A 144,179-nucleotide genomic window follows, 5' to 3' on the forward strand; every position below is an offset into this window, starting at 1 on the left:
CTATTTGCACTCGATGGAGCTGAGCGGATGGTATGCTCCTGGGTTGATATGCCTTCGCGCGTATACACGTGCAACGAAAGACTTGAGAGTACACACTGTTTTCACTGTCACTATTATGTTTAAAATGTACTGTATACTATTAAGTTTAAATAATACTGCTTTCAAGCAGTATTGTGTTTCTGTTGGTGAGTAAGGTGACCAGAGCTCCTGGGGGGGATTGGGGATTTGGTCGGTAATGCGCTTGCGATGCTTCTGGTGTTGCAGGCGTCTATAAGCTACGGTATTCGCTTACCATCAGGTGAGCCGTACGCTTGTTTGCCGAACTAGTGATATAAAAAAATTGTTTATAACAACTATTAATGCAAATTACTCTTTGATAGAGAAAAATATATTTTTCACCAGTAATCTCCAATGAAGTACAGATACATATGAGATTTAAAATTTAGATCAGCCCAACTGGGGAAGTTACAAAAGAAGATAACAGCTAAAATATTCTCGTCTCAAGTAGTTTTGTATTCCTGTAGTGAGTGAGTGAATTTAAATATTTAAAATGAAAAATATTTACATGTTTGTTATCACGACGTTGATGTAATTTTTATACAAGATTTTAAATTAACATGGTCATTTTCACAATTCAAATTATTTTAAACGGGATGTTACCATGTTTTTTTTTATTTTAATTTTGCGGAGCTCGATATTTTAACATTGGCTATGATTGTCTTGTTTACGTGACTAAAGTTTGCGGGTAGATGTTGACGGCATTAGAAATGTCCATACCGGACTACCCCCTTTCTCGTAAGTTCGTTTTTACGCAAAATATCAAGCTCCAACGCGCTCCAAGCGCTTTAACTGAGGTAGGGCACCGCAGGAATTTCCTGCTCAAAATATGGAGCAGCCCGACACTGGGGTACTACCTCGACCTTGCAGAAGATCACAGCAAAATAATACTGTTTTCAAGCAGTATTGTGTTCCTATTGGTGAGTAAGGTGACCAGAGCTCCATTGGGGATTGGGTCGGCAACGCGCTTGCGATGCCTCTGGTGTTGCTGGCGTCTATAAGCTACGGTAATCTCTTACCATCAGGTGAGCCGTACGCTTGTTTGCCGACCTAGTGATATAAAAAAAAGCTACGTAAAATGAAAATAAAAAAATAATAATTAAAAATAAACAAAAAACCCGCCTGCGTGAAGAATAACTATATACCTAATCTATCTATATAATATATATAAAAGCGAAAGGTCACTCACTCATCACGAAATCTCCGAAACTATTGCACCTACAAACTTGAAATTTGGCAGGTAGGTTCCTTATAAGACGTAGGCATCCGCTAAGAACGGATTTTACGAAACTCGACCCCTAAGGGGGTAAAACGGGGGTTGGAAGTTTGTATGAAAGTCCTATGTTTTTGAAGTAAGAGACTTGAAATTTAAAATGCAAGCTCTATAGATGGTGAAAAGGTGTTCAAATAATGTATCTTTAGAAATTAACTCCCTTTTGGGGTTAAAACGGGGGATTTTAGGCTGACTCACTTATCGCGAAATCTCCAAAACTATAATAGCTACAAACTTGAAATTTGGCAGGAAGGCTCCTTATAGAGCGTAGTTATCCGCTAAGAACGGATTTTACAAAATTCGACCCTTAAAGGGGTTAAACGGGGGTTGAAAGTTTGTGTGAAAGTCTCATGTTTTTGAAGTAAGAGACTTGAAATTTAAAATATATGCCTTATAGATGATGAGAAGGTGACCAAATAATGTGTCTTTAGAAATCAACTCCCTTTTGGGGTTAAAACGGGGGATGGTAGGTTTACTCACTCATTACGAAATCTCCGAAACTATAAGATTATAGTTAGCAGACGTCTGCTAAGAACGGATTTTACGATATTCCATCGCTAAGGGGGTTTAATTGGGGTTGATAGTTTGTATGAAACATATACAGCCTGAAAATAAAACAAAAAATGTGGTGTATAGAGAAGTTTTATAAAAATAACTATTAAATTATACTAAATTGTGCCTTTTAAAAAGTTACTCAGTTTGATAAGCATTTCAAGTGACTGAAATAAAAAAATAATTTGCGTTAAACATCTTAATAGTAATACATATCTTCATAACCACGAGGACGTAATCGCGGGTAACAGTTAGGTTATTATAAACAAAGTCCCCAAAAGTGTATGTGATCGATTTACTCAAAATTTACTGAACGGATTTTCGTGCGGTTTCACCATTGTAGAGGGCTCCACCATTGGCTAGAGGAAGGTTTACGGAACGGCTAAGCCGATTTTGATGAGAGTTTCACTGGAAGTTTGCCGGCAAAACTTTGTGACACACTAATTTCAACGCGGGCGAAGCCGCGGGCACAGCTAGTAGAATATATAACTAATAGAAAATCAACCGAAAAAGCTGGAACAAGATAAAAATTCAATATGCACACAAAGTCAGCGAAATAAATAGAAACAATATCAAACATTTTGTGCTGTACATTTGAAATATATTAATACGGTAGTCCTTCGAAACTTTATGCAACGTCGTACATAACATGCTGTCGGAGACATGTACAAAGTGAGAATGATTTGACTTATCCTTCAATTTCATGCCTCCGACTGCATGTTATCTACGACGTTGCATAAAGTTTCGAAGGACTACCGTATTAATATATTTTAAATGTACAGCACAAAATGTTTGATATTTTTTCTATTTATTTCGCTGACTTTGTGCGCATATTGAATTTTTATCTTGTTCCAGCTTTTTCAGTTGATTTTCTATTAGTTATTCTTCACGCAGGCGGGTTTTTTGTTTATTTTTAATTATTATTTTATTTATGTCTTTTTAGTCAGACAAATTACGTAATCGGTTCAATTCATTAAAACAGTTTACATCATGTGGTTGATTAAGTAATTTTTTAGGGTCAAGAGAACTGATAGCAAGCCCGGAGAAAGATCTCACTCTGCTCAAAGCAACGTAAGCCTGACCTTTAGCAAATAGGTGACTGCTTAAGTCAACAACTATTAGTTTTAATATAATGAAATTATTATTAAAATTATTTGTTTGTATTTGGTATTATGTATTTGTTATTGATTTTATTAATGTAACTGTAAATTGGTGTGACATTTATTAATTTTTATTTGTAATTTTAATTGTATGTTTTTTTTAACCATTGTATTTTATTAGAAAGGCTACACCCCGAAGTTGATCGTAGCCTAGGAGGCGAGTTTGGCATGGCATAGGCGTGGGAAAGAGCAAAGTCCACATTTTTTAAACTTTAATATTGTATTTCTTTATTATTATTACGGTAATAATAATCATGATATATCTTTTTAAAATCCTTGTATTGTGCCCTTCAATTTGATACCCATATTGTAGTATTCGAGAAGAAAATTTTTTTTCATTAACTACAATGGCTTCGCGCAGCCGCCATGTTTGATTTTTTTTAATGTCACCTATCTAAGAACACTTGGGCAGCTAAGACGAACCTAACGATACCTCAATTATGTAAATCCGTTCAGTGGTTCTGGAAATATGAGGTAGTAAAGAATATTACATACAAACATACATACATACATACAAGATACGCGCGAAAAACATAACCCTTCCTTGGCAGTCGGGTAAAAAATGGTAAATATCGCATTTTTGGAAATTTTAGTAATAAAAATATATTATAACTGATGTTCGTGACGTCATTAGGCTACCTTCTAAAAAAGAAAATAAACATTCTAATGTCATGATAGAATTTTCCAACACTTTGATTAAGACGCATTTCTTAAAATATGCTAAGGAGTTTAATAAACAAAATCAGCTCGATAAATTGAACACTACTCATATTGGTCTCCTTGATCTGAAATCTCCAATTTATGTTGCGGAACATCTGACTCACCAGGCAAGAAGACTTTTTTTTGTTGCACGTAATTTTGCCAAAATGAACAACTTCACTTACTGTTGGACCTCAAATAGCCGGGTCATGATAAGAAAGGATAGTAATTCGCCTTACATCATAGTAAAAAACGAAAGTCAACTGCAAGAACTTGTCAAGCCTAATAAGACGTGACTAGGAATGTATTTAGTTTTTTTCACTACTTTTTATAATTTCTCTTGTCATATTTTATACATACTATATTACTATAAAGTTAAATTGCTTTTTTTAGATTACAATTCTAATCCTTATACATATACATCATCACTCTTACATTTCACTCATACACAACAGTTACCTACAATATTTTTTAAAATTAACGTATCATACTATCATACAATTTTTTTACTAAGACCTATAGCTTATTTGCATCTATATTTACTTATTTTATACTGTATTAAAATTCTATTTAAATTGTATACACACGTAATTTTTCAATACTTTATTTTGTGTACATTGCTAAATATTCGATATTATATTGTGCTCAACATTCTAAATTCCCTTGAGATTACCTTGGCCGTGCACTTAATAAACCCAATTTTTGTAATATTTATCAATGACTCATCAAGTTGACTCCATTATTAATAATGAGGTAGATGAGTTTTCTGTTTCTGAAACCTATGAATGTACTCCTGAAACAATTACTTCATACATCCGGAATTATAAAGACTATTCAAAAATTTTGACCCAAAATATTAGATCTTTAAATTGTAACTTCCTTAACTTTAATGCTCTTTTGCAGCGCATTCCTTTTGACAATGATATCTTGGTCTTAACCGAGTGTTGGTTACCGTGTAATAATAATCAAAACATTCCTCATTTACAGGGTTACTCCTCATGCAAGACTACAAAGCACCTTAACCAAAGTGATGGCGTTGTAGTTTTTGTTAAGACTGATGTTTGCTATACTTATAGTGAGCCTGATTTCCAGTACTCAGCATCTGGATTAATCATATATACAAACGCCGATCTTGCAGTATTATGTATTTATCGATCACCGTCGATTGATTGTATAGATAGTTTTGTGTCTTGTCTGAACAATATTCTAACATCACTCGCTAAATATAAGACCGTTGTAATCACTGGTGATTTAAACTTGGATATAAAGCCAACTTCATTGGATCCGCGTTCACATGATTACCTTAATCTTTTAGCTTTTCATGGCTTCCTTCCAGCCCACCGTTCATCAACTAGAGGTCAGAACTGTCTGGATCATGTAATGATTCGATCTAAGGCTTTGGCACTAACACTTATTCTAAATACTACAGTAACTGACCATAATGCCGTATTTACAGGCTTAATAAAATCAATACCCCATGTTCAAACTGTAAAGAGTTTCTCGATAGTTAATTTTATAACGTTAGATGCAGCTATGGATAACCTAGATCTATCTTACATTTTGACCATATCTGATCCAAATAAGGCTACTGATAGTCTTATTTATTCTCTGAGAAGTGCGGTGACTAAAAATTCAAACATCAGGAAGATACCGAATAGAAAAAGAATCATAAAACCTTGGATTACACCAGGCTTATTGAGATGCATGCGTAACAGAGACTTATTGTATGCTAAAACTAAAAAAAATCCTGATAATGAAATAATTAAAATTACTTATAAGCGTTACAGAAATTTCTGTTCCAAAATTTTGAAAAAGGCTAAAAGAGTATACGATTCTCATGAAATTAGTAAAGCTGGTAACAATGCTAAACATTTATGGAATACCCTGAATAAAATTTGTTTTACCTCTAAAACTAGAACTCAGTCTTCAAAATTATTGTTTGGTGATTCTTCTCCTCAACATGTTTGTAATGATGTCAATCAATTCTTTGTTAATATAGGAGCTAATCTTGCAAACAAAATTAAACACAACTTGTTATTATCTTCTTCTAAAAATTTTAATAACCGTGAACACTGGCAGTCTTCTTTTGTTATGGAGCTAACAGATGTAAATGAAATAATTGTAGTGATTAACTCCCTAAAATCTACTGCAGCTCCTGGTTGGGATGATATCTCTACAACCATACTAAAAAGATATTCCTGTCTGTTGGCCCCTGTACTTTGCCATATTTTTAATCTTTGTTTCGTTGATGGCATTTTTCCGGTTGCATTTAAGAGAGCAATTGTGCTTCCCGTTTTCAAGAGTGGTGATGAGAAAGTCATTAATAACTATAGACCTATTGCGATCCTTCCGGCTTTGTCAAAAGTACTTGAAAAATTGGCGTGCAATAGACTTACAGCTTATCTTGAACATTTTAATTTAATTTCTCCTGGACAGTACGGTTTCAGAAGGGGAAAGTCCACTTCGGATGCTGTATTAGATTTGACGAACAATATTGTGGAACATCTAAATAATGGAGATAAGGTACTCACGATATTTTTAGACCTTGCAAAGGCTTTTGATACTGTTCCTATCGATCTCCTTTTGGGAAAGCTTGAGAGGATGGGTGTCAGAGGAAATCAATTGAAATTTTTCAGTAGTTACCTTTCGGGGCGATCTCAACAGACTAAAATTGAAAATTATTATAGTGAAGAATTACCAATCACATACGGCGTACCCCAGGGTAGCATATTAGGTCCTACGCTATTTCTGGTTTTTATAAATGATCTTTGTAACCTCTACCTACCTCGATGTAGAATTGTTTCCTTCGCTGATGACACTGCTCTTACCTTCTTTGGTAATAATTGGTCTCAACTTCAATCTACAGCTCAAGCTGGCATAAATCTAGTTTCTGAATGGTTATTCTCTCATTATCTGACCCTAAATATCTCTAAAACTTATTTTCTAACTTTCTCAATTCGATCCGCAACTCAGCCTACTACTCCATTGATTATTAAAGTCCATTCTTGCGCAAACAGTTCAAATCTAAGTTGTGACTGCCCAACCATTAATTCCACTAGCAAAATTAAATATCTAGGTGTTTTTTTGGACCAACACTTAAACTTCAAGGAACACGTTGAGTTATTGTGTGGTAGGATTCGTAAAATTTTATTTATCTTTAAACATTTACGATATATAGCCGGTTCTGCTGTTATTCGTCAGGTATATTATGCCTTATGTCAGTCAATCATTTCCTATTGCATTACTTCTTGGGGTGGTGCTGCAAAGACATCTATCAAGGCTCTTGAAGTTGCCCAACGTGCCATTCTGAAGGTGGCTACATGTCGACCTATCACATTTCCCACGGAGACATTATATAGGGATTGCAACGTCCTCAGTGTCAGAAAATTGTTTATTTTGAATGTTATTCTATACCAGCATAAAAGGATTTCCTATGTTCCTATTTCAAGTAGGCGTAAAAATAGAATATGTAGTGTAATAAAACCTAAACATAATTTCATCAAAAGATTCTGTTGCTACCTAGGACCTTTTCTTTATAACAAGATCAATTCCGCGATTTCTATTCATGGGTTGACGAGAGTTAAGTGCAAGCAGGCTGTGATTACTTATTTACAAGATAAAAATTACGATGAGACAGAAGAATTATTAAAAATACAATCATAGTTACTTATTGTATTTACGTATTATAAAATATATTTATTTACAAATTATACGAGTTACATATACTTATATTATTTTATTTTAGTACCTACATTATTTAAATTGACAAAGCTGTAGACTTTTGTCTACTTAAACTGTTACATGTACTAGCTTAGGCACTTTCGCACACTCACTCATACACACATTTACATACATACACTTACACTCACACATACACTTACACTCACACATACACTAACTAACTCAAATATACTTGATTTCTTATTCAGCATCTTATGCTTTATTACTTTTTAAGATTGTATCAGTTGTAAATATGTCTACCCCTTCTTATAGAACTTGTGCCAAAATTATATTGTAGCATAGGGGAGGTTGGCTGATCATCCTTAACACAGATTATATCTATAATCCATATAGGATGATCAGTCTGAACTCAAAAATTTTGTGTATTTAACCTTATGCATAAGTGAACTTTTGTAATTGTTACCATTTGTTTAAAATGTTTATTTTTAAAAATAAAGCTATTATATTGTTAATTTAATATATTATTAGTATAGAATAGCTAAATGTTTTAAAGAAAACGTTTAAATAGCAAAATTAAATATTTTTGTGATGTAATTTTTGTTAAATTTAAATGTGAATATATGTAGTCTTTATAAACGAGAGCATACGAAACTTTAGAAAAATAATACAATTACTCCGACAACTTGGCCATCATTTTAAAACTGTGCCGTGGAAACTTGTTCTTAACATGGATTTATTTCGCAACGACCTCTAGCGGTTAATTAAATGCAATAACTTATAATAGGAAACTAAGATGTAGGGTATAATAAAGCTTCATTTTTAGTTTTAAGTGAAGACGTAAATTATAAAGGAAAACAAAATTTCTCTAACCTCTACATTTTAAATGTAATTAATGATTTTATAAATCTTGCGATATTACGTAAAGTAAGTACAGTGGTGTGAAAATTCCGTTTAAGTTGACTATCATATTTTCGATTCCCGTTTTGTTGTGGATACACGTGACATACACTTGTACAGAATCACAAATATTATTCATAAACGGGATATTTACTATGTTTTTTGTTTTCATTTAGCGAAGCTCGATATTTCGACATTAACTGCGAATGTCTTGGTCACGATTTTAAAATTTGCAGATACATCTTGACGACTTAGCAGTGTACGTACTATCTCGTTTCTCGTACATAACGCGAATTATTGAGCTCTGCAAAATGAAAACAAAAAAGATGGTAAATATACCGTTTTCGAATAATTTTAGTGATAAAAATAGCCGTGTTAATTTAAAATCTTACTAGTATAGAATAGCTACACGTTTTTAAGAACAAATAGAAAATTTTTTGCTAAAAAAAGCTTTAAATGGGCTACTGAATACGGACCAAAGCAGACATTATCACGGGTATTAGTTAGTAATGAATTGATAAACTCACACTCAACGGAAGGTTACATATACTTTAATTTTATAATCATTGGCATTGATCGAGAACTGGCTACAGAATTTCATATTCATAATTGTAAACACAATTATCGCTCGCAAAGGAAAAAAATCTACTTCAATCACATCAACAATTATTTCAACGTAGGTAGACAAAAAAATATTGACAATTAAATACGCGTTATCAAAGACTACTCAAAAAGCAGTTGTCAGATCTCGATAAAATTTGAATGAGACCACAAACTAAATATTGGCTTTCGATTAAAACAAAAATCATTAAAATCGGCCATCATGTCCAGTTAAAAGTTGTGCGGTATAATACAACGTAGGTTGACGAAAAAATTGTCAAGTAAATACGCGTTATTATATATTACTCAAAAAGTACTAGTCAAATCTCAGTCAAATTTAAATTGGACCACGCGACACGCACCACCTTTCGATAAAAAAAATCATCGAAATCGATCTACCCAGTCAAAAGTTCTGAAGTAACATAATAAAAAAAAAAAAACAATCAAATTGAGAGAGCGAGAGAATCTCCTTTTTTTGGAAGTTGGTTAAAAATCCATTTACTCAAATAGTCTCAAAATCCGAAAGCAAATCACGATTTCTTTAACGACACCCTACTGTGAATTACTTAGCACTTCTGCAGTTTGACATAACCACTGTTGCCTTGCTTTCAGAGGATTTATTAGCACTTAGCGGAGTTGACCCAGGTCAAGCAGTGTTTTATTCAGTAGCCTTTGGTGTGGCGTTGGTTTTAAATCTTAAGTTCTTTTAGTCAATAAAAAATATTTTCTACGACATTTTTCACCAGAAATTCGAAGGAATGGGAAGTTTTAATGAATTGGTTACCAAATAACTGCTAGATCATGACAGGCCTTTGCAAAGCAATAGTGATATAATTTTGTTGATGTTGTTGTTTCATGAAACCTCAATTAAGGATATTTATCCTACCGAGGGGTTTTTGAACTAGAGGCAGCTAGTTTTGAAGTTATACTTCTTTTGGCGCGATAGGGAAAAATTATGAAAGTAAATTTTTACACACACCGACACAAAAAACCGACACCCTGAAGTTGGCTAGTCAACGAAGAAGAAGTTAGCAACGTGAAGTTAGCTAGTCAATGACGTATAACTTGTTGCGTGCGTGCATAAGTTGTGTACTTCCCAGACTTCTTGGCTTCTAAAAGTCGTCCGGATACAAATTCGACCAATCAGCGGCTTTCGTAAAATCTGTTGTCATATCTTTTCCAATATTTGTCATTAAGAATCTGCTCCTCCGATATAACACATAGTTGATGTAATTAAAATTATTTTAAACGTTAATATAGTTTTATAAGCGCAACGATTTTATTATTTCAAAACCCCAGTATCTAACAGTATATCTTATTTTATTGAAAAAGTACTTCTTCTTGTCTTCTTGAATCCTTTAGTAAATCCAAATTTACTTCAACTTATTTATTTTTGAATATTCAAAAGACCTTTAAGCATTGAAGCTTTCATAAATACAATAATTGTTATTTGTTGATCAGAAATTATAGTAGCATACCAAGCTGTAAAAAATACAGAACCAACTTAGATCTTCAAGTCTTCAACTAGAAACAAATATAACAAGGAACAAAAAACAGAAAATTACAACGAACAAAGGCGTAAATATAACAACGGTCGAAGAAAAACTATATTTCCTGACTCGAGAAAACTTTATCCTGAATCAGCATTCGATGTTACTTTCTTGTTCTGGGAAAATGAAAAAGATGCTTTATCAACATTTCTAGTTATTACTAACCGACTTCAAAAAGGTGGAGGTTCTCGATTCGACCGAATTTTTTTACGCGTATTACCTTCTGATATTTTACTGGGTGGATTGATTTTAATATATTTTTTGAATCGAAAGATGATTCTTGTCGTGTGAGCCTATTTATATTTGATCGATATCTGGCAAGAACTTTTTTAGGATACCCATAGTTATGCGCATTTAATTGTCAAATTTTTTAACTACCTACATACGTTTTTTATTACTTGTGTATGGAACCTGTAGTCAGTTTTTTTTTTGTTTGCGAGCAAATACAACTATACATAATAATTCTTGTATATGGCTTCGTTCGTATGATGTGATTCGTTTAATGGGTGTAATCTGGGTATGAGGAATTACATATTATTATTTTTCTAAATCTGCATAATTACGTAAAATATTATAATTATAATTAAATATTATGCTATTACGGCCATCTCAAGATCATTCAGAGTAAAGTCAAATAATCTACTTAAAAGTAGAAATAGTAATAAGATTTGCTGGGAGTTGGCTAAATAAACTACCAAGTATTTGATGAAAGTATATTAAGAGAATATGGATAATACTTAGACGGGTCATGGAGTGGAGACCGCGTCTTGGCAAACGCAGTGTGAGACGTCCTCCGGCCCGTTGGATCGACGATCTACGTAAGATTGCCGGTGTAGGCTGGATGAGGATTGCGGAAAACAGGGATGTTTGGCGCGAACTTGGGGAGGCCTATGTCCAGAAGCTGACTGCAATATGCTGAGCTGAGCTGACTGGATAATACTTGTCCAAAATTTTAATCTGAAACATAAATAGCATAGCGAATCTTCCAAATCCCTACTATTTTTAATAGTCACTAAAACTCCTCACATATTATTTAAAAAGTAGCGTCAAAATTCATTCGTGATTTATAACTACTCCGTTCACCAGATAAAAGGTTATTTGACATCACGTGACCAATGTTTGTTATTTATTTCCATAAAAAATTGAAAATACTTCGTCCATGAATATCACAACACAAATGTTCCTCGTAAAATTTCCGACGAAAATCTAAAACAAAATTCCAAAGTCTGATTTACGAGTCCATAAATTCAGACGCATTTTATTAAAACCCATTAATAAATTATCACATTTGGCATTTAACGTAGCTGGTGAAAAACTAATGGCTTGCTGTGAATTATAACTGTGAAGTGTTATTGCGTTTTGTTTGGTTGTAGAGTATGAGAGTACTGTTACATACTAACATTTTCGTTTCTTTTCAGACACGTTATATTCGATCGCTGACACAATGATCGTAGTATGACCATAATATTTATTACTATTTATAATATATATGACATTGACTTTATATTTTTCCTTGAGTAGCTAATTTTAGTGAGTTATATATTTCAACACAGACAAGTTCACGCCATTTTTAGCGCGAACTTGTGGAGGCCTACGTCCAGCAGTGGACTGCGATAGGCTGAAGTGATGATGATGATGATAAGTGATATTTCAATGTATAAAAATTTATCATAATATATAGTAATCAAAAACCTGTAAAAAGGTTTCATCAAACGAATTTCTTAAAAGCGAGGAAAAATGAAGCTGTAAGTCATAACTTCGTCAATATCCTCAGTTATACTGTCATAAACGTTGACTAAACTAACATTAGCTCGGGAACCTTAGCACATTGTTTTGTTTTAGAAACGGAAAAGGTCACTGAGATAATGACAAAATTATGTCAACTGTGCGCTACAAATACTTATTTGCCATAAGCGGAAACCGCCACTTTTTTTTTACTTGTGGAAAAACGTTCATAGATCCAGCGCGGGGGTGCCAGAGGGTTATGTCAGACTCCTACTGACTAAAAAACCACCACGTGTGAGCAGTCGTCCACTTGGGTAGGGCGAGATGGGGTCGCGCTAGCATTCACCACCTCGCCCCGGCGGTAGGCCCGGACAAAGCCTCCGGGCCCCGGCACAATGGTGGGGTGGCCTCGCTCACAACAAGGCTACCCCTCAGACGTGTGAGGTCGTGTCATCCGGCCGGCCGAAGTCCCCCGACTATCGGCCAGTACCGCAACTGGGCCAACCTATATTACCAAAATAAGATGATTCATATAAATGCCCATTTCAAATATTTTGTAAGATCGTAGTTAACAACTAGTTGCTTGTTCGTATCGCATTTTTCAATGGACTTACAAATATAAGTGTATAGCTTTGCGTTTCGACAAAACTAAGTAACAAGCTCCGAACGCACGTAACGCACGTAAGCACAAAAGTTCTCAAACATTTGTTTTTAGTGCGTTTGAGAATACGGATTATTTTTAAAATATTATTTATTAGCCTTAACAAGAAATCTGTAGCAGAATTATTCTTTTGAAAATCAATATACTACTATAGTGGCAAACATGTGGTCAATTTAAAAGTAAGCGGCTTTCTTAATAGACGCCTTCATGTGAATCATAAGCCTCCAACCTTGGCTGTGCTATTCACCGAATTCCCAGGAGCTCTGGCTACTTTACTTATCACAAAAAAACAGCAATTGAGTGCAGCATTGTTATTAAGCTGTAATCTTCTATAAAATTGAGGTTGCATCTTTTTAATGTAGTAATGAGTTTTTTTTTATGTCACTAGGTCGGCAAACAAGCGTACGGCTCACCTGATGGTAAGCGATTACCGTAGCTTATGTCTATAAGCTACGGTACCTGCAAACACCACCTGCCTGCAACCTACAACACCAGAAGCATCGCAAGCGCGTTGCCGACCCAATCCCCAATCCCCCCAGGAGCTCTGGTCACCTTACTGACCAACAGGATCACAATACTGCTTGAAAACAGTATTATTTTGCTATGATCTTCTATAAGGTCGAGGTACTACGCCAGTCGGGCTGCCCCATATTTTGAGCAGGAAATTCCTGCTGTGCCCTACCTCAGTGAAAACTACCAGTTAAACTAAAAACTAAGCAAAGTATAATAAATATAAGAGAGTAACCATGTGCAATAATTGTATTTAATCTTTAACATTTATTAATGGTATTTATTTCCATTTTCTGCCACGCACGACCCCTCTATGGAACCAGCTGCCACCAACGGTATTTCCGAACCGATACGACCTAGGGACCATCAAAAGAAGAGCAAATTCCTTTTTGAAAGGCCGGGAACGCGCCTGCTAATCCTTTGATTTAGCGGGTGTCTGTGGATGTTGTTTTTCACTTATCATCAGGTAAGCCAACTGTACGTTTGCCCCCTCTTCTATAAAAAAAAAGAAAATAAAAAAATTGTAACATTATGAAATATTCTTTTTTTCATTTTTATTTTTCATTTATTTAATTAACTTTATGCTTTAAAAACAAATTTCTCTTTAATTTTATTGTAGATAAAATGCCGTAGGCGTATTTTGATGAGAGTTATAAATATTTTAAATCGAAAAAGTTCGCGTAATGGGCAATTAAAAGAACAATGGTGGTAAAATCCTTTTATTTTTTATAGATCGTAAATTTAGAGTATCGAAGTTTAAAGACATAATTATTGGAAAGAACTAATTTATTTTTAAACCTCAGCATAATATATATTTACGTCTTTTTTACTTTTAATTATTCATCTATATAATCTATATATAAATAAAAATGAATGTCGCTAAGACGATATAACTCGAGAATGGCTCGACCAATTCAGCTTTTTTTGTATGTTCCTTAAGACCCACGGAAGGTTTTAATACAAAAAAAATTACAGAACGAAGTTGGACTAACTTGCGGGCGGCTATTTAATGAAAGTAAAAATACGCAAATATTTATTTATTTCACAAAATACATAATGCCCATAAGATACGTTTTCATTTCTTGAATTCGATTCATTTCGTTTACAGAATTAAATATTTCAAGTATATAGCATCTTAGTAGTCGTCTGCGAGATAACATTGATTTTGACGTTTGCTAGGTCTGTCTAATCACCTTATAAATAAATATTTTCATTAAATTTCAAGTTGATCTTATAAATTGCTGATAATAATAATAATTTTTATGTAAATTGATTATATTATAAAGGTTGATAACAGTTAATAAATATTTTAAAATAGGGGCTCACCAAATATATTTTTTTTTTATATAAAGTCTATTTGTTGAGGAATTTGTAGACTATAAAATAGCCCACTATGACACACATGCGTCGAATTGAGGCTTTAAGTAGTCTATTTTTTGTTACATATAACTAGGTCGGCTATCAAGCGTACGGCTCACCTGATGGTAAGCAATTACCGTAGCTTTTAGATGCTTGCTACAAGCATCGAAAGAGGATTGCTGTCGGTTTACTCACCACAGGAACACAACACTGCTTGAAAACAGTTTCATTTAGCTGTGATCGTCTGTAAGGACGAGGTGCTATCCCAGTCGGGCTGCTCCAGATTTTGAGCAGGAAATTTCCTGCCAGTATGGTTTCAGTTGTTTTTGATTTTGGTTGTTGATTTTTTTTGATAAATAGAAAAATAGTCAAGTAAATACACATTATGAGGGGGTAAATTAAGTAACATACATTTAAAAAATATATTCGAATTGGGTACCTCATATTTTTTTTATGTGGGTTATAACGCAAAAAAATGTACGCCTTAATATTTAACGTAATTATAGCTTTATATGTATAATGTACGTACATAATTTCCGACCGGCTACAGCAAATTAGATCGTTCTTTTTTACTTGTATTTCATCTTTTTTTGTACGACTAAGCCGGAAAATAGACAAACGGCCCACTGTTACTACTCTCCGAGGTAAATTGGGAAGATTCACAAGGACGTCGTTCACAAAGATGTAGGTCTAAAATACATGTCTATATTACGTATTTGCTCTGAGTGGTGTTGGAATCCGAGAATTTCGTTTTTAATGTATTTTTTTTGTATGTTTTTATTACATTCGTTAGATAATTTTTTTCAAAAATTTTATTGTAGGTTCCTTATAATTTCAAAAATTATTTTGATAAATTCTTTAAGCATACATATATTTTTTTATTATTTGAATAATTCATTATGGAAATGTTTTTTATTACTCCCAACCCAAATACATAATTAGATTTGCTTCTGAGACTGAATTACTTAACGAGAATGTCTACAGAATGCTAATTAATACGATGAAAATTTTCCATTAAGTGAATAATATTAAAAATAGAAAGGGCACGATACCTTCGTCAATCCTTGCTCTTATTTGACTTCAAGGAACATTTGACCTTTACACGTGAATCCACGAGATTAAGATAAACATACGTCTCACATTAAAACATTATCAATAGTATAGACGTATTCTCTAGTTTGACAACGCGTCGGTCGCGGGTTCGATCCACGCTGACGACCGACTAACTATCTCGGTTCATGACATGCATGCAGGTGACAGACGGATGGACAGCGAAGTCTTAATAATAGGGTCCCGTCTTATCCTTTAGGTACGAAAAGAAATATTTAGTGATTAGCTAACTGTATATAGCCAACTGTATGTAGTGAATCATCATTATCATCACCATTACAGCCTATACAGCCCACTGCTGGACATAGGCCTCCACAAGTTTACGCCAAAAATAACGTGAACTCATGTGTTTTGCCCATACTCACCACGCTGGGCAGGCGGGTTGGTAAGCGCAGGGCTGGCTTTGTCGCACCGAAGACGCTGCTGCCCGTCTTCGGCCTGTGTATTTCAAAGCCAGCAGTTGAATGGTTATCCCGCCACCGGTCGGCTTTTTAAATTCCAAGGTGGTAGCGGAACTGTGTTATCCCTTAGTCGCCTCATACGACACCCACAGGAAGAGCTATATTCTTTAGTACCGTAGCCACACAGTACAAGTGCAAGTACAAGATAGTGTAGTGAATAGCTACTATATATATATTTGATATATTGATATTGTTATTGTTATTATTTATACATCCGATATATAAAAAGTTAGTACTTGTCGCAACCCGTTATGAAGGAAGAGGGTATCTCTGAAAATGAGTGTTGGGTTATCAAACCCAATTTTAAGCTGAGCGATACACCTTTTTGGGGCACAACACATAATTGCGGACATTATTAACATTTTTTTATTATTATTTAAAATTAAATTGGATTCTTTTTCTTCTTTTTTACTTTTTTTTCTCTTTATAATTTATTTTTGTATACATTTTTTTATTGAATTCTATTTTTCTTATTTTATTTTTATTAATTTCTTTGTATTAATATTTTAGTCATTAAGTCTGCAATGTTTGTGATGTCCTAAATAAATATATTTTTCTTTCTTTCTTTATTTCTAATAATGAAGAATTAGAACCGTATATAAAATTATCATATCAGAAATTTCGACCTAACGAGTACATCATTTCATAGCTTAATATTGTCTAGAGCACCGACACGGTGAGTCGGAGATACAGGTTCGATCCTCGCTGGAACGGTCGATTTTTGATATAATATTAAAATGTTTATAATTCTTTAATCTTGCTGAAGATATAAAAACAAAAGTCGCATGTCATAATGTTAAGATATCAAAGCTGAATATGAAATGTTAAACTCGAGTATGTAATAACGTAAAGGAAAACGAAAATGCGAAGGTTGTAAAAAAAGCTGTTATGTTTACAAGAATACACCCTTAGTCGTATACTGTCTTTTTAAGGTTCAATAAAACGGTGTTACGTTATTTTAAAGCCATTGAAATTTATATTTGGAAACGTATTTAATAATAATAATACTATTTATTGTACATCATTAAAAGAAACAAGAAAATAATAACATAAAACGAAATATTTACAAATCCGGTTTTATCGTTGAAATAGTGATCTCTTCGAGGCATCCTTTGGGTATAGGACACGAAACAGAAACTGCGGCTAGGAAGTGAACAAATAAATAATTTGTGTGTGAATTAGAATAATTCCAATAAAAAACATATATACTATCACATATATTAATACGCTAAGGTTTAAAATGTTTGCCTCCCTTTTTAGAAAAAACCTCAATATTACTCCACATAAATTATATATCATTTTATAGATAATTACTTGCTCTACCGGCACTCACAACTAAAAAGTTATTGCTTTTGTTTTTGTAAATTAATCAATTATTAAAATTATATGTATATAAATTGAGACAATAGAGCAATGCTGCCATCTGACGGCCTAACTCATATACTATAAATACTTTTTTGTAATTTTGTAAAGTGATAATTATTATACTTATTTAGTGCGAATTATTCGCACGGGAATAGCGATATATATATATATATATATATATATATATACTAGCTGTGCCCGCGGCTACGCCCGCGTTGAAGTCAGTGTGTCACAAAGTTTTCAAAGTTACCCCAAAAAGGGAGTTGATTTCTGAAGATACATTTTTTGGACACCTTCTTACCATATATAGAGCATACATTTTAAATTTCAAGTCTCTTACTTCAAAAACATAGGACTTTCATAAACACTTCCAGCCCCCGTTTTACCCCCTTAGGGGTTGAGTTTCGTCAAATCCGTTCTTAGCAGATGTCTACGCCCTATAAGGAACCTACTTGCCAAATTTCAAGTTTGTAGGTGTTATAGTTTCGGAGATTTCGTGATCAGTGAGTCAACCTACGATCCCCCGTTTTAACCCCAAAAAGGAGTTGATTTCTAAAGATACATTATTTGGACGCCTTTTCACCATCTATAGAGCTTACATTTTCAATTTCAAGTCTCTTACTTCAAAAACATAGGACTTTCATACAAACTTCCAACCCCCGTTTTACCCCCTTAGGGGTCGAGTTTCGTAAAATCCGTTCTTAGCGGATGCTTACGTCTTATAAGGAGCCTACCTGCCAAATTTCAAGTTTGTAAGTGTTACAGTTTCGGAGATTTCGTGATGAGTGACTGACCTTTCGCTTTTATATATATTATATATATATATATATATATATATATATATATATATATATATATATATATATATATATATACATACATATACGAAATAGAAACTAAAGTTAGGAAGTAAACAAATAATTGAATTGAAGTAAATAAATTAAGAAAAATATAAAATAAATTTTTGCAATGTCCATATAATATTATGACTGAACTTACTTACATCTGAAAAGCCTTGATAACAACCAACGACTTTGCTGAATGTCAGCATATCCTTACAAATTCTGCTAAATTATGGACAGTTGAGAACACAATCCTAGTTTCATTTGAGTCAGCGTAAGTCCCTTGTAAAGCGCTTGCGGTCTTAGTGTCAACGGGTATTTAGTTTGATTAGAACTGCACAGGAAATGCATAAGCCGAGAGTGAAATCACTAACCATGTAAGAACTTTGTGAAGGACTCAGTGAATTTGCATACGGTTTTTTACAGCTTAACCTACTAAATAATAATAATAAATCTTAATAAACCAATTGGTCAATATTACTTTTAAATTACCATTTCATATCTATAGTTTTGTTGTAAGTAATTTTAACATCAAATTGTAAGTCTTTTTGAAAAAAAAAAAATCCCCGAACAAAGTAGGTAGTTACACACTTTTTAAGCGAATTCAAAAAAGGAGGGTATATCATAGTAAATTTGAAAGTTAACTTTTATATAAAACTAGCTGTACCCTGCGCGCGCACTTTTTTTGTTGAAGTAAAACTTCTATAAGCGCATGAGGGTACATTTTTACAGATGAAACGCAATAATAATAATAGTATTAGCGTCACGAAGATGTGCAACGTTTTTGTTGAACAACAGAGCCACCTAGTGTGTACTAAACTACAAAAGTTGTTACATTAATATCGATAGTAATACATTGCAAACTAGATGGCGCTGGAATGGAAAACTAAAGCTTCAGATTTAGAAAGCTTAGAAAGAAGTTTCACTTCTGACGTGTGCAAATAACTCAGAAACCTACATATTACAATCAAACAAAGATATAATAGACAGAGATATAAAGTCTAAAGTAAGTTAACATATACAAAGTGATCCATATGTGTACTGTCATTTTCTTCATTTAGTTTAAAAAAATATAAACTAATTTCAGAACACCATCTTTAGGGTCTGTCGATAAGATTGTAGCGGTTGACACAGCGGCATCTATGTTTCATTTTCGCTTTCCAGTCATGTAAGTCTCTGTAATACACCGATTGTACCTCCGATAAAATTTAATACCCTTTCAAATATCAGCATCCATACACAGGTTTGATACAAATCATACGCTGTAAGCAATTAATTATTATAAGTTTTTAGAATACTTGCTTGAACTCTGGAGCAGCCCGACTAAGGAAATACCTCAACATTACAGATGATCAGAGCAAAACCAGTAAAGTTAGTTATGTGCTTTGGTTGTGAAAACGGTAGCCAGAGCTTCTTGGTAAGGTCAGCACTGGGTTCAGTTGATAAATTATGTCCTGTTGGACACTGGAAAGGCCATATACTATTCAAATATGGCTATATAATATTAAAATTATCACGGGTAAAAAACTAAACTTAATTTAATGCGTCTAGTTTGTCCCCACCCTATAATTTGGGTCCAGCAAAATGAACCTGTATCAAGTCGAAACTCATTAGAGACAAAACACTAAGTTCTCACTTCATTTGAAAACTTTCTCTTGTTAACCTTGCGGTGTATCTTAGACACTTTGACTACTGTTGGGTACAATTTAATTTATACTGTTAATATCACGTTACTCTACTCAACTATTTACAGTGATTTTTTTAATTTTACATCAAATTCTTTCATATATTTCAATTAAATAAATAAATCATTAATTTCTCTCGCTCTAACATCTATCACACACTAGCTTCTGCCAGCGACTCGATCCGCGTGGAACTTTTAAAGTGGAACAATTCTGTCATACATGATGATGAGGAAACTGTTTAGGCAGCGCACGCAGCGGAAGCTTTCAAAAGAAAAAAACTCCCGATTTTGAAACATTCTTCATTGGTGCTCCACTCCTATTGTTCTTAGCGTCATGATATATAGCCTATAGCCTTCCTTATAAATTGGCTAACACTGAAATAATTTTTTAAATCCGATCAGTAATTCCTGAGATTAGTGCGTTCAAAGAAACAAACAAACAAATTCTTAAGCTTTATAATATTAGCATAGATACAATATAATAACACAAAAAAAAAATTGTGCGCGTATAATAATTCGTCCCATTCTTTTTTTACACAATTAGGTTGGCACACAAACGTACAGCTCACCTGATGGTAAGTGACTACCGTAGTCCGTAGCCTACAGATACCTGCAACACTCGGAGTATTTCAAGCGCATTGCCGACCCTACCCCAAATCCCCCCAGGAGCTCTAGTCATGTAACTCACTACAGGAACACAACACTGCGTGAAAGCAGTGCCATTTAGCTGTGATCATCTGTAAGGTCGAGGTACTTTCCCTGGTCAGCTGCTTCAGACTTTGAGCAGGATATTTCCAGCTGTGTCCTACCTAATTTATATCATTTACATATATATTAATGGAATGGAGTATCGAGTATGAGAGTCTACCTGATAATTAAAGAGAATAAAGATTAGAATGGAGATACACGAAGGAGATCGTTCGGTTTGGTATTTCATCACTGCCAACATGTCAATTATTTCACTGACGGTTACTCCGCTTTCTATTCTGTGATTGCAGGTCGTTTTTTTTTTTTTTAATATTACAAAAACAATTTTCAGCCAGATACATTAAACTGCCTGATTTAGGAAAAAAAATATTTACAAATTTAAAACGTATTTATTTACATTACATACAGTATGTCAAAATAACTAAGCATGATGGTTCCTCAGTATGTCAAAATAACTAAGCATGATGGTTCCTCGCTCATCTCAGATAGAATGGCAATATCCAAAGGTGTGCCGCAGGGCTCTATTTTGGGACCCATATTATTTTTATTGTACTTAGCAGACATGAAAGATCATATAATGCACTGTAGATATCATTTTTATGCTGATGACACCCAAATATATATCTCTTGCAAACCATCTGATATTGACATTGCAATTGATAGACTAAATGAAGATCTGAATCGGATTGTGCTATGGTCCAAGAGGAATAGCTTAGTTTTAAATCCAAATAAATCCAAATATATGATTTGTGGCACAAAATCACAAATATTAAGGCTAAAACATACAAATAAAATACTATTAATGGATCAACCTATTGAAAGGGTGTGGGAAGCACGTAACCTTGGCTTACAGATGGACTGTAATCTTAGATTTGAGAATCACATCATTGGACTAGTGAGAGATTGTTTTTACCGCTTAAAAATTCTTTACAATGTGAGAGATCACCTGGGAGTAGATTTACGTATTCGCCTTACTGAGTCACTGATATTGTCCAAGTTGAATTACACAGATATTGTATATGGACCTCGTTTGACCGCCAAAACACAGAGACTTGTACAGAGAATCCAGAATGCCTGTGCTCGCTTCTGCTTCGATATTCCCTTTAGAGAACACGTTACTCCTTACTTAAATGTACACTCAATTTTAAAAATGAAACACCGTCGCAAATTTCACTTAGCTTGTCTTCTTTTCGATCTTTTAAGGCGTAAGGAGCCGTCATATTTGTATGAAAAGCTCATTTGGATGTCAAGCCATAGGACTTGTGAATCGCGACAATGTTCCATACAACTTGTAGTACAAAAGCACAAGACAGCCTCTTTCAGGGGCAGCTTCCGCTATGCTGCCTCCAGGTGCTGGAACAACATACCCCCACCAATTAGGAATACACAAAGTTTTCTCAAATATAAATTAAAATTGAAAGAATATATTTTACATTGCCAGCAAAGCCAGGAAAATTTTGTGCACGATGTAAGTGTAATTTGATTTTTGTTGTACAGTACATTATTAAGGCTTATTGAATTGTGATTGATCCGATCGGTACTGCATGGCGGACTCGTATGTAAATTGCTTTGTACTGATTGAGATATCTCGAGTCAGTGAGTTGACGCGATTTACAAGATGGCCGTTACGATTGTTTATTTTGGCCGATTACTACGTGTCAATCCCTGTCATTGAACGTTTCATGCCTGTAATTATAGGTTATTATTTTATTTATTTATTTTTTATTTTATTTTTTTCTGTACCTTTTTCATTTTGTTTAAAACGTAAAAACGCATATTTAAATACAATTTCAATCTAATCAAGTATTATTGTTTGCTTTGTAAACTAATTGGTGATTTTTAAAACCATATATTTATCCGATTTGTTGAAATTAGTGAGTGTATTGGAACATATCAAATGTCACCGTACCCATCCTATGTGAAATGGATTATGGATAACGTATTATTTATTTTACCTAGCAAGCGTTATTTATGTGTATATTCCGATTCTGTATGGTATGTGGTGTTGGTGCGACCGTGTTGTCACCCGACGGCTCAAGCGGAAGATCGGCGCTGACAGCTCTGCCAGCATATGCCGAGCTTGAGACCGGGTTTGCGATATCCTCATTGTATAATTTAATTGTTTAGCTTAATGGATATGTAATATTGATTTATGTGGATGTTGCAAATAAAAGAGTATTATTATTTTTATTATTATTACATACTATTTACAATCACTTATTGGTTATCTTAATATTACAGTTTAAATATTACATTTTTATTCACTGAATCAATTGTAACATTCTCTAAAAAAAAAAATAAATAAAAAAAAAATGAAGAAAGGTACAAAATTATTATATAATTCAATAAGAATATAGTTACATTTTGCTTAACTCCAACAGCTAGGCAATAAATTAAATTAGTAATTCTTGGATAATGTTTACAGATGTAAAAATTTTGTTCTAATTTTTTCTTAATTTTACGTTTAATATTTTTTTGAATGTCAATTATTTATCAGTTCACTCAATTGTATCAACTTAATTGTCAGAAAAACACATTATCACTAGTCAAAACAAAAAACCTTCTTGTTTTTTAAGGCTTAGTATCTGTTGTATGATTTTCTTCATTTGTTTTTACTTGTACATCGTTCCATGTTTGCCTTTCAGATGTACCGAAAATGACAAAAAACGTGTTAGTAAATATGTAAACTGCTGAAGAGAGGTAGAATACCTTACGCCATTCGTATGGATCCGCCTGAAAAATAAAATGATCGAATCATTAATTAATACAGGTATTATTTAGCGTTCGTTACTGATAATTTTTAACCAACTTCAAAAAAGGAGGAGGTTACTCAATTCGACCGTATATATGTCGTTATGTATATTCGGGGATAACTTCGTCGTTTATAAACCGATTTTGATAATTATTTTTTTGTTGGAAGGGAGATATCTCAAGAATGGTGCCGTGGTAAGGAAACTAGGATCTGATGATGGAATTCGAGAGAAATCGAGGGGAACCCTCAAAAATCCTAGCGACGACTAGCGCGTTTGTTAATTTTTTTCGTCTACATACATTGTATTACTTGTCGATGTAATTGAAGTCGGTTTTCCGGTCGGTGAACCGACTTTAAAAAAAGGAGGAGGTTACTCAATTCGACCGTATTCATATATATTTTATAATTTTTTTTTTTTGTATGTTCAGGGATAACTTCGTCGTTTATGAACCAATTTTGATAATTCTTTTTTTTTTTGTTGGAAAGGGATACCACACCAGGGATACCCCCCTGGTGTGGTACCATGATGAGGAAACCAGGATCTAATGATGGGATCCCAAAGAAATCGAGGGAAACTCTCGAAAATCCGCATAACTTTTTACTGGGTGTACCGATTTTGATGATTTTTAAGTTAATCGAAAGCTGATGTTTATCATGTGGTCGCATTTAAATTTTATCAAGACCTGATTACAACTTTTGAAGTAATCTTCGATAATGCGTATTTACTTGACTATTTTTCGTCTACCTACGGTGTATTATTTGTCAATATAAATGAAGTCAGTTTTTTTTCGTTTGCTTGCAAACACAATTATTATAATAGTCACTTATCATTAACGAAATTTTATTATATTCTAAAAATACCTCGTCTTTGATCAAAGCGCCAGCAATAAGGGGTGCGAGTATAGAAATTACATTGGACACAAAATTGCAGATGCCCATTAAAGTTCCGGCGAAGTTCGGAGCCATGTCGATGTGCACCAACTGGAAGAAGACGATTACAGTTACTTGAAAGGCTATGATTTATTGAGAAACCAAATGATTGATATGATTGAGAAAACCAAAACACAAATTAGGCATGCTCAAGCTTCACTTCCTCTACCCGTTCCGCTGGCGGTTGCGGGTTCGATCCCCGCACATGACAAACATTTGTATTGGCCATACAGGTGTTTGCCATGGTCTTTGTGCAGTCCTAGTGGGTCTCCCCACCGTGCCCCGGAGAGCACGTTAAGCCATCGGTCCCGATTGTTATCATGTACACCTGATAGCGATTGTTACTCATAGTAGGGAATATATCCGCCAACCCACATTGGAGCAGATTGGTGGATTAAGCTCTGATCCTTCTCCTACATGGGGAAAGAGGCTAATGCCCAGTAGTGGGATATTACAGTTGAAGCAAAAAGCTTCACTTCGTAATCGAGGAAAAGTTGAGATAAAAAATTTTCCATGTTTCACTCAGGATCTCTACGTAGCAAGAGTCAATAAGTTACGTAGTTTTTACGTAGGTTTCGTAAGAGGCGACTAAGGGATAACACAGTTCCACTACCACCGTGGAACTTAAAATGCCGGCCGATGGCGGGATAACCATCCAACTGCTGGCTTCGAAATACTCAGGCCGAAGACGGACAGCAGCGACTTCGGTGCGACAAAGCCAGCCCTGCGGTCACCAACCCGCCTGCCCAGCGTGGTGACTATGGGCACACATGAGTTCACACCATTTTTGGCGCGATTTTGTGGAGGATATTGTCCAGCTGTGGACTGCGATAGGCTTAAGTGATGTAGTTTTTGGGTCAAAAAGTAGTAACCATCCTTCCATCCAAACAAGGTTTCGTATTTATAGTATTTGTAGGGTGGGATACTTGAATATTTTATTTGTTTGCAGTTATGATTATATTATAGTTAGTAATGATTCAAGTTTACAAATATTTTTTCATTTGTTCATTTCGATTCTTTTTTATTTATAAAATATAACAATATAATCTTTATATTACCAAGAAACCGGTGTAATGTCCAGCATTGAGTCCAACGACAATAATCATAAGTATCACAGCCAACATTAAATCACCAGACGGGACGTAAGATAGGCCGAGCAAAGCTATCGCTGGGCCATATAATCCTGAGAAAGAGTATAAAAAAATAACACAAATAACACAAACACAACACAAATAAAAGGGTTGCATTATTAATAGTTTACAAAGAAAATTCGATTTTTTTTAATCCGACTAGGGTGGCAAATAAGGTCCGCGTGATAAGCGGTTACTGTAGACTATGAGTTATGACCCTACACTCGAATATCCTCAGGTGTTCTGGCCACCCTACTCACCATAGGAACACAACACTATTTCAGAGCAGCACTATTCAGCTGTGTTATCTTTTATAAGGTTGACTTTTATCCCCAGTCGCTCTGTTCCAAATATGACGGTACGTAGTTTGTTGATTGATTTGATTACGATTCGCTGTAATATTAATTAAAAATTACCCAAAGAATTGAATAATTTTCTGCACACTGTGACGGATACCCATTTTTTCTTCAAGATAAAATCTGACGCATAGCCAACTGGAAAACTTAGCAAGAACATGGTGATATAAGGTAGGGCCGATAGTACACCACTCTGAAATCATAATATAAAGGCATACATAGACTAAGTCTAAAAGATTTTTACTATATATAGTAAAAAAACGTCACAAAAAAAGTAAAGTATGAAGTATAAGCGCCGACACATTTAACGGTCATTCTCCAATTCGGCGTTCTTTGCCTAATTACCGTGACGTTTTTTATTTTTCACTGATTTGACTTAAACACATTAAAATATGAAACAAATCAAAAATACGAATTCAATAATCATTTTGGCATGTAACAGTTAATTGTGGTTTTCTAGATAATGAGACTTAAAAAATTTATGGGTATGGTAATTAGAAAATTTATATATTTAATGTAACGGTAATTATAAATAATATTAGAATATGCTGTGTGGTTACGGCAGTAAGAATATAGCCACTCCCTCTCTTCCCGTGAGTATCGTAAGAGGCGACTAAGGGATTACACAGTTCCACTACCACCCTGGAACTTGAAAGTACCGACCGATGGTGGGATAATCATCCAACTACTGGTTTTGAAATATACAGGCCGAAGACGGGCAGCAGCGTCTTAGGTGCAACAAAGCCAGCCCTGCGGTCTCCAACCCGCCTGCCCAGCGTGGTGACTATGGGCAAGACAAGACAAGACACATGAGTTCACGCCACGTTTTTCTTGAAATATATTCTCTCTTGCCAGGACAAATGCGACTGATCTCATCTTGCTCAACAAAAATTTGGACGTCTTGTTTGGTTTTCTCTACAGTAGTCCCTATATTATTACTATGTAAATACTTTGGTTCTATTTCTTTATCATGACTTTGTTTTGGTTTTGGATGTGGCGTGTTTTATATTTCAGTCTCAATGCTTGCTTCCTGTACTTTTCTTTTGCTCTTCTTAGCTCTACTGTTTGGTCTCAAATATGACATTTCTTTATGTGTTTTCTATACATGCCTTCTAAATAACAATAAGAGTGAGATTTTTTTACGTATCGGTTTCTTGACAGTTATCTTTGAAGATGGTGAAGTTGGTGAAGTTGGTGTTGAACACAAGGAAGACGCTCGTTCCGTAATATTCACACTTGTATCTTTATTTTCGGTCAAATGCTCATTATTGATTAATAATAAAATAACATACTTTCAGTAGAAGATGATGACAGAGCACTAGATGGACGCGGCGTTGATGTGGTTAAAGAAGGTTTAAAATTTGGTGCCTTTTTCAAGGGAACTAATTCTTTTTCAAAAGAAGTCGACTGCAGAAAAATTTCGTCTTGCTGATTATCTTCTTTTTTTGATTTGGGATTTTCGGGACAATTTTGTACTCTTTTAGTGTACTTTTTAGTGCAGCGAGTATGATATATCATTGAGATGTGGTGTGACAAAGTTTCAAGAGGATCTGTTATATTGTTATCAAGCACCTCTATATCTAAGGTCACTTCTTCCTCGATTGTTTTCAATTTTCCCTTTTCCTTTTGTCTTTTATAGTAAGCTCTGAAATTTTCTCTACTTCTTTTTTGAGTTTTCTTCCGGCTTTTGGTGACATTTCGCAGATAGGCAGTATTTTTTTTTATTGTACCCTTCTTTCTCCTTTATTTTTTTTGATTGCTAATACAAAAAGGGGCATTTTTATTTCGTTCTCGGCATTGTCGCGCGGCAAGTCTTCTATTTTCTTTAACTTCCTCTTTGGTCTTTTTAGGTTTATCTTATAAATTAAATAATTTGATGAATGGTCAGCATATAATATAGACATATTTACGGACAATAATAATAATAATCTACGAAAACCGCGGTAAACAAGTATTACTTTTTCATACAACGGTAATTATAAACATATGGTAATTAGTATACGGTAATTAGAAAACGATAAATTTTCATAAAAATGTTTAAAACCGACACAGTATACAAATTCTAGCTTATTATAACGTACGGAGGCCAAAGTACTGTCTTCATTTACATGATCAACTTGGGTCTATCTTAAAAATCTAGTATTAAAATAAGAACAACGGTAATTAGAAAAGTTTTTAACCAAGGCTACGGTAATTATATACTTACGTGCTTCATTGGCGGTACACTAACATGAGAGTCATACAACTGCTGATGGACCTCGGTACATACTGAGGAGACGCGATGCGTACGGTAGTGATGTGCCAAATACTTTTATTTAGGGATGTGCACTCGAGAACAGCAGATGTTACGGTAATTAGAAGTTTCCATTGGACATACGATTACTTCATAATAATTATTTGTAGACTGGTTCTATTGAGTTGATATTTTGTTATGCGATAGACGCTGCTTAATATCGTTTAAAACGTTTAATGGATCAAAGTAAATCTATACGCTATAAAAATTACAAGCAAGTTTTAAGATTAAGTTGGTGTGCGGACACGCCACGGTAATTAGAGAACAGAGGTTTTTTGAACATAAGTTAAATTAATTTAGTCTTAATTACTTAAAACAGAAGCCAATATTTTTTTTACAGCTAGGTACGGATGCTATCTTTAATATATAAAAAAGTGCATGATTGAATAGGATGATATTACGGTTTAAACAAGCCCGGACACGAAAAATTTGCTAATCGGAGAATGGCCGTTAAATATTTTAGTAATAACTAATAAAACTAAATTGTAATATCCCACAAGTAAAATACCACTTTCTCCATATGTATAAAAAATCACTATAGGGAAATGGATAATTTTCTTAGTTTAAGTAATGATTGCTATCAGACATCAATGATAACAACCACTCAACGTGCTCTCCGGGCCACAGTGGTGAAAGAATGAAGGACAGGCTTCTAGACTGGAAACGAATATTTTTACAAATACAAATATCTACCCTAATTTCGAGTTCAACCTGTAACTGCCAGTATTTAGGCGACTACGTATTATCCACGTGTTGTCCACTATACTAAAATTTAAGGGGTAGGCAGAGACCACTTCTTTCCACTTGCTACGATCCTTACTTATTTCTTTCGCTTCGTCCACTTTCATTATTCCCTTCATACATGCTCTTCGGTTTAGGGTACTCTTGACCTGGCCTTTTTTCAAGACGTCCCTTATTTGATCTCGGGACGTAAGCCACTTTTTTCGTCAATCATTCTTCACTGATTCTCTCGACATGACCAAACCATCTGATCATCTATTTTAATTTTAAACCATCAGCTCAGATGGTTTGAAATTAAAACTAAGTAAAAAAAAACACAAATAATTACCGATTGTATATCCATTCCTAAGACTCTTTTCATGTAGGAAGGTATTTCGGTCATCAAAGTCCACAAACCCCAAATGTGACCACACTGAGCCATCATCAAGGCATAGAAAGGTAAAGAAGTCAACACAGACTTCCATGGTGTCGATAATTTCTGGAAACAATATGAACACATTTGTAACAAAGTTTGAAATAACTCTTATGGATCTACTAAAATGAAATCATCTGTTAGGAATACAAAATTATACGCAGTCAGGCACATAGGTCCAGACTTGGACAAACATTTTTATGACCTGTACAAAAGTTAGTCGTAAACATTAATTTTGCAACCAGTAACGCAACAGTAATTTGATACTTTACAGTCAAAGATGCTATTGCAATATTCAAAAAAATTATGTTGTCACCAATCACAATGCTAGCAGCAAGGTATCACATAAGATATCACATTATTTGACGCATTCGTTCAATTGTAACTTGTGTACTGTTTATTATATAAAAACTGTCAATTTTAAATGAATACAAATATTTTTAAGAAAAACTACGAACCTTTTGATCTTTACCAAGATGTCCTAATGAGCTTTCGATGAAAGTTCGTTCATCATCACTAATAATTTTGGAGCTTCTTGGAGAGGCAGATCCTAGAAATAAGTAGGCAATCGTCCAGATCGTACCGAGAATACCAGTGACATAGAAGATCGCTGGCCAACCCCAAGAATCAGCTATAAACCCAGCAGCGATGAGTTGAAGTGCTGTACCTAATTGAGCACCTAAAATATAAAACACTTCAATTATTTTAACTTCTATCCAACATAGACTGTTTAACTACCTTACCTACCACAGAATCACAACAACATTAGAGAGCGGTATTAGTCAGCTGTGATCATCTCTAAGGTACTTTCCCAGCTTGACAGATTCAGATGTTGAGCAAGTTACACCTACTTTACCCTACTTCACAAGAATATATGGGTCAATGGGTCATTTCATTTTTTTATAGAAGTTGAAGTACTTACCTGTATATATAAATGAACCCAATCTACCTTTCTCTTCCAAGGGAACCCATTTTCCGATCAAATGGTGTACTGTAGGGAATAAAAATCCTTGAGACAAGCCTTGGAGAGTACGACACAAACATAAAATTGGCCATCCACCCTGAAACAAGTTAGTACATTATTGGACAACAGTTTATCTGATGACGTTTAATATGGATGCGAAGGATATATATCGGCTGTGTGGTTATGGTAGTAAATAATATAGCCACTCATATTACCATACACCATATACTACATACTACATATACCATACCCTATATATACATAGAGGGGGTGGCTATATTATTTACTACCGTAGCCACACAGGGAAATTATTTCTAAATTATAACTCTATAAAATAAATTATCTTATTTATATTTATAAAATAAAATGAAAAACTGTTATTAATACACTTACATAATACGCTCCTGTTGGTATCAGCAAAGTTACAATAGAATTAACCCCAATACAAGTGGTAATTAGGATCATTCCTCCAAATCTAGTTGCCAGTTCGCCAGCAGGGATTTGTAGTACTACATAACCCCAGGAGAAAGAGGAGAGGATCACGCTTTGGATCTGCAAACTCCAGGCGAATGACTGCAAAAAATAAAAACTAGAACTTATGTCCTATATGGTAGAGAAATAAATGAGGAATATTCCACAGTTCAATCAATTTAAAATGAGCGACAGTTTTGCATTAAGATTCAGCGGTAGCACGACGTTAACCATAATAATTATTTTTAATCTAATACCTATTTTATGTATGTACGGTCGGCCAAGAAAGTGCTGTAACAGTTTTGATTTAGTTTCCTGGTCATCGAAAATTACAACAAGGTTCGTTATTAAAATATATTAATGAAAGAGACATATAATAATGACTTAAACCTAATTGATAAGTATTCATACGTCATTATAATACATGACATTTTAAACTCTATTGAGTATGGATAATATCGTTATCAATAATCAGATAAAGATGGACAGAAGTTGTCAGATCGATCTGCAAGCGAAACTAATCTTTATCACCTATGAATCTGCAAGCGGCATTCAACCTTAGGATGGTACACCACTTTCTTGGCCGACGGTACATGTTTCATGTAAGGGTGTATGTTGTCAAGTATACGTGTATTTTATATTATTAATTCTGAATAAGATTATAGATTTATAATCATTATTATTAATCACTCTTGCCCTTCTGTGCCTCGCGATAACAGCAATTCTCACCACCATGGGTAGACGGGTAGGGATCTCTTCTAGCGATAAGTTCGCCCTTGCCAACTTTCTTTGTAAATATGATGTTTACTTGTTTCTTTTTTTAAGTGCAATAAAAAATATATTTAAATATAATTTGCAAAATGAATATTCAAAGTGACTTTGAAGGCTACTTGATAAATATATTATTGATTTCGTTTTTAATTGCCAATATGAGGATTTTTTTCCTATTTTTGAATATAATGATGTGTTATAATTTTGTAAATTCTCTTTTTATATAAAAAAAAACCTAATATGTGCTATCTAGCTTGCGTAATCATTATTCAATCTCTGTTATCACTTATTACTGTCAATATTTCGTCTTTTTTACATTTTATCAAAATTTACAAACAAGTTCCTGTATAAATAAATCCTTGATTGATGAATTGGATGTCAGTATTAGTATTATCAGAGTCATCAAAACAATCGTCACACGGCGAGATAAATTTTTGTAACAGAAATTTATACTGAATATTGTGCACGAGTTGTGATTGTATAATTAACATTTTCTTGATAACTTACTTTTGTTAGAAATTTGTTTACAATACAATGTTTAATTGGGGTAGGGAACAGTAGGGAATATCGTTAAAAATTTGAAGTAACTCGACTGTGGAAGTTCAAGCAGTTTTGTCTTATTGTGGCTAGAAATGTAGACCATAGCCCCCGAGGGGGGGGGGGGGGTTAATGGGATAAGTATTCCTAATATTGCATAAGTGCATAAGCTATGGTATCCGCTTACCATCAGGTGTACGTTACGCTTGCTTGCCACGTTTATACAATAGGAAACAATACAAGGTACAAAAATTTAGTGATTAATATACTCACATTTTCTTGAGTGGTGTCAGTCATAGAAACTATCGCCATGCTTATGTTGACTCTCATTGAGAACGCAATAACCATCGCGAGGAACAGCAAAAAGCATTGGAGATGACGAACTCCCAAAAACGAACCTATAAAAAATAATTAGCAATATACGAACACGTCAAAATAGTCCAGTTCCATTGGAGGTAACGGATTCTCTATCTTATACTAATATTATAAAGAGGAAAGATTTGATTGTTGAACCGATTTGAATGATTCTTTCACTGTTGGGAAGCTACACTGTCCGCGTGTGACATAGGCTATATTATATATAAATAGGCTATATTTAAAAAAAATAGAGATTTATTTTTATTTTTTGTTAAACACCTGAGCGAGGCCGGGGCGGGCTGCTAGTTATGAAATAATAATGTTGTAATATGTATAATATTTCAACATTCTTTAATGTGTGTTTTTGTGCTTTTGTACATACGTATGTTCATATATGTATGTATATACTACATATATTATATTTTTAGTAGAGATTACTGGACATAGTTATTTTGTTTTTGTTTCGTCTAAAGGATAAAGTACCTGGGTGACCGAGCTTAGCTCGGTATTTTTAGTAAATCGTATTTTTTGGAAATCATATTTAAATACGAATTACATATTTATAAAATATAAATAATATTTTTTTTTACCGACAATAATAAAAAGTATAAATAAATATAAAAAATCAAAAATAAAAAAATAGTTAAAAAATAATAATGAGAAAATATGAATAATATTTTTTGATTTTACCGACATAATAATAAAAAATAAGAACTGGCTATTTAAATAAAAAATAACGATTACAATTAGGAAAAAAAAAGAAAAACATAATAATCGATCAGGAAAGTTGAGAATTTGAACCGTGGTCGTTTCCGTCGATCGCGACCGGCCGATTTTCCACCTGAGCTATTACAACTATATTGACAAGTGCAAAATTTACCTTCGTATTCTACGATATACGACCATTGTCTAAACTGGGATAAAGTGACATTTTCTATAAATGAATCCTAGCTAGATCCTGCATACTAAATTTCATGAAAATCGTTAGAGTCGTTTGCGAGAATCAGATTCCATATATATATATATATATATATACAAGAATAATTGCTCATTTAATAGTATTAGACAGAAGTAAACAACATTTGGCATTTGGTTAGCTTTTCGTTCCAACTTCTTTAAAATTATTTTTCAGTAAGGTAAAATAAATGCAAAATAAGTTGTTTATACGGGTAACCTTTGATAAACAAAACGGCCATTTAGGGACTATAGGTTATTTTCTCTGACAATTTAATGAATTAATGTCGATTTATCAAATAAATCTGAAGCACAAGTACTCTTAAAAATGTATTGGTTTTATTTTAAATTTGACTAGTCTCCCTCAGCTAATTTAGATGATTATAAAATTAAAGATAGATTGAAAAAGGAATCCATTGAATTCTTGGTGGTTATGATTTTATAAACATTCCTCAAATGCACTTAAATTACTAACCAATAAAATTCAAATTCGCTTAAATTATTCAATTAGCAAATGAGATGCATCAGAAATTCGAACAAGGGTCCTTCTGAATATAGGCTTCCTGCTATTCAGCTCAGGTTATTTTGTTTTTATTTCATCAAAAGGATAATAGAAAAAACTGAAATTTGGCGTCAGTAAGCCTTTCGTTAAACTGTTTTAAATTGTCTATTCGGAAACTACAATGTCACAAAACAAAAAAAAATTCAACTTCCAAATTGTAATTTTTCTCGTTATTTTGGATGTTAAAAATAAAAACACGAAATAAATATGACTTTTAATACTTACTCTTCTTAAACACTTGAAACTTCATTGTGATTCAACTATAATATATTTAATTGATTTGTAATAACTTTCACTGCGCTCTTCGCGTGTGCGTTCTGCGCGTCTATCCGTAATATTTGTAACAAAATTTGACTCTACGATACTCTTTCCGTTAGATACTGTTGCTATTTATTTAATAAATATTTATATTTGTTAATAATAAAATAATATCTAAGTAAAGGATAAAATTAATTCTCTAAGAACGCTTTATAAATAAGTTATTCTCATATATACTGATTGTTTTAGTTTGTAACGTTAACTTCTAACTATAGGCCTCTCCATTTAGTAGAACGTTCGTAGCTTTACCCACCACACTGTTACTTTGCAAGTAGCAGATATACTACCTACTACGAATGATGCTACGGAAATCTAAGATCGCTATCAGGAGTCTCTGATAACTCCGAGATACGATGGGGAAATACACAAGGACAGAAATCAAAATCGGAAAGAAAAATGTCTGCAAATACGAGAAATATCGTCATTTTCACCTATATTTATTATGTATTAGTTTTGAGAAACGCGTGGCCTTGAAAAATTTTTGAAACGAAGTCTCTTATGGGGAATTGCGGAGGGTTACCCTAGCCAACCAAAAACATTTGTAACGTTAAAAAAAGTGTGAGATTTTTATGTACGTATAGTCCTGTATGCTGGCTATGCAGTGTCTAATGTATAGTCTATTGGATTATTGTTATTATTTTGTATGAATATATGAATAATTATGTTGAACTGTTATTATTATTGTAGTTTGCTATTATTATTATATCATTCGATAGTTATTATATATTTTTATAAATCATCTATACTAATATTATAAAGAGGTAAAGTTTCTAACTTTATTTGTTTGTAGGGGGTTATCTTCGCAAATATTGATCCGATCACGAAAATTCCTTCACTAACAGAAAGCCACACTATTCGGAAGTGACTTAAGCTATATTTTATTGTGATTGAACATAAAATTCAGTGAATAATCTTATATATAAAATTCACTTGTCGCAATGTTAGTTACAATATATACTACTTCTAAACGGCTTTACTGATTTTTAGGAAATTTTGTGTGTATATCGGGTAGGTCTGAGAATCAGCGAACATCTATTTTTTATACGCTAAGTTATAAGGGGAGGGATTAATGGGGGATAATAACATATATGGGAAAACAACGTTTGAAATAAAATAAAGGCGTTAAGATAATTTTGTAGTTTTTTTCTTTCTTTTATTTTTATCGATAAAAAAATCATAATAAAAAATTTATTTCCGAATAATTATTTTCTTTCTAATTCAAATAGAACTTGAAATTAATATTTTATGATAAAGAAATTCGTTCCTATCTGGCGTCCGACGACACTACACGGTTTTTCTTTTTTTGGCGTTCAATAACTAAACAAATTAAACATAGAGTGCAGGGCGCTATACAGGGGAATAAAAAACACCGTAAAACTAAAAAAAAACTTATAGGGTATAAAGCGAACCACCACCAAGTAGAAAGTACCGTCTGATGTTTTGTAGTTACTGTCACATAGAAATCTAAAACTATATAATTAAAACCGACATTAAATAGCTAGTCTTTAGAAAAAAATATACCTCTAAATTCAGCGCTCGAAAACCCCTAAATGATAACGACCAGGAAAAATTCGTGTTCATTCAACAATGTGCACATACGTAAAAAAAATTGTCATATAATATTTATCTGAGGTAAGTAAAGCAGGAAATATCCTCCTCAAAATCTGGAGCAGCCCGACTGGGGTAGTACCTCGGTGTTGCAGGCGTCTATAGTCACCGGTAATCGCTTACCACCAGGTGAGCCGTACGCTTGTTTGCCGATGTGTGCTCGCAAACGAAAAAGACTTTAATTACATCGAGAAGTAATACAGCGTAAGTAGACGAAACAATACGCGTTATCAAAGATAACTCAAAAAGTAGTTATTAGATATCAATCAATTTTTTTTATAATATTTACGCAAGAGAGTCATCCAATGTTACGCGATCGCTGCAACTCGTAAACATTTGTTACAACCGAGTGTGTATTTCTATATGACATTGTTTTGTCATGATTATTTGTTGGTATTTTTAACCGACTTTCTGAAAAGAAGGAGGTGCTCCATTCGTCTGTTTCTTTAATATATGTTTCATTAGAACTTTTTACTGGACGGACCGATTTGGTCCATCTGGTCCAATTTTGATTTAAATAAGATCTAACAAGTGCTTTTTACCCGACTGCCAAGGAAGGGTTATGTTTTTCGCGCGTATCTTGTATGTATGTATATTTGTATGTAATATTCTTTACTACCTCATACTTCCAGAACCACTGAACGGATTTACATAATTGAGGTATCGTTAGGTTCGTCTTAGCTGCCCAAGTGTTCTTAGACGGGTGACATTAAAAAAAATCAAACATGGTGGTTGCGCGAAGCCATTGTAGTTAATGAAAAAAAAAATTTTTTCTCGAATACTACAATATGGGTATCAAATTGAAGGGCACAATACAAGGATTTTAAAAAGGTATATCATGATTATTTAGTTATATCTAATAACTCGTATTTGGTTGAATATTTTTTCGTCGACCTACGTTGTATTATACCGCATAACTTTTCACTGGATGTATCAATTTTGATGATCCTTAATTAAATCGAAAGCTAATACTCGTTTTGTACTTTCAATAAAACTTAATTGAGATCTAATGACTACTTTTTGAGTGATTACTTGACTATTTTTTCGTCTACTTTCGTTGTATTACTCGTTGATATAGTTGAAGCGTGTTTGTTTTTCGTTTGTATGCAAACACAATTATTATCTTATAATTCCTACAGGGTCAAAATCACACTTTTAAAAACATATTGTGAAACGAAATGGTTCGAAGTATCGTATAACATAGTGAGCTATGTTATCCACTAGAGAGCGTCAGTTTAATCTAATATATAAAATTCTCGTGTCGCGGTGTTTGTAGTTAAACTCTTCCGAAACGGCTCGACCGATTCTCGTGAAATTTTGTGTGCATATTGGGTAGGTCGGAGAATCGAACAACATCTATTTTTCATCTTCCTAAATGTTAAGAGTAGTCCACGCCTATTTTTTTTTTTAATTTTTATAAAAAATATTTATTTTTCATTTTATTATGATTTGGTTTTAAAAAATACATACGACCCTAAATTTTCACCTTTCTACCATCAACCCCTATTTTTAAATAGCTTTTAGCGGCAAGACAACGTTTGCCGAGTCAGCTAGTATTTATAAATAATTTTGATGACTCTTGTTTTAATCGATAGCTGATGCTTGTCTTGTTAAGTTTGATCCATTTAAGTTTGATCGTAATCTGGTAATCACTTTAGTAATTGAAGTCGGTTTTTTTTCATTTGTGAGCAAACACAATTAAGGTTTGTTTTTTGAGTAGATGTTGAAGTAAAACTTCTTGACCCACGCTTGAATTAGGGAGTAAGATGGTGAATGCGTGACGAGAGCCTTACGAAAAGTACAATTGGGCGAGGCGAACGGAGCAAGAGAGAGGCGTGAGCACACATTTTCTTTCTCTCTCGCCAGTTACGTTTCGTATATCTAAGTCAGAGTACAAGCCGATTGTGCAGAAGTTTTACTTCAGTCGTGTGGTCTAAAACACACTCGTTTTTTTTTGTCTTGTGAATGTTGGTCTTTGTATTATAATAAATAAAGAACTTTATTTTTAATTATTAAATTTTTTTATTTCATTATATATGATACAAACCCACTTTAGGTCATTGTCACTTAATACTAATAAATTATTATAGTGTTTGAGGAAAATTTATTTATTTCTTAAAATATTATTAGTTTAACACTATAAATTAAAAGTACAGTTTTCAGTTTCATTGCTCTGTAGTTTATTCAGAATCAGGTACTCAGCTTAATGTTGTAAGAATTTAATATTTTTTACCTGAAAGTGAGAAATTGCTATTAAAATATTGATAGTCAAAAATACAAATAGTATTAGCACTTTCAATGACAGTCAATTATACAGGCACAAAATTGAGTCAGTTCTTTTTTTAATATATTTTTTAAATATTTATAAGTTGTTAAATCAGTAAAATGCACACGCTTTAAATAGTTGGACATAGAATACTATTTAACGAAAACTAAACTAAAATCTCTAGTTCAATATTGAAGTCTAACATTCACTTCAGCCTATCGCAGTCCACTGCTGGACATTGCCCTCCCTAAGTGCGTCAAACATCCCGGTTTTCCGCAACCCTCATCTACATCGGCAACCTTACATAGATCATCGGTCCAGTGGGCCGGAGGACGTCCCACACTGGGTGTGCAATGATATTACTATAAATAATTAGAAATTATCTTAAGGGCACTAAAAAATTTTTGAAACTTTTGTCTCGTTTAATGTACGTCGAAAATTATTAATTTTGTTGTTAAAATACACTAAAGTTTCAAAAGCAAAGTCGATGGAAACAAGGCAATCTTTTAAAAATAAACGATTTTATTTTCTGAGCCACGAATTTTTATGATAAACTATGTTTAAAAAGTAAGTAATCAACCTTCAAATGTAACTTTAATAATTTCGAATTTTGAGGTCATTCCTTTTGAACCTATAGTACAGTTTGATAATCGTATCGTTTTTTTTTTTTTTTTTTATATCAATAGTCACGAAATAGTCCAAACTAATTCAAAAAGTTACTTGAAATCGTATACCCACAGTCATATATTTATTACATCTACCAGAACATGCAAACTATAATTAAGTTCTAAGCTACTCCGAGCGTGATGGAACCGCCCCTTCTCCTGCATGGAGAAAGAGGTCTATGCCTATATATGTCTATAGGCTTTTTGACATTTGCCCAGCAGTGACGTGTGGAGGCTGATGTGTGGAGACAGGCTGAATTAACCAATATGGCCAAATCATGTGTTTATTAGCAAATAAAAAATACCATCAACTACAGGCATGAAAAAACATTTCTACCGGGTAATTTTTACCTCAGAACTTTGATTTCGTGTCATTTTTTTCTTCATCCGTGGTGACACTGACTTCGTTCCATGGCTGTTTCTCAGATGTACCAAATATGAGAAAAAATATATTACAGGCGATGTAAATGCCTGAAGACAGGTAGAAAACCTTACGCCACTCGTAAGGGTCAGTCTGAAAAATGGCATTGTGCTCACGTATCCATCTACCGTGTTTTTGTAAGGTCTCATTGTGTTAAGGTGGGAACATACTTTACATTTTTATGTGAACTGTATACTAACATAATTGCATGCAAAGATAAATTGTCAATTTCCTTTAAGCTTTTTGCTTTGCACTAAAACTGAAATTTGAATTGAAATCAAATTTTAATTTTAATTATTGTTACAATACTTTTCAATATAAAAAGTAAATTTATGGTTACAATATCATCTGAGCGAGATATTTCTAAAGTCTCACTTGGAAGTAACTATGATGATACATATGTGATATATTACTATTCCTTATTTAGCTTTAGCTTCCGAGGAATAGTAAAATGGTCTGCAATGTTTGTGTAGTGCTCCTGGTGCTGAAGGTTCGTGGTACCTGCTTACCATCAGGCGGAGACATGTTTGGCATATTTATAAAAATAAAGAGACGGCCATTGTAAAATGGCGTAATAAAATGACATACATTTGAGTTATTACATCACAAGTTCCGTATTTTCCAGAAGACATATATTAAGCAAATTGCAGATTAAAAATTCAGTAATTCAGAGCTGGCTTTGAAATCATCATTTATTTAAATGGTTAAGATTCTCATTTTTTAACCACTGGACCTTTGTTATTATTTTTAATTTATCAGTCGACCAAATGAACATAATATATTGAGTTACTGAAGATGAATTTAGTTACAAATGAATTCAAAAGTTTAAATTTATGTAAAATATACCTCATCTTGGATAATAGCACCAGCAGCTATCGGCGCAAGGATAGAAACTCCATTGGATATTAGTGATTCCCATCAAAGTACCGGCGAAGTTTGGAGCCATGTCGATGTGCACCAACTGTAAGATTATCAGTCATATGAATAACTTTAATCAGGCTACTTACAAATCACTGTTCAGAAATCATGAAGTTAACTTTTTATACAAAATATAGCAAATGTAAACGTTATCTATAGAAAGCGTTATGTTTAAATATTTATATCGACCATCGATTATAAGACTTATTGGTTTTGATTATATATAATAAGTTTTTACACAAACTTTGCCAAAATTAATTTACAGTATTACCAAATAGCCGGCGTAGTGACCGGAATTAAGCCCGACAACGATAGTTAATAACGTTACAGCTAATACAACTTGACCTGATGGCACATAAGAAAGCCCAATAAGAGCTAATCCTGGTCCAAAATGGCCTGAAACAATTAAAAAAATAATTTTAAGATCCAGAAAGTTACTCAATATCTTCACTGTTGTATCAGAAGAATTACGATTAGTTGAAAAGGATGTTCTTCGTCACAGCCAAGAATAAGCTTAAAAGATAAGTGTAACACATGAAAATTCGAAATACCAGCCCATAAAAATAAATGGATGGAAGCACTACAAAAACATATACAAAGATGCAAAAGAAGAAGATCAAATCGAAATTCGATTCTTTCTCTATGTAGGAGAAGGATAAGAAGGAAAGAAATTTCACGTTGAAAAAAATCTGTACATATTTATAAATACATTTCTATAACCTCACAAATTAAAAGAAGACTTAATAGGTTACACTTACCAAGAGAATTGAACAATTTTCTGCATGTGGTGATCGTTAACCATTTTTTATTCAGTATATAATCTGATGCGTAGCCAACAGGAAAACTTAAAACATACATAGCGATGTACGGTAAAGCTGACAATACGCCATTCTGGAATAATTTAATTTATATTTGAATATCGTAAAATCTTTACGAAATATTTTCATTTTTTGATAAACTTAAAAAGAGATGATTCTCAATTCGATTGTATTTGTTTTCGCTCGCAAGACTTCATGACGGTTAATAGGTTATTCCTTTAATTAATTAAAGGAATAACTCAAAATGTATTCGTCAGATCCCAATCAAATTTAAATGTAATCGTACGAATATGTTGTAACAGCATTTGATTAAAAAATAGAATTACTAAAATCGATATATCCTTAAAAAGTTGTGAAGTAACACAAAAACAATCGAATAACGAACCTCATTTTTTAAGTCAAGAATCTATATCATCTAATGTTCAAATAGCCACAAACGCACCGATTTTATGTCAACCTGTAAAACTTGTTTCATGTATGAGGGTATTTCAGTCATCAGTGTCCAGAAACCCCAGTTCTGACCACAGTGGACAATCACCAAAGCTATACAAGGTATTGACGTCGATATGATCCTCCAGGGTGTCGGCAGTTTCTGAAATTGATAGAAAAATATATGAAGTAAAAAGGCTTTAAGCAAAATTAAGCGATCTAGAATTAAATAGTCTCATTTAAGAACAGATGTAATAGGCTACCCAATACAGTATATCTGGAGCGTCTGAAAAAGTGCCTCAACCTTACAGATCACCGCTAAATAGTACTGCTCTTAAAGAGTATTGTGTTTCTGTTGTGAGTAAGGTGATCATAGAGTCTGGGAAGAGTGGGGGGGGGGGGGGTAGAGTCAGCAACGCACTTACATGCTTCTGGTTTTGCAAGCACCCATACGCTAATTTAACCGCTTACTATCAGATCCTTGTATGCTTGTTTTCCGACCTGTTCAAATAAATGAGAGAGTATATCCCCATTTACCCAAAAAAAAGATTATTTTATTCAAATATGATACTCAAATCTGCGATAGGCAGAAATAATAGTAATCAAATATTATATATATTAACGAAAAAAATAAATAAAAAATAAACAATGAGTTTTTACTGTTATTAAAAGAGTTTTATTGTGTACAGATCACATTATTACCTTTAATTAATCTTGTATATAAAATTCTTGCGTCATAATGTTAGTTACAATATTCCGAAACGACTGGAGCGATTTTATGAAATTTTGTGTGCATATCGGATAGGTCTGAAAATCAGCCAACATCTATTTTTCATACTCCTAAGTTATGGGGGGGGGGGGGGTTAAGGAGGGTAATAACATATATGGCAAAACAATATTTGCGGTGTCAACTAGTTTTCTATATATTTTATATTAATAATTGATAAATAACGAAGTGTCACATACCTTCTGATCTTTGCCAATGTGTCCCAATGAGTTCTCTATATAATTTCGTTCAACTTCCTTGATTAGTTTGGAACTTCTTGGAGAGTCAGCTCCAAGGAACACATAGACAGCTGTCCATAGTATACCAATCACACCTGTGCTGTAAAAGATCACTGGCCAGCCCCAAGAATCAGCTATGAATCCAGCAGCTATCAATTGAATAGCTGTTCCTAGTTGTGCACCTGCAAAATAGTTTATATACTCGTAGCTTAATACCAACTTAAACATAAGTAGTGGTAATAAATAAATAAAAAAAAGTGTGCGTGTCAGCTCCGACGCACGACTGGAGCTTACTCCTTCAGATCGACTGTCTAAATAGGCACAAAAAAGGCTAACTAGTCTAAGAAAAAGATTAATACCATATCGAATTGTAAATAAACGAATCAAATAACGCCATCTGTTGGCGTTATTTGAGGGAAAATATATCTGATGAAAGATCATCATCATCATACAACCCTGCTCCAATGTAGGTTGGCAGATATATTCCCTACTAACCGGGACCGACGGCTTAACATTCTCTTTGAGGCACGGTGGGGAGACCCACAAGGACTGCACAAACACTCAGACCACAGCAAACATCTGTGTGGCCAATACAAATGCCACAAACCAGTGCTGTGACCGTTGTACCAAGGCAAAAAGGTCTATAAATACATATTATAGGGAGGGTGAAAAATAATAATAAAAATTGAAAACAGTTATAACCATTCTACTAATGTAATGAATTCATCATCCTTGACAATGTTACATGGAAAGTTTTATTCACTTAAGTTGTACCTAAAAATGATACAATCATTGTAATTGTAAAAGTAAATAAAATAAATAAATATTTTAAAAATTTTGATAAGACGATATCAAGAAAAATATAGGCCTCTGATTTTTTCAGTACATTGGGTTTTTTGCGTAACTTTGTTTACAATCCTTATCTTTTAGAGTGTCAGAGATAATAAGACCGTCGGCCGTGATGAAAGTTGTAAAAATCTAGTAATGTTTTATTCATTTTCTTTATTTAGCTTAGCGCTTCGTAAACTATCAAGTTTTATAGGGGGTGTATAAGTTTTAGTAATCAGGGGATCTATAAGATTGAAATCAGTGTTTTACGACGCGTTGGCGTACTAGTCATAAGTTACAGAAAATAATAATAAGACCAATCTTCATTCAGTTCTTCACTGAACTCTGCGAAGAATTGTGCCAAAATCAACAGTTTGATCTCAATATTTTTCTGTCGTAGTTTCTAAATCATGTAATAATTAAAATAAGAAAAGAAAATGTATTATTTTTTTTTATGTCATTAGGTCGGCAAACAAGCGTACGGCTCACCTGATGGTAAGCGATTACCGTAGCTTATAGACGCTTGCAACACCAGAAGCATCGCAAGCGCGTTGCCAACCCAATCCCCAATCCTCCCAGGAGCTCTGGTCACCTTACTCACCAACAGGAACACAATACTGCTTGAAAACAGTATTATTTTGCTGTGACCTTCTGTAAGGTCGAGGTACTACCCCAGTCGGGCTGCTCCATATTTTGAGCAGGAAATTCCTGCTGTGCCCTACCTCAGTTAAAATTTGCTAAAAATTTAAATATCTGTAAACATACAAATTAATTATTAGTTTTATTTATACGCCTTTATTTTATATTGTAAATTATCTAAGACTGTTAATATCTATTTTGATATTATGGCTTAATTTAAAAATATAAAAAATATGCACATTTTATTTTACGTCTGACAGACTACGCCTCAGTCAAATATTAACATCAAACTCACCTCAGCGGCAGGTTAAATGGGTACTTATTGCTGTTAAATTAAAACAAAGGCAAAAGAAAGTTTGAAACCATATGCAATAATTATTAACACTACATTTTTCATATCAATTTAATACGAACATAAATTAATTTATCACCTTTTCAAAAATTTCAATGCATTCATCTTACTGTGTGGCTACGGTACTAAAGAATATAGCCACCCCTTCTCTTCCCGTGGGTGTCGTAAGAGGCGACTAAGGGATAGCACAGTTCCGCTACCACCTTGGAACTTATAAATCCGACCGGTGACGGGATAACCACCTAACTACTGGCTTTGAAATACACAGGCCGAAGACGGGCAGCAGCGTCTTCGAAGCCAGCCCTGCGGTCACCAACCCGCCTGCCCAGCGTGGTGACTATGGGCAAAGCACATGAGTTCACGTTATTTTTGGCGCGAACTTGTGGAGGCCTATGTCCAGAAGTGGACTGTATAGGCTGTAATGATTCATCTTACCAGCATATATCAAAGTGCCCAGTCTGCTCTTCTCCTCCAAAGGCACCCACTTTCCAATCAGATGATGTATTGTAGGATATAAAAATCCTTGAGATAATCCTTGCAGCATACGAAAGGCACATACTACTTGCCATCCACCCTTGTTAAAAATAAATTAGTTAATAATGATTAATCAACTTTAAAAAATAATTGGATATTAGTTAAATCTTCAAAATTCTAAATTTAAATTTATTTATGTGTGATGATGGCTTGTCATGTAGTTTCATTACAATTTAAGTTGCAAAAAATAATGCGTAATTGTCATTTACTTGTCGAAGTATATAGATTTTTTTGAGAATAAATCCAAGTATACATTTTTTGGAGAAATTTTGGTAAATGTAAAGCGTTTTCTCATTAACTATAATTTTGGATCAAACTGTTAATCGTTTTTTGTAAATATGATAATTTTCATCTATATCTATACAAATAAATAAAATTGGAGTGTCTGTTTGTCATATTAAAATACCCGCTTTTTACTTAATGCATATGTTAATGCATAAATAAATAAATAAATAAATAAATAAATAAATAATAAAATGTATTTATACACTGTACATATACCAAAACAATATTTTTTACAATATTTCTCTGTCTGTCTGTCTGTCAGTCAGTATTTTGTTCCGGCTAATCTCTGAAACGGCTAGACCGAATTTGACGGGACTTTCACTGGCAGATAACTGATGTAACAAGGAGTAACTTAGGCTATTTTTTTTGGAGAAATTTATTTATTTTATCACTCTGCGAACTGAACAATAACTTTTTTGTTAAATCCTACGCGGACGAAGTAAAGTGATCTAAGCATCATAACCTGAAAAACTAGATTTCTTATATACGATTTTATTTTTGTGTTACCCCCCACATTAGGAATTTTAAACATTTTTAAAGAGCTCACTATAGACGGCGCCATGGTTCGCTTAAACCGAATATAAAAATCATCATATCAAAAATTTCGATCTAGCGGTTACATCGTTCCATAGCTTAATTGGCTAGAGCGCCGACACGGTCAGTCGGAGACGCGGGTTCGAGCCCCGCTGGAGCGGTCAATTTTTGATATGATATTCAAAAATGATTAGATTTCTTTTCTCTAAAATAAGTAAAGCTTACATGATACGATCCAAGTGGCATCAGCAGCGTTACCACAGAATTGACCCCAACACAAATGGTGATCAAGACCATTCCTCCGAACCTCGCGGACAGCTCGCCCCCAGGTATCTGTAGTATGACGTAGCCCCAGAAGAACGATGAGAGAATCAAGCTCTGCGTCTGCAAGCTCCAGTCAAATGACTGTAAAAAATGGATATTATTAATTTTACTTTAAGAAGGCTTTTATTAACAGATATCACTGGTCGTCACTGGAAATTTTTTCGTCTTCCTTAGAAGGAGGTCCTTCTTATAAAAAGATTTATTTATATTTAGTTAAGTCAATGGTACGGAACCCTTCGTGCGTGAGTCCGACCCGCACTTGGCCGATTTTTATGAAATTTTGCGTGCATATCGAGTAGGTCTGAGAATCGGCCAACATACCCCTAACATCATACCCTTAAGTTATAGGGCGGGATTAAGGGGGTTAATAACATATATCGTCCCTTGGCTAATAACACCGCTTAAGTCATTTTTAACAACTTTACTTTTATTACTTATTTATAATAATTACCTAAGATTATTTTATATTAAATTATTACTTATTTAAAAATTCCACCAATTTTATAAAATAGGCAGTTTTTTCCGTGTCCTGTAAAGTTGTTAAAAATGACTTAAACGGTGTTGTTAACTAAGGGACGATATGGCAAAACAACATAAACGGGGTCAGCAAATAACCTATAAAAAGTTACTTAACTTAAAAGGTGTAGGGTTATTTATTGTATCGGCTTATGGTTTTTCCGATACTCTTTCTGAGTGAAAAGTGATTCTTGAGATAAAAAGGGGTAATCTAGTTGAACGAATAACATCTCATAAACATAAAAACAGATCAAGATATGAATGAAGTCATGAAGATAAAATATTTAGATCGATTAGTAGGTTAGTAAAAAATGTCGCTTCGCTCACGTGAGTCTTTTTAATCTGATTTGTTTTATCAATGCGAACTCTGGATAATATAGTTTTTTACGACATATTCAAGTGTATATTAATATGATAAAAGATAATATTCATTTGTTCGAACAGTACTCTATATTTTGAAGTAGGTACATTGTTAATAAAAAAAAATTGTATTAGATTTGTTTGTTTACTGTTTATTGATAGAACACGAACAAAGTATACACCATATTTCAAGTACATAAACAATAACGGTCACCCACCGCCTGCCCAGCGTGGTGACTATGGGCAAAACACATGAGTTCACGTTATTTTTGGCGTAAACTTGTGGAGGCCTATGTCCAGCAGTGGACTGCAATAGGCTGAAATGATGATGATGATGATGAAACAATAACAGTAGAGTCTGATTGTAACTTTAATTATAGGTGATAACTACATTAAATTTGACTAACATACACTAATAACATACACATGGCTAGAACTTAAGATAGTGTTATACAATTAAATTAGCTACAATAAAAGATGACGCCGCGTTGGCGCAACGGTTACAGCCATGGATTGTACCTGTTGCGCTGGCGGTTGCGGGTTCGATCCCCACACATGACAAACATTTGTATTGGCCATACGGGTGTTTGCAGTGGTCTAGGTGTTTGTGCAGTCCTTGTGGGTCTTCCCGACGTGCCTCGGAGAGCACGTTAAGCCGTTGGTCCCGATTGTTATCATGTACGCCTGTTAGCGATCGTTACTCATAGTAGGAAACATATCCGCCAACCCGCAGTGGAGCAGCGTGGTGGATTAAGCTCTGATCCTTCTCCTACATGGGGAAAGAGGCCTATGCCCAGTAGTGGGATATAGTAGGGACCTCAGTTAAACTAACTATCTTAACATTAGGTACTATAAACGGTATTACAAACTTGGTTCATGTAATCAGCAACCTTATCCAGCACCCTAACCGAGTCGCAATATTGAATGAAATCTAAAATTTATGATATAACTAGCGGCCCGCTCCAGCTTCGCACGGGTATAAAATATATAGCCTATGTCATTCAGTGAAAAAATTAGTAAAATCGATCCAGTAATATTGATTCATTCATTACTGCCATTACGCATGAAATAAACGCGTCCGATCACTGCTAAATTCAAAGTGCTACAAGGAGAACCGCCGCAAATGCGACGTCCTGCAATTTTTAAATCTGTAATATCTTCGAAAATATTCATTTAAATCATATGCTATAAAGGGCCATATAGTTCTATATTAAATCAACAATGTATTTAGGTTTTTAATTAGATAAGGATTAATGCTGTATTGGTTAAAATCGCTACGAAAATTAGCCATTATTTGTCGTAAAAAGTAAATGACAAAAAAATGTTATTGTGGGATACCTATCCGTAAGAGGTAGACATATACCACAGCAGAGTTTTCTGTAGACCTTCTCAATGTGTACAATACTTGGTACATTATTTTGGTAAATCTCGTAGGGTTCAGCCTGCGTTTGCAATGTAAGCGGAAAAAATGTAATTATTTACGACATCACATTAGAAACCTCAAAAATAACGGTATTTATCCACTATTTAATGGATGTGATTATACATATAAACTTTCCTCTTCAATCACTCTATCTATTGAAAAAAACCGCATCAAAATCCGTTGCGTAGTTTTAAAGATTTAAGCATACATAGGGACATAGGGACATAGGCACAGAGAAAGCGACTTTGTTTTATACTATGTAGTGATTAGTGTAAAGTCTCAGACTGTTAAGAATGGAACTATAAATTATTCAAGTAATCCACAGCAGAATATATTCTGCTCAAAATCAAAATTGAAAACATCCTACTTTTTTGGAAGTTGGTCAAAAAGTAACGAATGCCGCACAAAGCTTGCTCTAGCTGAGACTCCAGTGAGCTGAGATTCCACAACGAGAGTGTTCTTATTGAATATGTTAATACACAATTTCAACGAACTGCGTAGGTTTGACTTACAAGAAATATATTTACAAAGTTATTAAGTATTAAATTAAGAAGACGTTTACACATTGCTTACGCATCTCAAGCCTGATAAAGGACCCGGCACTAACAGTGCTCCACCACTTGACATTAATAAGCGCGGTAAATATTTGGCCAAGCAATTTCGTTTCATACTAAATATTTGTTTTAAGTACTTCCTCTAACAACCGCTCTGGTGTAATGGAGCGAGTAGTCGCCTAAAACACCGACGGTTTTCGGGTTTGATTCCCGCTCGGGATGGATATTTGTACATATATTTCTTTCCCGTTTGGATGTCTGTCTTTGTGCGTCTAGACACCGTGCCTCGAAGAGCACGCTAAGCCGTCGACTCCGGTTGTAATCATAAATACCTGATAGCGATCGTTACTCATAGGAACTTATCCGCCAACCCGTAGTGGATGAGAGTGGTGGATTAAACTCCAATCCTTCTCCTACACGGAGTAAGAGACCTATGCCCAGCAATGGGATATTACAGGATGAATGCGTGCAGTACTTATCTAACAAAAAAACATAAAATAAATACTATATAATTGTGTAAGTTATCAAACGAAAAAGAAAACCTACTTAAGTTTACATCCACAATTAATAATTATACAATGCGTATATCACCAACGCCTCGTCTATCTTTAGTTAAAAAAAAATAGTCATTTAAACATACGTATTATTAAACTACTCGTCACAACTTTAACTTGTCTCAAATTTAAGTAATACAATACCAGATAAAAGAAATATTATAAAAGGGCTTGTAAAAAACCGAGTGTGCTCTGACCACACGACTGAAGTAAAACAATCTTGGCTCCTACAGTAATATGATGATGATGTATTTTCTCTCTATCTTCACTAACTTAAGCGCTATATTTATCTATCACTTCAAAAAAACTAATATATTTTATAGCCAAGGACATTTAATTCAGGAGCTAGTATTAAAACGCGATAGCAGATGGCGCTGTACGGAATTAGATCGCGCTAACGCTTCGTGTCTCGTGCGGTATATAGACAGTTGAAAGTGCCGTATAATTTACAGTCATAATACTATGATATACGATAAATCCCAAAAGTGTTAATTTTTGAAGTCCGCGTCCTGACTGACGCGGAGCTATCAATTTAATAGTGTCAGTAATAATAATAATCGTTTATTCAAACTCACATACATATTACACACACATCGATATACAGACAACTAAAAGACTAGACAAAAAAAAAATTACAACATAACAACTCCATCTATACAAATAAATAAACTTAATTTTTTTTAATATAATTGGAAGCAATGTACATAACAAGCAACTAAAATAAAACACAATAAATTAAAAAGTAATAATATAATAATAATAGGTAATTACCAACATAAAATTAGTAATAATAATAAAAAAATAAGGAAAAAGAAAAAAAGAATAGAGCAATCAATCTGCATAGCGATGCAGTTGTTGGATAATCAAGATCCTTCAACACCGATTTTCAGCGTCACCCGTAAGGAGATAGGCGGAAAGCAGTCCTTAAATAAAAGAAATTAATAAAACTAAGTGTTTTCTAATCCCAACTCTTAGCAATCAGTATGACGGAATGTGACGGATGACACTAACGGTCTGACGTTACAGCGCGATATTAAAAATTCATATCGTCTCAGTTCATGAGAGAATACTTTGTACTTCACCGAATATTTGTAAAAACAATTGGAGAAATATCTTAAATTTAATAAAACTTACCCCCTTAGACTCGACGGTCTAAAAGCTCAGAATTACATGAGTTTTTAACTTTTTTTTATATCTAAATAACAACCAAAACTTTTAAGACTATTTATTAATATTTAAGTTTACAAAAAACATTATTACAAAGATAAAAATTACATTAACTATTTTAAAGATGGCGTTGAAGTCAGACTCCTTAATAAATTAAATCGCGGCGCGCAATGTTTTAGCTCTTCTATGGGTCTGAAAAAAAACAAAACCAATTTTTAATCATTATAAATAAACATCGCAGGAAGTAACATGAAAAAAAAAAATTTTTTTTGAAGAAATAGCGCGTTGGTAGTTCGAAAATATCTATTTTTTTTCATCGTGTTTTGCATGTAAAAAAATAAAAATATTTAACGCAAAAATTTTATTTTTCGCCCTGCGGTAGCTGTGATTATATTAAATAACATATTAAAATTTGAAACGAATCGACTTAGTAGTTTTTCTTTTACGCCGCGCGCCAGGCGGAAAAAAGTAATTTTGTGATAAACGCGTTTAAATTTTAGTCAAGGAAATTCTCAAGAAAATTAGATTCGAGCGTATACTTACGATTAACCAGCTATTACAGCGCATACAGTATATCATCAGTCCTATCAAACTCTTTAATTTCTTCAGTTTTTCACCTCTCAAAACTAAAATATTTTCCCTTACTACAACTCAGGTAAAGAAACCGAAGTACTGACCGATTGCTTTGACGCTGACCTTTTAAATGGGTTTTATAGCATGAAACACTGAAAATATCGACACTAAATTTTAACTGTATCCTTTCGAAATACTATACTTTCGAAATATGAAAAAAAAAGATTCTTCTAGACCACCGGGTCCCCTTAAGCCGCACGAAACGCGACGACGACGTTAGCGCAGCGGTCAAGACACTGCGCTGGTTTGATACTGTTATGCTGGCGGTCGCGGGTTCGATCCACGTACATGGCAAACGATTGTATTGACCATACAAATGTTTGCTGTGGTCTGGACTTTTGTGCTTGTTTATTGGGTGTGTTTCCGGGCTTCAGATCAGGTGTAAATCCCAGTGAGGGCCGTTGAATGTGAGGTGTAAGACGTTTTAAACATCTAAGGTAAAAATCTAATATATAAAATTCTCGTGTCGCGGTGTGTTTGTAGTTAAACTCCTCCGAAACGACTTTACTGATTCTCATGAAATTTTGTGTGCATATTGGGTAGGTCTGAGAATCGAACAACATCTATTTTTCATACCCTGAAGTTATAAGGAGGGGAAGATTAAGGGGGCTAATAACATATATGGCAAAACAACGTTTGCAGGGTTAGCTAGTAGTTTTATATAATTTCTAGTAACATTTATTTTATGACCAATATAATTATAATGCAATATACAAACGAATCTTAGCGCACTTAAAATTATTTGCACTTGTGTCCTCCTGCATATAGTATTGTACTGTGGGGCTTGAATTAGTCAAGCATCTCGTTCATATGGAAATCACAAATAACTTTTCATATTGTTTTCTAATGTTTACGCGAATTTTACTCATTTAATAAAACACTTTTTTCGGATTTTATCGCGGTTTATTATTAACTTTTGATTCCCGACGTTTCGGATACTTTACAGCAACCATGGTCACGGGAGGACTGAGGTGTCAGACGTCCTAACGTTACAAAGTTATTCGAAACTACCCGACATACATCAATATTTATTTAGTCCTATCTACGCAGAATGTGCTAATTGAGTCTTTAATCTGTGGTAAATTATGCTTGGTTTTTGATTTAATTATATTAATAATGGGTAATATGTAAACATATAGCTGACTTGAAACATCGTCGCTATACTAAGTCTGCAATCTGTGAACACAGTCTAGACACAGCTAGCCATTATATTAGATTCGATAAACCACAGATCCTCGCAAAAGAACACCGATTCCAACCAAGGATGATCCGTGAGGCTATTGAAATTAAAAAACATCCAAATTTCAATAGAGAAGATGGCTGGCAATTACCACCTGCTTGGGACCCCATTATTAATATAATTAAATCAAAAACCAAGCATAATTTACCACAGATTAAAGACTCAATTAGCACATTCTGCGTAGATAGGACTAAATAAATATTGATGTATGTCGGGTAGTTTCGAATAACTTTGTAACGTTAGGACGTCTGACACCTCAGTCCTCCCGTGACCACGGTTGCTGTAAAGTATCCGAAACGTCGGGAATCAAAAGTTAATAATAAACCGCGATAAAATCCGAAAAAAGTGTTTTATTAAACAAATAACTTTTTTTAATAATAATAATAAGCCTGATATCGTGGTGATGGATAGGGCACGGTTGAGGGTATTTTTAGTGGACATCACCATCCCGTATGACGAGAACCTCGTGAAAGCCGAGACTGAGAAAAAACGTAAATATCTGGATCTGGCGCACGAGATTGTCGACATGTGGGATGTGGGGTCCGCTGAAATAATCCCAAGGCAAGTGGGGATCCGGGACGGTTCGCTCGCAGCCAGGATGCAAATGGCGGTGTTACTTGACTCGGCTAGGATTCTCCGCCGGTTTCTCAGCCTACAGCCCTAACCCTCGGCTGTTTGATTTCCCTGCCGGGGTGTAATCCTCTACCCGCTTATATTTATATATGTAAGTGTAAGTAAATTTACTATATTATTTATATAAGTAGTAATTATAATATAATTATGTATCTATTATATATTAAGCCGCCGCGTTGGCGCAACGGTTACAGCCATGGATTGTATCTGTTGCGCTGGCGGTTGCGGGTTCGATCCCCGCACATGACAAACATTTGTATTGGCCATACAGGTGTTTGCCGTGGTCTGGGTGTTTGTGCAGTCAAAGTGCAAAAATACGAACAAAGTATTGCGTTTTTAATATGGGTCGGTTTAACAACGAAATTAGGCACTGCCTAAGAATAACCTGTCAAATTAAATTGTCTTGAATTCGATACCGTTTGTACTAATAATTATGATTTTTGACACGGTTGCGTAATCGCAACATTCCACAGAGTAATATTATGACAATTCACTTTTAATTTTTCGTTTGTGCGTTCTTGTTATTAGTGAAAATATTAATATGTTAGTGATGAATAAGTTTACTTCTGAAATATGTAAGGGAGGACGTGTGTTTGATGAAAGTAAACTGTGCATCGAAATTCAACACGTTCGATTTTAATACATAAATAACAATGACGTTATAATTTTTCATTTATTAATAAATAAACAAGTACTTTTATTGAGCATACAATTTCGTAAGTAATTAATAACGTTATCAATGATTTCCTATGTTTGACACAAACGAAATTATCAGAGTGCCGGCCTTATGAGGTTACTGTGTCTATCCAGTAACTGATTTGTTTGATAGGTATCAGTTGGTTGCTGTACGTGTATTTGTATTATTTCTATGCCTGTATTATAAGTATTAATGCACTTTACGTGTCCAATAATTTACTTGTCTGTTCTTGAAATTATGTAAAAGCCTCTATTCCCAACAAAATTGAAATAAATTAGGAAAAAATTGCAAGAAAGTAAGTGCAGTGTGGCTGTTCCAAGGCTGTTCATATTTTTTTTTCACTGCCTACCCTGTCTAAAACCTTTATGTACGCCACTGGAAGAGAGAGAGAGTTTCAGAGTAGGCAGCGTAAACAGAGAAAGAATAAGAGTAATAGGAAGAAGTATGAGACTGACTTTTAAGGGTTAAATTGGTGTCAGATCGAAAGGAACGCTCATGGGTGTCGCAAAGAAACTCAAAGCGTTCCTTGAGTTAAGACGTAGTATGAGGATGTGAGTATTCATGCGGAAGCAGATTAGGAGCCACTTGAGTCGATAGCGAAAATTGCAGACATGGTCATATTTGCAAGACCGAATTTTCATTTATATTAATTTTTATTAGTATTTATATCGGAAATATTATAAAAATTACTTGAACGTTAATATAGCGTTGGTATACTTACATTTTCTTGAGTGCCGTCTGTCATAGCAACGATCGCCATGCTCATGTTGACTCTCATTGAATATGCGATGACCATCCCGAGGAACAGCAGAACACACTGCAGGTGCCGCATACCAAACAACGAACCTACATCGAGCGAAGTAAACAGAGAGATTATTCTTATTTATGTACTAGCTTTGCCCCGCGGCTTTACACGCGTTAATTTGAAAAAAATGGCCAATATCCTTTCTCAATAAACGGGCTATCCAACACAAAAAGATTTTTTAGCAACATATGGTCCTAACTTGTAATGTATCAATCGCCCCCAATGACCATATGAAATTCTATCTGAGGTAGGGCACAGCATGAAATATCGTGCTTAAAATCTGTAACAAACCGATTGGGGACATACCTAGACCTTATGGAAGATCACAGCAAACTAATACTGCTTTCACGAGGGTTTTTTGTTCCTGTGGTGGTTAAGGTGATCGGAGCTCCTGTGGGAATTGGGGGTAGGGTTGGCAACATACTTGAGATGCTTTTGGTGTTGCAGGGGTCTAACAGGTTACGATAATCGCTTACGTAGCGAGCGTTTATTAGTTAGGTGGGCTGTACGCTTGTTTGACAATCTAATTGTATAAAATAAAGCATAGCGCATACCCCTGACCCTTTGGAAAGAAAGAAACCTTAATTGCTTAACACTAGGACATATACTTTACGACCTATTCTCATACCTACCAAATATACCCAAAAAATCATAAAAATTGATCAAGTTGTGATGTTAATATGGCGATTATATTGATATTTGCCTATACATAAAATACCCAATTGGTGATATGTATACAACTGTTTGTGGTAATTTTTGCAAACAACTTAGATCAATACAAATTAAACGTCAATTTGCAAATAAATATTAGATTTAAATAAAATTAAATCATTAAAATTAAGTATCGTACTTACTCGGTTTTTCTATTATTACGTCTCCTTCGGCCATTTTGATATTAAAATAACAATAAAATATAGGTGTCTAGATAAATTAATTTACTTTCTTAAATAATTTAAACGGCAAATATATAAAAATCTAAATATAAAATATAAAAGTACGTGCTTGTGGGAGATAAATCGTTTTTACTGTAATATTTTTACACGTTTACTCTATAGGTATTATTACTGATATGAGTTTATCGGTTTATCCATCTAGCGTACTTCACTGTAAAATATCGTTCATACCTGCGAGTTGTTCTGACAAGTGGACGGGCGGTTCAAAATTGCTATGTCATTAGAACATAGTGCGATGTCTGATAGTATCTTATTTTTGAAGTGAAACTTCTTTGCATGGGGGTAAAATTTTTACGGATGAAACGCAATAATAATAATATTATCGTCACGAAGATGTGCGACGTTTTTGTCGAACAACAGAGCCACCTAGCGTGTACTTTAGAAACTACAAAGATTGTTACATTAATATCGATAGTATTACATTTCAAGGTAACTAGATGGCGCTGAAACGGAAATCTAAAGTTTTAGATTTGTATAAATATAAACGAGACTTAAAAATTGTTGGCATGTGTACTTTCTACGTACGCACTTTTTTATAAATATATAACTATATATATTAAACCCAGACTCGGGGCGAGAATCGAATCCACCACACCCGATTAGAAAGCTGAGTCACTGCAAACAATGATAATGGTCTAGTTAAAAGAATAAATCTGAAGTAGGTACTTATATTATAAGATATTTATTTACTGTAGTATATTTATTATACAAGTAGATTGGTAAGCTAGTATACGGCTTACCTGATGGTAAGAGATCGTGGGTTCGATTCCCGCTTAGAGTGAATATTTGTGTTTATACAAATTTGTATCATTACATTTATTATACTGTTCTCATGTGAGTGAATTTTGAAAATAAAATTCTTTTAACCTAAACCTATTTCCAGTTCGGTTGTTAGTCCTTGTGGGTCTCCCCACCGTGCCGCGGAGAGCACGTTAAGCCGTCGGTCCCGGTTGTTATCATGTACACCTGATAGCGATCGTTACTCATAGCATAGAATGTATTCGCCAACCCGCATTGGAGTAGCGTTGTGGATTAAGCTTTGATCCTTCTCCTACATGGGGAGAGAGGCTTATGCCCAGCAATGGGATATTATAGGCTGAAGCAATAGCGTATTTCCTCCTGAACTATATCTTAATGAATTATTAATATATTATATTAAAAAGTTACTTGACTTTTTATGCTATGTGGCTACGGTAGTAAAGAATATAGCCACCCTCTCTCTTCCCGTGGGTGTCGTAAGAGGCGACTAAGGTATAACACAAAACTACCTACTTGGAACTTAAAAAGCTGTCCGATGGCGGGATAACCATCCAACTGCTGGCTTTCAAATACAGAGGCCGAAGACGGGCAGCAGCGTCTTCGGTGCGACAAAGCCAGCCCTGTGGTCACCAACCCGCCGGCCCAGCGTGGTGACTATGGGCAAAACACATGAGTTTACGCCATTTTTTTGGCACGAACTTATGGAGACCTATGTCCAGCAGTGGACTGTAATAGGCTGAAATGGTGATGATGATGATGATGATTAAAAAGTAACAACAGATTTGTTATTATTTAAATAACAATAATAACAAACAAGTACAGTCGCGTGGAGTAACTAGTATTATAATAAAACATAATTACTATTTATTACATTGGGAATACTAAATGCCATCTGTCAAGAGTTCAAAGATTAGGACAGAATAAAATATAAGTTGTTTAAAAGTTATATTAGAAGTCTAAATAAATAATATTTGATTAGAAAATTATACCATTTAGTAATAAAACTTTTGAGTTAAAAATTTCTTTGACCGTTCTTTAAAGCAATGAAAAAATTATTTGTACTTTTAACTGACTTCAAAAAAGGAGGAGGTTACTCAATTCCTCCGTATATATATATTTAATGTATGTTTGGGGATAACTTCGTCCTTTATAAACCGATTTTGATAATTCTTTTTTTGTTGGAAAGAAGATATTCATGGTGTGGTACAATGATAAGGAAACCAGGATCTGATGAAGGGATCCCAGAGAAATCGAGACAAACTCTCGAAAATCTGCATAACTTTTTACTGGGTGTACCGATTTTAATGATTTTTAATTTAAACGAAAGCCGATGTTTATCATGTGGTCACATTTAAATTTCATCGAGGTCTGATTATAACTTTTGGAGTAATCTTTGATAATGCGTATTTACTTGACTATTTTTTCGTCTACCTTCGTTGTATTACTTGTCGATATAATTGAAGTCGGTTATTTTTTCGTCACCAACCCGCCTGCTCAGCGTGGTGACTATGGGCAAAACACATGAGTTCACGTTATTTTTGGCGTAAGTTTGTGGACGCCTATGTCCAGCAGTGGACTGTATAGGCTGTAATGATGATGATGATTTTTTTCGTTTGCGAGCAAATAAAATTATGATTAAAACTTAGTAGCTGACCCAGCAAACGTTGTTATGCCTATAAACGCTTTTTAAAAATATGTGTTAGTGGTAGAAGCATGAAAATTAAGGGTTGTCTGTATTTTTCAATGCCAAATCATAATAAAATAAAAAAAAATATATTTAAGGATGGATTACCCTTATTATTTAGGGGTATGAAAAATTCTAGCTGGCCGATTCTCAGACCTACCCGATATGACAAAAAATCGGTAAAGCCGTTTCTGAGGAGTTTGGTTGCAAACACCGCGACACGAGACTTTATATATTAGATAATTTTGCAATTGTAATTTTACTGGTTGAGGGGTCACCAATTCGTACCTGTCGTTGCTTACCATCAGGTGAGCCATACGCTTGTTTGCTGACCTAGTTGTATAAAATTTTTTTTTTAAATCAAGTTGGATAATTCTTTTTCTTGTGTTAGGTGTTGTCAGGACAAGAATTGTATAAAATTAAATAAATTACAAAGCTAATACATTTAGATATAAAAAGTTATATTTATTGGTTTATCAGGAGTTAATATTACATTTGACGAAAATATAATGTTACGATAATCTTGCTTAATCTAAACGCACACAACTCATGTAAGCAAATAACACACGCATATAAATAAATTCATATAATATAGGAAATAAATATGATAATATTTATGCGAAATTTCGCTATTCAATAATTGTAAGTACTCAATATAATAAGCTACGCAGTCCAACTCAAGAACTAGTCTAATATATAAAATTCTCGTGTCGCGGTGTTTGTAGTTAAACTCCTCCGAAACGGCTTGACCGATTCTCATGAAATTATGTGTGCATATTGGGTAGGTCTGAGAATCGAACAATATCTATTTTTCATTGCCCTAAATTTTAAGGGTAGTCCATCCCTAATTTTTTTTTAATTTTTAAATAAATTATTTATTCTTTATTTTATTGTGATTTGGCGTTAAAAAATACATACAACCCTAAATTCTCACCCTTCTACCACCAACCCCCATTTTTAAATAGCGTTTAGCGGCAAGACAGCGTTTGAGCTAGTATTAGTGTAAATTTGTTAATACTATCAACTTGTCACGTTTTAATCATTAGTAGGTAAATAAAAATTACATATTATCTTATATATTAGGTAACACGAGACGAAACTAAATAAGTTAGTAGCTACTGATTTTATTTAAATTCTGATAGCGTTGTTTAACTACTACTATAAAAAAATCAAAGTCTAAAACGTAGATGTGCTAAACTTTATTATTTTTCGACAACTGTTCTTGTATAGTGGCGTCACCTTTTCCATACGAGGTGACGATTTACTAGGAGCAAACAAGTATGAGTCACCTTATTGTTTTCGCTTAAGCCTGTAATATGCCACTACTGGGTATAGGTCTCATTCCCCATGTAGGAGAAGGATCAGAGCTTAATCCACCTCGTTGCTCCAATACGGGTTGGCGGATATATTCCCTACTATGAGTAACGATCGCTATCAGGTGTACATGATAACAACCGAGACCGACGGCTTAACGTGCTCTCCGAGGCACGGTGGGGAGACCCACAAGGACTGCACAAACACCCAGACCACGGTATACACCTGTTTGGCCAATACAGATGTTTGTCATGTGCGGGGATCGAACCCGCAACCGCCAACGCAACAGGTACAATCCATGGCTGTAACCGTTGCGCCATCCCTCCCCTTTAACTAATAATTATTTTGTGTTACCCTACATAGTAATTAACCAGCCTGACGTTTTCTTTCCTACAAGTTTGTAATAGTTTAATTACTTGTAGCTGTAGTTTTGGCTTAACAGGTTAATTGTTTGTGTTGTTTTAGATTACAGTGTAATAATGAGTCTGACTATTTTGCTTGTTTTCAAAATTAAATTGAGGCTGTTATCTCAATCACACCTATCAATCTCCTACGCGTACTCTCCACTCCACGTGAGCTGATTCAACTATGCTCCACTTGGCACAACTGAAAGCTATTAAGCCCCTCAAACGATTTATGTTACCTTTATGATGTTTCCTCCATCCCTACGTTAGATTGGTGAATCATGTTCTTTTTAATCTTTTAATTTCTGTGAATGATTGAAAGTTTTCTTTTCAAACATCTTAAGGTAATTATATATTCAGTTCTACGTCACATAAATAATACTGGTTTCAAGCAGTTTCGTGTTCCTGTGGTGAGTAAGGTGGCCAGAGCTCCTGGGGGATTGGGGGGGGGGGGGGGGTAATTTCGAAGACATACTTAAATTTATCTAAATTATTATCAACCTTAGATTAAGTTTATTGTTACACACGCATATTATGATTGGTTTTAATTATCTAAAATAAATTATTACATAACTAGCTGACCCGGCGAACTTCGTATCGCCTAACAGTCGATTCTTTAATTTTTTATTTTTTTAAGTTAATAAGTCAACAATTACATTATGTCAAATATTAAAAATTATAAAACTCACAAAATTCTTTTAATAGTCACTAAAAAATCACAATGAATTTTTTTTTTTTAGAATTTTTCCTCCGTAAGAACCATCCTCGTACTTCAAGAAATATTTAAAAAAAAGAATTAGCGAAATCGGTCCAACCGTTCTCGAGTTTTCCGCTTAGCAACAAATTCAGCGACTCATTTTTATATTATAGATTAAATTTATTATCATTATTAATTAAAAAAACAAGAAAAATTGCTATTTCAATTAATGTTAAAGTTTGAGTTATTTCTTTACGTTCGATTGATTTTTACAAGCTTAGCTAACTAAAATTATTTATGAATTTATATAAATTATTTCATAAATTCATTATTTTGTTAAATATATTATACAAATTTTGAAAATTACATATTTTTTAAGTCAGAGTCTACTAAAGATTTTGTTTTCTTCTAAAATTCGAATCCCAAGTCAACATTTTCACTTCCATTTCGTTTTTATTACGTGTGTAAATTCTTTATTCTCATTAAATTTAAAATAACCGTCATAAATTAATTGTCTAGTGGTGCGTCTGTTAAAACAGTAATCTTTGATATTTCATCATTTAATTATTCTTTTTCTTGTTTATAAGTAAAAAGAAATCATTGTAATGTTTCACTTACAACACGGACAAAGGAGACAAACATCGTCTGAGTGTCAGTTTTATTTGTTTTATTTTAAGATATTTAGTTAACATATAGATAAAATTATATAAACGTCAAGAAAAGAGACGAAAAATATGAATATTATATTGTCAATGTAAAAATATGTTTCAAAATTAAACGAAATATATTGTTGTAATTCGAATTAATAACAAGAAGAAAAAAAAAACAATGTCGGAGACAGATTATAAAAAAGTGCCGATTGACGAAATTGAAAAAAATGGAATAAGTTGTGGTAAATATGTTACAGATATCTTAATTAACGGTATCAGTTTAGTAACAGTAGAAGCTGATTTATAGCATCGACTAAAGTATTGATTTTTAATTTTTCTTTATTAGATGATTAGTATTTATTAAGAAAAAAAGAAAAAAAAATTGCTTAATTTCTTCACCGTTTCATAAAAGTGAAAATTAATATTATTTTTTATATAACTAGGTCGGCAAACAAGCTTACAGCTCACCTAATTGTAAGTGATTACCGTAGCTTATAGACGTCTGCAACACCAGAAGTATCGCAAGCGCGTTGCTGAGCCCATCCCCAATTCCCCGTTAGAGGTCTGGTTACCTTAAAAAATTAACTTAAAAGGAAGCCTCTAAAATTACTTACATAAGTTCAAAAACATTTTGGTTCATTTGGTTCTATTAATAATTTGTAAAAAAGAATATAATTATCTAAATATTATACTATTAAACATTACAATTGTCTTGGCAAACGCAGTGTGGGACGTCCTCCGGCCCGTTGGACCGACGATCTACGTAAGATTGCCGGTGTAGGCTGGATGAGGATTGCGGAAGACCGGGATGTGTGGCGCGAACTTGGGGAGGCCTATGTCCAGCAGTGGACTGCGATAGGCTGAAGTGATGAAACATTACAATTAGGGGGGGGGGGGGTCTCAATTCGATTGTATATTTTTTTATTGTATTTTACTTCAGAACTTTTGACTGGGTGCACAGATTTCGATAACAAAAATTTTAATCGAAAGGTGGTGCATGTCGGTTGGTCCCATTTAAATTTATTTGAGATCTAACAACTACTTTTGAGTTATATCTAATAATGCGTTTTTGATTGCATATTTTTTCGTATACTGTAACTTTAAACTGAATGTAGCGATTTTGAACATTTTATTTTAAATTTAATTGAAAGCTGGTGTTTATCACGTGGTCGCATTAAAATTTCACCCAGATCTGATAACAACTTTTTGAGTAATCTTTGATAAGGCGTATTTACTTGACAATTTTTTCGTCTACCTACGTTGTACTACTTGTCGATGCTATTGAAGTCGGTTTTTTTTCGTTTGCACGCAAAAACAATTATTTAATATCATATTAAAAACTCGACCGTTCTTTGACTTACCGTGTCGGTGTTTGATATTAAAAATTGATTGTGGGTAGCACAAAAATAAATAATACGAATTATAATTAGTAATTATGTCTCCAATATTTTTCGTTCTAACAATTTTCTTCCAATTTTAGATTTACCTGAAGAAGAACCAGCCAAATATGGCTACGGTATACGCCATGTACAATCCTTCCTTTTCTTTATGTGTATTACACTTGGCTACCTTAGTCGAGGTCATTTAGGAGTAACTATAGTAGCTATGACGATGGGCAAACATATTGATGAACGCGTAACAGCAGCAGTGGGTGATATAAATAATAGTACAATGATAAATTCTACCTCAAAAATAGACGATATTGCAAATTTTACAGCATTTGAAGATATAAGTAATAATAGTAGTTTAGTATCGAATCACACAAATCTAGATTACAATACAATCTATAGGGTAAGTATAATTTTATATGATATGAAAGAATGTTTATTTTTTTTTATCACTAGGTCGGCAAACAAGCGTACGGCTCACTTGATGGTAAGAGATTACCGTAGCTTATAGACGCCTGCAACACCAGAAGCATCGCAAGCGCGTTGCCGACCAAATCCCCAATCCCCCAGGAGCTCTGGTCACCTTACTCACCAACAGTAATACAACACTACTTGAAAGCAGTATTATTTAGCTGTGATCTTCTGTAAGGTCGAGGTAGTACCCCAGTCGGGCTGCTCCATATTTTGAGCAGGAAATTCCTGCTGAGCCCTACCTCAGTCAGCGCCCTACCCTACTCTTATTTAATTTTGTATTTATTTTTTCAGACATATGATTGGCCGAAATCAACCCAAGAAATGGTTCTTGGATCTTTTTTCCTGGGATATTCTATTATGATGCTTCCAATGGGTATCATATGTCAGAAATGGGGTGGAAAAATACCTCTACAAGTTGCTATGTTTGTAAATGCACTAGTGTCATTAATAGCGCCATGGTGTGTTGCATGGGTTAGTTTTTAGCATTTCTATGTTTCTAGTATCCATGTTATTTGTTTATACCAGTTGGTAAAATACTGTGTTAGCGAAGTTAGGTTCAATTCACTTGACTTGTTACTGATAGTTTAGTATAAATGAAAGAATTCCTTCAAATCTACTTTATCCATTTGATATATGCAAACAGTTAAAACGAATTGGACTTGTCATTTATAATATTCAAGTATCTCATAAAGTTAATAATTCGAATTTTGTTCTCATTTTAATTCTACGTAATTTTTTATATTTTTTTAATTATTTTTAAATGCCAGTAAGACTTCGAAATTAAATCTACGTAATGTACGTTTGAATTATTCATAAAAATGAATAACGCACGATTTCCAAGAAGCTACGAGTGCGTATTAAAATTTAATAAATTTATATTTCACCAGGGTGGCTGGAAAACGCTGTCCGCATTTCGTTTATTACAAGGATTATCCCAAGCTGGTTTATATCCAGCTGTCCAGACTTTACTGTCGAATTGGATACCAAGTAATGAGCGTGCCAGCATCAGTAGCTATGTTTACACAGGTATGTCTCACCACAGAAACGTGACTTACGAATTTGTTGTTTGTCTTATTTTACTAATTATTTGATAACCTCAGTTTTACTGCTTGCTTTCAAGTTTATCTAAACATTCTATAATATTTGATTAGACTTTTACAGTTTTTGTAATAAAATTGGCTCCAGTTACTATTTTAGAGACAAATTGACATGACAATTGAATTGAAATTGAGATGACATGAAAAAAAATACATTATTTCCTGTTTCCTTTGCGATTAAAAGCCTTAGTTATAACTGTAGAAAGACACAAACTTTAAGTTTAATTTTCATTATTTTTTCCAGCTTCAGGAGTAGGTACCGTGATTGCGTTTCAGCTTGGTGGCATCCTTGCGTATAGTAGATTTGAGTGGCCATCCACTTTCTGGGTCACTGGCGTACTATGTTTTATTGGATTAATATTGATCACCGTATTTGGTGCTACTTCTCCTAAGGATCATAAGTCTATATCGGATGGTGAGAAAGCGTACATTTTAGGAAAAGCCGAAAACAGAACTGAAACGGTAAGATAATTGATGATTAAATAATAATTTATTTAGTACAAGATTTTATTTTTATAAAAAAAGATAGTTTTTTTTAAAGAGATTATCTTTGGAATTTCTAGATGATTCATCTTTGCATACATTCCGAAACGGTGGTAGCTTCACTTTTCACTAAATACAATCGATTAAAATTAATTTAATTTAAAATTGTAAAAAGGCGATATAAAAGTGCTTTTCGGCCAAGAAAAATAGGCCAGAAAAAGTTACCAAAGTAGACTTACTACTCTGGTAACTTTTTCTGGCCGATTTCCTAATTGAGCAACTTTTTATAGTGAAACAACTTTTTCGGAATTTATCGCGGTTTATTAATGTTTTGAAATGCCCGACGTTTCTGATACTTTACACCAACAATGGTCATGGTAGGAGTTGTTTCATTATAATGAATGAAATTCACGTAAACATCAGAAAAAAATGGGTAACTTTTTTTACGAAAAACTGTAGGAGTAATTTAGTCGGATGTTATTTGTGCTCTTTTATCAGTGTTGCTCTCTTATCAAAAAACTATATGTTTTGTTTCCTGACTACGTCAATAATGTTTAGTAGTTTGTAATTTAAAATTGCGTTTTAATTTTGCTACTCAAATATGGGTTTATACTAAAATTAATCTACAGTAATATCATAATTTTGGTTAAATCTTATTGTGTAGGATAAAGCCCCTATATTATTTTTAATTTTTTATTACAGAAAGCCAAAGTTCCTTGGAAGGCAGTATTGAAGTCAGTGCCGTTGTGGGCCACCATGACAGCGCACATAGGCCTTGGCATATGTTTCTTGTTTTTCTTCGTACAAGTACCAACTTACATGTATGCGGTTTTGAAACTCAATATTAGAAATGTAAGTACATATTTAATAACACACCATCACACTTCGGCATATTGCAGTCCACTGCTGGAAATAGGCCTTCCCAAGTTCGCGTTTTTCCCAATCCTTATTCACCGGCAATGTTACGTAGAAATAAAACATTTTTTTTATTTAATATTTCATTGAATATATTAAGAAAATAAAGAATATTTATACATGTCTACATATATATAAAAAAATCGCATCTTACTGTACACGGGCTTAGGTGCCTGCCATAGAAATAAACGAACGTGCCGGTATCACTACATAGTATAAAACAAAGGCGCTTTCTCTGTCCCTATGTATGCTTAAATCTTTAAAACTACGTAACGGATTTTGATGCGGTTTTTTTTTAATAGATATAGTGATTGAAGAGGAAGGTTTATATGCATAATACATGCATAATATAATTGAGGAACACTGATAGTTTTTGCAACCGTTTTTGCAACCAACCCGATTCGCGGGGCGGGTCACTAGTAAAAGACATATGAATGATATATATGGAATGTTTGTTTTTAAAAATAAATATAATCTAAGAATAATTTTTAATTAAATTCTTTTTCTTACAGAGTGGATTACTATCTTCGTTGCCGTATTTTGCATCGTTTTTTTCATCTATTGTTTATGGCATCGTTTCAGATTATTTAACTAATAAAAAGATTATAAGTGTTAAAACAGCTCGGAAAATCTTCAATTCAATCGGTAAGCACGAACTTAGACTGCAATCTAAACTGACTGTAAGGATGTATTCCTCTCATTAAATTTTCATATTTCTAATTTATTTTTGACAATACAATAAATTGATTTGCTTTTGAAACTAGCTAGACTGTATTAACAAAAATATTCATTGATTTTCTCGTATCATAAATTGTACAAAAAAGAAATTTAGGAGACAGGTGATTTTATCACAACATCAAAGATAATATTTACAAAAATAGTTACAAAAAAGGACAACCAAAACAAAGAAATATCTAAATACAACTAAAGAATATCGCCAAAAAAAATAAAATAATGTATTACATAAAATTACATACATTTACTACACGTGTAATAATAATAATAATAAAATATATTTCGAAATCATCCAAATTATGTATGTAATTTCTCTAATTAAACCTCCTGTTGCAATTCGATTTAAGCCCAATGAGTTTTTTTTTTTATAGCTAGCGTTATACCAGCAATATGTCTGACGTGGTCGGTTTACACTACTAATACTGTTCTAGCTGTGACATTATTTGTTCTGTATATGTCAGCAACAGCCGCGATGAATAGCAGTGTTTTGGTAAGTTATGAAACTATTATTTTTTATACGACTAGGTCGTCAATTGAGCGTACGGCACACCTGATTGTTAGCGGTTACCATAAATGCCTGCAACACCAGAAGCATCGCAAGCGCGTTGCTACCCCCGTTGGTAATATTCGCGGATGCGCGGGAGCTAAGGCTCACTCACCACAAGAACACGACACTGCTTGAAAATAGTATTATTTAGCTCTGATCTTCTCTAAGGTTGACGTACTTCCCCACTCGGGCTGTACCTGATTTTGAGTAGGATAGTATTGCTGCCTATTTTGCTCTACCTTGATTCATTATTGTCAACATTTTAAAGTTTTAGAGACTGTTCCGGCAATTGTTAGAAAGCTATTTAGTGTACATGAAAACACAGTGAATAAAAGTTAATGAATATACCAAGCTGTGTGGCTACGGCAATAAAGAATATAGCCACCCCCTCTCTTCCCGTGTAAACTTGTGGAGGTCTATGTCCAGCAGTGGACTGTTTAGGCTGTAATGATGATTGTTAAGTGTAAGTTAACTGCATCTCAACATAGAAATTCTCTTATAAGCATTTTTTGTGTATCAGAATGTACTGATTGTGACTGTTGTTTTCTTTTTTGTCAACGATATCTCCACAATTTGTTAACTTTACGGAAACCTGTTATTGGCTTGATTTTTTGTAATATGCTTTATGATAAGAATAGTATATAAGAAGCTGTTGGTTTTCTGAATAAATAAATAAATAAATAAGTACCGTAGCCACACAGTACATACTGGTATATGAGATTATTATTAGACTGGGTATATTAGACCATTATTACTAGACCCAAAATATATTTTTGAACCCTAAAGTACCAATTTGTTTTTGTAGGTAAATTACATGGATCTGGCCCCCAATTACAGCGGAGTAATAATGGCAACTGGAAATACGATGATGACCATAGTGAGCCTCGGAACACCCGTGGTCACCTCACTAGTTGTTACTGATATTGTAAGTACTTTAAACCATATTCCGCCACGTCATTATATCATGAGCTTTGAATCTTCACTCATTATGAACCGCCGTATCACGTACTCTTTTCTCTGTTCTCTTCTGTTCTCGATTTTGTCGACGTGACAAATGAAAATATGAAATCTTTAAAATTTCTTAATATTAATGAAAGTAGTTAAGTTATTATAATAATAATGTCTCTTAATTAATATTTTTTCCACTTGTAATGCTTCATCGTAGAATATCAAGTTAAGTTTTTATTTACAAGATTTTAACTACGCAATTCAGTGATGACAGAATTTCGTGAATGACGATGTACAATGCATATAATATATTATTTATTTAGAATTTATTTATAATTTATTGTACAACACAACTAAATTTAACACACCTATACAAATAAATAAAATTGGAGTGTCTGTTTGTAATATTAAAATAACCGCTTTTTACTAAGTGCATATGGATGTATACACGATAAATATACCAAAATAACATTTTTTACAATTTTTGTCTGTCTGTCTGTGTGTTTGTTCCGGCTAATCTTTGAAACGGCTTGACCGATTTTGATGGGACTTTCACTGGCGGATAGCTGATGTAATAAGGAGTAACGTAGGCTACTTTTATGTTAGAAATTTATTTATTTGGTAACTCTACGAACTTAACAATATTTTTTTTTAATTCCACGCGGACGAAGTTGCGGGCACAGCTAGTGAAACATATTTTAAGATAGGAACAGAGTGTGAAATACAATAGCTATTTAGCCATTTCTTCCAGAAAACCCAAGTAAAATAATACTCCGACAATGTCACTAATACATACACAATACATACAAATAGCACAAATCTACATACAAATCGAGTATTACATTATTTATAGGCTGTATTTGTTCCTATATATTTACTATTATATTATTACCCTATATTGTAATATAGTTAAACAAAATTAAAGAGATTAAACTCTGCAAAAAATATGATAGTCGTATATTTCACACCGATTCGTTCATCTCAGGTGTTTCTCAAAGCCCAGTAAAACACAAGGAATATAATTATGAAGGTGACTTACAATGACTACACTTTATCCTTGGAATATTTTCTGCAAAGAAATTACATAATTACGTTTTTTTAATTTATTATAATTCTGTTTAATTAATAAGATTTGAAATAATGAACACAAAATCGTCCACAGTAATTTTATTTTTAAAAATTTATCACAGAATAATTACGGAAGGAATATAGGCTATGTTATTAGGCTATGTTGTACTGTGTGGCTACGGTACTAAAGAATATAGCCACCCCCTCTCTTCCCGTGGGTGTCGTAAGAGGCGACTAAGGGATAACACAGTTCCGCTACCACCTTGGAACTTAAGAAGCCGACCGGAGGCGGGATAGCCATCCAACTGCTGGCTTTGAAATACACAGGCCGAAGACGGACAGCAGCGTCTTCGGTGCGACAAAGCCAGTACTGCGGTCACCAACCCGCCTGCCCAGCGTGGTGACTATGGGCAAAACACATGAGTTCACGTTATTTTAGGCGTAAACTTGTGGAGGCCTATGTCCAGCAGTGGACTGTATAGGCTGTAATGATGATAATTATACATTTGTAACTGTATATTTATCTGTACAGTCTGATCAACATCAATGGCGAATCGCAATGCTCCTGATGGCGGGCTTCGTATTTGCATCTAATATCATATTCGTCATATTCATGTCTGCTGATATCCAACCTTGGAACAATGGCGATGATGACCAGGAAATCAAGAAAGGTAATATTTTTATACATTTTTTTACAAGTATACATTAAAATAATACAAGACTTAGGCGGGAATCGAACCCGCAACCCACGGAATTGAAAACAGGGCACTACAAACTGCGCCAACGGGCTAGTCAAATACATATTTACCAGCTGGTGCCACAGACTTAAGACTTAGGTCAAGCCAAATCTCATCCAATCTTACGTTGGAGAGAGGGGGGGGGGTGTTAGCAGCGTGGTGGATTAAGCTCTGATCCTTCTCCTGCATGGGGAAAGAGGCCTATGCCCAGTAATGGGATATTACAGGCTGAGGCGTATGTTATTATAAGCAAAGTTTTGTAAATAGCTTTCACTGAAATATAACTAAGTCTGTCTATTGTAACTCATTCCTCGTCATATTTTACTAATTTTTTTTTAATGATTTTTTTCGTTTATATAATCTCTGTCGCTTCAATGATGATGCAGATCACTTTGAATCAATAATGTCATTTATAAACTATGTACTTTAGATATATTTAAAAACATAATAATAAATTTACAGGTTGTAGAGGCTTGTATGTAATATTTATTTTCATCATCATTACCGCCGATACAGTCCACTGCTGGACATAGGCCTCCATAAGTTTACGCCAAAAATAACGTGAACTCATGTGTTTTGCCCATAGTCACCACGCTGGGCAGGCGGGTTGGTGACCGCAGGGCTGGCTTTGTCGCACCTAAGACGCTGTTTATTCTAATGATAATAAATCAGTCATAACGTCCAAATTATAAATGTGTATATTCCTTCTGCCTATCTGTTTAAATTTAACAGTGATACTACAAGAAATGAATACATTAATAAGTTTACATTTATTAATTTTTTTATCAAATTTTGTGCGTAATGTTAGCATAATATTAAAAGTATGCTATCATTATTTTTTGATAAATGTTCCATAAAGACTTAGCGAAGCAAACATTAAACAGTATATGCGTTGTAATTTAAATATTTATCAAAGAAAAAATTACTTAATGCTGAATTTTCCATATTTGTTACGTAATCGTCGGCCAGTGTCAACTGATTTTGATAATGCTTCTGACACTGTTTAGTTAAATTAAAATCAAGTCTAGAATAAATTTTTTGTCTGCCGTTTTTAAAAGGGTCATTGTGTGGTAGAACTCTCAGTGCAGGTCAGGTTTACCGTTCCACACGATTTAACTACACATTACAATTTAACTACATATTTTTCATACCAAGTTTCCTTATATAGTTTCTAAGGGAGTAAACTCCCGTCATTTTATTTAATACAAGCAGTCGCTAGCGTATTCGCAACATTTGTGTTTCAGTACATCTACTACTACTAAATTTCTGATGACCGACTTCTAAAAAAGGAAAAAAGTTCTCAAGTCAACCTCGGGACTTTTTACGGTGTGGACCGATTTCGATAAAAAAATTTAATCGAAACATTGTGCGCGGTCTCACATAAACTTATTTCTGATCTTACTTTTGGAGTTATGTCTATTTTTGCTTATTCACTTGACTATTTTTTCGTCTACTAACCTACTTTAGATTATACCGCATAACTTTTCACTGGGTGTACCAATTTGATGATTCTTATTCCAATCGAAAGCAGTTTTTTTTTTTTTTTATATCACTAGGTCGACAAACAAGCATACGGCTCACCTGATGGTAAGAGATTACCGTAGCTTATAGACGCCTGCAACACCAGAAGCATCGCAAGCGCGTTGCCGATCTAATCCCCAATCCCCTCAGGAGCTCTGGTCACCTTACTCACCAACAGGAACACAATACTGCCTATAAACAGTATTATTTAGCTGTGGTCTTCTGTAAGTTCGAGGTACTACCCCAGTCGGGCTGCTCCATATTTTGTGCAGGAAATTCCTGCGGTGCCCTACCTCCGTTGAGAGATGCTTGTCATGTCCAATCGAGGTCCCATTTAAACTTGATTAAGATCTGATGACGACTTTTTGAGTAATCTTTGATAACGCGTATTCACTTGACTATATTTTCATACCTACGTTGTATTACTTGTCGATGTAAGAAGTCGGTTTTATTCGTTTGCGAGTAAATGCAATTATGTATTATTATTTTTTTATTTTTTTTCAGAATACGACGTCATACAGGATGAAAGGAAAAGTACAGATGTTGTTCAATAGTATTATAAGCTGTTGAATATTTTGGATAATACAAAAATAAGACATTTTTTTTTAGTTTTAGGACGTTTAGTGGCTACGTAGTTTCAGTTTTGTTTTTCAACTCCTGTCTAAACTTGTTTTAAGTTATCATCTTTCATATATATATTGTGTTCATTATATTAATGTATTTGAAAGAGACTTGTATATAGTAATGTAAATTTTGAAGATAAATTTTGAAGATACATTTTGGGATTTTAAATTACAGCGACATCTTTTGCCTGGTAGTTGAAACTGAGTTAATACGGGCCAAGTTAAAGCAAATAATTGTAATTGCGTTATAAGCTATTGAAATTGTAAATAAATTGTAAATAATAAATTGCAGTTTTATTTATTTCAGATTTTTGGTTAAAATTGCTCTACTAATAAAAATAATAACAAGTAGTGTATTAAAAAGATTCTCAACAAAATGAAAACTTCAAGGAGGCATTAGGTATATATACTCGTAGTTGTGGACGTAGTAAGCTGTTTGCTTTAACAAAGTGTTTGTTAAGATGAGAATATTACATCTAGAGTTTTTCATTAGCATAGTTGAGACAAATTAATTTAATAATTAAAGCGTATTACGCTATGGTTCTCATAATCGTTCTAGTGCAGTGGTAGTCGCCTTAACAGCGTCTTAGTTTCACGCTTAGGGATGTCTGGATGTGTCCTTGAGGGTCTCCCCATCGTGCCTCCGAGAGCACTGAAAGTCGTCAACTCCAGTTGTTACCATAAAAACCTGATAGCGATTGTTGCTCTTAGTAGGAAAATTATTCCCTAGCCCGCAGTGCAGCGTATTAAATTACGTTTCAACCTATGCAGAAAGTGGCCTTTGCCCAACAGTGGGGCATTAGATTGACTGATAAAGTATAGACTGAAAAATATTCATATACGAAGTAATTAGAAAATTGTTGTAATACTTTTAATTGCAGCTGACGATCGGGCTATATAGACGGCCATTTTTTTTCATTTCACTAGATCGGCAAACAACGTAAATAAAAGACTCACTACTTAAGACTTGATGGTAAGCGATTACCGTAGCTTATAGCCTCCTGCAACACAGGATGTACCGCAAGTGCACTGCCGACTATAGCCCCTAATTCCCGCAGGAGCTCTGGTCACCTTACTCGCCACAGGAATTACACTGCTTGATAGCAATATCATTTAGCTGTGATCTTCTGTAAGGTTCAGAGGTACTTTTCCAGTCGGGCTGCTCCAGATTTTGAGCAGGAAATTTCCTGTTTTCCTCTACCCCAGTTAAGTACCATTAGACTATCTTTATTAACCAACTTCCAAAAAAGAGAAGGTTCTCAATTCGATTGTAATTTTTTTTATGTATGTTACTTCAGAACTTTTGAATTGGTGGACCGATTTCGATAAAAAAAAATTATTCGAAATGTGGTGCGTGGCATTTAGTCCCATCTAAATTTATTTGAGATCTAACAACTACTTTTGAGTTATATCTAATAATGCGTTTTTACTTGACTATTTTTTCGTAGACCTACGCGTTGTATATACCGCATAATTTTTTACCGGGTGTACCGATTTTGATGATTTTTAATTTAATCGAAAGCTGATGTTTATCATGTGGTCACATTTAAACTTCATGGAGATCTGATCACAACTGTTTGAGTAATCTTTGATAATTCGTATTTACTTGACTATTTTTTCGCCTACCTACGTTCTATTACTTGTCAATGTAATTGAAGTCGTTTTTTCGTTTGCGAGAAAACGCAATTACTATTAATAGAAATTTGTATTAGCGAATAATAAAAACTTAAAAACGTTTCATCTTTTAACAGTTTTCCGGTTCCGTTGGCCGGTTCCGTGTATAGGTAGTAATAAAATAATGTTATTTTGATTTCGCCTTGAATAATGATTTTTGTTGTTAAATCCCAAAATAAATTGTAGTTTTAGGCAGCTTTCAACCTTAAATTTATTTAGTATTTTTGCGTATCGAATTAAATTTTCCTGGAATATTTTTACCAACAAGCGTATTACAGTGAATAATCACTTACCGTTAAAATTTGTTTTCACGGAAATTTTGTTTATTAGCTGTAAAATATTTGTTACATTAAATATTTCTTCATTCAATATTTAAAGATTTTCCTGGTAATTTTCCTCTCAATGTAATGTAGACTTAAAATTATTTAAGGAAATTTACTGTCCCCTTTATTTCATCATTCGCTGTGTGGTTACGGCAATGAAGAATATAGCCACCCCCATCTTTCCCGTGGGTGTCGTAAGAGGCGACTAAGGGATAACACAGTTCCGCTACCACCTTGGAACTTAAAAAGCCGACCGATGGCGAGATAACTATCCAACTACTGGCAATAAAATACACAGGCACTAGACGGGCAGCAGCGTCTTCGGTGCGATAAAGCCAGCCCTATGGTCACCAACTCGCCTGCCCAGCGTGTTGACTATGGGCAACACACATGAATTCACACCATTTTTGGCGTGAACTCATGGAGGCCTATGTCCAGCAGTGGACTGTGATAGGCTGAAATGATGATGATGATTTATTTCATTCAACGAGTCTATTTTCTTAATAATTTTAAAGGTTAGCAATCATCAAGCTTCTATCTCAATATAGGAGAAGGGTCAGAGCTTAATCCACCACGCTGCTCCAACACGGGTTGGCGGATATATTCCCTATACTACTATGAATAACGATCGCTAGCAGGTGCACATGACAACAACCGGGACTGACGGCTTAACGTGCCCTCCGAGGCCCGATGGTGAGACCTTCATGAACTAACAACCAGAACGAAAATAAATATTTGTACAAACACAAATATCCACTTCGAGCGGGAATGGAACCCACGGCCGTTGATGATTAGACGCCGTCGACACGGCACACGCAACATTACACCAGAGCGATCATTGAGGAATTAGAAACTGACGATTCACTTCATTTCGAGTAGAATTAAATATATAAAAATAATTTATCTATAATTATACTAATACTTTACTTTTAAATTATTTAAATTTCGAAGCTATATTTTAGCCTCAAACAAGAATTTGTAAGCTAAAAATATATCTTCCAAAATGGTTCAACAAAAAGAAAATTTCAAAATTTTTGGTTAAAGATTATTTAAAATTTACGTTCTGTAAAATATGTTAAGTATTTCAGTTATTTTGATCCTTTCACAACAACAAAGGAGCTAAAAACCTTTACAAAAGTAAATTTTATTAACGCGGTCCAAAAATGTAACCCATGTTATGGACGCCGCATTACCAAGATGGCTTTAATCCTTAATGAAATTCCGTTGTACCAAACGATTTACTGCTATCTATATTTCACCGACCTCTCCTCTCGGCAGTTAATCTTCTCTATCGGAGGTAATTATTTGACGTTCCAAAGTTTTTTCATTTGAAAATTTTTGAGTGACTTCATAAAAGTTTGGTGATAAATACTGCCGTGCGAGCGAATGGGATGTTTCTGATCCTGAATCTCGTTTCGGTCGTGAACTTTTTAATTGGTTAGTCAGGGATATTTAATGAGATAGACCCTTGTTTAGCTAAAGTTAAGGCATTATCTAATTTTGTGACTTACAAAATTTATTTAATTACATCTCATAGTATACCTATGTTTTTTTATACAACGAAATCGGCAAACAAGCGTACGGCTCACCTCACGCTAAGCGATTACCGTAGCTTATAAACGCCTGCAATACCAGAAGAATCGCAAGCGGTTTGCTGACCTACTCCCACTTCCTCCAGGAGCTCTGGTCACCTTACTCACTACGGGAACACGACACTGCTTGAAAGCTGTATAATTTAACTATGATCTTCTGTAAGGTCGAGGTACTGCTTCAAATTTTGAGCAGAATATATCCTACTGTGCCCCACCTCTGCGGTATTTTCATTTTACTTAATAATATTGTCAAAGACTTTTATCACTTCCTCTTTCATTGTAATTTTTACTATTTAGTTGAAATAGGTATGTACGATCCTACTTTTCATCCCAAGTTTGGGTTGAAATTTGTAGTCGATTTTCATTTCGAGATTGTGTATATGTGTGTGTTGTATATGTATTATGTATATCTGTATTTGAGACCTTTTTTGTCAAAGATTAAAAATAATCAAAGAGAATCATTGATGAAACGTTTTAGTATAAATAAATTTGATATGGGATCATTTTTATCTGTGTTAACAGAACCTTTGTCTGATGCAGTAAATTTGTTAGTTAATATGATCTTACATCATCAATGATTCTTTCTCCATTTCTTAGGCATAGTGAGAATTAGGGTATGATGGGGCTGGCATGTCTGTGTAGACAAAAAACCCTAAAAAAAATAAAGAATTAAAAAAAAACAATAATAATCAAACATCACAAGTACAATTCAATTCATTATTCTATAAAACTTTATGAAAAAATTGTTTTCGATATAGTTTTTATTTTCCTTAAATTCGTATACTAATAATATGCGTTTATTTGCAAGTACGTGGTTTTGAAGTTGTACAAGGTTAACATTAGTAAAATCCAAACATATTCTACGATACGGTGTGCAAATATTATATATCAATGAGGTTCAACACCATATATTTTTAACATTAATAACAATAGATTATTTATCATTTTATTATTTATACATTATACATATGGTATCATTTCTTCCTAAAGCTTTATTATTAACTAGCGACCCGCCCTGGCTTCGCACGGGTGCAATGCTTTTACTAAATATACTACAGAATGTCTTTATTTATAGTGTAAAGCTAGCTTATGACATGGTTATTAACATAATAACAACAACATTCAAATATTCGTCGTTAGATTACACGTTGTTACAGAATGCGTTGAAGAAATAAAGGTTCACTACTCGTTCCCCGTAAGTGATAGCGTGATAATATGTAGCCTATATGTTGACCCGACTTCTTAATAATATTCGCGTCAAATTTGAAGTAAATCCATGCAGTACTTTTTGAGTTTATCCCGGACATACATACAGACAAACAGACAAACAGACAAAAATTTTAAAAACTATATTTTTGGCTTCGGTATCGATTGTAGATCACACCCCAAGTATTCTTTAAAAAAAATATTCAATGTATAGTTTTGACTTTCCTACCATTTTATTATATGTATAGATATTACAATAATTGAAATGTTTATTAAATGTCACGTTCAATTAATTATCTTCCTTTAATTTACTAGAAGCTAGCTTGCGGTGTGCGGTGACTGTGACCATTTTTTTGTAATTTGAGGTAAAATTAGATTAACTTATTATTTTTTTTTATTTATTTGAATGCCTTAGTTGGAATACATTAGCTGTTTACGAATATTTCGCAGAAAACTACAAAAATGAAAAGCATTGGACAAAAACGAGGCTATATTAAGATAAAAATTTACAAAATATATAACATCTGTCAATAATTTAGATATTTTGTCAAATTATGTTTTAACTAGCAATACCCGTGCGAATAATTCGCACTAAATAAGTAAAAAATTTACCGACCGTCAATCATGTTGACGTTGTTTCAAAATTAAAGCCGTCATATATATAATTTTAATATTTAATTAATTTACAAAAAACAAACGCAATAATAATTTTTTTATTTGTGTATGCCAGTAGAGCAAGCAGTTATCTATAAAATGATATATAATTTTTGTGGAGTAATTGTGAGGTTTTTTCTAAAAAGGGAGGCAAACATAAATACACAGCACAGATAAACTTAGCATAGATATGTGCTGTGTGGCTACGGCACTAAAGAATTTAGCCACCCCCTCTCTTCCCGTGGGTGTCGTAAGAGGCGACTAAGGGATAACAAGGTTCCACAACCACCTTGGAACTTAAGAAGCCGACCGATGGCGGGATAACCATCCAACTGCTGACTTTGAAATACACAGGCCGAAGACGGGCAGCAGCGTTTTCGGTGCGACAAAGCCAGTACTGCGGTCACCAACCCGCCTGCCCAGCGTGGTGACTATGGGCAAAACACATGAGTTCACGTTATTTTTGGCGTAAACTTGTGGAGGCCTATGTCCAGCAGTGGACTGTATAGGCTGTAATGATGAGATATATGATATAAATGCAGTAATATATATGATATAAATGCCATCAAATCAGCTGATAAGCAAACCATAGATGTTTCAAAGTATGAAGCTCATTTTTTTCCATAAATTCCAATCATACGGATATCGATCTTGAGTTCATACTGATATTCGTGAGTTGTGAATAATGTTTGCTAAAATTTGAACTCCATTTGCTGATACGTGAGCTCAACAGAATGTTTATTGTAAGGTTTCTTATCTATTTCGACAACTGAATACTAATATTGTTATTCATATAAACGAAAAGGAGATTTTTAGACAAAACAGTCAAACAAGAAGCCAATTCGTATTTTATTATATTATCACTTCTACATTTGAATATTTTTAGTAGAAACAAAACAAAATAATAAAATAAAACATATACATTATTAAACGCAAAATTACATAAAAATACTATACAATATAATATACTAATATTTTACAATTTCTATATTTTTTAACGTTTCTAGTATTCGAAAATAAATGATCCTACCTAGAATAATATTTAGTAGCTATAAATGAACTAACTTACGAAACTACTTTTAAAAAACTCTCGACAGATACTACAGAAATTATAGCGTCAAAAGAGATGTTTCTAACATAAAATAATTAAAAAAAAAACAAGTGTGCTTTAGACCACATGATTGAAGTAAAAGTTCTTGAGTCTCTCTCTTTTTCTATCCTCATTAACTTATGTTTCCCTTTCAACTTCCATTCACTTACTCGATCACACTTTTCGTAACGCTCCCGTCACGCATTCACCACTTCAATCCCTAATTCATTCGTGTATAAATTTATAATAGAACTGAGGTAGGGCACAGCAGGAAATTTCCTGCTCAAAATATGGAACCGCCCAACTGGGTAATACCTCGATCTTACAGAAGACCACAGCTAAATAATACTGTTCCCAAGCAGTTTTGTATTGTTCTTGGTGAATAAAGTGACCAGAGCTAATGAGGGATCGAACCCGTAACCGCCAGCGCAACAGCCACAAACCAGTGCTGTGACCGATACGCTAACGCGTTACTATTATAGTACAATGCCTAACCTAAATTCTCTTACAGCCAAATTAAGCTATCAAACTTCTTGAAAATCACAGCTATTAATACTAGAAAAAGAAATATCTATAATTTATACTAATTGAACAATCACGATTTCTTCTCCCCGTTGCTCGTGTTCTCGTCTTTTATCATAGGTTCCATTTCTTTGGCATCCTCAACGTCATATGTTTCTTCTGGAGGATTGTCCCAATCCGCCCTCTCAGCTATACCAAAGATAACGTACGCTAGATTTGTGAAGAAGTACCAACCAGCGGATACAAAGAAGACTTTTCGCCACAGCTTTACGTCAGTCTGAAACCGTGTCATTTGAGGAAACACAATAAGACTTAAGATTATTTTTACATACTTCAAGGGCCGACCCTACCCATTTAATAGCTATTATAGATATATACAATAAAACAAACCAACATAAAAAGGTTCTCCATTTAGAGAGAGGGTAGATTACGATACCACGGTTGTCATTGTTCTAGTGTTTTGATTTGCTTTATTAAACAATTAAACAGTTAAAAAGGTGTGAAAAGTGCAAAATATACATTATTAGTGCAAATGCAGACTGGACTATATGTAGTACTGGGTGAATAAAACCTAATAAACTGTGTAATAGTGGACTGTTATATGGAATTTAAAGTGACTTTATAAATAATTTGTGAAGTTAGCTCAGTGCAAAATATTATTGTCTTTTGTGTTAAATCAAAGACCTAAACTGAACCAAACACAAAATAGCATCTACAAAAAATTAATTTTTACTAATTAGACTTTACTATAATATACATATAAAACAGTACTAGCGACGACATCTATTGTTGTAAGTAGCAGTTACAACTCCGGGCTACATAACGAGGACGCTAGAGGGTGCTACATATACCTTATAAACATGGAAGAAATAAAAATGATGTTAGTCAATATGCAGCAAGAAAATAGGGAAACAAAATCTGAGATGTTGGCAATGAAAGAGCATATAACAACAACCATTATAAACAATTTAAATGAAAAATTTACATATTTAGAGGAAAAGCAGAATCTTTTTGAAGCTAAACTTCAACAACTAAATAAAGCAATAAATAACTTAGACAGATACTCGCGACGTAAAAATCTTATTTTGTTTGGTGTAGAGGAACGGGAAAAATCATACCATGACCTAGAAAAAACCGTTATAGAACTGATAAATACATATTTTAACTTTCAATTCGATATTTGTAGTATAGAAGATGTCAGAAGGCTGGGAAAAAAGAAAGACTCGATTAGACCTATAAAAATCACTTTTACTACTATGGGATTAAAAATAAATATCTTGAGAAATAAGAAACTCTTAAAAAATACGCCATACTACTTCAAAGAAGACTACCCATTAGATATCTTGACTAAGCGTAAGGAGTTACAAGTTCAATTAAAAAAAGAACAACAACTTGGCCACAAGGCCTACATCAGATATGATAAACTAATTGTAGTAAAGAATAAAGATCAACAAACCCTTCATAGACAACCAAATAAAAGACATCTATCTGAATCACCGGAGTTAGTACATATGGAAAATAAATTGCAAAATCAAAACAAAAAAGAACCAAATAAAAAGAACAAAGTTTCAAGCATTAAAGATTTTATTATTCGGGAACAGAATCAGGTTTATAGTTGCGTCATCAACTCTCAAGATCAGCCTGAGAACGACATACAAATCAATAAACAATGAAAATTACAAATGGCCCCTCCACGTCTCCTATTACGGTTGGTCACCGCGGGAGAGTCCGACCATAACCCTCCAGAAAATCTTACTAGTAACGGATACCCTAAAGATGGTCTATTTAACATAGCAACATATAACGTGAGAACTCTATCAACCAGTTACCGTCTAATGGAGTTGATGAACTCTTTGGAAAATACAAAATATGACATAATCGGCATTTCAGAGGTCCGACGTGTGGGCACAATAACCCAAGAATATGACAACTTCATTTTCTGTTATACAGGTGAAACACAAGGATTATATGGTGTGGGTTTCATAGTTAAGAAATATCTTAAAGGAAGTATCTTGAGCTTTAGAGGAATATCAGAACGAGTGGCTCTTTTAAAACTAAATATAAACGGGTATCAACTAGATATACTACAAGTCTATGCACCTACAGAGATTTCAAGCGATGAAGATGTGGAACACTTCTATAATACTGTTAGCGATACTTTGAGGAGCTGTGATAGGAACGTAATAGTCATGGGTGACTTTAATTCTAAAATTGGGCAGCCTAGACCTGATGAAAGCTTGGTAATGAAGAACTATGGATACGGTGTAAGAAATAGTAGAGGCGAGCGCCTTGTAGACTTTGCATACGAAAACAAATTATGCATAATGAACACCTTCTTTAAAAAACCCAACAATCAAAGATGGACGTGGAAATCGCCAGACGGAGTAACAAAGAATGAAATTGATTACATACTAACAAATTTAGATAAAAATGTTCAAAATGTGCAAGTTTTAAATATAAATTTTCCTTCCGATCACAGACTTATAAGGGCATCTTTGCTATTACGAAACCTAAAGAAAAGTCGTAAAAAATTCACAAACCACTTGCTGAACTCATTAGAGAAAGATTCAGAAATATTAACATATAAAAGCTCTCTAGAAAAACATAAAGAACAACTTCAATTTCAAGATGAAGCCACTATACAAGCTAATTATGACAAAATCATCCGAGCCGTAACAAAGAGTCTACATAATCCCGAACAACTTTCCACTAAACCTTGTGTATTGTCAGCTTATACCAGAAAAATTATAGATCAAAGAAAAAAGCTACATGGAATTAAACCGAAGACACGAACACAGAAAAATGAGTTAAAAGCTCTGTATAAACTCATAAGTAAAAGCATAAAAAGAGACTACATGCTCTATCGATCAAAAACAATTGAAAAACATATAAATACTAGTGGCAGCGTTAAAAGAGCACCTAAAGAATTAAATAGTAGCAAGATGTGGATAAGCGAATTAAAAGAGTCGGGTAAATTATCACATAACAGGTCTGATATTATAAAAACTGTAACAAACTTCTACAAAAAATTATATGATTGTCAAGCTTTAAGTGACTCAAATAAAATTGTCTTTACCAGCGCCCAGCACCCTCTAGATGATATCTCAAAGGTAAAAATGATAGACGAGACCGAGATTAAAAAAGAAATTAAAAGACTAAAAACTAAAAAATGCCCAGGTCCTGATGGAATTACTAACGAAGCAATAAAAGAAGGCAGTGACTATCTTACACGTCCTTTGACAGAGCTATTTAACTCTATATTAATTTCAGGTATCACGCCGTCTCAATGGTCGGAGTCCGACATAATTCTGCTCTACAAAAAAGGCGATCCAACGGAGATATCCAACTATCGCCCTATCAGTTTGCTGCCAACGCTCTACAAACTTTTTTCATCTATAATAGAAAAAAGAATTAGTAAGAGTATAGAGGATCACCAATCGATAGAGCAAGCTGGTTTTAGACGCGGATATTCTACGATAGATCATATCCATGCAATTGAACTAATAATAGAGAAATACCGTGAGTACCGGAGACCACTCTACATTGCATTTATAGATTATCAAAAAGCCTTCGACACAATCCTACACTCCTCTATATGGACAGCTTTAAGGTCACATCACGTAGAACAAAAATATATAGAAGTTATAAAGTATTTGTACAACAACTGTAGTAGTAGAGTAAAACTTGAAAGGACAGGACCGCCGATACCAGTGAAGAGAGGTGTACGGCAAGGCGACCCACTGTCACCGAGAATTTTTATAGCGGTACTAGAGATGGTCATCAAAAAGCTAAACTGGGACAGAACAGGGCTAAACATTAACGGTAAATTTATTAGCCACCTCAGATTCGCCGACGACATTATTCTACTATCTGAAAGTGATAAAGAACTGGAATCAATGATATGTTCACTGAAGTCTGTAAGCTTTGAAGTAGGTTTAGAAATGAATTTGAGTAAAACCAAAATTATGACTAACAGTACAAAACAACCCTTATATCACGACGAAAATCCATTGGAATACGTGGATAGTTACATATACCTAGGCAAACAAATTTCCTTCAGTAAACAAAGTAACGAATTAGAAGTTGGGAGAAGAATTTCAGGCGCATGGAAAAAATTCTGGAACCTAAAAGAAATCTTTAAAGGTGCTATGCCATTAAATTTAAAGAAAAAAGTTATGGATTCTTGCGTGCTCCCCTCTATCACTTACGGATGTCAAACGTGGAAATACACACAACAAGTGAAAAACAAAATTAAATCCTGCCAACGGAGTATGGAAAGAAGCATGATAAATGTGAGAAAAATACAAAAAATCCGACACGACATCATACGTAAAAAGACAAAAGTTATAGATGCACTCGAATTCTCAAAGAGGTTGAAATGGCGCTGGGCGGGCCATATAGCCAGGATGAACGACGACCGTTGGACTTCTCGACTTACGATATGGCAGGGCCCTACGGGTATTAGAAAGAGAGGGAGGCCAGTAACTCGTTGGGAAGACGATATAATAAAAATAGCAGGAAAAAACTGGAAAACAATTGCAAAAGATAGAGATAAGTGGAAAAGTCTGGAGGAGGCCTTCACCCTCAAATAAGAGGGGTTCTTGCATGGATGCATGATATTTAATAGTTTGGTTTGGATACATTTTTGAATTTGATAAGTTTTTAATTTTAAATTTTGAATCTGTTTAATGCAATCATAGTTTAAATTTTGAATTTTATTTTGGAATGCAACTTTAAAGATGAATAAATTTTGAAAATTTATAAAATAAATTTGTGTTGAGAATTTTATTTTATTTTTTTAGTTCTAATTTATAAATTTACATGTTAATGCAATATCACATTGCAATCATATTACAAACGAAAGATGAATTTGATTGATAATAATTAATTATTACATACTGCTTGTTTATTGTTACTAATCTTATCTTTTGATTTGTATACATTAATTTAATTTTCATATTTAATTGTTGATTTCATTTGACTTTATTGACTTTCTTAATTATTTTTAACTAAAAATTATAATACATTGAAATTGTGTAGCTAAGATCCTGTTTGATTTATTTGAATAATTTTCCTTGATTCGATTAGATTTTGTTTATCTTAATGTATATATTTTAATTTGAATAAACTTCATTTAATATTGTTAACATAATGATAGAATAATACTTGTTTTTAATTCTAATTGTATAAAATAGGAAAGAGTTAAAGTTTAGTGTAAAGTTAAGTTTTTGTGAAACCAAGTGTAATAACAAAATTACTTAAGTTCTTAGATGGAAATGGGTATTTTTCTGTTAAATGTATACATTGAATTATGTTAGATGTATTTATTTTGGTACTTTTGTCAAAATTCGCAAGAAATAAAAGGCTTTTTTTATTTTTTTTTTTTTTTTTATCTATATAGATATATATCTATATATCTATATGTCTATATAGATATATATCTATAAGTATATGATGTGTATGATAAAAATACAAATACTAACTTAATTAGCGCATATCTGTGGCTTAAGCTAATAGTGTTTAAAATAAGTATCAAAATTGCTTACCACATCAGTTAGAATATATCCTGCGACAATAGGAGCGAATAAAGCAAAGACGTTTGACATGAAATTGCTTAAACTCATCATGACTCCAGAGAAATTACTCGATATGTCGATATGATTGATCTAGAAGGAAATAAAAACTCAGAAAGGTGTTAAAATTAATATTAAAAAAAATTGCCAGTATGAATATTTCATTAATTTTACCAAATGTAAAAATAACCTTAAAATGTTCATTATTAGAAGTAAATTAAAGTAAGCTAAAAAGAAATTATGAAACATGAATGGAATAACTTATATAACAGAACAAGTTAAATAATAAAATACCGATTGCTACTCTGCCGACTGCTTGCTCTATTCATCACATCATCACATCAGCCTATCGCAGTCCACTACTGGACATAGGCCTCCACAAGTTCGAGCCAAAAATGGCGTCAACTCATGTGTTTTGCCCATAGTCACCACGCTGGGCAGGCGGGTTGGTGACCGCAGGGCTGACTTTGTCGCACCGAAGACGCTGCTGCACGTCTTCGGCCTTTGTATTTCAAAGCCAGCAATTGGATGGTTATCCCGCCATCGGTCGGCTTTATAAGTTCCAAGGTGGTAGTGGAACCTTGTTATCCCTTAGTCACCTCTTACGACACCCACGGGAAGAGAGGGGGTGGCTATATTCTTCACTGCCGTAACCACACAACATTACTTACTAGACTCTCTTTAAAAATGTCATGCAGTAAAAAAATATTGTAACACTTACCGTAAAACCTACGTTTGTTGCTATTTTGAAGCTACATATAAATATTAATAAGGCTTCGACTACGTAAATATTTCGAGGAGCGTATGCCAATGCAATTAATCCTATGCAAGCTGGAATACTTCCTGGAATATAACGGAATGAAATTAATATTTATAATATACAGTAATGAAGTTAGTTAATTATTTAGAGTTTGTATGTTATTCTTTTTTTTTTTTCAAATAATTATATTTGTGTTTTACAACAATTTTAAGCTATATATAATTTTTTTCCGTTAAATTAACGCAGGTTAAACCAGGCGGTAAGCCTAGTAATATTATTATATTACACTTAAGTATGTATTCTTGGGGTTTTTCACTGTCTTTACGATTTCTTACCTTACCTGAAGTAGGGCACAGCATGAAATTTTCTGCTCAAAATATGGACCAGCCCGACTGGGGTAGTACCTCGAACTTACAGAAGATCACAGCTAAATAATACTGCTTTCAAGCAGAGTTGTATTCCTGTTGGTGAGTACGGTGACTAGAACCTCTGGTTTTAGAGACGTCTATAAACCACGGTAATGGCTTACCATCATGATCATCATGAGCCATACGCTTATTTGCCGATCTCCTTAAACATTAATAAAAATTGTGTGTGTCAGCTCCGACGCACGAATAGAGTTTAGTCCTTCAGATCGAATGTCTAAATAGGCACAAAATAGCTTACAGATTACAAATTAATACCATATCAAATGGTCAATAAACAAATTAAATAGCGCCATCTATCGGAACCCACTAGGGTTACAACGTAATAAATTGACGCAAAACGACGTGGGATCAACAAAAACGTAACGATGTCATTCGTTCATTATATTTTACTCGTCATATTTTTTTCATACCAGGGACTTATATGAAAATTGATTGTTAAGAAGTAAACGGGTAAAGTAGACGGGTCCTAGAGTGGAGACCGCGTCTTGGCAAACGCAGTGTGGGACGTCCTTCGGCCCGTTGGACCGACGATCTACGTAAGATTGTCGGTGTCGGCTGGATGAGGATTGCGGAAGACCGGGATGTCTGGCGCAAATTTGGGAAGGCCTATGTCCAGCAGTGGACTGCAACAGGCTGAAGCGAAGAAGTAAGCTCCAATAAACTCTAAAAATCAAAACTTCGAATAGTGCGGAAGCCTGTCGATTCTGTTTGATATCCTAAAAGTCTAATAACAATCGCTACTTGGAACTTGAAAATTTTCCGACAATAGTGGAACAGCATTGCTGATTTATTTCTTCTTTAGAGCCCTTACCCAGCAGTAGGTTATATAAAGTCTTATTCGAATTTAACTAATTATACGAATACAACATCTCAGTGTAACTTACCCATTGAATTAGCCAATTTTCTTGTGCTCCTAACACTTAGAATTTTCTTAACAATAAGCATGTCAGTGAACCAACTGAAGAAGAAATTAGTAAACCACATAGCGAGAAAGGGAAGCGCAGTCAAAACTCCGTTCTGAAATCATTTATTTGTTTAAAGAAAAAAAAGTTAAACATTAAACTATAACTAAAATTAGTATTAAATTTAGACTAGGTTCTAATATTGTAGTATAGAGTTAGTAAACCTAATCTAAGTTCATTATCACATCAGTCAGAAATCTTTTAAAAAGTATTTTAGCAGTGTTCGATATAAAGTGTTCGTAAAGATATTCTACGACCACGCTTTGCGCAGTAATTACAATTACATAATAATTATGTCAAATGTTGTATACTTAGTTATTTGTTGTGATCTGTGCCTTACTGTTTGTGAAATATGTTCTTTCCGGACTCCTGATGCAGGGTTTTTCAGTGACCCGTTTAGTGTGATGTGTTTACTTATTTATGTTAGGTTGGTGATACAAATTTTGCCACCTTACTAAACTGTAGTTAGATAAGAAGATTAAGGTGATTATAATTGTAGTTAAGTTAGGGTGTAGGTAGTAGTGTCAAAATAAAATAAATACAGTTAAATAAATAACATCTGTGGAACACGGTATCGTTAAATTACAAATTACATCGACCTCTTATTTAAAAAATTGTGTTTGCTCGAAAAGAAAAAAAAAACCGACTTCAATTACATCGACTAGTTATACAACGTAAGTAGACGAAAAAAATTAACAAACGCACTAGTCGTCACTACGATTTTCAAGGGTTTCCCTAGATTTCTCTGGGATCCCATCACCAGATCCTGGTTTCCTTATACCATGTATGACCACACTTGAGATATCTCCTTTCCAAAAAAAAAAGAATTATCAAAATCGGTTCATAAACGACCAAGTTATCCCCGAACATACATTAAATATATACGGTCGAATTGAGTAACCTCCTCCTTTTTTTAAGTTGTTTAAAAAAAGACCTACAAAAACCATAAAGCTCTACTTTTTGGTCGGTGCATTTGTTTTTAGAAAATTATATGCTAAAAAAAATCGGATATCACTTACCGCTTTAATATTTACACCCATAACTTTGTCCATGTATGCAGGGACCTCAGAGTACAGCGTGAGTTGACCCCATGTATTACCAATATGGGCTAAAATTATGGCATACAATCCTCGACATCGAAGTATAGAGCCCCAAGGAACACGAAGTTTCTATAAATTTTCGTAATCATTAAACGTTACGAGTAAGACCATGTTTCAAGCCAAACTTTATAGGTACAAGTATAAGCCCCTTGATTAATATTTTTTCATTGATTCAGCATGTAACATCCAACTTCTAGGCAGAGACCAATTTCTCCATATATAGGAGACGGGACAAAACATAATTCATCACGCCAGCTCTGTACTACGGTTTGGTAAAGATGTTCCCATCCATATCGATCGCTCATATGTCTATGATAACAACCAGGACTGACAGCTTTACCTAATCTTTGAGTTGCGATGAGAGACATACTAGAACTCACACCGAGACCGAAAACAAATATTGCTACGAATACAATTATCCACTCCGAGTGAGAATTAAACCCCCACCGCGGATGTTTAGGCGCCTTCACGTACCACTACACCAGAGCGGTTGTCTCTAAGTATAAACTGAGTTAATTTAATATTTGCCGAGCATATCATAATTTAAGGAGTCATTACTATTTAAATAAATTTAATTAAATTAAAAATTAATAGATTTAGTAAATTTTCTATTTATCTATTTTACCCCTTGAGGGAGGAATTTCCAAATAACGCTGAAATAAATGCTTATTTATTTCTAATCGAAAACCTGGACGGTCTCATTCGGTATTACTTTATACTAGGTTACTTTTTTCTAGGTTAAATGATTATGAGGATTCTTCTCGTTTTCGAAACGTGGTGCTTATCATGTGGTCTTATTTAAATTAGATCGACTTGACGGGTAGTTTTTTAGTTTTACTTTTGAGAATCTGTTTACAATATAAGTTACACTGAGTCTTCCCAATAAGTTATCGTAGATACTTGTTGTGGGAATGACTCGCGTCTTCCCAAGTCTTTAACTAAGATTTCATACAAACGGCAACAATATGACACGATTTTATATATATAAAAAAAAAAAAAAAAAAAAAGAATTAGCACAATATTTTATTTTTAATCAGAAGATATCGAAGCCTGACAAATAAATGAAAAACGTAGAACAATTTTAATAAGTAAATTTAGAATAGCTTTACTCTTATTGATAGTACGAACCTTTTTACTATTTTCATTGTTTCCTATGCCTCCTTCGATATATTGTCTTTCAGCGGCTGATATTTTCGGATGTTCTGCTGGACTGTTAGCACTTAAAACCAGGATCGCTCCACCAACTATTCCAGAGAGAATTCCGTAGAAACGGAAGATTCCCGGCCAGCCAAGTGGAGACGCGGCGATGAAGCCTGTGATTGGTAGTCCAAGAACAGCTCCCAGTGCTTGACCTGGAATACATAACTCTATTTCAATCGCTAGCAATTCTATTCCTAAATATCTCTTGCTTTATTTATTTTTTAGTCTCCAATGGTGGCAAATAATGGTTTTGCCTGAAAATATGTAGATACCGTAGCCTATGAATGATTGAAATACCAGAAGTCTTACAAGTGTATTGCCAACCCTATTTTTAACCTTCGCCAAGAGATGTGGCTATCTTATTGTCTTACTGGGATTTTCTTTGAATTGGTGAATCATCTGAGTTCTATCATACTTTAATGAACTAAGTATAATATAAAATCACAATTTAAAATACTTTTTGACCGACTTAAAAAGGGAGGAATCTCTCAATTCGAATTTTTTTATTTTTATTTTTTTACGTCTTGCCTCATAATTTCTTACAGGGCTTACCGATTTTGATGATTAGTTTCTTTAATGGAAAGCTCATATTTGTCGTGTGGTTGCATTTAAATTGTACCTAATGATTGTTAAATTGACTATTTTTTGCGACTACCTACGTTCTGGTTGTAAAGTGAAGTCGGTTTTTTTTTCGTTTGCCAACAAACAATGATAAGACATTACATGTTAAGTCAATTAAATTTTTATTTCCTGCTTCAATGAACATTGTTGATTTACCTTGTTGAGATTATTGAAATTGTGTATATTTGCATTAAAACGTGACAGTGAAAGTAAATACACTTGAGTTTACGTAACAAGTTAATTAAGATAACAATTCGGTATAGTTTTGAACAAATAACGATTGTATGCTATAAATTACAAATAATTAAACAAGCTACTAAATTTCTACACAATCGCAATTTTTTTTTCTTTTGAAACCTACTTGAATAGAGAAATTTTAGATTTTGATTTTAATAAAAAACAGAGAAGATGGCGTAATTTTGGAAACGTAATTGATAACTGATTTACAATGGTAGTTTACATATTACTAATAAAAAAATGTACAGTCACATCAAATTTTCATGTTAGCGCAATTATTCGAAATACTGCTATGAGGCTACCGTAATCGCTTACTATCAGGTGATTTGTACGCTTGTTTGCCGAACTAGCACGTATAAAAAAAAATTCAATAAAATATTTTGGGCTACATAAATATTGATAAAAAAACAACAAAAGCTATTAATTGCATTCGGTAGATACTAAACTACTGTTGGGTAGAAAGTGTTGAACCATTCCAAAACACAATTCAGTAAATTATTATTACTGTTGCAAGTTATTTAGCTATGTAAAGTGATTTGATATGAATAACTTTCAATCTCTTCAAAATTTTCATATACAATGTAGCTTGTGTATCATTCTAAATCTCTAGCTCATGACATGTCATGTTTCATACCTACCTACAAACATTGCATTCGTTTTCCATGCAAAGGTCATCAATACCCATTTATACATTTATTTTCCACATTTTAGTTTCATTTTATTAAATTAAAATACGAATAATTGAGATATAGATTACCTCCGTACGCTAAACCAGCTAATCTTCCCCTTTCTTCTAATGTTGTCCATTTCCCAAACATAGTGTGCATACCCGGAACAACACACGCTTGACTCAAACCTTGAACTGTTCTGAATATTGCGGTCAATATCCAACCTCCCTGAAAATTAAAAACCAAGTATTTACACTTTTGCCAGCTTCTAGTTTTTTACCCTAAACATTTCATGTATTAATTCGCCTTATAATAATGTAAATGTTTGTCATAATTACTCCTAGAGTTATAAAAATATTACGAACGTAATAAAATCTAACGAAACCGTCTAAAAGCTTTTTTCTCGTTCATTTTTTTTTCAAGCAACATTTTGATTAAACTGCAGTAAAATTTTGAGTACAAGAGTTGGTAATAAAAAAGAGTTCAACTTACATTAAAACTGAAAACCAAAGCTTTCGTAAATCGTATAAAAATAATGTTTAAGATCGTTAAAAAAAGGGGGAAAACAAGGATAACTGCCTTTTTAAAAGTGTTTTTGTCGGCAAATAATGGAAAATATATAATAAAATAATAAAAATATATAAAATAATAATAATAATAAATTGTGCCCTAATTTCCTTAAAACTTACGTAGATAGTTGCCCAGGGTAAGCAGAAGGACATTAAACAGTTTACAAAGAGAGCACCACTAAGCAAATATCTCGCTCCGAAGAAATGAGCTAACTGACCAGCTGGAATTTGCAGCAACATATATCCAAAAAAGAATGATGACAATACTGTATCTTGTGTCTTCTTATTCCAATTAAGTTTGGGATACTGAAAAATTGCACTTAGTTAACATTCCTGTCTATAAAAATATTATATATCTATATGATTATTTCACAAATTTTATATATCAGATTATTCTATGACACTTATACTCACGGGTGGTACCAAAAGAAGTGAATGAAGAAAACCACCAGAATTCTTTTGATTCGATTCTGTTTGATTCGTGTTTTCAATATTGATTCCATTAACAGCATACAAAGTTCCATTTATATTGTTTTCTGTTAGTGAGTTATTTATATTTAATGCGTGTTGGGTGTTTAAATCTGAGTCAACCATAGCCACCAAAGCCACTCCCATACAAGCTCTCATACTGTAGGCAGTTGTTAAACAACAGAAGAGAATGAGACACTGTGAATGTCTGTAACCCCATCCTGAAACTGATACAAAAATATTAATTGTTTTGTTGGGCACTTAATTGTAATATTTCTGTCATGAAAAAGTTTTTAAGTAAAATTTTGGTATGAATGAAATATGGGAATATTAAGTCACAGCACTGGTTTGTGGCTGTTGCGCTGGTGGTTGCAGGTTCGATCCCTGCACATGACAAACATTTGTATTGACCATACCGATGTTTACCGTGGTCTGGATGTTTGTGCAGTTCTTGTGGGTCTCCCCAACGTGCCTCGGAGAGCAAGTTAAGTCATCGCTCCCGGTTGTTATCATGTACACTTAATAGCAATCGTTACTCACAGTAGGGAATATATCCGCCAACTCGCATCGGAGCAGCGTGGTGGATTAAGCTCTGTTCCTCCTCCTACATGGGGAAAGAGGCTTATGCCCAACAGTGGAATATTGCAGGCTGAAGCGTATAAACATGCATGCATGCAACTTAACAAAAATATAAATTTCACAGATAATAATTAATAAATGTGACTCATTAGCAATATAAAACAGCTCAATACTAAGAATTAATTTCAGTAAAATATTATCTTACCTTTAAAGTCAGTGAAACCGTCCGTAGTTTTGTTACGTAAATCAGTTCTATCATTGTCTTTACCGTTTCTCATAATGATTTTAACAACGTTTACGAAGCACTACTAACCTTATCTATAGTAATTATCTCAATGAAATTTTCTATCATTATCATCTGCTATTTGATTGTCTCACGTAGCAGCATCTTTTTAAAATGTAGCATTGTTATCATAAATAAATATTTAATCACCATTTATCGGAAGTTTTTTATTACTCGTAACTAACCCGGCGTCGATATTACTGGGTATTTAATACCCTACAAATTCTAAAACTCTAATAACTTTATAATTAATGATACTCGTTTTTTGTGGTTAACAATAGCTACGGCTGTTGAGTTCTCGGAACACTTTAACTATCACTACAATGGAGTCCACAAGTGTCTGAAGAGCCCACTTGTAAGTTATACGTGACATTTTTACCTATATTGTACTTTTTGCTTATTATTTATTGAGGTATTGTGTATAATATTCAAGAGTTTTGTCCGCAGTGTTATGCGAAAACAAATAAAGAAGAATTTTAGCTCTATTTAAACAAGCTTATGCCAGTGTAAACTAACTGGTCAGTTCAGATATAAAATGATTTCAACATCACATTTAATTTTATTCACAGCGGAGTCATGACAGGTAGTAAATATTCAACAAGAGGTTGATGAGCAAGAAGATATTGTCACACTTGCTAACCAGCTAGTCTATGCAGAATAAGACAATGATATATATAATAATAAATAAAAAACTATGACCTAATGTTAATAAAAATTCGGTTCATTTAATTCTATACACTAACAATAAAAAAACTGTGTTCCTGTATAATTAATTATTAATGAATGTTAACTTGTGCTATGAATAATTTTTATTATTATGTCCGTAAAGATTTTTTTTTCTGTTTTAGAATATATAATTAAACTTATGTTATAATATATTTTATTTATTTATTATGTTATAACAACAGAAAAATTGTTTTAAATTTTCGTTAATTATAACTTGTTATTATAACATATAATGTATTTTTTAAAAATTGAAGTTTAGTAGCTAATATTGCCTTATTTCTTAGTATAAAATACTATAATAGCATAAAATTAATACAGTGTGCAGTGTGCATATTGTTCATGGGTAAAATATACCCTGCCAAATCGGCGATGTTCTGTTTTGCTACCAAATCGATGCAGGGTTAAATGGGTGGTTCGCACGCATAATTCGGAAACATATTTTAAGCGATGATTCAATCAAAGTTAACTGGCAAGGCCGTTGCTAACCTATTAGATGCAAGTTTAGCTGGAAACATATTATAGGGCTCGAGGGTTCAACAGACTGATAGACTGATGATCGCTGGTCTAATTCTAAATTTACCTAAAAAAGAAACTACTGCACCCTTTTGCGAATCATTTTTGTAGTTGTGAAAATGGTTAAAAGCACTAATTTACCCATATCCAAAAATCATTTTGATATGAACGCTTGCTCACTTCAACCTATCGCGTTCAATTGCTAGACATAGGCCTCTCCAAGTTCGCGCCAAGCATCCTGGTTTTCGGCAATCCTCATTCAGCCTCTACTTATCCATTATCTAACGTAGACCGTTGGTCCATTGGGCCGGAGGCCGGAGGGCCTTCTACGTTGCTTTTGTCAACACTTGGTCTCCACTCCAGCATATATTTGTAACAGCGTCTGATGCCTCGATAATTCTAATCAAAGGTCTTAACGATATCCTCAAACGCATTGGTAAACAATATTGGCCATATTAAATCCTCATGTTTCACCCTGCGACAAGGAAGGACTGCGAAGGAAAATGTGTCTTAAGGTATAAATCATTATTTTAAGCAAACATGACAATGTTTTGATCTTATTTAAATGTATTAACTCTCTCTCTCTCTCTCGATCTTATTTTAATGTATTAACTCGCGTGTACGCCATTTAAACGCGGTCATTCAAAAGTTCAAATTTCACATTCCTTGGATAGCTTAAGGTGATTTTTAAATGATGAATAGAAAAATTTAAGTTGGAATGTGGTTTATGACTTCCATATTGATTTTTAACCAATACTAAGACAGTGTTTTAGTTATGATGGATGTTCAAATACGCATAAAGACAAATATGTAAATAATGACAGAAATTTTAAGGTTTAGACCTAGCTATAGTTAAGGTTTAGGCTCCTACCAAAAAAATTAAAATATTAGATGTATATTTGAAAGTAATATATAATGGATTATAACTTTGAAAATCAAAAAATTAGCATCACACTTTAACTTTTAATTAACTGAGGTAGGGCACATCAGGAAATCAAAAATCAAAATCAAAAACAGCTTTATTCTAATAGGTTCCAAAAGCACTTTCGAATCGTCATTTTACAAATTAAAATTTTAAAAATCAATTATTATACTTTTAAAAGTAAAGCTACCACGGATTCGGAATGTAGATTCTGCAGAGAAGAATCGGCAAGAAACTCAGCAGTTACTCTTTTGAAAAATAATATATAAACTGTGTTTTAGTACAAAATTAGAAACATGTTGCATAAAATACAGCGTCACTAAGTCCACACATCTTCATCAACAATGAAGCCTTTTCCCGACTGGGATAGTGCCTTGAACTTAAACATCACATCACACTAGCACTAACTAAATAATACTGTTTTCAAGGAGTCTTGTGTTCCTGTTAGTGAGTAAGGTGACCAGTGCTGAGATGGCGATTTTGGGATTGGGTCGGCGACGCGCTTGCGATGCTTCTGGTGTTGCAGACGTCTACGGTAATCGCTTACCATCAGGAGAGCCATTCGCTTTTTGTCTTTTTACAAAATATTTGTACATATAATTGAAGTTTACGTATCTTAGAAATAAACCAGTAAATTGTTTCTTAAGATTGAGTTAGTCTAATTATTGTTTACAAGTCTGAGCATAAAAGTCAAAACATCAGTCGCTTAGGTGCTTGGACATGGCAAAATCACCTTCATATTTTTCGCGTTTCAAATGATTTATAACACAAATTAATGTTCAAACCATACAAAAGATAACTTATATAAATAGTTTACTATAGTTCGTGTTTTTTTTTTTTTTTTGTTAACTTACAATCACGTGTATGATATCAATTCAAATCTTCTGTAGTCTGTGATTCATCTCATAGTAATGAAAATATAAATTTAAAAAAGTCTGCAGTTCTGACACGTGATCAGTTTACGCCTTAAGTATGATAACGGTGGCTTTTTTTTATTTACATTTATTAACAAACGCTCTGGTGTATTGGGCGAGTAATCGCCTAAAACACTGACGGTTTGCAGGTTCGATTCCCGCTCGGAATGGATAATTTGTATTTGTACAAATATTTCTTTCCGGTTTGGACGTCTGACCTTGTGCGTCTCCCTATCGTGCCTCGGAGAGCACGTTAAGCTATCGGTCCTAGTTTTTATGATAAATACTTGATAGAGATCGTTACTCATAGTAGGGAACATATCCGACAATCAGCAGCATGGAGCACTGATCACCCGCCTAGAGCACAACACTGCTTGACAGTAGTATTATTTATGTTAGCTGTGATCTTCTGTAATGTTGAGGTACTTCCCCAGTTAGGTTGCTCCAGATTTTTAACAGGAGATTTCCTGCTATGCCCTACATCAGGAGTATGGGTATTTTTTAAGCACAATTTATATTATATATAAAATTTTACTTTTATCTACTACTACATAAAAAAGGCAGATGTTTGTACTTCAGAAATTCCTGTACAGTATTACATTACTTTTAAGTGTAAGATAGAGATTTTCTCAAAACAGAGGGTTTAGAGGAGGATCGAAAGTTGGAATAGAGAGAAGTAGGGATTTTTAAACCCAGAGACGTGAAAACTATATTAGTGTGAGTTGACGAAATATAAACACTTTTGAGAAATTTGCTTCTTAAGTGGACTGAAATAAATAATATCATTAATTCGCCATTTACGGAAATTAGTATTATTACGGAAATTTGTACCATAAAGATATAATTCAGATTCTAAAATTACGAGTTCTATACAATCAAATGTAATATGATAAATTATGCATATTTTATGAGTTATCGAAACTGACAGTTCTTTCAGACAGATGTGCTAGTCTTATCAATACGAACTTAAACTAACAAAGACTCAGGCTCTTAGATAAACATAATTTATATCACTGTTTTTTATACGATAAGAACGGCAAACAAGCGCATAGCCTATTTGATGGTAGGCAGTTACCGTAGCTTATATACGTCTGCAACACCAGAAGTACCATAAGCGCGTCGCCGACCCTATCCCCAATTCACCATCTCAGCTCTGGTCACCTTACTGTGATGCGATTGTGATAGGTCTAAATTTTAAATGTGATATTTCCTATACCTCAAACAATAATAATTGTCTTAATTTCTATTATAGTTTTGTCATTTAATATAGTGTATCATTAATAAATATTATTCATAATAATGGTCTCTTTATTGTACACCAGAAAAATAAAATAAATATTGATTACAAAAACATGAAAAAGTACATATCGCATTCAAATTTTTACATGCAACGTTTGGATGGAAACTGAAAATAATTATTTAGTAGGTGTACTGAAACAATAGCAGTTCAATAATATTCTGAAGGTCATTATGGAACGAACGTGGGTTTTGTATAATATTGTCCTATTTCTAAGAGAATTTACAAAACGTTCCTCTATTACTGACGTGATTGACATCAATCTGATTGATCCGATCTGATCTGATTGCGATTTAAATGTTATTTTTTCATCAAGAGTTACCAAAGTTACCAAAGTATTTGGCATCATTTTGCCAAAAGATGGGTGTTCCAAAAAGTTAAATAGTCCCGGGTCGACCTTGACACCAGTAGACGTACTTAGGGTATTTGGAAAAGTTCGCGTCACGTCTTCATTTCCTAAACCACTTGCTGAGTGCATTCATCTGCAAAAATGGCCATTTTTTATGGCTTCACGCTTAGCGGGTATCGCTGTGTCATTCGTGTACAGTGAGGACGGCGAGAATACTAAGTCCTGAGGAAATCTGGCTCAAATCGGTCGAGGTGAGGAGAGAGTGCCTTCGACTCTGTATTGGAAGGTGTGGATCAACAAGTAGTCTTGTATAGAAATAATTTCATACATTAGGTTTTTTATGCGCTGAATTGAAACTAATAGCAATATTTTCACTAAGATTTTAATCTTTTAAATTATTTGTTGCGAGCCTTTTTCTTTAAATACTTGGAAGTATTATCGTTAGTTAGTTCAGCCTATTAGAGTCTACTGCTAGACATAAGCCTCCCCAAGTTCGCGCTAGACATCTCCGTTTTCCGCAGTCCTCATCCACCCTACACCGGCATTCTTACGAAAATCGGTTTAGCGGGACAGAAGACGTCCCACACTGCGTTTGCCAAGACTCGGTTTCCACTCCAGGATACGCCTGCTCCAACGGTTATCGGTCCTGCAACACAGGTGACCAGCCCACTGCCACTTCAACTTGCTAATATTATAATAATCTGTGGGCTGTGTAGGTTATTTTCGTTTTCTCGCGGATAGTCTCATTATTAAGTATTATTGATGTTATTTTTATTTTGGTACAAGTAATTTTAGCAATAAAATAAAAAAAGACTTTCGTTCAAATTGTTATTTGAAAGTTCAGGTAGTTTGAAATTTCTTTTAAACCAGAAGTTCTTATAAAATCCGCTTTAAACATATATTACAATAAAATAACTTGATTTAAAAGCAAAATAGGATTTTTCAAAAGTAGAAAAATAAATCATTTAATTTTAACAAACAATACTTTATTTATAAATGCATTGTAAATTTAACTTACACTTCTTTTAATAAAACAAATTTACAAAGTTGTTTCATTATAATGAGTGAAATTCGCGTTACCGTACACTTCTCAAACATGTAGTCATTCTCATCGATTTCGATGACGGCAACCCGGGAGTCATGACTAATTTCTCTGATGGGCCCTAATATGGTTCGCTAATCCACATTTAGTTTTAAATGTCCTAGAGCAACTGCGGCAGTAAAGCTGACCCGCAAAGTTGTATGTGTAAGTATAGGAGGGTTTAGGTCTCTGTTTATTAACATGGCGTTTTGAATCAAGCGCCAGAAGTCGATTTTCTTCAAATGATTTAATTTTATGATTGATAGTAGATCGCCAAGATGACCTATTTAATGCGAGTTCCTCCCAGCTTTCAAACATACATATTCACAAAACTACCAGTAGAGACATAGCAAGCTAATCCGGTAAGTCTATCAATCGGTCTCAAATTTGTGGGGTTTGGGAGAAGAGTAGGTAGGGTGGGAGAGGGGGTGGTGTTTACTTTCTGGTATCACTATTATCGTGTGAGCCCCGTGGTTACGGAGATATCGTGGTTAAAGTTTTGAGGTTAAATTTTTGTTATTTAGAGTTATTACAATGCCTTTGAGCTCCGCGTCTGACTCCTAACTATTAATGTAAACACCAAAATCTACTAAACTTAAACTTACAACTAAAAACTAACCTAAACAAATACACCTACCTAAGAAAATAATTAAAATAAGAACCCTAAATAATAATAAAAGTAATGAAATAAAATTTGTTCTATGTACATTGCGTTTATAACTTCACGCTAGTTTGCGCCTTGAAAATTCGAAACAGACATGACCGTCACTAACGTCGGCTCTCACGCGTCTGCCTGCCTTCGGGTCGCGCGACGCGCACTCAGCGATGAGCGACTTCGTTCTCCACCTCGCCCGTCGCCATAGTAACGCGCACTCGATTAATAAAACGTCTTAACTATTATTTTGATATAAAAATCAATTTGTTACTACCAAATGTGTGCATGTGTGCATTAGAAATGTATTATCAATTCTTATTGTATTTATGGTTCACTGTTTTGCCGATAATGGCTTACTCATAAAAGATAGATAATATGTGCTGTCGCGGACTTTTTTGTTTCTCAACAAAAACATTTCTCTTATACATTATATACATGTAAACTCCACAGTTTTTGCAGCGCACGCCAGAATAGCTCGTAGATGGCAGATTTTTTCCGACTTACTTGACAATTATCGTTATATTTTGGAGAATTTACACACTATCTTTAAAAGGTATAGACTATGTGTTATTCTAATGTATAAGCTATATTACTGTAATCTTTCATAAAAGAAACAAACTTTCGCGTTTTTAATATTAATAGGATTTAATTTTAAGTCGAATTTGTTTATCAACTCGAGTGAATTTGATTTGTGTTTAAGATCTAAGACTACAATAATTCATATTGTGAAGAATTGTTTCATCACTGCATAGCGATAGTTCAGTCTACTTATTAATATATAATGGTCCCGCATCAGAACAGACGCGGATTTCAAAAATTTGTTTTTGTAAAACCAAGTAAGATTGTACCTATTAAGATCGCCGCTAACCTATGTACAGCACAAGAAACGAAACGTTGGCGCGATTTAATTCCGTACACCGCCACCTGTTATTGAATTTTCGTACTAACTCTTGTATGTAGAGCTCCCTGATATACTTTTGTTAGTTTTTAAAGTAAAACTTCTCTGTAAACAGGTGTACACAATTTGTACAATGTAATATCGCGTTGATAAAATTTATAAATGAATTACAATTTAAAAATTTATAAATTATTAATTTGACATCGGAAAGTGTCTTGCACGGACATATAATAATGACCTAAGGACTTCCGAGAGTAATTGGTTCCAGTAGCTTCACATATACTGCAATTTATTTAATAAAAGTCATTTAGCATAGCAATATACACATTGTAACGTGACAATGCAGACAGGGAGAGAACGACCGCTATGTTATCTTCATTAACCGCAGGTTATTGTAAGTCTGCTGAATATAAATATTTATAACGATGATGTAAGAATCATTGAAACCGGTAAACCCAGTGAAAAGTTATGCGATATAATACAACGTAGGTCGACGAAAAAATAGTCAAGTAAATAAGCAATCGGCCTGCCCAGCGTGGTGACTATTGGCAAAACATACGAATTCACGCAATTTTTGACGTGAACTTGTGGAGGCTTATGTCCAACAGTGGACTTTGGTAGGCTGAAATGATGATGATGATGAAATACGCAACATATATTAGAAAAAAACTTTGGCAAATAATTGGCATTAATGCATTAATTTCGACCATATTTGATTACCATAAAAAGGTTATACTGAGTCAATACGATGAAAGATACGAATGAGATATTGTCGCATACATTTTTTTAGATCATTTAAAGAGGAATAATTGTTTCATACATACTTTTTACGTAACTTGAACTGTTCACGCAGCGCACGCAACGGAAGTCTTCAAATATGAATAATATTCCCCGTTTTTGCATCATTTTCCACTGATTCTTCGCTCTTATTGGTCGAAGCGTGATGTTATATATTTCATACTCCTAAGTTACAGAGTTTAAGAAGAAGAAGAAGAAGAAGTTAAGAGTTAGAGTGTAGTGTAGTGCATTCGACATGGTTTGATTTCCATCTCCCATTACAACCTTTATAAGAGGGTTAAGAGGGTTAATAACATAAATAGTAAAACAATGTTTGCGATAAGAAGGCGCCAACATCAAATTATGTATAAAACCGAATAAAACGTTTACTAAAAATATTTCGAACTAGCGGCCCGCTCCGGCTTCGCACGGATATAAATAGATCCAGTAGTTTTGATTTAATCATTACTGTCCGTGGCCCGCACGCGTTAACTTTAGAGTAAAACAATTCTTCTTTTCCTAACCCATGAAATTTTTTTGTTATCTTTGGAATATTTAAATTCATACACTTCATTTTTACTTATTTACTTTTTATACTATACTTATAGGCACGCTCCCGTCGCCCCGGCCGGTCGGAACCGCCGCAAACGTTACGTCCCGCAATTTTTAAATCTGTAATATCTTCGAAAATATTCATTTAAATTATATGCTGTAAAGGGTCTTATAGATCTATATTAAATTAACAATGTATTTAGGGTATTTTATTAGATAAGGATTAATGCTGTATTGGTTAAAATCGCTACGAAAATTAGCCATTGTTTGTCGTAAAAAGTAAATGACAAAAAATGTTATTGTGGGATATCCATAATAGATAGACATATACCATAGGAGAGTTTTCTGTAGACCTTTTCAATGTGTACAATACTTAGTACATTATTTTGCTAAATCTCGTAGGGTTCAGTTTGCGTTTGCAATGCAAGCGGAAAAATGTAATTATTTACGACATCACATTAGAAATATCAAAAATAACAGTATTTCTCCACTATTATAGATGTTATTATACATATAAACCTTCCTCTTCAATCATTCTATCTATTAAAAAAAACCGCATCAAAATCCGTTGGGCAGTTTTAAAGATTTAAGCATACATAGCGACATAGGGACATAGGGACAGAGAAAGCGACTTTGTTTTATAGTATGTAGTGATATCGAATATTGTATGATAATTTTTATTTTGCTTCAACTATTTATTTATTTATGTAATTACACTTTATTGTTCAGCAAACAAGAAATAAAATAAACAAGCAACATTAACAATAATTAGTAGAAAAATGTACAAAAGGCGGCCTTATTTTTATTTTATTTAAATTTTATTTTAACACTTATTTTGTAATAGGAGATAGTGCTCTAAAACTATTGTTTTATAAGAAAAATCAATAACATTTAACTCAGATTGTATAGAAAACACTTTATTTATACATTTATTATAAACCTAACTTAAGCTTATTAAAATATAAATATATACAAGTCTGTCCGTCGAGATACATCAAGCGCACAATGGCAAAAATTTTCATCCAAAAGACGGTACTTCACAACATAAGTATATATTACTAACCAGCTTCTGTATTTTTCAGTGAAATTTTCAGTAAGCTTAAAATATTTGAAATGTGGACGAAAAGAGAGGCTGAAAGACTTCTTTGCTGTAATTTTATCACCGTTTAAACTTTTAACGGTTCAATTTTATAATATTGTTCACTGTATTTTTCAAACTATTATCGTAAACAAATTACTGACCGACTCCAAAGAAAGCACAATGTTCTCAATTCGAGTGTATTTTTTTATGTTTTATCACCTTACTATTGCGTGTACCAATTTTGATAATTTTTTTAATCTAAAACTGATGCTTTTCATATGGTTCCAATATAATTTGATTATGATGAGAAGTTTTCATACTATTCCTGGAAACGTGTATTTCACTTCTGATTTTATTTCCTGTCAACATAAATTGAAGTCGGTTACTTTTCGTTTACAGCAAATAATTAATATCATTATTTATGTAAAAATATTTACTGGATTATGTTGGGTTTGACCAAGAATTATAAGTTGGGAATACGATCTAGCCATTAAAATACTACTACTGGGAATAGACCGCTTTCTCCATGGTGGAGAAGGATCAGCAAAAAGTTGGTAATACTTACTCTAACTAATAAACTCTAACTTTCTTGGTCTCTTCTTCGTCATCACCTGTGTTCCACGGTTGAATTTCAGTTGACATGAACAAAATGAAGATTATGTTACCAATAAAAGTAAAACCAGCCAAAATTAACATCACAATTCGCCATTGATACTGATTTGTCTGAAACGAAAAGTTCAATCTCTCATTCAATCGAAGGAAACTGATCTAAAATTAAACGCTTTAACGCTTACTGAAGAGCTGAAGTTACTTTAAATTTAAAACAAATTATCAATGATATTTATTACAAAAAAAAAAACAGTCATCATCATCATTACAGCCTATACAGTCCACTGCTGGACATAGGCCTCCACAAGTCCACCCCAAAAACAACGTGAACTTATGTGTTTTGCCCATAGTCACCACGCTGGGCAGGCGGGTTGGTGACCGCAGGGCTGGCTTTGTCGCTCCGAAGATACTGCTGCCCGTCTTCGGCCGGTGTATTTCAAAGCCAGCAGTTGGATGGTTATCCCGCCACCGGTCGGCTTTTTAAGTTCCAAGGTGGTAGTGGAACTGTGTTATCCCTTAGTCACCTCTTACGACACCCACGGGAAGAGAGGGGGTGGCTATATTCTTTAGTACCGTAGCCACACAGTACAGTAATGTAACGTTAAAATTTAAGTAAAAGATGGTTACATCAAATGGCGAATTTAAGCGTATTTTGTGAAGAAGTATATTTAATTTGTACGATTTTATTTTTGTGTTACCCCACACATTAGGAAATTCTAAACATTTTTTAATATCATATCAAAAATTAAACGTTCCAGTGGGATTCGAACCTGCATCTCCGACTGGAAAAAGAAAAAGGAAAAAGAAAGGAAACCAGGATCTGATGATGGAATTTCAGAGAAATTGAAGAAATTGATGTAACTCTCGAAAATCCGCATAACTTTTTACTGGGTGTACCGATTTTAATGATTTTTAATTTAATCGAAAGCCGATGTTTATCATGTGGTCACATTTAAATTTCATCGAGATCTGATTACAACTTTTGGAGTAATCTTTGATAATGCGTATTTACTTGACTATTTTTTCGTCTACCTACGTTGTATAACTTGTCGATATAATTGAAGTCGGTTTTTCTTCGTTTGCCTGCAAACACAATTATTAAGTTATTCTATTTAAAAATTACTTATATTTATTTGTTTTAGGTTTTTTTAGAGTTCCTTAGTCTGTCAAGATACGCATTATATTCTCAGTGTCATTTAATTAGATATCCATCAAGTTGATGTACTAAAGTATGCGAGAAATTCCTGAATTCAGCTGCAGACAGTACTGTAGTCAGCTCATAATGGTGAAAACTGGGATCTGTAAAATATAAATATGATGTGTCGAAACATTATTTGCTTAGAATATTGAAGGTTTAAATCAACTTACCACGTCTGTTACGACATTAGAGATTATTATAGGCAAGACGACTCCTATGATGCTTCCTATTGTATTGCCAGTTGCCATCAGAGCACCGCAGAAGTTTGGCGACAGGTCGATGTAATTTACCTGGAAGATTAACATTAAGATTATTATTTGAATGAAAAAATAATATATAAGAAAAACCAGAAAATGAGTATGTTATCAGTAGATAACATACTCATTTTCTGGTTTTTCTTTAAAATATTTATGACGTACTGTTATAAATTTATCTAATTTTAGGATTTTGAAAACTCTGATAGCGCGATGTAGCATACGTCAGTTTTTCTCTAATTACGTAGTTTGTAGTCGTTCGTATTTCGCGCGATAGATGTCGCCACACATGCATATTTTTTATAAAATCTACGAAATAAAATAATAAAAAATAACTAAATGCTTTTATCATAATCTTAATGTCATGAACTTCGTTACAGCATCTGTAGATGCGGATAGATAAGTCGATGCAGCTTACACAAATTTCTCGAAAGCACACAGTAAACTGCAAACTGTTGTTGGCAAAACTCTCAACTTTTGGCTTAGGAAGGCCTCTTTTCTCTTGGATTTGTTCATATTTAGTTAACAGACGTTCATACGTAGTTACCAAAAGTCATAATTTCCTGTTTTAGCGCGTTTTATCTCGTGTTCCTCAGGGATCAATTTTAGGATCATTTCTATTTATTATTTTCATTAACGTCATTATCAATTGCATCAAGAATTTCAAATGTTTATTATATGGTGACGACCCAAAGCGTACTAAAGAAATCACCGATAAGCATGACGTTAAATCTTAACAAAGATATATCAAGAGAGTTTTCAAGTGCTGTAAGTTAAATGGAATGGAGCCTAATCCTTCCAAATGTTCATATATTACCTTCACATGTAAACGATTTTTAAATGTGACGAAATATTTTATTGCTACACCCTCGTTGCACAAATTAGACTACATTCGTGATTTTATTAAAGGGATTTTTTTTTTACGAAGGTAAACCAGAGTGACTTGAATTAAATTTTTTAGAATAGACAGACGACTTCACTGTCTAAAGCGCATGCTGTAACTACTTTTAACAAGAATTATATTAATATTTAATACCTCAGCATATAACTCGTTGTATTTTTTTTAAATGTGTAATTTGTTGGTAGTTCTTAATAAATAAATAAATTATAAAATTTAAAAGTGAGAAATAGTTTCCATATATACGGAATTTCTTAAAATCTATCGAAATTGAAGCTAGTAACAATGGACTAACCATCCAGCCTGTATGCATCGCAGTATTTGCTGTCGAAAATAAGGTAAAGCAGATGATAGCAAATAGAGTATTCTTCGTAAACGCTACTGCTGTCAAGCATGCTGCTGGCACGAAACATGCTAAAAAAGAAATAAATAGTTCGTTAACACCAGCGAGTCGAACAGTTCGTTTTGCGTTAATTAGTTATTTAATATTGGCGTTAATTGCACCTTGCGCTAGGCTACGTTTGTACATTACAATTGTATTCCTCCTCCTCCTCTGCCCCGCTGATCTACGTAAGATCTCCGGTAGGGGCTGGGTTTGGCGCGAACTTATGAAGGCCTACGTCTAGAAGTGGTCTGCGATAAGCCGAAGCGATTCACAAAACTTACCAATAGAGTTGAATGTTGTCCTTGCGACTTTGATACTGATAATTTTTCTATTTGTCAGGAAGTCAGACAAATTTCCGAAAACTAGCGCCGAGATGCACGACCCAAAATATGGTATTGACGTTAGAATACCACTCTGTAAATTAAATGTTAAGACTGAAATAACTATATTATCTAGAGTATAACCTAAGAACAATCTACATTTATATAATACATATTATATGTACATAATTATATAAGTTAATAACTTTTGAACATATATAATATAATATAGATTGTGCCATTTTGGATCTTTTTTTTGGTATTATCCCTTATTGTCAGGTATGATATGCTTAAGAAAAAAAAAATCGACAGTGAATGAATACATGAAAAAAAAATATGGCGTTACGAAATTTAGTCTAGGTCAACTATCAATACTTAATAATCTCTCACTCAATACCAGTGTGTATGCAGCGAACGTTGAACACGTTATTTTTTTACACAATATCTTTTGGTCGGTCAGTCTTTAATAATAATAATAATAATAATAATAATAATAATACTTTTTTATTTGCAACATCCACACAAATCAATAATACATATCCATTAAGTTAAACATTTAAATTATACAATAAGGATATTGCAAACCCGGTCTCAAGCTCGGCATATGCTGGCAGAGCTGTCAGCGCCGATCTTCCGCTTGAGCCGTCGGGTGACAACACGGTCGCACCAACACCACATACCATACAGAATCGGAATACAGAAAAAGAAACATGAAAATTAAATGGATATAGTGAAGTATACATGGGACTAATATATTATACGGCAAAGTGAAATGCTCTGGACATTGAAAGGAATTTCGTTCTTATTCCGACACATTAGAGTATAATTCAGCTTTGTTTATATTTGAGTTCTAAAGTAAGTAATAAAAATATTCTTTCAACATAAATAACGCTTGCTAGGTAAAATAAATAATAGGTTATCCATAATCCATTTCACATAGGATAGGTACGGTGACATTTGATATGTTCCAATACACGCTTACTAATTTCAACAAATCGGATAAATATACGTTTTTTTAAAAATCACCAATTAGTTTCCAAAGCAAACAGTAATACTTGATTAGATTGAAATTGTATTTAAATATGCATTTTTACGTTTTAAACAAAATGAAAAAGGTACAGAAAAAAAATAAATAAAAATAAAAATAATAACCTAAAATTACAGGCATGAAACGAAACGTTTAACGATAGGGATTGACACGTAGTAATCGGCTAAAATAAATACCTAATCGTAACGGCCATCTTGTAAATCGCGTCAACTCACTGACTCGAGATATCTCAATCAGTACAAACTACAAAGCAATTTATATACGAGTCCGCCATGTAGTACCGATCGGATCAATCACAATTCAATAAGCCTTGATAATGTACAGTACAACAAAAATCAAATTACACTCACATCGTGCACAAAATTTTCCTGGCTTTGCTGGCAATGTAAAATATATTCTTTCAGTTTTAATTTATATTTGAGAAAACTTTGTGTATTCCTAATTGGTGGGGGTATGTTGTTCCAGCACCTGGAGGCAGCATAGCGGAAGCTGCCCCTGAAAGAGGCTGTCTTGTGCTTTTGTACAACAAGTTGTATGGAACATTGTCGTGATTCACAAGTCCTATGGCTTGACATCCAAGTGAGCTTTTCATACAAATATGACGGCTCCTTACGCCTTAAAAGATCGAAAAGAAGACAAGCTAAGTGAAATTTGCGACGGTGTTTCATTTTTAAAATTGAATGTACATTTAAGTAAGGAGTAACGTGTTCTCTAAAGGGTATATCGAAGCAGAAGCGAGCACAGGCATTCTGGATTCTCTGTACAAGTCTCTGTGTTTTGGCGGTCAAACGAGGTCCATATACAATATCTGTGTAATTCAACTTGGACAATATCAGTGACTCAGTAAGGCGAATACGTAAATCTACTCCCAGGTGATCTCTCACATTGTAAAGAATTTTTAAGCGGTAAAAACAATCTCTCACTAGTCCAATGATGTGATTCTCAAATCTAAGATTACAGTCCATCTGTAAGCCAAGGTTACGTGCTTCCCACACCCTTTCAATAGGTTGACCCATTAATAATATTTTATTTGTATGTTTTAGCCTTGATATTTGAGATTTTGTGCCACAAATCATATATTTGGATTTATTTGGATTTAAAACTAAGCTATTCCTCTTGGACCATAGCACAATCCGATTCAGATCTTCATTTAGTCTATCAATTGCAATGTCAATATCAGATGGTTTGCAAGAGATATATATTTGGGTGTCATCAGCATAAAAATGATATCTACAGTGCATTATATGATCTTTCATGTCTGCTGAGTACAATAAAAATAATATGGGTCCCAAAATAGAGCCCTGCGGCACGCCTTTGGATATTGCCATTCTATCTGAGATGAGCGAGGTACCATCATGCTTAGTTATTTTGACATACTGATAGCGTTCACTGAGATAACTGTGAAACCATTGTATGGCATTACTGTCAAAACCGTAATAACTCAATTTGGACAGGAGGAGATTTATGTTCAAGGAATCGAAAGCCCGTGAGAAGTCAAGCAGTACGAGGAGAGTGCACATCCCCTGATCCTGTGATTGTAAAATATTATCAGTCACATCAAGCAGTGCTGTGACAGTACTGCGACCCCTTCTAAAACCTGACTGGACCTCTGGTAACATATGGTTTTTTTCTAAGTAAACTGTTATTTGCTTCGATACTGACTTTTCAAGTATCTTCGATAGGCATGGCAGAATACTTATTGGCCTCAGATCCTTAAGATCTGTGGGGTTTGAAATTTTCGGGAGCGGTCGCACCACTGCCGTTTTCCAAACATCTGGATAGGTTGAGGTTACAATAGATGCATTCACTATAGAAGTGATGGTTTCCAATGTATCAGGCATCGTTAGCAAAAGCATCTCCAGATTTATTGAGTCACATCCCTCTGCTTTAGATCTCAATGATTTTATAATATTAATAATTTCGCTTACTGTAACCGTCTTCAAATGAAATGTGGCTTCGCTAAATTTATGGAATTCAAAGTAAGTTATATAGGAAAATAGAGTGTAAGGCAAGCCTGGAACATTTATGAAGTGGTTGTTTATTACATTGGGATCGTTGAAGTGGGGGGGCAGATCTATATTTTTTTTAGGTAAAATGCTTGTTTTTATATTTTTCCATAATAATTTAGGGTTGTTAATTTTGTTATTAATATTATGTTTGTAATATGCTGATTTTTCATTAAATAGTGCCTTATTTACTGTAGATTTTAAACATTTATAATATTCTTTTTTACTATCAGATTTTGTTTTATGATATTCTGCAGAGGCTTTATCACGCAGTTTCATCATCAATTTTATGGTATCTGTGATCCACGGATAGGAGTGAGTCTTTATAACAGTGGAGAGTAATGGTGCATGTGTATCAAATAGAGTCAAGACACTGTGATTGAATATGTTAACCATCTCGTTAACATCATCAAGTGTCGAAATCTGACTCCATTGTATAGCTTCTAAGTCTAAGTTAAAGTTATCTGTATCAATGTGTTTTATAGGTCTATAAGTCATAGAATATGGTTTTATTTTCTCAGATTTAATATTAAACTCACATGTCACAAAACAATGACCATACAGTGACCCCACATGCTCCACAAAAATATTTTTAGCTGGTAGATTTGAACAAATAACATCAATCAGAGTCTGTGAAGTTTCAGTAAAATGAGTTGGTGCTGACACCAACTGGCTCAGTCCTAGACATGTTAAAAATGTTGACAGCTTATTTGTTTTTATTTCTTCAGGACTAAGCATATTAATGTTAAAATCACCAACCAAGACCAAATAGTCATGACCGGGGGATTGCATTAATGGTGTCTGTGAGAGCGTCTAAAAATACATCCACATCTAACCAAGGGGGACGATATGCTGTACCTAATGCTATTTTTCTCCCACAAATTGTTAAGGTCAACCACATCTGTTCTACTGCTTTATGTAGTGGGTCTACAGGATGGTCCCAAGTACGCGCATTAATTCCACGTTTAATATAATAACCTACACCACCACCCCGCGAGCGTACCTCTTGTGCTCTGGGTCTATGGCGTAGATAATATCCCGCCACACTTGGGGCACGTCCTTCCTCGCCTACTCTTAGCCATGTTTCATTAATCGCTAAAACGTCTACACAGTGCCGGCTTACTGTAGCTACAAGGTTATCGTGGTTTGTGCCAAGGGAGCCTGCATTAAACAGCCCAACCCTAAGAAGTTTGTTCGCCATTTTTCAATAATATTAATGTAATAATTTTGTATAATATTTGTCTATGTATATAAGTAATAATAGTGTGCATAACTGATGTAAATATGTAGATAAAAACACGGTTATTAAGAAATTGTAAATAAATATAATTAAAATTACTGAAATATAAATATGTAGTATATAAACCTGTAGTATTAATACCAAGAAACTTTAAATAAATATAGCTAAAATTATTGAAATGTAAATATGTTTTATATAATCCGATCAACCCTTCATGCTTTGTAGACAATATTGACAGACACGCAATGGTATATTGATGTAGCGTATAATTAATTAATGGTTTTATACTATGGCTAATAGATGGCGTTAAACTGAATTGACTATATGTATAAGTAATAATAGTGTGAATAAGTGATTTAAATATGCAGATAAAAACACGATTATTGTGAAATTGTAAATAAATATAGCTAGAACCATTGAAATGCAAATATGTGTTATATAATCCGATCGGCACTCCATGCTTAATAGACAGAATTGACAGATACGTAATGATATATTGATATAATGTATAATTAATTAATGATTTTATACTATGGCTAATATACGGCGTTAAATTGATTAATACAACATACATGGGAGAAGCATACAATCTAGCAAACAGTAGCAGCCCCAAAAACCCGAAGCATGTCCGCTTCCGTTCGTATAGAGAAGGCCTGTTTCCCATCGCTTTGTCGCGCAAAAATACGCCCCTTTTTTGTCCACGAGTATCGCCAATGCAGCCTCCGACACTCTTCACGAACTCTGTAGTATAGTTGGCGATTAATGCGCGTCAGCCTCTCGTTGACGTATATACGACGTGGCGATCCGCCAGCGCCCAGGTCGACGCTAGTAAGAGTGCGACGCACCCGGGCCGCACGGAGAAACTCGTCGCGCAGATGTCGGCGCGTCAGGCGTACTACGATGCGACGCGCTCGTCCACTCTCCGCAATCTCTCCACCTTCTAAGGTGCGTTCAAGCACCCCCACGCGCTCGGCAAAAACAATATCAGCTGGCACTAGCGTCACCCCTAGCTTTGATGCTAAAACGGTGACGGTATGGATGACACTTTCACCTTTTACCTCCGGTATGTTGCTTATTTCCAAGTCCATCAGCAGTGCTTCCTGATCTTTGTCATTTAGTTCACTTTTGAGCCGCTCCACTGTCTTTTCCAGTTCAGTAACTTTAGCCGGCGATTCTGACCTCTGTTCCACCGCTTCAAGTCTGCGTTCGATATGATCTACGCGCTCATTAAAATTTGTTAGGGCGTTTCGGAGCTCGGTCATCTCTTTGCGATATTCCCGAAGCTCGGCCATATACTCGGCGAGTTCCCGGCGCATCTCCTGAATGTCGGTAGTAAAGTCGACGGGAGAAGAAGAATTTGGTTCGAGGGCACGCATGGTGACCTCGGTACCGCAAATAGCTCTGACGGGGGTTGTGCTGTTGTCGCCCTTTCTTGTTTTTTTCTTGCACTCTGGGCAGGACCAATCTTTAATAACATGTGTAGCGTCAGAGATTCCAATGCAAGCTTTATGGAATAAACTCGGACATGTACTACAGGTGGCGGCCCCTGCCGACGAGAGGAACTTGCCACACGCTGCACATTTACCCATTGTGTTGGCTTGCTGAATATTAGTAGACCTCGCAGTACACGAATAATCACACAGATGGCAGAAGCAGCAGATACGATGACTCGCCGCTAGATGTCGTAGTCTATTGTATTGATTAGTGTGATTTATTCTAATAATTTAACTTGTAGGTATGCTTTACCGGCACTCTTATACCTTCTTTTTATAACAACCAACAGTAACAATTTATTTGATTTTGATAAAAAACTCACTAGATTGGAGATGTACAGGTTTGCAAACAATCACTGAACTCCCGCTGACTGCGAAACACTTTCTTATAATAAACTTATTACGAAATTAGCCCGTTCTTTATTTATTTTCAAAACTATTGAGCGAACGTATAGTCGTGTTAGAACGTCCGTGACGACACTCCTTAACTTAATGTAATGTTAATTTTTAGTTTTTATTAAAAACACGTGAGTTCGCTCCATTTTTGGCACGAACTTGTGGAGGCCTATGTTAAACAGTGGATGATGATAGTAACATTGGGAAACCATGTTAAATTTTTTAACAAAAATAATGAAAACGGAATATCAATGCAGCTGTTGGCTAGATGTACTTAGACATTTTTAGACGATACGTAGGCGCAGCGGTCGTAGCACTGGTTTTTACACTGGCCATTAGGGGTTCGATCTCCGCTCACGATAAACCCTTGTATTGAACATACAGATGTTTGTAGTTGGCTGGGCGTTTATGCATGTGTATTATTTGTGTTTCCGAACCCTCAATAGAGGAGAAATTCCTAGTGGGGCCATATAGTCAATTTGTTAACTATGATCACATATAAATAGCGTCTTCGGTGCGACAAAGCCAGTACTGCGGTCACCAACCCGCCTGCCCAGCGTGGTGACTGGGCAAAACACATGAGTTCACGTTATTTTGGCGTAAACTTGTGGAGGCCTATGTCCAGCAGTGGACTGTATAGGCTGTAATGATGATCACATATAAAGTTTCAACAATGATAAAAAAAAACTTACATCCGTGACATTGAAGTTCAGTACACCGTACATATATGTGGGTACTTGCATAAAGAAAAACAAAAATGCGACTGAGTTTCCTATTTGTGTTATCATAGTTGCCCACACAGGTACAGACGTTAGCACTTTCTTCCATGGAACTTTGGCTTTCTGAAATAAAATAATTGTATTTATAGTCAAACAAAAAAAAAGTGTGTGTGTCAACACCGATGCACGACTGGAGTTTACTCCTTCAGATCGTCTAAATATGGGTTGACTGGAAGAAATGGCTAATTACCCATAAGTCCGCCCATTTTACTTCAACGTCTGTAACTATCTTTATGCTTTGTTTGTAATATATTTGTGGTGTACAATAAAGTATGAAATAAATAGGCACAACATATTTTATCATATGTCCTATTCAAAATCAGGAGCAGCTTGACTGGGGAAGAACCTATGCCTTACAGAAGGTCACAGCTTAATAATACTGCTTTCATGCAGTGTTGTGCTCCTGTTGTGATTAAGGTGACCGGATCTCCTGGGGGAGGGGGGGATTAGAGGTAGAGTCGGTAACATGAAAGCAATGCTTCTAGCATAGCAGGCCGTCGTCTGTAAGCTACAGTAATCGCTTATCATTGGGTGAGCCATCCGCTTATTTTTCTCGACCTAGTTGTAAAAATTAAAGTATATAACTGACCGTTTCAACTTGTTCCACAACTTGTCCTATGATGAACAGTTTTTCAGCTTCCGTGGTAGATTTATGGTTTTTGGGGGTAGGTGAACCAAATATAGTAATCAAGATAAACCCAACAATACAAGCCATTCCAATAACCCAGAATATGGACGGCCATTTTAATTCACTGTCCGCTAAGATACCAGCTATTTGAAACGCCAACATGCCACCCATACCTACACCTAAAAACAAACAACCATTGTTAATAATAATTATAATAAAAAACGAATTCCCATTGGTTCAAATTCTGTTTTCGATTTCGATAATAAACAGAAAAAACAAAAAAAAAAATGATCAAATAAAATCAAAAATAGCTTTATTCAAATAGGCTTTTTTTAAAGTGAAGCAACTATTGGTTTGGAATGCAGATTTTGCAGAAAAGAATCAGCAAGGAAAACCACAGACACTCTTTTGAAAATAATATATAAACTGTGTTTTTGTACAAAATTAATAATATCTTACATGATATACAGCGTCACTTAATCCACGCATCTTTATAATATTGAAATACCGAATAATACGCTTTATCTATTAATTTCTTTTTAATAATCACGTTAAATTTATTGATGTTGAGACAATTGCAAATTATTATTTACCGTAATACATATTTATTTCCCGTACATTCTGCAGTATAGAACCGGTAAGTAACTCCACAGATATTTAAAAAAAAGTGTGTGTGTCAGCTCCGACGCTCGACTGGAGTTTACTCCTTCAGATCGACTGTCTAAATAAGCACAAAAAAGGCTTACTAGTTTAAGAAAAAGATTCATACCATATCGAATAAACGAATCAAATAACGCCATCTATCGCCGATAGATGGAGTTATTAGAAAACGTCGTCGTCTATCGGAACCCTATTGAGTTCCGATAGATGGCGTTACGACAAACGTAATGAGGTCAACTGTTTAGTTAATTTAACTCCTCATATTTTTTGCATACTGGGGGCCTTAATAAGTAAACTGCAAAAAAAACCTAAATAATAAAATATTATTCAATGCAAATTTACACAATCTGTTACCTGCATATACGTAACTGCTAAGTGAGTTTCGTTCGCTGACAGGAACCCAATTTGATATTAATGTGTTTATTCCTGGGTACAAACCAGCTTGTGATGCTCCTTGACAAAAACGAAGAACACTCAACACTATATAACCACCCTGGAACATACAAATGTTTTTAATAATTTATATTTAATTGTTGTATATTGTGTGTTGTGAAATTAGTAAAAATAATCAACCGAAACTGTGCTGACTAAAGGAATGATAAAATGTTTTTAAGTTGTATTAAATATTTGAATGTAGAAAAAATATGTATCAGCGCTGGCGCAGATTGCAGATTAGTTCTATAAAACGAACACTTTTATATATGTATAAAAAATAATAGTAATACTACTATAATTAATAAAAAATAGTAAAACAAAAATATTAAAACAAAATTTTACGCTTCTTATTTGTATCGGTACAGTAATTGCTGGGATACTATTATATCCACAATATGACATGAACAGCAAAGAGCCGTGTAACACGTCACACACAGCGTTACCAAGTTTCCAAATGTCAGCATCACTGAGCGTAAGATTCCACACGATTTCACTCCCTGTTTTTTATTCCACAGAGCCTAAAGTAAACTTCAAAAAAAGGGATATACCTAATATACATAAATAAACTTACCCACGGAACGCACCAAGGCGTCACAAATGATGCAACTCCATTAACAATCATAGCAAATTGCAGCAGTACTTTCCCACCCCATCGCTGACATATGAGACCGCTGGGAAACATCATGACAGTGGCACCGAAGATATAAGATCCTAAGACGATCTCTTGAACTGATTTCGGCCAATCGTATGTCTGAAATAATAATTTGAATAATTGGCATTATTACAACAGACTGACTTAAAACTTAAAAATATTTAAGTTTTGTCTAACGTGGGTCAGTGTTAAAAATTTTATTTAAATACTAAATTAATATATCATTTAGATAACTTTCTAAAAAATGATAGTGTCCGTTAGTTATTTTGGTGATTTACAACTATTCCCACATTGTGAAATAACACCGCATAAAACATAATTCACCAAAAAATATCTTAATTCCCCTAAAAAAAAATGAGAGGTCCTCTTTTCCATATTTATGAGATAGCTACGGACATTGTAAGCTTAAAACACTTATTCAATGCTGATGAAAAATTTTAAGCGATTACAGCGTTATCCCAGCAACCTTGATTTCTATATAAAAAATAATATTAATGTTATTATTTTTTTTTATAAATAATCTATGTATTAATTTTATTGTTAAAAAAATCCTGTTGTGATTAAATATAATTTTAATGGTGTTGAGATTAGCAGAACGAAGATGGGCCGTGATTTTGGTGTATATTTTGATAGTAAATGTTTCCTCATATTGACATAATTTGTAGAGTTTGTCGTGTTGTTTTTCCTTTTTTTTTATTTGCACGTTTGTTCTACTTAATTTCTAAATGGATGGATGAGCGTAATTGGCCTTAATATTTTACTGCATTTCCTTTCTTTTATAACTTTTTCTGTTTTGTGTACCATTCCTTATGAATAAATAAATAAATTGCCTATTTTAAAATTTAATAAATAAAAATTTTGTAGTAAGACTTACAATAGATTCTTTTCAAGTTACAGAGATGTATATTGTACTCACTTTGTATATGTCCATAAAACCATTTCTATTATGCATGAAAGTATTATTTTCACTGATGCTCTCAATCGATTCCGAATTTCTAAATTGACCATTGGTATGAATGTCCGGATCTGTTGGGTCAGTTTTATCACCAACTATAGTCATTGCCACAATTGTTACTCCCATATGACCACTCGCTACGAAACCGAGCATCAGACATATAAAGTAAAGAAATGCTTGTACATGGCGGACTCCTAAGCCATAGTTGACAGGTTCTCCTTCTGGATCGGGACCTAAAATTAAGTTGTATGGTTAATTATATTGCTACGAGCACTTTAAATTCGCTGGAGGGATCCTGTTGCCTGCAGATCCGGGACCCTCCGATTAAAGCGGCTAAAGACTCCCGTAGGGGTTTGGTCGGTATTGCATACCCAAGTGCTGAAGCCGACATACGGTCTAGGAGTGCCTACCCGGGCGTCCTGGATATCACCCGTAAATAAAAAAAGCACTTTAATTGAAATTCACAATTGTTCATTCTACTTTACTTTATAAGTAGGCATTTATCGATTAAATGTATAGGCTTATACTTGAGTGTCATTACACAATGTTATATTAAAGGGTGAGGCAGCCTTACGTTGATGTTAGAAGATGATTTCGCAACCAAAACTAACAAGTAAATTGGAAGCCAAGAAGACATTGCATTGTCTAGCAATGCGTTTTAGGATACAAGAGAGATAGACCTGTTTGACGACCTAGTCGTATACAAAAACATTTCACGCAATATTGCCAGCAGAACGCTCAAACTGTATCAACGAATTTCAACCTGTCATTCCCTAGTTTGAAAACTTTCTTATTTAGTAAAACATCTCATATTACATCACATTACTATTAATAGTTGTAACATTTTGAAATAATCCTTTGTAAACTCAATGTGTAGACGCAAAAGTATTGCACAAATAGTTAATTTAATTCGTGTGTAAATATTAGCTAAATGCAACCGTAAATAAATAAATATCTGCATTTACTACACCTTCGTAACTGCGATAACGTTCGTAAATTCGTTTATTAAATATAAGACGTCAATGAGTGACAAAAATTTGCGCTCTACAAACCTTTATGGATTGAGACTTTTGAGATATTAATATTTGGTTTATTTATTTTATCTAGAGACTATAATAGTTTAAACACCTTTTTAGTAGATTAATAAAAGAGGAGTTTCCGAATTCCAGTGTATTTATTTACGTGTGTTAGTTATCTTATACATGGTTACCAGATTTTGATGATTCTTTCTTTAATCAAAAGTTGGTGCTTGTCATGTAGTTCCATTAGAATTTGGTCGAGATCAGACAAGTTCAGTTCCACAATTCCAATACCATCTTGGAACTTAAAAAGTCGATCGATGGCGGGATAGCCATCCAACTGCTAGCTTTGAATTACACAGGCCGAAGACGGGCAGCAGACAAAGACAGCCCTGCGGTCACCAACTCGTCTGCCCAGCCTGGTAACAAAGCACGTAAGTCCAGGCTATTTATGGCACGAGCTTGTGGAGGCCTATGTCCAGCAGTGAACTGAGATAGGCTGAAATGATGATGATGAGACAAGTACTTTTTGAGTTATTTTTAATAATGCGTATTTAGCTAATTATTGTTGACTATCGACAAACTGCGCTGTATTACTTGTCAGTGTAAATTGAAGTCAGTTTTTTTTCATTTGCGAGCAGGCATATTAAATTGTCAAACGTCTCTAATGAAGTGTAGATGCAGAGTAGTCAAACATCACTTCAGCCTACTGCAGTAAACTGCTGGACATAGGCCTCCCCGATTTCGCGCCAGACATTATAGCGCGAACTCATGTGTTGGACTCGTGTGTTGGAACTGGACAGGCAGGTTGGTGATTGCAGGGCTGGCTTTGTTGCACCGAAGACACTGCTGCCCGTATTCGGACTTTGTATTTGAAAAGCAGCAGTTGGATAGTTATCTCGCCAGCGGTCGGCCTTATAAGTTCCAAGGTGGTAATGGAACGGTGAAATCCCTTAGTTGCCTCTTACGACACCCACGGGAAGAGAGTGGGGGAGGGGAGTTTGGAGTCTCTACTTGTCTTGTTTTTTAACGAAATATTTAAATATAATTTAAATTTACTTACATTATTATTTTAAGCCTTGATGGATTTAAGTTAGCACTTTTAATTCAATTCAACAATATGAAACCGAACTTTAACTTTATAACTAAAATGATTACTGTACCATTGATGAATAATAAAACAACTAATGACAAAATTAAGTGCGTTAATTTTTTTTTATAAAATTTAATTTTTTTGTGCTTTTTTCTGACTTACCGCATTTTTTTTCCTCTAAAGGGAGCTTGATATATTCTGTAGCCGACATTTTCATTTGAGTCACTAACTCCGAATCATTTCTAACCTAGTTTCTGCCTAATAAAATGTACTTAGGTAAATATGAACCGTTTGATGCGTTTGTGTTTATGCACAAAATAGATATAAAATAAAATAAACAGACGAGCCACCTTAGACATCTTATTATATACATCAGATTTGCTGGGTCATAAACATTTTCAAAAAATGGCATAACTGTCGACCACAGCTAGGTCTACGGTTCTGCTATAACTATCCATGACTCGAAATTAAAAGCGAAAGCAAAATAAAAAATAAAGATTTAATTATACCAGAATTTTATTTATAATTTACCACAAAAATAGATTTCAATGGTAGATTTATAATTTATTTTTAAACTACCGTCACATAAAAACAATTAACTAAAATAGTATTAAAATAAATGTAATTTCTTAAATTTTAACTTTTAACAAGAGCTTCACAAATTATTTTAAAATTTCAAGATATAAGGTAGAAAATTGACAGAGAGACCCTACGAGACAAAGGCTATCTTTCGCTAGCTAATAACAAAATGAATTTGCCTCCTTTACCGATCCAAACACGCTTACGTCAACTCGATTTCCCGCCAATAAACGTTACATGAAGACATTGTCATACTGCGTTCCTATTGGTCGACGGAGTACACGCATCACGCATTAGGATCGTTACAATATTAAATTAAATTATTAGACGAATAAATCAAAGTACAAACGAATAAAATTGACTTCTAAAATATTTTAGCGTTAATCATTCAGCAATTTAAACAGCAAAAGTATTACATAAAAACAAATGGGGACTAAACAGGTACTTACTTCAAGAAGTTAATTGTAACTTCTTCTTCAGATAATCAATTCACTAAGACGTCGTTCATTAATTACAACTATTAAACATTTAATCGTAACGTAATAAATTACAAACATAATTTTATATTTCAATCAAAGCTTGTATATTGAAGTACAATTAGCATCCGCGGCGACATATAAATTAGGTACGTATCACGTTGTTTGTCCGCGATGGACTCGTAAACTATTTAACCGATTTTGATCAAATTTGCACAACGTGTGTAGTTTGATCCAACCTGAAAGATCAGTCATTGTATCTCAGAAAAATTAAGGCGGTACGAAGTTCGCCAGGTCAGCTAGGGCATTTATATATGTAACGAATTACCCGTAGGTATTTTATGAATTAGTTGAAATTATTTAATTATTCCACGTAATTATTGACGGCCGCTCCGGTCAAGCGGCGCGCGTGCCATTTTAGTGCCTAATATAGTAGGTACCAAAATGGCACGCACCGATGGCGAATATTTGTATTGGCACAAATATTTATTTCCTTTACTAAAATTATTAGACACCCAATAGTGATCGTTACTTATAGTAGGGAATATATCCGCCAACCCACAAGGTAACAGCGTGGTTAGATCTTCCTCCGGAAACCGGGTAAGGACACTTACACAACCCCAAAATCATACCGTCCAATCGGGCTCCTTCCGGTGCTTGGGAAAATCTTGGAGAAGATGCTCGTCGCCAGGCTACAATATCACCTAGTACCCAAGCTCAGTACTCGCCAGTTTGGGTTCATGCCACAGCGAAGCACCGAGGACGCCCTCTACACCCTGGTGAAACACATCAGACACAATCTGGAGAGGAAGAGGATGGTCGTACTAGTATCGCTGGATATAGAGGGTGCCTTCGACAACGCTTGGTGGCCCAAGATTAGAGCCAGACTGGCTGAGGAAAAGTGCCCCAATAACATCCGGAGGCTTCTGGGCAGTTACCTGAGCGACAGGCGTGCCAGGGCGAGGTACTTGGGGGAGGAGCACATAAGAGACACTGGGAAGGGCTGCGTGCAGGGGTCTATCGGTGGGCCGATATTGTGGAATCTGCTCTTGGATCCACTGCTTCGGGAGATGGAGGCCAAAGGCGATTACGCGCAGGCCTTCGCGGACGATGTTGTGTTGGTGTTTGAGGGTGAGACGGGCCTCGAGATCGAGCGGCGGGCCAATGCCGCCCTTGAACGTGTGGGGGCGTGGGGCCAGTCTAATAAGCTTCGGTTTGCGCCTCACAAGACCAATGCTATGGTTGTGACGCGCAAACTGAAGTATGACACCCCACGTCTCCGCATGGGCGGGGTTGACATTGTCGCACGAAATCAAGCTGCTGGGGGTCGTCATAGACCACAAATTGACCTTCAACGCCCACGTCGCGAACGTCTGCAGGCGCGCGCTCGCCTTTTACCACCAGCTGGCCCGTGCGGCTAAGACCAGCTGGGGTCTCCATCCCGAAGTTATCCGCACTATTTACAGAGCGGTGGTTGAGCCCGTGATCTTGTATGCGGCTGCCGTTTGGGCGCCGGCCGTGGACAAGCTCGGTGTCCGTAAGCAGCTGAACGTGGTCCAGCGGGGCTTCGCGCAGAAGCTGTGTAGGGCATACCGAACCACCTCCCTGAACTCGGCATTGTTGCTCGCTGGGATACTCCCCCTCGACCTTCGTGTTCGCGAAGCGGCGACTTTATACGAGGCGCGGAGGGGGGTACCTCAGCGGGTGATAGGGGATCGGGAGGTGGAGCGGATGTCCTCGGCTCTGCGGTCTCCGCATCCCGCCTGTCATATCGACCTCGAGTTCAAGTGCCTGGTCTACCAAGAACAGTTTACCGCACATAGCGAACACGAAGTCAACATCTTTACGGACGGCAGCAAGATTGAGGGCAAGGTGGGGCGGTCCTGTCCGTATGGACTGGCGCCGCCGAAGCTAGAACCCTCAAGCTTGCTTTGCCGTCCTATTGCACGGTGTACCAGGCGGAACTCTTGGCGATATGCCGGGCGGCGCGGATGGCCGCAGATAACTTGGCCGGATCAGTCGGGATATACTCTGACTCCCTGTCGGCACTGCTCACACTCAAGAATCCAAAAGCCCTCCATCCCCTGGCCGTAGAGGCGAGGGAACACCTGCGAAGGGCTCTGCTCCGGGACAAACATATAGAATTGTTCTGGATCAAAGCCCACGCAGGGCTAGAGGGGAACGAGCGTGCCGACCATCTGGCCAAGGAGCCACGTTTGACTACGACAGCTGCCCGGTTTCGTTCATCAAGCGGAGCATTCGCATGCAATCACTTAACGAATGGAACCAGCGGTATCGGGCCGGCGAAACGGCTGACGTCACCAGGGTCTTCTTCCCTGACGCGACGGCCGCACACAGGATCATAGGTAAAATAAAGGTGGACAGGTTTGTCACTCAGGTGTTGACGGGGCACGGCGGTTTCTCCGAGTACTTGTACCGCTTCAAGTGCAAGGAGAGTCCGTCGTGCGTCTGCGACCCTAAGTGTTCGGAATCTGTCCTCCACGTCCTCCTGGACTGCCCAACCATAGAATACGAGAGACTGCGTCTTGAAAGTCGGTTGGGAGCAAAATTGACTAAAAATACCTTGCCAAAACTGCTAGAAAACACAAATGCTAGAGAGCTGTTCCTGCAGTTTTGTAAAAATGCTGCAATAAGGGTAAACAATAGGAACAAAAATTAGAAAATTATGTTGTGTAAATATTGTATATAATATTTAAGACAACATAATAGCGAAGGATACATAATATAAGGAATAGCTCGAAGTTAATTTTGTAAATTTAGATTTAGTTTTATAGTCATAAGTGTAAGCGAGGTAATTAAATGTAATTAGAAATGTAGATTAGTTAGAAATGTAATTAGAAAATGTTAAAGATTAAATAATAAAATAAAATATAATAATATTAACTCCCTCCCCGCTCCACTTAGCTTAGCGCTACACACTGTAAATAGGCTTGCTTTTTGTACTTGTGGGTAATAACCCAAAATGAATGAATGTGAATGGATGAAAGACGAAATTGGTATGCGGAATGATAGTGTAACCGACTAAAAGCGTGATGTATGGTAAAAGAGGACTAGATTTAAAGTTTAATATTTCTTTTTTTTATATTTAAAATTGAAATAGAATAAGAACTAAATATAAATGACAATTTAATTTGATGAGGGGAAATACCCCACAGTGAATGAATGGGGATGGATAAAAGAAGAAACTGGAATGCGGAATGATAGTGTAATGGATTAAAAGCGAGAAGTATGATAAAAGAGACCTAGACACAAACTACCAATTGTTAATAAGGACTCCGAAACATAAAACTCGGAGGCGTAGGGAAAAAAAATAAAAAAAAACAGCGTGGTTAGTCTCCTACTTGGAGAAAGAGGGCCTATACAGCTATGAACCTAGCAGTGTTACAGGTTGATTTTTTTTTTATTTTTTTAAAATTATTTTTATATTATTTTTAGGAAAACTTAGGGCTAGACAAGTATATAATAGTTTTGGAATTACTACAAAAAGGCCAATTACAAGTTCTCACTGTTAGATAGACATTAAATAAAGAATAAACTTAAAGGTATTGCGCTACAACGATCAAAATCATTATTATTCAATTAACTGCACAACTTTCAAATTATAGTCTTAAGTAATTATTATTTTATTAAAAATATTTGTAACAGTGTGAAACTTACATTGGACAATTGATCAATGAACCACGTAGCTATTGCTATTTATTAAAAGACCAAGTTCCCCGTCGTGTCTGTTCGTATGTCTATCTGTTTGGTGGCAATAAACTCAAGAGATCTTTGACGCCGTTTTCAGAAATTAATTGCGCTTAATGAAGAAGATTTAGTTGTATAATTTAATTAGTTTTGTGTAACTGTAACATCTGCTACATCTAATTTATTAGACTTTGACTTTTGTATTATCATATATAAACACAGCTATCAAATCTTCAAGGTGCAGCTATTGACTTCTAGTCTAACGTGAGATAAGTTAAATTTGTAATGCGAGGTACTATTTATACTACAGTAATCAAGCATGTCACGATCTGAAAATAGATTAATTTATTTATATAGAAAACAAAACGTCCTATATCACTTAACCCTTCATTAGGCGCATTAGGAAAATCACCCAATTAGCCGTATGGGGTCTTGAGTGACCACGAAAAAAATTGAGAAAGTAGTGAAAGACATAAATAAAACAATGTGTGGTTTATAAAAAATATAAAATGTAACCTTGACTTCAAATTTAACCAAAAAATAACAAACTTCTCTTAAACTACAAAGTTTTGGCTTAGCCAAGAGCTAAGTGCGTAATACGCGTATGCTTCGATGTTCTGGAAGCGACTGCTTTGCCTACCCCGAGAGGAGTAAGGAAGCTAGAGAGAGGGCGGGCGCGTTCAAAACTCTCAAAGATATAAAAAAAAATTCAATTTGAAATAGCTGTGACTCCATTCACCTAATTAAGGGAGGATTAAGAGGCTATATAAATAGAAAAAAATATATTATATATAGTCCTTTCTACTACCCTATAAATATATGGAATATAGAATGCACTATGTGTTATTATGAGAGTTAGTGTGCGTGTACTATGTACGTCTTGGTGTGAGGGTGCGTTTGCGAAGGCATGTGTGTTGTGTGTATGAAGCACGTATGCAGCGTAGTATATTTTTTTCATAAAAGAAATATTCAATACAATTAACTAAAAGCAAATAAAATAGTTAGCAAAATTGCTCTTAAGAACGCAAGGCGTTGAATTTAAATTGCTATCAAATTAATTCAGTGTGTTTCTACTTGCAATTTTATCTTAATACTCCAGAATTAAAAATAAAAATAGAATATGTGTTAATGAATGATATTTTCCATATAATAACTAAAAACTAATATTTATTTAAAAAAAAATTGCAGTTTATATATGGTAATATGAATTACCCAAAGTATGGACAAAAAAAATTGTGTGTGTCATCTCCGACGCACGACTAGAGTTTATACGATCAGATCAACTGTCTAAATAGCTACAAAAATTAACACTATAACAATAAGATAGATTACTAGCTGACCCCGTAAACGTTGCTTTGTCATATATATTATAAGCCCCTTATAAGGGCTTAACCCTAACCCCTTACCCCTAAGTAATAAGGGGTTATTACTTAGGGGTATAAAAAATAGATGTTGGCCGATTCTCAGACCTACCTGATAGGCACACAAAATTACATAAAATCGGTCATAACTAACATTGTGTCACGAGAATTTTATATATATATGTATATATATAATATGTTGCACGAAGTACGTAGTATTAGGTTCATCGTGTATTATAAAAAGATAAATGTAAAGATATTAAAATTATTATTAAATATGATATCAATATTTTATTTCATTAAAAATTAAGATTCAATTACTCCGTGATACGAATATTCAATTCTTTCATAGAAATATTAATTGCTTTTCCATTAAGTTTAAGTAACAAGCGACATTTAATGGCAATTGATTCGTAATAACGAACAGCAAATGCCAGTGTAATCCACAGATTGATAGCTTTTTAACCGACTTCCTAAAAAAGAGGTTCTCAATTCGATTGTTTTTTTTAATGTATTTTACCTCAGAAATTTCGACTGGGTGGACATAATTATTTCGATGTTTTTTTTTTTACCGAAAGGTCACGTGATCCCATTTAATTTTAATTGTGATCTAACAAGTACTGCTCGAGTTATATCTAATAATGGGTATTTACTTGACTATTTTTTTGTCGACCTACATTGTATTTTACTGCATAACTTTTCCATAGGTATATCGATTTTGATCATACTTACTTTACTCGAAAACTGATGCTCATCTTGAGGTCCTTTTTAAATTTAATTAGGGTCTGATGACTGATATTTTGATTTAGTTAATCAGAAATGATTAAATAAATATTTTATAATTTTGAAGTTGGTGCCAAGTAAATACTACAACAAACTGGCTACAATAAGAAATACAAACAATACACACACAACAAACAAGTACAAAAAATATTATTAGATATGTCAAAACAATAACAGAATAATAACAGTATTCAACCTAATAGTCAATGAAACAAATTATGAAAGAAAACTGAGTACAACTTACGAGTAGATACTAGAGTAGTTATTGTTTTACTTGGCACCGACTTCAAAATTATAAAATATTTATTTAATCATTTCTGATTAACTAAATCAAAATACGAATTACTTTGTACTAGGTATATTTATTTTTCACTTTTTAGTTTCCTTTTTGAAGTCGGTTTTTTTTTGTTAAAAATTATTTTATTATATAATCAAGTCAGCAGACAAGTATACAGCTCACCTGATGGTAAGCAATTACCGTAGCTTATAGACGTCTGCAACACCGGCATTGCAAGCGCGTTTCCGACCCTATCCCAAATTCCCCCCAGGATCTCTGGTCACCTAACAGGAACACAACACTGCTTGAAAGCAGTATTATTTAGCTGTGATTTTCTGCAAAATCGAGGTACTACCAAAGTCGGGCTGCTCCATATTTGGAGCAGGAAATTTCCTGCTGTTCCCTACAGCAGTCTTAGAATAGCCAGTCAGGTAATTTTGGTTTTAATTACTCTCTTGTAATTTATATTCCGATGATACATATTTTGTAGTAACAGATAGTGTTCTAAAGCTAGTGTTTTATAAGAAAAATCAATAACATTTATTAAAATTAGAAAATAATACACTCAGATTGTATAGATAACACTTTATTTATACATTTATTATAAATCTAACTTAAGCTCATTAAAATATACATATATACAAGTCAGTGCTTGGTATATCTCGATATACCAAGCGAACAATGACAAAAAATTTCATGCAAAAGGCGGTTCTCCACTATAAAAGAATATATTACTAACCAGCTTCTGTATTTTCTAGTGAGATTTTCGAGTTACTTACAGTAAGTTTAAAATATCTGAAATGTGGACCAAAGGAGAGGCTGAAAGACTTTCTTGCTGTAATTTGCTCACCACTTAAACTTTAAACGGTTCAATTTTATAATATTGTTCACTGTATTTTTCATACTGGCAACAAATTATTGGCTGACTTCGAAGAAAGCAGGATGTTCTCAAGTCGACAGTATTTTTTATGTTTTATCACATTACTTATTCCTGGGTGTACCTTTAAGCCGATGCTTGTCATATGGTTCTATTCTAATTTGATTGTGATCTGAATGAGAATTTTTCATGTTATTACTTCACTTCTTATTTTATTTCCTGTCGAAATAAATTAAAGTCGGTTACTTTTCATTTACTTGCAAATAATTATTATCATTATTATCGTAGAAATATTAAATGGATTTGATTTGATATTGACCAAGGATCACAACTTGGCAATATGATGCAGCCTGTGATATTTCACTTCATAGACCTCTTTCTCAACGTAGGAAAGAGATCAACAAGAATGTTGGTAATACTTACTCTAATAGCTAATCTTCAATTTTCTTGGTCTCTTTTTCACCATCACCTGTGTTCCATGGTTGAATTTCAGTTGACATGAACAAGATGAAGATTATGTTACCGATAAATGTAAAACCAGCCAAAATTAACATTACGACTCGCCATTGATACTGATTTGTCTGAAATTCAAAGTTGTGTTTATAGAATGTTTATTTCTCATTAAAAACATACAGTCACTTACATGAGAAATTATTAACAGTAAATCAGACCGAAGACGGGCAGCAGCGTCTCTGGTGCGACAAAGTCAGCTCTGGGGTTACCAACCCGCCTGCCCAGCGTGGTGACTATGGGTAACACAAATGAGTGCACGCCATCTTTGGCGCGAACTTGTGGAGGCCTATGTTCAGCAGTGGACTGCAATAGGCTGTAGTGATGAATTTGGGTAAAATACAAAAAGTGTCCAGCAGTTTACAGATACTTTGCGATTTGTTTTATTTATAATATTGTACTTACAACTGAATTCCCATCACTAAACATTTTACATACTAAATTAGACTGTTCTTCAATATATATCCTTTATCTATTTTACAATAAATGTTGCCGATGATTGCGCACAGAGCACGCGGCAGGTAAAGTACTGTCACAGCCACCTGTCGTACACCGATCGGTCGGTCGAGGGTTACAAAACTTTTAAAACAGTGTTATTTAGCTGTGATCTTCTATATGATGTGAATTTATATTTTGAGGAGGAAATTTCCTGCTGTGCCCTACCTCAGTTAGCCCATACTACAAGGACTAACAACCAGACCGAAAATAATTATTTGTATAAAGACTAAGATCCATATATCTGTTAGAATATGCATTATCTTCTCAGGGTAATTTATTTAATTTTAGATATCCATCAATTTTATTTAATAAGGTATGCGAGAAATTCCTGAATTCAGCTTCAGAAGCTCGTGACAGTGACGAATTGAATCCGTATTATATAAATATGATTCGTCGAAACATTATTTACTTACAATATTGAAGACTTAAATCAACTTACCACATCTGTTACGACATTAGATATTATTACAGGCAAGATGACACCTAAAACGTCTGTTATTCCATTGCCTGTTGCCATCAGCGCACCGCAGAAGTTTGGCGACAGGTCCATGTAATTTACCTGAAAGTTAAATAATATTTAAATTTCTATTTGAGAAATAATCGTGTTTGCTCGCAAACGAAAAAAAAAACTGACTTCAACTACATTGACAACGTAGGTAGTCAAAAAATAATCAAATATATAGGAATTATCAAAGATTACTAATAAAGTACTCATCAGAACCAGATCAAATTTAAATGACATCAACACATAAAAAACAGTTGCTTTGGATTGAAATAAGAATCATTAAAATCCTTACGATACACCTAGTTACAAGTCATCAGGTACAATACAACGCAGGTTTACAAAAAATTGTCAACTCAATACGCATTACTAGATATTGGTCAAAAAGTGCTTGTTTGATGTCGATTAAATTTAATATGACCACATGACAAACACCTTTCGATTAAAAAGAATCATCGAAATCGGTTCATCAAGTAAAAACTTCTGAGGTAACATACATAAAAAATAGTCGAATTGAGAACCTCCTTATTTTTTAAGTCGGTTAAAACGCAACATAAGGTCTTAAACTAAGAATACTCTAAACTTTGTCTGATACTTTAAGAAACATGTTTATTTTTTCAAAAACCTACGAAAGAACACAGTAACAAAAAGGTAACTAAATACTTTCAAATATATTTAAAATAAATGTATAATGTATTTTTTCTTTTGAAACAGTGAAATATTATAAACAATAATACTCATATTTAAAGTATGGAGTACTTAAAATAACAAGCCAGAAGGGATAATAAAGCAGATAATAACTAAGTTGCTGTACTCACCATCCAGCCTGTATGCATTGCAGTATTTGCTGTCGAAAATAAGATAAAGCAGATGACAGCAAAAAGAGTATTCTTTGTAAATGCAACTGCGATCAAGCATGATCCTGGTATGAAACATGCTAAAAAAGAAATATATGATTTATTATTGTATCACAATCTGTGCTAACAATGTGTGAAGAGAAAATAAAGCAGAAGAAGAATCTACTTGGAAGTTGTAGTCGTAGAAACTAATGATCTGCATTTTTAATTTTCTTCTGTAAATGTGAGCCGGCTTATCGTAACCTAACCTTTTCAAGACCATATGCCAGTACTCACGGTAAATGAAAGGTCGGGTAATATGGTAACTTGTTCGACATCTGCTCAGAGCAATTTTGTTGCTTCAAAAATTTTCTTATAAATATTTATTTCTAATCGAGATGTTCATCGTAATGGGGTTCCCCATCATCCCCAAAACAGGAAATTTTCTGATTTACCGCACTCCGACTGGGGTGATACCTTGACCTTATAGAAGATCCCAGATAAATAATACTGGTTTCAAGCAGTGTTGTGTTCCTGTTGGTGAGTAATTTGACCAGAGCTCCTGGAAGGAATTGGAGTAAACGGTAATCGCTTTCCCTCAGGTGAGCAATACGCTTGTTTGTCGACCTAATTATATTTAAAAAAAAGCGCGTGCGTTCAAATTACACATGTCAGAAGTGAAACTTCTATGAAAAACTAATTTTTAAGTCTCGTTTATATTTATACAAATCTAAAGCTTGAGATTTCCGTTCCAGCGCCATCTAGTTAGTTTGCATTGTAATACTATCGATATTAATGTAACAACGTTTGTAGTTTCTATAGTACACGCTAGATGGCTCTACCTACCGAAACCAACATTAACTGTTGTTAAAAAAAAAAGTTGCCGTTTCATCAAAACGTTGCACTTTTCATCCATACAAAATTTACTCTCACACGCCTAAAGAAATATCACTTAAAAAAAACCTTAAGCTTTTATAATACTTTGTTTCTTCTGATGCGTAACTTATATCTATACGATTAAAAATTAATCACTAAAATGTATGTAAGCGCAAACTTCTGAACGATTGCATCAAATTAAACAATTGTATGTCTTTGTTATTCGTTATTATCCTAACAAGATTGACACGAACATTTTAAAAAATCGATGTATTTTCAAAAACTAGTCATACGAAGTTATTTGTGTTAGCTGATTCTAATATAGAGGTATCACTTATGATGGTGGTCAGTGATTATTATTTCTTGTGTAAATCAAGAGCCTACTACAATAGATTTTGGCAGATTCGAACGGGTACCTAATTTTCCAGATACATTCATAAAAATTACCGATTGAGTTGAATGTTATCCTTGCAGCTTTGATACTGATAATTTTTCTATTTGTAAGGAAGTCAGACAAATTTCCGAAGACTAGCGCCGAGATGCACGTACCCAAATATGGTATTGATGTGAGAATACCGCTCTGTAAGCAAATATAAGAAGTAAACTAACATACTAGCAGAAAAGTTTACAAAAATCCAATAAATTATACTTGAAAAGCTTAGTAGTATTTTACATAGAAACAATTGGTATGTTACGAGAGGTACCGTATTTTTTTTGCAAAACTTTCTTTTCTGAGTCGTTAGTGTGATGATCATTTACAGTTATTTTCAATAAGATTTTACTTCCTAATTGATTTATAGCGATAGGTAGGATGAATAAGCCTTTATAATATAATGATAAACATTTAAGTATTTATAAATATCAAAATATAGGAACAAAGAAAAAACTTGTTGCTAGTTAATATTTAGTGCGGAACTGAGTAAACCGCATTAAACATAATAAATTATATTTCGTAGTACCCGCACTAGTCGGTCCTTACATATGTTTTATTTATTTATTTTGTTTTATTAGGAAAGCATACAGTGACACATTTTAACAATTGCTTTAAAAAAAAAGTAAATATCTAAGCATCATTTAGTTGCTTTCGAAAGAAAAAATCTATTATTTTGCATATAGCATATAATAAATCGTTACAGAATAGAAAATATGGATGTTTGACGCGAACTTGCGGAGGCCTATGTCCAGCAGTGGGCTGAGATAGGCATAATTAGGTGAAGTGAGGTATTAACTATGTACACGTATTAAGTTAGTTTGAACAATGATAACAAAAACTTACGTCCATGACATTGATGTTCAGTACACCGTACATGTATGTGGGTACTTGCATGAAGAAAAACAAAAATGCGACTGAGTTTCCTATATGCGTTATCATAGTTGCCCACACAGGTACAGAAGTTAGCACTTTCTTCCATGGAACTTTGGCTTTCTGAAATAAAATGTAATTGTATGATAACAACACCATTGTTTCTTTAAATTTTTGCTTTGTGTAATGCAAAACACATTAATAACAAAATAGCAGAATAATTTTTATTTGATACGAAATAATGGTAATAAAATTCTTTTATATAAAAACAATAATACAATATTGTATAACTAGCAATATCCGTGCGAATAATTCGCACTAAATAAGTAAAAAATTTACCGACAGTCAATCATGTTGACGTTGTTTCAAAATTAAAGCCGTCATGTCATATACTCGTATATAATTTTAATAATTAATTTGCAAAAAAATAGCAATAATTTTTTTTTTGTTTTGTATGCCCGTAAAGCAAGCAATTATCTATAAAATGGTATATCATTTATGTAAAATAATCGTGAGGCTTTTTCTAAAAAGGGAGGCAAACATTTGAACCTTAGCGTATTAATATTGTGTAATTTTGACACCATCAAGAAGTAATAGACCAAGCTATGTTTACCTATTTTTTAAATGAATTTTCTGTTTTAACTTCGAGGAATTTATTAAGTGTTTTAATTATTGAAATCTCAAAATCCTTTATTTATTTATTTTTGCAACAGTTGTTAACACTTTTAACAACTTCAATGAATACCGATTGACGTTGATTGAAGTGATGTTAACGTGCTCTTTGGAGGTGTTGATTTTGTGTCCACACATTATTCAAGAAACAAATAAATAAATAATACGTGAATATTAAAAATATTTTACTGACCGTTTCCACCCGTTCCACAACTTGTCCTATTATGAAATTTTTTTCAGCTTCCGTTATAGATTTATGATCTTTGGGGGTACGTGAACCAAATACAGTAATCAAGATAAACCCGACGATACACGCTAATCCAATCACCCAGAATGTTGACGGCCATTGTAACTCACTGTCCGCCAAGATACCAGCTATTTGGAACGCCAACATGCTTCCAATACCAGACCCTGCAAATAGATAACCATTGATAAGTACATCAATAAAAAATTAGCAAAAAAAAAACAAAAAAAACCAACGTCAATTACATCGACAAGTTATACAAAAAAAGTATCAGCTTTTGAATAAAACAAGATACATTAAAATCGGTATATTCAGTGAAAAGTTATGAGGCATAATACAACATAGGTCGACGACAAAATAGTCAAGTAAATATGCCTTATTACATATAACTCAATTATAATAATTTAAAACCACATGACACGCACCACCGTTCGCTCAAAAAAAAAAAAACATCGAAATCTATCCATACTTTTTTTTTAATACAAATTCGTTGTAAGTACAGTGTAAAACAAACCGTAATGTATCTGTGAACAGCTGACGATTTTTGTATTTTTACCTACGTAATATATTGATAGTTTCTCATGTAAGTGAATGTGTGTCTTCAATGAGAAAATAAATATTCTTTAAACCCATACTTTAAGTTTTTAACCGACTTAAAAAAAGGAGGATTATGTTTTTATATGTGTTACATCGTAACTTTTTCTGGATGGACTACGTTATTCAGATAGACGTCAAAATCCGTATTTCATTCGACATTTTATCGTTATCGGTACATAAAATTTAAATAATCTTTACTACTATGTTTTACTATGTTTATATAAAGCTACCACCGATTCAGAACGTGAATTCTGCACAGAGCCGGCAAAAACCTAATAATTAAACTAGTAATTGCTTACCATCAGGTACGTTTGTTTATTGACTTAGTTGTATAAAACAAATCCACGTCACGGTCGCTTAGACCGAATATAAAACCATCATATCAAAAATTCCGGTCTAGCGGTTACATCGTTCCATAGCTTAATTGGCTAAAACACCGACACGGTAAGTCGGACATGCAGGTTCGATGCTCGCTGGAACGGTCGATTTTTGATATGATATTAAAAATTGTTTAGAATTTCCTAATGTGTGGGTAACACAAAAATAAATTATACGAATATAAAATAGCATGGTGTCGTCTCCTGTTAAAGAATTTATAGTAATGTGAAACTTTGAATAGTTACGAGTGCTGTGAAGGACTCACTTTAGACGGTGCCACGCACAGTGGGCTGAAATTCACGTTCCATAGACATTCAAATTTATTTTTTCAAGTGAAGCTTTTTTTGCTTGAATTGAGAATAACTGCTCTATGCCTTATATAATGAACTTTCAAGCTTATAATCGTAAACGGCGCACTTAGAATTAAAAAAAAATCTATGGAGTCCACATAATAAATGATGATATCTCCATAATCGCACAATTGCGCCTAATATCCTCTTACGTTATTAAAATATAAATTATTTTTGATTTTTTGACATACTTCATGCTGCGGTCAAACGTGCGTTTTTTTTAAATCTTTAAAAAATTTACCAATTTTGTTTTCTTTATTTTTTGCTTTTTAACTAATATCAAGATTTACATAGGTGTATATATACTTAACATTTACTCAAATTAGTTGTGCGCTATATTAGAAAGTGAAATTCATTGAAAACCATAAAAAAAGTTTAATTGTTACAATAAAAATATAATATGATAAAATTAAATAAGGCTATGAATATATTATTTTTATTATTGCCTTTTCTGTATCACTATCTTCAGAGCCGAACTCAAAGTCAGAGTTTATTGCAGCAATATCCCTAAACTCGAATTCAGAGGTGTTTGAAGATTCCACAGATCCAATGTGTCAGCAAATACATTTTTCTTTTTCTTTGCATTTATTCGTCGGGTCTTACTGCTGAAATGAGTGGATCTGACGAATTATCATCATTTCATAATTTCAGCCTAATACAGTCCACCGCTGGACATAGGCATCACAAGTTCACGCCAAAAATGGCCGAGTTTGTCCATAGTCAACACGCTGGGCAGGCACCGTCTATACTGAGTCCTTCACAGCACTCGTAACTATTCAAAGTTTTACAGTACTGTGAATTCTTTGGCAGGAGCGTGACGTGGATTTTTGATATGATATTAAAAATTGTTTAGAATTTCCTAATATGTGGGTAACACAAAAATAAATCATATGTATAAAACAAAATAAACTTTACATAATCATTTACCTGCATATACGTAGCTGCTGAGAGAGTTTCGTTCGCTGACAGGAACCCAATTTGATAGTAATGTGTTGATTCCTGGATATAATCCAGCTTGTGATGCTCCTTGACAAAAACGAAAAACACTCAACACTATATAACCGCCCTGGAACATAAGTAATATTATTATCTAATGAGAATTGTTTTGTGTTATTGTTTTGAGTTATCTATGCTGTCTGTCTGTCTGTCTGTCTGTCTGTCTGTCTGTCTGTCTGTCTGTCCGTCCATCCGTCCGTCCGTCTGTCCGTGCGTCCGTCCGTCTGTCTGTCTGTCTGTCTGTCTGTCTGCTTCCGCTGCGTGCGATGTGAAAACAGTTAAAGTTTTTAAAGTTTTAAAAATTATTTAAAACAGAATGGATCCTCTTTGAAAGTTCTAAAAAAAAGACCGCGACAGCATATATCAATCTTTTAAGGTTGGCTCACTATAACCTTTTTTACTGTACTGTGTGGCTACGGTACTAAAGAATATAGCCACCCTCTCTCTTCCCGTGGGTGTCGTAAGAGGCGACTAAGGGATAACACAGTTCCACTACCACCTTGGAACTTAAAAAGCCGACCGGTGGCGGGATAACCATCCAACTGCTGGCTTTGAAATACACAGACCAAAGACGGGCAGCAGCATCTTCGGTGCGACAAAGCCAGCCCTGCGGTCACCAACCCGCCTGCCCAGCGTGGTGACTATGGGCAAAGCACATGAGTTCACATTAATTTTGGCGTAAACTTGTGGAAGTCTATGTCCAGCAGTGGACTGCTTAGGCTGTAGTGATGAACCTTTTTTTAAGCCAACCAAGTGTGTTCTAAAATAATGCATTATTTGTGAAGATGTTTTTATAAACATGATTTTAATCATTATCTAAGTAAATACGTTATTTATCACAAGTATTTAATTTAAAACAAAATAGCCTTTTACATAATTTGATTTCAATGAGTGTGTCAGGAGATATCGCAGTTTTAAAATAACATCGCAGCAAAATAATGATCAACTATTGCGCGCGCCTCTGTCCCACCCGGACGAAGTCGTGCGCAGAAGCTAGTTCCTTATAATTCGTATTTACATGAAATCGACTACATTGATAATAATCTCAGCTTATTACTTATCGATGGTAATTGAGGTCGGTTTTATTGTCTAACTAACACAGTTGTTGCTATGTGAATAGAAAATAAAATATTAGAAATAATAAACTTACCCAAGGAACGCACCAAGGCGCCACAAATGATGAAACTCCGTTAACAATCATAGCAAATTGAAGCAGTACTTTCCCACCCCACCGCTGACATATGAGACCGCTAGGAAACATCATGACGGCTTGTCCAAAGAAATACGACCCCAAGACAATCTCTTGAACTGACTTAGGCCAGTCGTATGTCTAAAAATAAAAAATAAATAAATAAATACATTTAAATAAAGCCAAGAATAGACAGTCTTAAAACTAATCCTTATCGGCTATCTATTTTTTTACATACAGAAGCTGGCGTTTCTAAGGTAGAAAGAGAGACAAACTTCTTATCATTCCATGGATTCACCCTGCGGGTGTCGGGTCCATAGGTGTAGGTTTAAGGTGGCCCCCTTTGAGATGCGCATTAACGCCCACCTTCACTGCTCGAATTGCCCTCCCTGCCTAGCCCAATTTGGTAGAAACCTGTTAGTGAGAACCACTCCTTCTTAAATAAAACTTACTGCAGTTCTCGACAGGCCAAGGTCTTTCAGAAGATTATTTTATAGTATATTTACATATATATTTTACATTATTATATTATATTTACAAAGAAATTTTGCTGGTATACCTCTCGCTCCTACTTCTATCGCGTATAAATTAACTACATAACATAACGCCTATGATCTACGTAATAGCTGGCTGATGTTTATATATATCATTTATTTGTTACATACGAAATATGAAATATGAATCACATACTCTCGCTACTATATTGTATACTTTTTCATTCTGATACACCTCTGTACCTTAAGGAGCGTTTCAAGTATCTTTGTAATACACACGAACGCACCCTTAGATCTGAGTCTACTTTGATGCTCGAAACCCCAGCTCACACTACTTCTTTTTACTCCAATTCCTTTTCAGTTAAAGCTGTTCAACTTTGGAACGCTCTACCTCTTCCTATAAAACAAGCCCAATCCCTGTCTTGCTTTAAAAAATGCCTCAAGGCGCACTATTTGTCGCTTAGTACGTCATAATTGTTTTTATCTCTGCATAACATATTGTAGGAGTATCGCTTCACTTGTGTTTTGTATTCTATGCTATTATTCATATTATATGTATTTCGTTTATATGTAGGTATAGTATTTTTATGCGTATGTATATATATGTGTATGTATGTCTGTGTGTATGTATATATATATATATATATATATATATATATATATATATATATATATATATATATGTATATATATATGTTTGTATGTATGTATCTATGTATGTATGTATGTATTGTGCTGTATATGTATGTGTATTTGTACTCGATAGTTGATATTGTTCTAGGTGACACTAATTGTCACTTCTCTGTATACACTTCCCTACCGCTTTTTCACTACGCTGTGTCCTATATGCCCAAAGGTTGTCTGGAAGAGATCGCTATTCTAGCGATAAGACCGCCTTTGTACACTGTTTTATTTTTATTTTTTTATTTGTAATATGTTATTGTGTTGATTGTTGTTGTGTACAATAAAGAGTATCTATCTATCTATCTATCTATGAAATAAGATAAATGGCAATAGAATCCATAACTCTAGAGCAAAAAGCTAAGTCATAAACGATGCCAAAAACTTAAATTTTAAAATCTAGTATAGTACCAATTTGAAAGTTAAATAAATGTTAAAACATTAAATATACGCTATACTCAATTACTCACTTTATATATGTCCATAAAGCCATTCATATTGTTTACCGAAGTATCATTTTCACTGATGTTCTCAATCAATTCCGAATTTCCAAGGCGACCTTCTGTCCGAATTTCCGTATCTGTTGCGTCAGTTTTATTACCAACTATAGTCATTGCCACAATAGTAACTCCCATATGACCACTTGCTACGAAACCAAGGGACAGACATATGAAGTATAAAAATGTTTGTAGATGACGGGCCCCTAAGCCATATTTGATAGGTTGTCCTTCTGGGTCTGGATCTGTAAATGATATATATTTATGTTTAATTATAGTAGTAAGTGCACTTTAAGATGAAATTCAGAGTTATTTATCTGTATATTATCATTTTTGTTTGAATGTCCGGGCCTATGCTTAATTGTCGCCACAAAATGTGGTGATAAGGGGTGATATAATCTAGAGGTGATATAATCTAGCATCCATACTAAAAGCATGCCTTGATTCACTATTCTTTTGAACATACTTATAAGTAACAGGGAAAACGGAATACGAAAAGGCATTTCGTAGTTGATCAGTGAGTATTAGAAACACAGACGAATGCGTTTGAAGTGAAGCGAGTGCAGAACTTAGAATATAGTCGAGTAATAAACACGTAAGGAGATATTAGGTGGACGTAGTACTTGCACACTCTGTTAGGTGTATATTCTGAAGAAAAAACTGATAGACAAGAAACCCTGAGCTGCTAAGAGTCAGTCAGTCAGCCAGTTTGCCAGTGAGGTCAGCCCAGTGCAGTCCGCTGCTGGATGCAGGCATCCCCAAGCTCGCGACAAAAATTCCCATTTTTTTCAATGTTTTTTCATTACTGAAATTATTCTACATTTTTAAAATCTAAAATACGCCATTATTCAAATATTTTGGTTTCACCCGCGTTGATTTGTGGAAAAAATAGTCTTAAGGTATACCTAACCATCCTCTTTAAATAGACTATCCAACTCAGAGGATTTTTTCAATTCTAAGCAGTCGTTCCTGAGATTAGCGTGTTTAAACAAACAAACAAATTTTCAGGCTTAAAATATTAGTATAGATTAGTAGACATACGATATCTTTTACACTTTCGCGACGCAAATATTTAAATAATAAACTGACTCTAACTGGATTCAGAATAATCTGGAATGATCCAGTGATATCAATCGATTTAACGTTTTTTTTTTAAGTCATCATTATATTTAAGTAGCGTGATGTATTTTCCTTATTTTACACTTAATAAATTTTAGAAAATATTTGACAACTAATTTTTAGCCGTGGGGAATCGGCAAAAAAGAATAGTTCCCCCCTCAAGCACCAGGTGTCGTAAGAGGCGACTAAGGTATTCGAAGCGGATCTCGAGTCAAGACACGAGTCAGGTTCTGCAACCGAACCAGCTCCACAAGTAGCGACTTGTCGTTCCTGTGGGTCCCGCTGGCAAGGTTGAAAAACCTGCACTTCCTAGAGAGCCTCCTCCTCAAGAGCGGTGAAACCAACACGGATTTACACTGCTTAAAACATATGTAATAGATGTAAAGGCCATAGATAGATATTTATATGTCAATCCTTTTTCAGCACTGACCTTGTTAATATATATATATATATTCTTTTAGTCCGTAGTAGGGTAATAAGTATTATATATAAATATAAGAAGATTATTGTCAACTCATTTGAGATTTGAGGAGGCAATTATGACATTTCATATCTGTATTCATGGACTACACAGTGTATATGTATGTGGTGTGTCGCTAAGTAAAATATTATCAAACATATAAATCGTAGGTAAATAAGGGATCAACGTATTTTATAACTACATAAAGTAAACTTTGCAGTAATCTGATACACAGATTACATCACATTCCTAATGACAACAGCCTTTGTATTTAGCGAGGATGAAATGATAAAAGTATTGCAAACTCTCGTTTATATTATTTATACGGTAATTCCATTAAGTATAAAACAATTAATAATTATCTTAAAGCTGACATGTTTGTTACTTTGTAGTAACGCGTGTGTATCATCAGGCGTGAGCTGCGTGATACGGATTAAGTACTCATTCCTTATTTAAATAATTCTCATTAATTACATTACCTTATGAATTACACACAAAACAAATAATAAAAAAAAATGTTATACCACTCTAAATTTTAATTTGACATTTGTTTAAAGCTATCGGTATTTACTTTAAACTGTGCAGATTAAAATATTATCTAAGCAAACGTTTTTAGTTTTATGTATCTAGATAAAATATATAGTTTCTAATTTTGTACTAAAACACAGTTTATATTGATTTTCAAAAGAGTAACTGCGGAGTTTCTTGCCGATTCTTCTCTGCAGAATCTACATTCCGAATCGGTGGTAGCTTCACTTTTACAAAAATAATAATTTATTTTTAAAGTTTTGATTTGTAAAATGACGATTCGAAAGTGCTCTTGGGGCCTATTTGAATAAAGCTATTTTTGATTGATTGATTGAAAAAAAAAAAAAGAAAACTAGCCCATTGACGTAGTTTTGTTGTGCTTTTGGCTTTCGGTTCCGCGGATTGTGGATTCGATTTCCTACTGGGTGTATATCTGTGTTTATTTATAAATTTAATAGTTATAGATATAACAGTTGGCTGTTTCTATAAAAGAAGTATTAAGTTGCTTACCGTAGAAATAGAGGCCGAGTGTGTGTTTATGTTGTAAGATATAAAAAGTGTGTAACTTCTTCGTTGACTAGCTAAGATCAGGGCGTATCTAAAGAAGTATAACTTCAGAAAATACATTTAAACGCAGCTGATAATATCATAAGCGGATACCGCAGGCGAAATTTTTGAGGAGTAATCTCGAATACTATGTACCGCATTAAGAGATTTGCATTTACGTAGGCACTTATTTTATATTAGCATTTGTATTAAAACGAATTTAAAATAAGTTACGATAGAATGTTTGTCAATGATGTCGTCTATTACATTTTTTTTTGCTTGCAAACGAAAAAAAAAACCAACTTAAATTTTCATCCAATGACCGTTTTTTTTATGATTAATATACATAGAAATATTACATACATATACAAATATATAAATACAAATATTACAACCAGATGCAGGCGGGAATCGAACCCGCAACCCGCGGAGCAGAAAGCAGGGCCACTACAAATTAATATAACGTAGATAATAAAAAAAAATTACGCATTATTAGGAATAATTTATATATACTCATTTTTTGAATATCATATCAAAAATTGACCGCTCCAGCGGGATTCGAACCCGCGTCTCCGACTGACCGTGTCGGCGCTCTAGCCAATTAAGCTATGGAACGATGTACCCGCTAGAGCGAAATTTTTGATATGATGATTTTTATTTTCGGTTTAAGCGAACCGTGGCGCCGTCTATAGTGAGTTCTTTACAGAGACCCGTAACTATTCAAAGTTTCATATTACAATGAAAATCTTTGACAGGAGACGACACCATGCTATTTTTAATAAATAATTATTTTTTTTGATATGATATTCAAAAAATGTTTAGAATTCCTAATGTGAGGGTAACACAAAAATAAAATCGTACATATTATATATACTCGTCAGACCTCCATCGAATACAAATGCAATATCATATGTTCATACGACAAGCACCGGCTTTCAATCAAAAAAATATCCTCAAAATCTTTATACCCAGTGAAAAGTAATGAAATTACATGCATTAAAAACACAGTCGAATTGAGAACAACTGTAAGCAGAAACAAATGTAAGCTCCTCCCGACACCACTGTTGCTGTAAAGTATCCGAAAGGTCGGACATGTAAAAAACCAAAAAAAAACCGCGATAAAATAAAATATATATATATATATATATATATATATATATATATTGATACTGATAAAAAGTAATTGTACTTAAATCAACTACGACTACCGGAACAAGTAAAGTTTATTGTTCGTCATCATCATCATCATTACAGCCTATACAGTCCACTGCTGGACATAGGCCTTCACAAGTTTACGCCAAAAATAACGTGAACTCATGTGTTTTGCCCATAGTCACCACGCTGGGCAGGCGGGTAGGTGACTAACTGGCTTTGTCGCACCGAAGACGCTGCTGCCCATCTTCGGCCTGTGTATTTCAAATCCAGCAGTTGGTTGGTTATCCCGCCACTGGTTGGCTTTTTAACTTCCAAGGTGGTAGCGGAACTGTGTTATCCCTTACTTGCCTCTTACGACACCCACGGGAAGAGTATATTCTTTAGTACCGTAGCCACGCAGTACGTTTATTGTTAAAACTATTTATTTGTATTTGGTATTATTTATTATTAATGTGATTTTATTACAGTATTATTGTATTTTACAAATTGTCGGGACATTCATTAATTTATCTAGTTGTATTTGTGTTATAAGAATCGTTTAAGAAGAATTGTTTTATGGGTCAATGGTTACCTGAAATAAAGAAATTATATTATGATTATTATTATATTATTATTTAAGTAATGTATTGCAAATTAAGATTTTTGACGATTTATTACTGAAATGCTTATAATATTTTTACGAATAGTTTATGCAGTAAAAAAATCTTTTGATTAATTTGATAATATGGAGTTTAGAAATTACATAATTCGTTCAAAATAATTGATTATCATTATAATAATTATCTTTTAATGGATATTGTACAATATTACAATGATAATAGTATTAATATGACCAATAATAAATTTACAAAATTTATGGAGATTTTTTTTTAATTAAGTAAAAAACATTTTACATGACATCATAAAGATATAGCTGAAAAATAAAACAAACGAAATAACTAATCTTTATCAAAATCTGAATAGTAAGCCGAGGATTAAAAATCTTTGTATACACACACAAAAAAAATATGTTCGTGATAATAATGTTTATAAATTTTTTTTTTTTTTTTTTGTATACGTTATAGGAATTTAAATGATTCAAAGGCAAAGGAAAGTAATATTACTAAGTAATGATAATAACAAACTTAAAAGTAGTCAAAACATCTCTCTCTTGTCGGTCCCTCATGTCTGAGGATCGTGGTCAACATCAGGGTTGCATCTGGAGCGGATGATGCGCCTCCACCGGTCTCTGTCCATGGCGTCTCTTACGATCGTGTATAACTTAGTGGCAGATGAGTTTTTGACCTGGTCTGCCCATCTCGTTGGTGAACGACCGCGCGATCTTTTGCCGTCCGTGTTCCCAACCACAATCAGTGTCTCCAGATTTTCATCGCCTCTGCGCATCGTGTGGCCGAAGTACGACAAAATACGCCATCAGCATATGGTGGACAACCTGGTTTTGATATGGAGCTGGGCCAGGATCGACGCATTAGTGCGTTTCGCAGTCCAAGGTATTCTCAGCATTCGCCTCTAGCACCACATTTCGAATGCATCAATCCTTTGCCTTTCTCGGGCCAGGATTGTCCATGTCTCAACTCCATACAGGAAGATAGGGAATACAAGGGCTTGTACCAGCCTGGTCTTGGTTCTGATACCGATTGCCTTTTCTTCCAGATGTTGTTCAGACGCGCCATAGCATCCTTTGCCATCCCAATACGCCTTCTGATTTCGGGGACACAACTGCCGTCATTGCAGATTTGGGCACCTAGGTAAATGTAGCGATCGATAGTGTCAATGCCCGGAATGTTGAGAGTATCTTTTGATAGGTTTCCGGCTCGATCCACTATCATAACCTTGGTTTTCGTTCGATTTACTGCAAGCCCCATATTTAGACTTTCCAACTCCAGCCTATGGAACAGCTCTCTCATATCTTCTACGGATGTTGCGAGAAGAATGGTGTCGTCAGCATACCTGAGATTTGATAGTCTTTTTCCACCTATAGGAAAACCTTTCCTCCAATTTTCAATCGTCTTTCTAATAATGTACTCTCCGTATATGTTAAAAAGTGCGGGGGACAGAATACAACCCTGTCTCACACCTTTCTTTGTTTGGAACATACTGGAGCATTCCGTACCAATCCTGACGAAAGAACGGTTCTCAGTGTACAGATTGTGAATAAGGGCAACGAGGTGTTCCGGAGTTCCCATCTCAAGTAGCACACTCCACAGTTTGTCCCATTGGACGCAATCAAAGGCTTTAGTGTAGTCAATGAAGCATAGGACCACGGGGCTATTGAATTCTCTACTCTTCTCAATGATTTGTCGAACGTTGAGTATCTGCTCCCGTGTTCCTCTGCCTCTCACAAATCCTGCCTGTTCTTGGGGTATTTGACGGCTCAAAAAGTAGTTCAGGCGTCGGTTAATCACATGAAGGAGGATCTTGTTGTGTTGTTCAATTTTTCAAAACATCAGTCAAAACATCAATATCCTAAATAACTTTACCCAAATGTTTCAAAGCAATTTCGAACCGTCATTTTATAAATTAAATTTTTTAAGTGATTATTATTTTTAAAAGTGAAGCTACCACCGATTCGGAATGTAGATTCTGGAAAGAAGAATCGGCAAGAAACTCTGTAGTTATTCTTTTTAAAATAATATATAAACTGTGTTTTAATACGTTGTAATTGTAGTTGTGTTAATGCACGTACTGTAGGGAATAAAGGCACATTCCTGGCCTTATGCATGTAAAGATTACAATGAAAACTTCATCACAGGTATAGAGTAGACAACGAAATATAAATATATGATATATCTCTATATTATGATCTTATGATTATGTTGTGTTATGTAATGTTCATCGTGTAGTATTGGAGTGTGTTATCGCAAATAAAGCATTTATTATTATTATTATTATCTGACTGGATGTCACTCCATCCGTTTAATATATAATAGATACATACATTATTATTATTATTATTTTATGATGATGGTGATAAAATAGCGATAAATAGATATATCTGGTATTGCTAGACGCCATGATAAGAATAATAGTTGATCATGGCATAGCACAATTTGTATATTGTATATTGTTAGGTCGGTAATAAAAATAAATTATTTTAAAAAGTTTATATATCGACATTGACATTGACAGATAGGAAGGAAATTGGTTTGAAGCTTAAATAAATTACCTACAATTATTATCGAGTAATTGGTATTATTTTCCACGATACATTACATATATGTATGTATAGTTTTGACGACTGCTTTGGTGTAATGACTGAGGTGTAAGTGACGGTCGTGGGTTCGACTCCCGCTCTTAGTGGGTATTTGTCTTTATACAGATATTTGTTTCAGATTTGGTTGTTAGTCCTTGTGAACCTCCCAACCGTGCCTCGGAGAGCACGTTAAGCCGTCGGTCCCGGTTGTTATCATGTACACCTGATAGCGATCGTTATTCATAGTAGGGAATATATCCGCCAACCCGCGTTGGAGCAGCGTGGTGGATTAAGCCCTGCTTCTTCTCCTACATGGGGAAAGAGGCCTATGTCCAGCAGTGGAATATTACAGGCTGAAGCGTAATCATACGCTTAGTACTTATACTTTTACACACGAATTGCTCGTTTAAAGGTATCAGATTAGGTTTTTGAGGATATCCCAAAGATCTAAAAAAAATATTATTTTTTTATTATGATGATTGATATGTTCCAAGGCGATTTCAGC

General features: G+C 34.2%; 4 protein-coding genes, 1 long non-coding RNA gene and 1 pseudogene across 6 annotated transcripts; 1 reads left to right on the plus strand and 5 right to left on the minus strand.

Annotated features, from left to right (window-relative positions):
* Nucleotides 1-22,198: 22,198 nt before the first annotated feature.
* Nucleotides 22,199-22,549, minus strand: LOC123656418. Its single transcript, XR_006743535.1, has 2 exons — nt 22,328-22,549; nt 22,199-22,247 (listed from the first exon to the last, which is right to left on the minus strand). It is a non-coding gene; the product is annotated as an uncharacterized LOC123656418 (long non-coding RNA).
* Nucleotides 22,550-23,465: 916 nt separating this feature from the next.
* On the minus strand, nt 23,466-34,374 carry LOC123656197 (putative inorganic phosphate cotransporter). The gene is made up of 10 exons (XM_045591901.1): nt 34,350-34,374; nt 32,525-32,649; nt 30,866-31,045; nt 30,431-30,569; nt 29,967-30,187; nt 29,425-29,574; nt 26,123-26,255; nt 25,635-25,759; nt 24,508-24,627; nt 23,466-23,627 (listed from the first exon to the last, which is right to left on the minus strand). The coding sequence occupies exons 1-10, from the start codon at nt 34,372-34,374 to the stop codon at nt 23,466-23,468; spliced, it is 1,380 nt and encodes a 459-aa protein (XP_045447857.1).
* A 4,954-nt stretch (nt 34,375-39,328) lies between these two features.
* LOC123656198 lies at nt 39,329-55,538 on the minus strand (annotated as a pseudogene).
* Nucleotides 55,539-61,289: 5,751 nt separating this feature from the next.
* LOC123656199 (sialin-like) lies at nt 61,290-71,578 on the plus strand. Its single transcript, XM_045591903.1, has 9 exons — nt 61,290-61,353; nt 62,592-62,902; nt 63,265-63,444; nt 63,861-63,999; nt 64,315-64,532; nt 65,256-65,409; nt 66,560-66,693; nt 67,556-67,748; nt 71,529-71,578. The coding sequence occupies exons 1-9, from the start codon at nt 61,290-61,292 to the stop codon at nt 71,576-71,578; spliced, it is 1,443 nt and encodes a 480-aa protein (XP_045447859.1).
* A 7,203-nt stretch (nt 71,579-78,781) lies between these two features.
* Nucleotides 78,782-92,151, minus strand: LOC123656200 (putative inorganic phosphate cotransporter). The gene is made up of 10 exons (XM_045591904.1): nt 92,079-92,151; nt 91,241-91,515; nt 90,947-91,132; nt 90,347-90,485; nt 88,660-88,883; nt 87,451-87,600; nt 86,354-86,486; nt 85,003-85,124; nt 84,255-84,374; nt 78,782-78,985 (listed from the first exon to the last, which is right to left on the minus strand). The coding sequence occupies exons 1-10, from the start codon at nt 92,149-92,151 to the stop codon at nt 78,782-78,784; spliced, it is 1,626 nt and encodes a 541-aa protein (XP_045447860.1).
* A 33,609-nt stretch (nt 92,152-125,760) lies between these two features.
* LOC123656414 (uncharacterized transporter slc-17.2-like) lies at nt 125,761-128,468 on the minus strand. 2 transcript variants are annotated; one of them, XM_045592104.1, is made up of 4 exons: nt 128,379-128,468; nt 127,498-127,617; nt 126,474-126,631; nt 125,761-125,968 (listed from the first exon to the last, which is right to left on the minus strand). In XM_045592104.1, exons 1-3 carry the CDS (start codon nt 128,394-128,396, stop codon nt 126,482-126,484), a joined length of 288 nt encoding a protein of 95 aa, XP_045448060.1. In that variant the 5' UTR covers nt 128,397-128,468; the 3' UTR covers nt 125,761-125,968; nt 126,474-126,481. The 2 variants fall into 2 exon arrangements, with proteins under 2 accessions (XP_045448060.1, XP_045448059.1); XM_045592103.1 differs by having other exon boundaries at nt 125,761-126,269.
* Nucleotides 128,469-144,179: the final 15,711 nt, after the last annotated feature.

This window comes from Melitaea cinxia, chromosome 9, assembly GCF_905220565.1.
Source record: "Melitaea cinxia chromosome 9, ilMelCinx1.1, whole genome shotgun sequence".
NCBI lineage: Eukaryota > Metazoa > Arthropoda > Insecta > Lepidoptera > Nymphalidae > Melitaea > Melitaea cinxia.

Bases quoted from the DNA above. Each gene is read 5' to 3' on its own strand.
- LOC123656197 (XM_045591901.1), bottom strand. From the start codon at position 34,374: ATGAAGTTTCAAGTGTTTAAGAAGA. The intron at 32,650-34,349 runs GTAAGTATTAAA...TATTTTTTATAG, and splicing joins GTTTCAAGTGTTTAAGAAGA to GTTCGTTTTTGGGAGTTCGT. The intron at 31,046-32,524 runs GTGAGTATATTA...TATTTTTTGCAG, and splicing joins CTGACACCACTCAAGAAAAT to TCATTCGCCTGGAGTTTGCA.
- LOC123656199 (XM_045591903.1), top strand. From the start codon at position 61,290: ATGTCGGAGACAGATTATAAAAAAGTGCCGATTGACGAAATTGAAAAA. The intron at 61,354-62,591 runs GTAAATATGTTA...TTCCAATTTTAG, and splicing joins AAAAAATGGAATAAGTTGTG to ATTTACCTGAAGAAGAACCA. The intron at 65,410-66,559 runs GTACATATTTAA...AAGCCCAATGAG, and splicing joins ACTCAATATTAGAAATGTAA to TTTTTTTTTTTATAGCTAGC.
- LOC123656200 (XM_045591904.1), bottom strand. From the start codon at position 92,151: ATGAGAAACGGTAAAGACAATGATAGAACTGATTTACGTAACAAAACT. The intron at 91,516-92,078 runs GTAAGATAATAT...TATCAGTTTCAG, and splicing joins CGGTTTCACTGACTTTAAAG to GATGGGGTTACAGACATTCA. The intron at 78,986-84,254 runs GTAAGCAATTTT...ACACGGTTTCAG, and splicing joins GATATATTCTAACTGATGTG to ACTGACGTAAAGCTGTGGCG.
- LOC123656414 (XM_045592104.1), bottom strand. The intron at 126,632-127,497 runs GTAAGTTGATTT...TTTGAATTTCAG, and splicing joins CTAATGTCGTAACAGATGTG to ACAAATCAGTATCAATGGCG.